The sequence below is a fragment of the Theobroma cacao genome, chromosome 2, assembly GCF_000208745.1.
Source record: "Theobroma cacao cultivar B97-61/B2 chromosome 2, Criollo_cocoa_genome_V2, whole genome shotgun sequence".
NCBI lineage: Eukaryota > Viridiplantae > Streptophyta > Magnoliopsida > Malvales > Malvaceae > Theobroma > Theobroma cacao.
The window spans coordinates 10804539-10928717 of NC_030851.1; the positions used below are offsets into that span (position 1 = coordinate 10804539).

At 34.7% G+C, this 124179-nt stretch overlaps 13 protein-coding genes and 1 pseudogene across 17 annotated transcripts; 9 read left to right on the forward strand and 5 right to left on the reverse strand.

The window, feature by feature from the left end:
- Positions 3237-5350, reverse strand: LOC18608701 (thioredoxin-1). The gene is made up of 2 exons (XM_007043523.2): positions 4970-5350; positions 3237-3695 (listed from the first exon to the last, which is right to left on the reverse strand). The coding sequence occupies exons 1-2, from the start codon at positions 5226-5228 to the stop codon at positions 3382-3384; spliced, it is 573 nt and encodes a 190-aa protein (XP_007043585.2). The 5' UTR covers positions 5229-5350; the 3' UTR covers positions 3237-3381.
- Positions 5388-10122, forward strand: LOC18608702. 3 transcript variants are annotated; one of them, XM_007043525.2, is made up of 9 exons: positions 5388-5900; positions 6501-6641; positions 6745-6837; positions 6933-7059; positions 7568-7677; positions 8315-8395; positions 8747-8829; positions 8977-9259; positions 9530-10122. In XM_007043525.2, exons 1-8 carry the CDS (start codon positions 5550-5552, stop codon positions 9194-9196), a joined length of 1206 nt encoding a protein of 401 aa, XP_007043587.2. In that variant the 5' UTR covers positions 5388-5549; the 3' UTR covers positions 9197-9259; positions 9530-10122. The 3 variants fall into 3 exon arrangements, with proteins under 3 accessions (XP_007043587.2, XP_017971804.1, XP_007043588.2); XM_018116315.1 differs by lacking the exon at positions 9530-10122 and having other exon boundaries at positions 8747-8834; positions 8937-9074; XM_007043526.2 differs by lacking the exon at positions 9530-10122 and having other exon boundaries at positions 8937-9074.
- On the forward strand, positions 12707-14539 carry LOC18608703 (GPI-anchored protein LORELEI). The gene is made up of 3 exons (XM_007043529.2): positions 12707-12962; positions 13097-13153; positions 14023-14539. Exons 1-3 carry the CDS (start codon positions 12881-12883, stop codon positions 14364-14366), a joined length of 483 nt encoding a protein of 160 aa, XP_007043591.1. The 5' UTR covers positions 12707-12880; the 3' UTR covers positions 14367-14539.
- Positions 17299-18415, reverse strand: LOC18608704. The gene is made up of 2 exons (XM_007043530.2): positions 18164-18415; positions 17299-17708 (listed from the first exon to the last, which is right to left on the reverse strand). The coding sequence occupies exons 1-2, from the start codon at positions 18284-18286 to the stop codon at positions 17595-17597; spliced, it is 237 nt and encodes a 78-aa protein (XP_007043592.1). The 5' UTR covers positions 18287-18415; the 3' UTR covers positions 17299-17594.
- On the forward strand, positions 28990-30180 carry LOC18608705 (CASP-like protein 1C1). The gene is made up of 3 exons (XM_007043531.2): positions 28990-29209; positions 29324-29426; positions 29521-30180. Exons 1-3 carry the CDS (start codon positions 29055-29057, stop codon positions 29752-29754), a joined length of 492 nt encoding a protein of 163 aa, XP_007043593.1. The 5' UTR covers positions 28990-29054; the 3' UTR covers positions 29755-30180.
- On the reverse strand, positions 30718-31599 carry LOC18608706. Its single transcript, XM_018115220.1, has 3 exons — positions 31290-31599; positions 30963-31186; positions 30718-30846 (listed from the first exon to the last, which is right to left on the reverse strand). The coding sequence occupies exons 1-3, from the start codon at positions 31477-31479 to the stop codon at positions 30739-30741; spliced, it is 522 nt and encodes a 173-aa protein (XP_017970709.1). The 5' UTR covers positions 31480-31599; the 3' UTR covers positions 30718-30738.
- Positions 40514-44984, forward strand: LOC18608707 (extensin). The gene is made up of 3 exons (XM_007043533.2): positions 40514-40945; positions 42405-42689; positions 43367-44984. Exons 1-3 carry the CDS (start codon positions 40787-40789, stop codon positions 44585-44587), a joined length of 1665 nt encoding a protein of 554 aa, XP_007043595.2. The 5' UTR covers positions 40514-40786; the 3' UTR covers positions 44588-44984.
- Positions 58455-62261, forward strand: LOC108660640 (annotated as a pseudogene).
- LOC18608709 (callose synthase 12) lies at positions 68111-75900 on the forward strand. The gene is made up of 2 exons (XM_018115855.1): positions 68111-73677; positions 75437-75900. Exon 1 carries the CDS (start codon positions 68356-68358, stop codon positions 73669-73671), a length of 5316 nt encoding a protein of 1771 aa, XP_017971344.1. The 5' UTR covers positions 68111-68355; the 3' UTR covers positions 73672-73677; positions 75437-75900.
- LOC18608710 (two pore calcium channel protein 1) lies at positions 77123-93966 on the forward strand. Of its 2 annotated transcripts, XM_007043536.2 has the most exons (24): positions 77126-77628; positions 78277-78420; positions 78576-78683; positions 79264-79359; positions 80135-80265; positions 81480-81540; positions 81710-81876; positions 82366-82471; positions 82670-82747; positions 84554-84615; positions 85224-85296; positions 86723-86788; positions 86879-87019; positions 88391-88448; positions 88625-88732; positions 89683-89746; positions 89954-90122; positions 90371-90435; positions 90659-90749; positions 91833-91919; positions 92627-92704; positions 93306-93343; positions 93446-93565; positions 93644-93966. In XM_007043536.2, the coding sequence occupies exons 1-23, from the start codon at positions 77503-77505 to the stop codon at positions 93540-93542; spliced, it is 2214 nt and encodes a 737-aa protein (XP_007043598.2). In that variant the 5' UTR covers positions 77126-77502; the 3' UTR covers positions 93543-93565; positions 93644-93966. The 2 variants fall into 2 exon arrangements, with proteins under 2 accessions (XP_017971414.1, XP_007043598.2); XM_018115925.1 differs by lacking the exons at positions 91833-91919; positions 92627-92704; positions 93306-93343; positions 93446-93565; positions 93644-93966 and having other exon boundaries at positions 77123-77628; positions 90371-90453; positions 90552-90749.
- On the forward strand, positions 95039-96240 carry LOC18608711. Its single transcript, XM_007043537.2, has 2 exons — positions 95039-95334; positions 95667-96240. The coding sequence occupies exons 1-2, from the start codon at positions 95163-95165 to the stop codon at positions 95948-95950; spliced, it is 456 nt and encodes a 151-aa protein (XP_007043599.1). The 5' UTR covers positions 95039-95162; the 3' UTR covers positions 95951-96240.
- LOC18608712 (putative ubiquitin-conjugating enzyme E2 38) lies at positions 97231-101875 on the reverse strand. 2 transcript variants are annotated; one of them, XM_007043538.2, is made up of 7 exons: positions 101505-101875; positions 100038-100175; positions 99336-99923; positions 99192-99255; positions 98686-98825; positions 98255-98566; positions 97231-97793 (listed from the first exon to the last, which is right to left on the reverse strand). In XM_007043538.2, the coding sequence occupies exons 1-7, from the start codon at positions 101556-101558 to the stop codon at positions 97539-97541; spliced, it is 1551 nt and encodes a 516-aa protein (XP_007043600.2). In that variant the 5' UTR covers positions 101559-101875; the 3' UTR covers positions 97231-97538. The 2 variants fall into 2 exon arrangements, with proteins under 2 accessions (XP_007043600.2, XP_007043601.2); XM_007043539.2 differs by having other exon boundaries at positions 100038-100209; positions 101505-101874.
- On the forward strand, positions 109352-110383 carry LOC18608713. The gene has a single exon (XM_007043540.2). The coding sequence runs from the start codon at positions 109571-109573 to the stop codon at positions 110258-110260; it is 690 nt and encodes a 229-aa protein (XP_007043602.2). The 5' UTR covers positions 109352-109570; the 3' UTR covers positions 110261-110383.
- LOC18608714 (mannan endo-1,4-beta-mannosidase 2) lies at positions 110565-115735 on the reverse strand. The gene is made up of 6 exons (XM_007043541.2): positions 115282-115735; positions 114779-115160; positions 114006-114203; positions 112530-112652; positions 111736-111947; positions 110565-111229 (listed from the first exon to the last, which is right to left on the reverse strand). Exons 1-6 carry the CDS (start codon positions 115314-115316, stop codon positions 110824-110826), a joined length of 1356 nt encoding a protein of 451 aa, XP_007043603.1. The 5' UTR covers positions 115317-115735; the 3' UTR covers positions 110565-110823.

Here is a 124179-nt window from a genome sequence, read left to right on the forward strand (position 1 = left end):
GCACTTGCATTCTACTGAATTTGGACATTCAATAAAGATTATTGGCCAAGGACCTACGACTTATCCAATTCCCATTATCTATTGGAATATTTCTTAGACACTTGGCATGATTATTAAAATTGTTATCACCTTCTTTCTTTGTGTAATTCCACTAGTTTGATAGGAAGTGGGAAGTCTTGACATCCTAATCAACAATGAAATGCATAGATCGATCTATCAATATTCTCCTCTCTCTCTCTCTCTCTCTCTCTCCTTNTATATATATATATATATATATATATATATTATCTTTTCCATGATTAGAGACAAAACTTTATCATTCATCAATCAAATTTAGACAAATTTAGAACAAAGTTCAAAAATATGTGAACTCTACGTGCTTTCTTATCAAAGAGTATCCAACAATGTTTTCATACTATAAACAAGAAAATATATTAATTATTCTCATAATCATAGAATTTAAATAGCTTATCAACCCCAATGAACAACTTAGTTTGGGCCCCGTCTGATAATAAATTTTTATATATTTCACATTTAAAATAATAATATGATAAAATGGGGAATTAAAACAAAACTAAAGCTATGTTCCCCATTGTCTTTCTACGGAATTATGTTGTTTAGCATGATATATTAATATATAGCGTTTGCCTTAATCTTACATTTTGATATTTAGTATATCATATCCGCTAATATATTTAACTGCCATGAGTTATACCTAAGCCGGGTGAATTAGTCAAATTAATTGCTAACTATCTTCTTAATTAAACTCATGAACTGGGTTAATTGAACTTATCTTCATCACTTAAGATTTGATCATTCCAATATTCGTTTGTTCAGTGAGCGAAGTTCAAACGTAAATTACAAGGGCTCATTTAGGTTGTAAAAAGGTTGATAAATTTGATAAAGCGCTCAAAAGCTCTTGAGTTTACCTGTAAGCTAATATATATTAATTCTATTTTTAAATAAATTACATTATATATTATAAATGTTCGCTATCAAAATTCAGATCCATAAGCCCAAACTGACTCAAATTAAGCCTATCATTTTCATGCTTGCATAAATTTTGAGCTACCAGTCAAATATGATTTTGTGAAATCTGCACCAAGCGTGACTCTCCATAGATGACAAATGGTTCAAAAAGGAGGAGGCGAAGTCCGATTATGCATTGTTTTTCTAGAAGAGAGATTTTATTTAAATGGAGTTCTAGAAGGGAGAATTTCCTTTTCTTGATTTCCGTGTTGGGATTGAAATTCTAGAATGGGCAAAAGAGCAATAGCGGTCCATGCGCTGGCGACATAGCCCAAGTGTTTGACGGCCCAAGACATTAGGCAATCTAGAAGCTTTTCCCCATGAAAATTGTTATTGCGTTGGATTGGTAATTTGGCACTTGGCAGCGTCTGCTTTTTTCATGTTTTGACGAAAGTTTAGCAAACCCCAAAACCAAGCACTTCTACATTTGCAATAATAAGCTTTTGTTGCATCTTCGCTATGAATGAATTCAGTAATTGTAATAAATTATTTTAGGAGCTTTCTAATGTAATTATTTAAATTCATTTTCTCCGAACTAAAAAAAATTAATAATCTATTTACTTATTCAGACACTGAGTCAAAAAATTTCAAAATTAAACTAAGCAACACGCACACATGAGCATTTAATGTGTTTTATGACGTCTATTGTTTTAGGTAATTCATAGTTTGACAATAATAAATGCTTTACATGTCATGAGTCTAATCAAGCTGCCCCCATGTCTCACGCAAAAAGAAACCTTAACCTTAGCTTATCCTTTTTGTTCGACCTATGAGGTCGGTCCATGGCTCACACAAAAATAAAACCTTAGCTTATATATCCCTTTTATTTAGTCTAATTATGAGGTCGACTTGTACATGTCTCACACAAAAATAATGTAATGGAGAATTCAATTTATTTGTTATTCATATTACCTTATTCTATTACAAATTATAATGAACTGACGATCTTGGAAAAAAAGAAAAACAGAAACTAGTGATATTTTTAATCAAATCTACATAAAGACAGACGCATCAAGCATCAAGTATTAATATGATTAATTTGATCCATCAACTTCTGCATAAACATCTAGTTTAATAGGAGTTGCTTGGTCTGGATGCGGAATCAAGTCACCTATAGGACAGGTGGTTTATTTATTTATTGAGTAAACTCTATTTCATTTTATTTTTTATGTTGCTCGTCTGCCGAATAATTTTTCACAAATCCTGCTATGCATCATATTTTTTTATCCGTTTGCCAATTTGTTCTCATGTCTTTATCATAAAATAAAATTATAGTAAATGAAATGCACTTGTTTGGATGTGGATCCCCAAACTAATGAGAGAAAAAAAGGAGAGCAGGGATTATCTATGTCTAAATCCTTAATAATTGAATCGACTAGGATTTAGTTTTTGGGCAGCCCACAAACAAATGGTCGGTCACAACTGAAGAGAGCCCTATCTCATCTCACAGACTCCGCTATTGGTATACAAAGTTTTGGACCATAGATAGCTGGAAAGCAAGTTGAGTGGCTACTAATATTTTTTACGTAACATCATAAATGTAATAATGACTTGAACACAGCGACTAAAAATAATTGATAATATGACAATAATTTAAGTGAATGTGAATAATGTTTTGAAATAGAAAGCTAGAATCTAGTCTATTAAGTTGTGAATAGGGATGTGGGTGACGACACCCATGTTGGTGGAGCCAGTTTCCAGGAAACGTATGACTCACTGCCAAGTGCCTCTTCCTCCTACCTATCACCCACTTGTTGAGCAGTTAGAACATAATACAGTGTATTGTTTTCTCCCCGATATCACCTAAGCAAAGTTAAGTGACAAAAACAATGAGCGGATTGGATTTGTTTCCAGTTAGCACTCAGCAATGAGAGAGGAGTTTTTGGCTTTAATTAAAATGGTAGACCAGTTTCCTAGCCCATCCCACCATCCTTTGGTCATGCAGTTCATAAGACAGAGTTACCGTCCTCCTTCGCTCAAGCCATTAACTGGTGGGGCAATTTTTACATATCACGTGAGGATCCAGTCAAAATTTAAAGCACGTTTTTGACAAAGTTTGCAGTTCCTTAGAGGATCCACTGTTTGGACTCCCGACTTTCAAGCCACACGTTGAAAAAAATGCCAAATCTGTTCCAATAATCAATCATATCTGGCAAATTTTCACCAAAGAAAACATTATTGTTGTAGTTGAAATGTAACCATTAACATATATCGAAAGGAAACATGAGTAGAAGAAGCTTCCACATTTTATATAAAAGTAGGGAAATTTTCAACATTACATGCAGAAAATAAAAGCATCTAAGCAACTAAAGGGTGATGAACATTGGACACTTTGACATTATCATTCTCCATCTACAAGAATTTCTCTATGCTTGCTGACAGTGTAGTTTTGGGTACAGCACCAATAACTGCATCTTTCTTCTCACCATTGATAAAGATCATGATTGTTGGGATGCTTCTGATTCCATATTGGGTAGCAATTGAAGGACTATCATCAGTATTCAATTGAAAGCACTTGAGTTTTCCAGCATATTGCTGTGCTAGTTCACCTATTACCGGATGGATCATACGGCATGGCCCACACCAAGGAGCCCAGAACTCAACTAATACAGGCCCATCAGCCTTGAGTACAAGTGATTGCCATGTTCTATCAGTCACAGCTGGAACTGCCAATGTTACAAGCAAAGGAACAACTGAATTAAATTGTTTCATGGAGAAACTACATATTTGAATCAAGCATTTATTTAGTTGTAACACTTGCCAGTTTTAAGGATCACTGCTTCAGAACTAGATGACATGGGTTTAATTGAATAACTCACACTTTCTTCTTTAAACAACATCGAATTCTCATTTTTCGAGCTGAATTTAATATTGGCTACCAAACTTAAAATATCATGCAATTTCCATAACAGCAGTACTTATTTTCTCTGAATATTCACCTTCTGATTGCGAGTCCCAGTAAAATCATAAAATATTTCAATAAGTTTTCAAAGATGAATGCTTAATGCTTACATATAGATTAATCTGACAACAAATTTACATTAAAATTAATTTTGTAAGATCTTTCAGCACAATTCCTATTAGTTTTTAGTTTGATGGAGGATAAAATCCCTCTTTACATAGATGAACAATGAACAAAAAGAAAAGGTTTATACAGAAAGAAATGAAATATGAGTTCATTATTTTGCACAAATCTTGTTGTTCCCTAATCTTTAAGGGCCTTACTTAACTCCAATTATATGCTGATGAATGCCAATAGAATTGCTCCTAAGCCCTGCATAGAATCAACCACAAACGCAAGCATTGCAACAAAACTGAAGGCAATGATATCTTACATTCATCCATTGTCAAAACACTTCTTTCTCGATATGAAGAGATCATTTTTGGCCAAGTTGTTAGAACTTGACAATTAACTTTCAATTTCAATTCCACCACACCACACCCCCCCCCCCCCCCCCCCCACCCAAAAAAAAAAAAAAGAGAGAAATCATTTTCAGCTTCCAATTTCAAGTCAAATGGCAACTAGAAATTGCATCAATCTCTTCCTTACTAGAAAAGAAATAATCACAACAACTAGGTAATATCTTCTACTGACATGAATAAGGCCATATCTATGCGGTTCCTAGTGGTAAGCATATCGACCACCTTTATTTCTCCCTTAGGCTCATAAATACATGTTAAAATCCAAACATCGAATTTAGCTATCAGGAAAATCGGTTAGAGAACTTGAATGACATTCCCAAAGGCCTAAACCATGTAAAAACACATCGCATCAACATAATGCTACTGTCAACTCCTACCTCCAAATTTAACATGTTTCCCCTGAATTCTTGCATATTAAAACTACTTCAACCTTAATTCCAGAAACCACGATAGAATTAGTTACACTTTCAACTAAAATTTTTCTATGTTCCCAAGAGAGTGAGAGAACAGAGCTTACTATCAAGAGCAGTTTCTTGAGCTTCGCAAACAACGGCCGCTCGGCGCTTGGAAACCCCAGGATATCTCGAATTGTACGATGCGAAAGAAAGCTTTGAATAAGATTGGATCTTCAACCCTTTACATTCAGGCAAACCTCGGCGACTAGAAAGAGAAACCGCCGGCAATAAAGTCATCATTGCAGGCCCAGAGACGGAGGTTGCATAGCGTGAAGAAGAAGGGGAAGAGAGGGCGGCCATCGACTTTGTTACTGACGCCATTGAAGAGAGTGAGATAGTGATTATGTTAGCATATGAAAAATATTTAATTCATTAAATTTCAAGTTTTTTCTTCATAAGAAATTTACTTGAAATTTAATTGAAAAAAAAAAACCTTGAAGCTATTGAGCATTTGAATATTTAATATATCTCATAGATTTTCAAACTCCCAGAGGGCCCACAGCCCGCAGCTCCACTCTTACAAATCTCTTTTCTTAAGTTTCGTTTTGGGCCAAAACCAATTTAGCTTGCGTTGTTTGAACCGCTTTCGGCCTAATGAAGGCCTAAGATTAAAATATAGAAAAATCAAAATGGGGGAAAGAAATGAAAAACCCTGGGAAAACCCAGCAAAAAACCATGCTGAGTAGCAATAGGGTCTTGACACTCACATTAGAATTCTCCCCATCTCTCAAATTCTCAGCCAAAACCCACATAGAATTTCGACCCAGAAGCCTTCACGGCTCAATCATGAACTCTGCATCTCGTTCTTCTCCAAGAGAAGCTCAAGTAAATGATACTGCTTGCCGTGACAGCATCACATTGGAGGAGTGGCAAGGTTGGGCCTGTGTATCTCCAGTTCCGGCAATGGTAAACGAGGTTATTCATGATTTGAAGCTCTTGGAGAATAATATTGATGCCCACATGGTTTTTGGTGGAAATGGTGGCAAATTACAGGTTCACCACCATCAACTTTTTTCACTCCTTTTATTTTTTTGGCATTAGTAGTAATTCTCTCTCTCTCTCTCTCTCTCTCTCTCTCTCTCTCTATATATATATATATAAAACTATGGTATTTACTTTTGAATTTCTTTCTTGGATATCTGAAAGTAAAATGTTTGTCCCTTTGCTATTTCATTTTTATGTCTGAATTGGGAGAACTACCGGTATGTACTGATAGAAGCATGTTTAAGAGATATAGGCTTGTGACTGCGCCGGGTATTTTGTAATTTGGAAAGATAAGACCCTCTTTTCTACCTTGCCTTATCATCTATTTGGATCACCGAAAATATTGCATTCGAAGAACCTTCATATTTGCCTTGTACTCTTGTTCAATGGGGATGCCAAATGGGTCTAAGCCAATGTTCTGAAATTTTAATTCCACTTAGACTTAGGTAAATAAACTCAAACACAGTAGTCATGATTTTCTCGTGGTTTATGAATTTCCCAACTGTCTGTTTCCTTTAGTTTCTGCAGTGCTATGTACTTCCTTCTTGTTATCATCATTTCTTTCCGTTATTGCATTTTCTTATTTTAGTCTATTGCGGTAAATGTTAGGGAGATTTTAAAATTCAGGAGGATAAGAAGCACAGAGCTAAATATCAGGCTTTGGGTGACTCAGACAAAAAGTTCCAGTTCTTTTCTGCTCGGCAAATAGCATGCCGGTTGCTTGGAAGCCGGGGCTACCTCTGCCAGAAGGTATGTGGTGCTTTTCAGAGATATGTTGTAGAGGAGAAGAACAACCCTTAGAAGTAATTTTGTATCTTTTTATAATTTGATAACAAATTTTATCAATTTTCAGTGTTGGCTTCCAATGGAAGATTGTATGTGTTCAAAAGTCAAGCCTTGCTCACTGTGGCATGGCATAAAGTTTTGGTTGTATATGCACCCAAAGGTTAGAATTTCCTTTTACCATTTGATATATTGGTGCCCCTGATCAATGGTATATTATTTTTTTATAACATCAAATCTGTAATCTTCCCTTTTCAGGATTTTCTACGGCAAAACAACACTGGGAAGTTGTTATGGCAAGTATTTGGTGTTCAAGCTGCAACGTTGTGTCTTTATGGAATTTCTGAAGACGAGGAAATCATGTGGAATGCATTTAAGGATGCAGGTTTCTTTTAGCCTTCTTTAAATATGGGAAAGTATGCAGTATTGATGGTTACATTATTCACGGAACCATGTGGTTGAGTTCTAAAGCTCATTTTAGAACTGGTGCAATTACTTTTGGTCCATAAGAAGTGTCGCATAGTGAAAATCTTATTTCTTCTTGCTACGTACTTATCTAATTCTTTTCTTTATGATGTAATCATCATTTATTGCGGCGAAGATAAAAAAAAAAAAAAGCTATCATCTGGACTTTCTGACTGACGGAGACATGTATTTTGGGTTTACCTTTTTTATTATGTTCTTTTGTAATTATGAATCTAGGATAAATAGCAAACTGTGTCAAAACACTAACTATTAGGGTTTGCTCCATTATTACATGTGAGCTGTTACCTCTTGTCTTGCAACATATTAACCTACAGGTGCTCTGCCTTCTAAGGTTTATGTTATTTAATATTTTGGTATTTAAGAAAGGTCTACCTACTGAGTTTTGATCATGTTCTTTGCAATTTCAGGAAAAGGCAAGGTTTGGTGCCTTTATCCTAACCAGAATATAGTACCAAAGTCTGTTCAGGATGCCTTTAGCTGTCAATCTTCAGCAGATCTGGAATGTACACATTCATTGGTACTGCCCTCTTAACATGATAGTACATGCTAAATCACCCTTTGTACAATGTGCTTGCTTTGTGTTTTACTTCATGATATTTGAGAAGTAGTGTGTTGATTTTGATAGAGCGGAGATTCCATTAATGTGATAGAAAGGTCATATTTCATCACATGTTATTAAAAATTTGCACGGAACCTACTTCTTTGTGTATGTTTTTATAGGTTTTATAGATGTTTTTCTTTCCAATTGAAATGTTATATATTAATATTTTCAAATACATTTTTAATTGCAGTGTTTGTGTTTGGTTCATTGCTTAAACTCTTTCCTGTCAATATGCTGTGTCTGATGTAACTTTTCTTCATGAAATCACTGCACTTGTGGTGAAGTGTTTAGAGGAAGGCATCTGGTATTGTTGGGGTAAATGACTATGATGAGTAATATTTGAAGCTAACTGCTATTGTATTTTGCAAATGATTGAAACATATTAAATTAAAAAATAATAATAATAATAATGGTAGCCAAGTGCACACAGCTCTTGCGTTAACTCATCTCAGGTACAATTCAATATATTTGCTTGTTATCTGTTACCTCTTCTTTCAAATTATTTCAACCATATAATTGTCTTTCGAAATTTTCTTGTCGTTTTGTTTCACAGACAAATAGATATAGACCTCTGAATTTTGTTCTGATTGATGGTACATGGAGCAATTCTGCAGCAATGTTCAGGCGTTTAAAGGTAATTTGGTCAAGCATTTCTTTTTACCTTTGATTTTGTCAATACATTGTGTTCTGAGTTATGGGTTATACTATAATTTTCTTTAACAAGAAATGTCAACACTGATGCAATCTCTACTCCTTAGATTCCTCAGAAATTTACCTTCATGATTAACCTATGGTCCTAAACTTTTAATACATGGGGCTGGAAGTTCTGTAGAAAGTGGGTAGAATTGCCTCTGCTTATATGCAGCCTGCCTTGTAATCAAAATTATGCATAGTTCTGCCATTGCTAATTATGACGTAAACCCTATATTTAAAAAAATTTCCTTGACTTCTATTTGAGAAGTTCATAGAAATGTTATTTTTGTAGGAGCAAGCAAAGTTACTCTGGGGTGAGGAGGACCTCCCTTGCATATCTCTTGCTGCAGGTGCATCTGCAATGCATAAACTTCGGTAAGGTGTAAATTGCTTTCCATAGTTCTGTCTGTGCTACTCTCTTCCTCTTTCCGATTTCATATGCAACCGCTTCTTAGTTTGATTCTTAAATCCCTTTGCTTCAGTTGAAGTATATAATAGCCATCTATGTTGTTTTGAGGGCAGACCTCAACCATCATGGGACCGTACTTGTACAGCAGCGGCAGCTATTGGTGTTCTTGCTGAGCTGCAGCTTCTTCCAGAGTGTAGCTCCTATGGATTGGATAAACAGGTTGAAGCAGTGGAAGATGCTTTAGTTGTTCTGCTAGAAGCACTGACGGCTCGACGCCTTCGGATGGGCAGGTCCATCACTCGTAAAATAAGACACTCAAGGGACATTTGTTAACAGCTAACAGATTTAATGATATAGGTGCTGGTGAGCGGAGGCAAGGTTACTCCATTTATTTAGGTATGGATTCTTTATGTTGGTTTCTGCAAATTTTTCCATGATTGACTGGTCTTCCAGAGACTGGAGTACCAGCATTAAGATACATGAGATAGATGCTAGGAACAAACAAATCCAGTTTCTCTTTGACCTATCTATTTATTTTTTTCATTAGATGGTTAACTTTTGTTGATACTAATTGCTTCAGTTTCCATCTCTTGTCCTTTTCATGGTCAAGTTCTCTCCTCAGAAAAACTATTTTTGAACATTATCATCTATTGTTCTCTTTTATAGGTTTTCTATGTTTGGTATCAATTGCAACGATAACTACTAACAGATGAAGTGAACAATCAAGTGACAAGCAGAGCCATATGTGACTGCTAAGCTCTTCACATTGTCTTACGAAATTTTGATATAGAGGTTCCTTGTGGAAAATGATCTTAGGATTTGTTACCGGCTTCACTATTGATGGCAAAATGATATAAACATGGACCGAGCAAAGGAGTTCGAGTTGCGTGTATTTCTGTTAGCAACAAGATATGAATCCCTCCTATTGAAACCCAGAGAAGTAAAATTGAGAAAAGGATCAGTTCTATGTAGAAAAAGGTATGTAGTAGTAGTTGCTTTCTTCAAGTACAAGAATGGTTATCTGTATGCCTTATGTATTGGACTGTCAAATGTTGTTGAATTCTGGTACTACATTGTTTATCAGAATTGTTCTAGAGATAACTATAATCTATTTTAACAAAACTTTGGAGTGCAAAAATTAGGTGAAAAGCTTAGTTCCACTCACAATGTTGAATTCTACTTGAGAAGATGCTTTAAGTAAACTCTCAATTAGTTTCGAAATAAACTAGTTCATCATGGTGTGTTGTTGCGGAGTTAAATTTATTGAATAGAGTTAGAAACTTATTATTGTAATTTGTTTTTTTTAATGGTTCTTTTTTTTTTTTGCATGCATTAACATATGTTTATTCTGTTATTTTAAAAAAATAAATTGAAATTTTTGTATATTTGATGATTTTGTTACACATTATTTAAGAATAAATAAAGAAGAGAAAAAAATTATAAAAATAAAAGGTTTCATACTTTTTTCATTAATTTATTTTCTTCCTCCTTTTCCCCTTTGTTTCTTTTATAAAAAATTTAAAATCATATTAAAAACTCAAACATCTACATCAAACATGTATGCTTGTAAACATTTTTTCAAAAATAATATGAAATCATAACTTTGTTTTGAAAATATTTAGGAAAAAGGGTAAAAAAAATAAAGAAGAGGAAACCAAAGAAAATAACAAAGAAAAGGGTTCATTTTTCTAACAAAAAAAATCCATGAAATGCTCAAAACATATGTTATTTTTTTAACTTTAAAATATACAAATTTGTACATCAAACTTTACTATTTTATATTTTTTCAAGTTTTCCTAAATTATATTTTTTAAAAAAGAAATATAAAAAAGTGAAAATAAAATATAAGAAAGCAAAAAAGAATAATAAAAGAAATTCAAATTTTCATCTTACATTCTCCTTTTAGTAATAAGTATATTACTCTTTTCTACCGTATTCCTCTTTTTTGTTTTTTCTCAAAAGAGCTCCAAATTTTTTTATCAATTAAAAAAAAAAAACATTCATTGACTAAATGTTCGTGCTTAATAATGTTTTTTTTATTCTAAATTATGTTATTTTTATTTGAAAATATGTGTAGATTGTCACTGATCGAAACTTAAATCTAATATCGTATATTTTTAAACTTTAAAAATAAAATTTAAGTAAATTTATAAATTATGGACTCACATTTTTAATTTAAAAAACATGTTCAATAGATGATGAAAAATTTATATTTATATATCCAAGACATAGATATCCATTTTGTTAGAGATTTTTTTTGCAATTAAGACTTTTTTGTTTTTATTTTCATTTCCATTTCCATTTTTTTCTTTCTTTCTTCTTTTCTTTTTTTTCTTCATAATTGAAAAATACTAAAAAAATTTAAAATAGAGAAAATTTAAAAATACAAGAAAAAAAAAGAAAATACAGAAGACAAAATAGAAAAATAAAAATAATAGAAAATTAAAAAAATAACAGAAAATTAGCAAAGNTAATCTATTAATCGTCAAATTAATGGGCATAAAAATCCCTTTTAAACAACACGATCAACACATAATAATATTCAGTAATTAGTCAGCAAAAATCATAAAAAGGGAAGCTTTCGTTTTTCTTTTGTGTGTGTGTGTGTGTGGTTTTGCGTTTGATTTGGGTTTTGGAGCTTTTTAGAAAACATGTGTTTTGTTAAGAAAAATCTAAATCTAAATAGATTAAATGAAAGAGGAGGTTGAGAGGAAAAGAGAATTTTTTTTTTTTTGGGTAAAAAGATGTCAGCAAGCGGTAAACGATGATCGGCGACGGATTTGGCAGTTGGAATTTGGGCTTGTGAGGGATGGAGAGAGAAAAAAGGAAGAAAAAGGTGATTTTGGATTTTGAATTTTGAATTTTGAATTAAAGACTTATATCGTTCCTCCAAACTACGTCGTTTCGGGGTTGAAAGAAAAAAGAAGGAAAAGTTCTGGCTATTGGGTCAAGCCCAAAACAAATTTTTTTGGAATTCCTTGGACTAATGTGAAGAATAATTTTTTGCACAAAATGGTCAATAAATCCAGAAGATATTGCATAAATTTTTGCACATATGATGTAAATATTATAATTAGCTGGTTTTGTATAAATTCAATGTCTGATTCCAAATGAACATTAACATTTTTGTTATATATTGTATATAGCTTTTGTATACTCACATGCACATGCCGGTGGAAATGGTACATATATTGTATGTAGTTTTTGTTACCCAAAGTATTTAGAAAGTACTGTGCTTTAAATATCAAGAAAACGATAACGTTGTTGCTGAATTTAACATTAAAATAAAAATATATAAAATTATTTCCCTTACCCAAAACATCTTTCAAACAATATTGTCAATGAACAAATGCGGGTCAGTGCCTAATTAATTGATTAAAAAACTGAGCCAAGAGCCAAGACGTTTCTTCCCTAGCTTTTGTCTTGTTCTATAGCCATAACAAAGAAATACTTTCTTGGGACTAGTTGTTGCACTTACATGTTACTATTTATAAATGAGATAATGCAGTAACCTATAATTTATAATATTTTGATTGCACGGTTTAGGTTTCTAATTAAGAGTTATTGTATGGGTACTTTGATCTTTTTATCTCAAAAAAGAAGAAAATAAAAGAAAAAAATTGAAAAAAAGGGGCAATGAAGCAAAATAAAAAAGAAAAAAGGGCAAGAAAACAAAATTAAAAAAAAGAAGGCTTTGGTTTTTGAACGTTTTCAAGTATATTATTCTCCTGGATTCCTAATTCTTTACTGTATTTTCCCCCTATTTTTTCTGGCTTACGTTTACGTTTTTAACATCAACATGCTGACTGGCATTGTTTCCAAAGGCCATAAATACTGTCCCAACAATTTTGCAACTTTTTCCTCTTCTCCTCTTCTCTTCTTTCTTTCTCTTTGTTGGTGAAACCAACAAACGAAACCGAAGGAGAGAAAGGAAGAGAAGGGAGGCAGAATTGCCTTAGGAGATCATATTATAGGTCTCCAAATATAAGAAGAAAAAAAGAGAAGAAGAGGAAAGAAATGGCTTTAAATCAAAGCTTCGTGTGTCTTATTTTCTTCTTCCTTCTATCTGGATTTGCCTCTTCTTCCATCCACATTTCAAGTAATTCTCCCATTTATTTGTTCTTCTTTTTCCATTCTTACCTATTCCTTTGAATTCTTAAGCATATTAGCAATGTTTTTGTTTTCTTGAATATTTTGATTCAACATGACATTTAGTCACTGTTTAATTTGCAGATGGTGCCATTGAATCCCATGGAAGTACTGGACGTTACCTCCTTCAGGCCAAAAAGGGTATGTTTCATTTTCTATGAACAATAAAAAATAAAAAAGAAAGAAAATCTTCGTGTCTGAAATTGTATTTACTTTCTATATTCATCCGATTATTGTGCTTAAATGCCTTGTATTGTCTAAGTTGCTTTTGTCATTTGCCTTTTTCTTCATTAAATTTGATATGGCATTGAGGCTTTGGATTTGAAAGATCTTCATATGACCATTTTGCTTTCCTTTTCCCCCAATGTCACATTCATTTTCTTCTAGTTTTCGTCAAATGTAATGAACATAATCCCAAAAAAAAAAAAAAATGAAAAGGTAAAAAGATCATACATCAATTAATAAGTTAAATGTTCGAGTGCATGAAAACTACAAAATTCCTTTACCGTTTCTTTTAAAATTAAGCATGCAATATTTTAAATGACAGATACATCTTATGAATAAAAATAGTTTACTTAATTTGATGCTTTGAGAAATTTCAAAAAAAAAAAATGATACTTTGAGTCTCACGATTTTACCCTTGAAAGTTAAAAAGACAACTCATTCACGAAAGGATTGGACTTTTGAGGTCAAGAAACTTATATAACATGGGATGTTAGGTTCTTTTCTGTACTACCACAGCCAAGAAACTCATTGTCCAACGGCAGAAGGGTTAAACATGATGGAAATTCGAGAAAACTAGTTTCCTCAAGGTGCTTCCTGAATTAGAATTTAGAAGGATTCAATTTGCATATATCCTGCCGTAGATAAATAGTAGTATATATAGTCTTCATTGCTCTGCCTTCCTCTGTAGAAATGTACAGATTATATGGAACATGCGTCAAAGCTCTCTGTAAGCATTGAAAAATAAACTAATATGATATGTTCCATGTAATGCAATCAACCTGCAGCTTGCTCTGAAGACTTTGAGCACAAGAACTACACAATCATCACAAGCATGTGCAAAGGACCCGAGTACCCAGCCAAAGGCTGTTGTCAAGCTCTCAAGGAATTCGCTTGCCCTTTCGCGGATAAACTGAATGACCTCAGCACTGATTGTGCTTCAACCATGTTCAGCTACATAAATTTGTATGGAAAATACCCACCTGGCCTCTTTGCCAATATGTGCCGTGAGGGGAAACAAGGTCTCCAATGTTCTGAACCACCAACCCAAAAAAGTGGTGTGGTGGTCACTAGGCCTACATTGCTGATGCTCACATCTGGATTCCTAGTGTTGCTATTTCAGTTGTTCTGAAAGACAAAATGTGGATAGCCACTCTGCCTTTTTTCATTGTTAATCCATTTTCCTCTTGTCTGAGTATGATTTTTTAAAAAGGTCTGGTTTTCAGGCGATGTTATCTACTATTTTGTAAGCTGTGGTTGATATTGTTTAATTAAAATATCCTAAGAGTATGATTCTATAAAGCATATATAATCTGTTTGTTTGTGCATAAACTAAATTCCTAGCTTGAGTGAAAAGACTATGTTATTTTTTTTGGCTGTGAACTTGTTTGAAATTCAGACAAGAGGCTTGAAACATTCTTGGATGTTTGCCTGGCACCATCTGCTTAATGTTTGAGATATTTCCGAAAGTGATGTTCGCCTGTGAAGGTTTGAGATTTTTGTGGTTGTGTGTTGGGAACTAGGTTCAGTGGATTGAAGTGGATAAAGTATTGGAAAACTGGAGATTCCTTCTTTTGACATTAAGCGAGAAGAAGTAAATTTTGGCTATTGAAGCATCCGTCACAGCATCTAAGTCTTTTAAAAACCTCTATTCCAATTGTTACTAGCCCCTACGTGTTCATGATCCATCAATCAGACAATTATCGAAAATATCACTAACCATTGATATTCATCAAATACATGGTGCCCATCGCTTTAACACAACTAGCTAATAGGTGAATGCTAACAAGCAAATCACCAGAAGAAGCTCTACTTGATTACATGCAAATAAAAGCGTTGTGAACGAAATGAAAGGCAAAGAAATGGGAAGCAAAGGGAAGTGAGGGTTCTGGGTTTGATCTTCTCATGATAATGTTGTAACAAAAGATTCAGTAACTAGTTTAAGATTTGTTCATTTGGGTGCCATAATAATAGTTAAATCCCACACCCTAAATTTATTTGCTAAAAAATTAGAATAAAGAAATGTTATTCAATTTCATTCAAATCTCTGTACAAGTTTTTTTTTTTAATCAATTATCAACACTGATAAAAATTGTAAATCTGAGAAAATGAGAAGAAAACGCAGTCATCTCTAGTCTCTATTACAACTTCTTTGTAAAAGGATTTAAGCTTAATTTTTTTTCCAATATATTGTGATTTTTTAAAAAAATAAAAAATAAAACTCCTTTAACTATAACTTGCTGTTAAGTTAAACGTTAACGTGACAAAGTCTTGTAATGTGGGGCAAGCTTTGGAGGCAGAGGATTTGCGTTCGTATACCAGTCACTTTCCAACCTTTTCCAATATAATCTTCACCCATAATCCAAATCCACAGGAAGACTGCCCTTGATCATCTGTATCTCTGCACTAATAAAGAAATGGGGTTCCACCTTGACTTCAGCTCAATCATGTCGGACTAAGGAGACTTCAGGATAAGGTAATAATGGGCAAAGTATATGCCGCAAGGAGTCCTAGTCCTCGTAGCCAATATCTATCCTAAAGTGAAGAATGAAAAAAAAGGGGGAGAAAAACATTCCATGGGATTATATTGGGTACAAGTGGAGTGATTGAATATGTGTACACAACAACATGTTAGTTGTTATGATTTATTTATGTACATATTTTTTTCCCATTTAGTATGACTGCTTTGATGGTACTACCTTCTCTTCATATTGCTTTCGTTAATTCATGTATTTGTTGTGTGCCGATTCTTGGAACTTATCATTCTCTTCATAGTGTTATCATGTAATGGATGATGTTGTGTAACACATTTTGCGTCATTGTCAAGTCAAATGAAAGGACCTTAATTAAACCTGCCATCACTTCAATTAAAATTGCATCTTCTTTTCTTTTTCCACGATAAAATCCCATAAAATCTTAGTCCCATTTAATGTCTTTAAGCATTTAACCGGATAAGAACAAGCCGAAAGACACCATTGAATGGTAGTAATTAAGTATTTCTCTGACTTGGAACATGGATCCAGTTGTTCCAAGTTCACTTGCGTGCAAGGCTTTTTGGATTGAAACGTTAAAATTTGGAAGCAGAGTTAAATAAATAAAACCCAACATGGCGTGCCATGTTGATAGTCCAACCATCTGAGATAGTCATTTTATCCACAACCCTTAGTTTTGGGAATCAAATTGAATTCTTTTTCACTGTTATGTCCGTTTCTATGATACAGATAAGTCGTAGTTTTAGGCTACAGATTCAAAAGAAAAACAAAAAGCATACTTCATCATAGAAAAAAAGTTGTGCGAAAGGGGTAAAGAAAGTTCCCTCACGACTCACCGAAAGGAGCGACTCAGAAAATCAACATCGCAATCAAACAAGAAAGGGAACACCAACAGCAGCAAAGCCACAGAAAAAAGAATGTGCAAAAAGCTTGTAAAAAAAATCTCTTTTATAGCCCATTAAGTGGATATCATGGTGGTAAGTGGTGAACGAAATAGTTCCATAATGTGGACGTCAAGTGTGAACCAAACTACATATCATTCTACAACCGCACTGCAATTTAACCAGTGCTTTTGAAAGTGAGGAATAGTGCTTCAGCAAATCACAAGCCGAGTTGGATGAAGTGTCAAGTAGAATTAGAAAAACACAAAAAGCTAAAGCAAGTGCAGAACTTTTTCATATTTTTGGGTTTGGATGTGAAGGTTCGGTTGCCAAAAACTCTTCCAGCATAGGCAGCTAGGTTTGAGTAGTTGGCACGAGGTTGGCTCAAGATCAATGTGGAGTAGATTCAACCAGACAAATTTCGAGTAGGAGTCGCTTAACAAACTCGCTCACAATTCTGTTTTCTCATTTGGGGATCTTTTTGAACATTCAAAACCCACTTCCACCTAAAAATGGTTTAACACAACCATACTTGAACAGTTTCACCCAAAAAGGGAATGCAACAGCAACACTGAACAGGCTTGCCCAGCTTAAAACGGCTAAACGTGAATGCTGCTTAAAAGGTTTATGGAGAATTTGCAATTCGTAATCCAATTTCCTCATATCCCATCACATCACATGCCACCAGAACTACCCTTCACAACCTTGGGCATCCCTTATCTTTTTTTCCTTTTTAAACAGAGCATTAACCAACCAATTTAGGAGGAGAGAACCTCAATCATGTACATCCTTTTTTATCCAAAATGGAAAAAAAAAAAAAAAAGAAAGTCCTGCATATCAAAAAGGGACTTTTCATATAGTTAATACTAAGAAACCCTGACACATTACAATTCATCTCTCTCTTCTTGAGAATCTACCAAAGGCAAAAAGGTCAAATAATAAAGAGTCTTCATCTGGTAAAATTGAAGCTTGTGTTAACCAAGCTTTTCACCTGTGAGCAGTGATCAAAGTCTCAATGAACCTTAAACCATCAAACCTTGGTGCAAATTTATCCTTTGAAGGTGATTTCTTGATCGCAGAACTTTCATGTTCTTTCTTATCCTGTAAAATTACACAAACTCACTCATGTTATTTATTGATGATAACAGTATCTTTAAATTGAAAAATAAAAATTTAGAAGAAAAAGATGAGGTGATTGATTTCATTTTCTAAGTACCAACAGAAAGAAAAAAAAAAGATTGATAGTTTAATACCAAAGTAATCATTAAAATATTTGAGAATTTCACAGACAGGGAAAGGCCAGAAAACCAGAAAGATCAAAAGTTTAAATTGGAACAATTCCAAGAACGAAGCCAAAATAAAAAAATTGAAAATCGTAAACTTGATGATTGAAATCACGAATTCTTGGTCATTATTTTCTTGGCAACCAAACAGGGCAAACCCCCTAGGGGACAAATACTTCTCCAAAAATGAAGGGAAAAAGAAGAGAAACCCAGTATTCATCTAAAGCAAAGAGTAAAAACAAAACAACCGAGAATTGAGTTCAAAGATTTTACCTCGCTAGAAAACTGAAAATTGGAGTTACAAGCAAAATTGGGGGAAGAAGGAGAAGAGGAAGCAGAGATGGCAGTAGCAGATGCGGCAGCGACCGAAGCAGCGAAGAGCCCGGATTTCTTCATGGCTGGGGATAAGCAATCTGATTCAAAGGCCTCTGGAGAAGCGCAAAGAAGAACGGGTTTTTTTGTTTTTTTTTTTTAATTTCTTGGATGGGAAGTTGGAGAGAAAGTGAGAGAATTAATGAGAAAAAATTGGTCTTTGACGGCATTTATATACAAGAGGGAGATTGCCAGTTAGTTGATGGTAATTTCGAACATTTACGCGGCAACCATACCCACCTTGGTCTTTTAGCAACGGCAAATACCTTCTTGCCCGTTAAATTCTTCTTTGGTTGTGATTATTTTTATCAAAAATATCCTCTCACTTTTCATTATTTTCCCTTTTCAGTCACTTTTTTATGTTATTTTGAAGAATCATTTTTATTTTTATTTGAAATAAAAAAGAAAATTGGAATCTATTTTAAAAAAAAAAAACAAGCATCTATTGTTCAAATATTTTATTAAAAATGCTTACGACTTTTATTAATGCGTGTAATAATTAATATGGTTGTGCACTTGTGCTAGTGGTAAACCAAGTATAAAACCAAAACATAATACTTCCGTTAATCCATAGGTTGACTTTAACAACTTTTTAGTTTTTTTTATTAAAAAAAAGGAAATAGCAATTACCCAATACCAAGTTACAACAATTACAAATGCCATTATTTGATCCTTTTATAATACTCTAAAACGTGAAGTATTGTGACAAAAAAAATTGATAGAATATATATATATATATATATATACAAGTAATGTTTAAACTTCGTATACACGATACGATTGTACTATTTCATTAATTTAGATGGTCGAATAGTCCTTTATGAGGGAGGAACTTTTGCGAGACCTAGTCAAATCTCAAACCCTATTCAAAAAGCAAAAGTCGTAATAATTAGTATTAAAGAAATAACTTTAACATGTCATGCTTGCCTTAATTGCGATTATCCTTTTCAAAGAATATCTTGAGATCTCAAAAAGAAGAGAAAAGAAAAGTATGATAAATATGTCCCCAAAAAATAACTACAACAAGAATACTTAACATAATATTTCCCAAAACAATCCACTATATACTAATTATAAGGACAATTCATAAAATAAGATTGTTTTGCTTTGCATTTCAAGAACGTGGAAAAGGGGCGTTTCGTAATAGAAAAAAAAACCTAAGTAAGTTATTTCGCGGCACGTCGACGTTGATTTTTTCGGTAGAGGCCCCTGATAGGCTAATGATTTCAAGTAACAGTCAATTGTTGCCAGGCACTTGTATGGTTCAGATCAAACCACGCGATCATCCCAGTTCCCCCAACTCGCTAAATAGACCAAAAGTATTCATATTCGGCAGTTACTACATGAATTTCCAGAACAGTCCCTGAAAAAAATCGCACCAATTTTTGAGACTCCAAACAAAGGAAAGCCACATGAAAATGGAATTTTGGAGTTTAGAAGGGACAGTGTTCTAAAATCGTCACACGTGTCGCGCAAGGCTCGTGATTTTTCACTCTTGCGGTTATCACTAGTAGACTGAAAAGACCATTAACCACTGGGTACCTGACACGTGTCTTAACACTTGATTTGACAATCACATTTTATGTATTATAAAAACTATTTTATATCTAATTAAAAATATCATTTAAAAAATAATAAATAACTGGCGTTCTGCTACTAAAAAATTTAAAAATCTCACTGAAATATTTAAAAAAATAATAATCTACTTATTTTCATAAAAAATCATTTATAAATTTATTAAAATAAAAAACTGTCCATCCATTTTATTTAATAATATTTTAAAAAGTAGTTTGGGTTTGTTGTAACCTTAGGAATAGGTGAAAAGTAAAAGACAAAAGAACTCTTATTTCGAGGAAGTGGAAAGATGTAAGCAAGTTCCCCAAGTGATGGCGTGGTGACATTGTCCTTGTCGGATAAATCTTGGTCAGTTTCAGACAAATAGGAGTATGACAGGTGGGCTATTGAGATGTTCATAGGAACAAGGAGAAATGTTAATTATTGACCCTACTAAAAGAATACCCATGTTCATAGCATTCATCTTTGTTTTGTTGGCCTTCCATGCGTAAAGCCTATAGAAGCACAGTCATGTCTCCTTGTAATAAGGAAACCAAACATACATTTGTTTAGGATATAAAGCAAAATTTAATAAGTAATTTTCTCGTTGCTTTTAAAGATAAAGAAAAGCTATTTTGTCTAAGTTTGATTGTTCTAATTACTCACAAGTCAATATATATAATTAAGGATAATAAATAAGTAACAACTTTATGAATATTTGCTTTTTGTGAGTATCATATAATTAAAAGATCGTAAAATATTTAAATATTTTTTAAAAAATTTATTATCTTTTAAATTCAAAATTTTAAATATAGATCTTCTACAATAAATTATTGTACTAAAAGAAATGATACTTCAACATTTATGAATTCAGAATAAGAGAGTCTATTTACGGAAGATTTAGATTCGAACGACAACAATGTTGAAATAGAGATAGAAAGACCCTACATTAGTCTGGCCAAAAAAGAGAAGAAAAGGATTAAAAAGCCTTGGAGGAAAACCTTTATTGTACAGTTGTTAAGGAGAGACATCAGTTACACAAAACTATGCAATAGAGTGAAGCAACTTTGGTCATTAAAAGGAGATTTTCGAGCAATTAACTTGTATAATGGGTTTTACTGCTTCCAATTCGCTAAAAAATCCAATTATAATCATGCCTTGTCAGAAGAACCTTGGATTGTTGTTGATCATTACCTTATGATTAAAAAGTGGACACCAAGATTTAGGTTTGATGAAACTTCCATTGATTCAGTAGTAGCATGGATCAAAGTACCAAGCATCCTTTAGAATTCTATGATAGAAAGGTCTTGACAAGGATTGGAAACAAACTAGGCAAAACGTTAAAGGTGGATCGAAATACTTCTCATGCTACGAAAGGTCAGTTTGCTAGAATGTGCGTAGAACTCGATCTCACCAAACCCCTAGTACCCAAGGTTCACATAAGAGGAAGATGGCAAAAGATAAAGCATGACAAACTAAGAATGCTACACTTTCATTGTGGTATGGTTGGTCACAATGTAGAATTGTGTCCAAAAAAGCAAAGGGAGCATAAGGGTTATTTGGAGGAACAAGCGAAAGAACTGGCGGAGGATAAAAAAACCTTGAAAAAGATTATGAATCATCGAGATTTGGTCCATGGATGGTAGCGAAGAAAACTTATAGAAGAAATAGTCGGAATCGGATAGAGAAAGGTATTAAAACTACACCTAGAATGCCAATCCAAGAGGAAATTCCAAAGTGGTGGCTAAGTCAGGATCTCGATTCTATATATTGGATGAGGAAGAAGCTAATTTAAGTGAAGAAGAATTTATTCCTAAAATCTTGGAATGTGAAATTCCGAAGCAAGGGTCTAGCAGACCAATGAAGAATATTGTCAGTTTGAAAGATAAAGAAACCTTGAAAGAATCTTTTCAAGCAGTTGTATATGCTTCTAATAGGGATCAAACTCCCGCAAAGCTAAAAGGAGCCAAGGCCCTTAAAATAACTTCATTAGAGACATCTTTAGTGAACAGTAAAAGGATCTAATATAAGAAGAAATCGATTTTACCAGATGAGACCAATGTGATGGCAACTAAAGGGAATCAAAACACAATAGAAATGCTGGAGATAGCTAAACCACCACGGTAAGAATTAGCCCCGATTATTACAATTCTTTCCTAACCAAATCAAGAAGTTAATTGGACAATGTTGGGAAAGAATTATAAGAGATCCACTGATTATTATCGGTATTAACAGGGTTGCAAGGGAGAGATCAACCATTGTAATAGATGATGTTAACTATACCAGAACTAATGTGATCACCACATCAGTGGATATGGAGTTGGAAGAAAGTGAGGATGACATTATGCAAGACTAATCATGCTAATATTCTAACCTTTCAGAATTTTGGTATTTCAGTTTATGTTGATTTCTACATCCATTAATCATTATCTTTTGATGTATAATGTATTAAGTTGGAATGTGAGATGAGCTACCTCTTGGAGATGTGTTAGAAATGTGAGAAACTTGATCAAAATCCACAAGTTGCATATTGTAATTATATTAAAACCCAGGATTTTGGATGACAAAGCTGATCAGGTATGCCATCATATTGAACTTCTTAATTATTTTCGAGTTGAAGCAAATGGTTTTTCGAGAGTTATTTGGATTCCATAGGATGTAGGTATAATTGAATTAAAAATACTTGCTTTTTCTTCACAATTGATACATATATTGATGAAGTCTTCAAAGAATAATTAGATATTGATTATAGTTTATAGGAGGCCTATTGCATAAGAAAGGAAACGTCTATGGAGATCATTATGTTTGGTTAGTGAATTACATGACTTACTGTAAATGGTAGTAAGAGACTTTAATCAAGTCACTTCTCGAAATGAGAAGAGAAGAAGGAAAAGTATAAATTTAAACAAATGCAATCAAATAAGTGACTATTTGAACTACTGCAATTTCTTTAATCTGAGTGCATCGGGTCTTAAATTTACCTGGTGTAATAAAAGAGATGGTTTGGATTATACTAAAGTAAAATTGGATAAGGCAATTTTGAATGAAGCTTGGTGCGACCTTTTTTCTCATGCTTAAGTCTTAAATCTGCCCCAAACCCATTCAAATCATCACTTCATTCTGGTACATTGTCAAAATACTGCCCAAAGATCTCAACTTAATAAACGGTTCAGGTTTGGATTATCTTGGATGTCTCACCCAGATTTTGAAAATTTTATTAAGGATAATTAGAAAATTGATGGAACAAATATCCTTATAGCTTTAAAGGATTTAGCGATTTCCTTAGACAAATGGAAGTATGAGTCTTATAGAAATATTTATAAGAGAAAGAAATGGATTCTAGCACGATTTAAAGGAATTCAATCTTAACTGGATAAAGGTCTTAATCATTTTTTGGTAGAATCTCGAGGTTTCATTGGTGGAGGAGTATAATCAAGTCCTTTATCAAGAAGAAATCATGTGGCTGCAGGAAGTAAAGCTTGACTGGCTGAAACATGAGAATGTCAACTCCAAATTCTATCATATTGTGTATAAAGGAAGACAAAAGAGGAAACAGATTATAGCTTTCAAAAAATAGGGATGATACTTGGTGCTATGATCCTATCGAAGTAGAAAAACATGGTATTACTGTTATTTCGTGAATTGTATGTGGATGATGAAGTGCATGAATCTCTTTCAACAAGCTCACATTGGAGACTAAATGACATTATATTAACTAAAATCTCTAAGCCTATTAACCATGAAGATGTCAAAAGAGCTTTGTTTGACATGAACCCAAATAAAAGACTGGATTTTGATGGGTTTCCTACGATTTTGTACCAAAAAATTATACTACTATAGGCTCTAATATAGTCAGGTTGGTACAAGAGGCATATAACTCTGGTTCTTTTCCCATTGAATTGAATCTCATTAATAACTCTTATCCTTAAGGTAGAAAGCCCTAAAAAGATTACCTAATTTGCTCAATTAACCTTTGCCTGATTATGTTAAAAATCATCATAAAGTATTAATGGACTGCTTAAGACCCTTACTTAGTGACATTATTAGCAAGAGCCAATGCAGCTTTATTCCTGGAAGACAAGCCACAAACAACATAATTATAGTCTAGGAAGCTATTCATACAATGAAAATGATGAGAAGAAATGAATGAGCACTGGTAATAAAAATAGATCTGGAGAAAGCCTATGATAGATTGAAATGGAATTTTTTGTAGGAAGTGCTGAAGAAAATTGGTTTTCCCTTTCTGCATGGGTGAATTTTATTATGTTCATTGTTAGAACTCCTACTTTCTCCATTATTTGGAATGGCAAGCTGTCAAATTTCTTTTCCCCTCAAAGAGGTATTCGACAAGGTGACCCATTATCACCCTATCTTTTTGTGCTTTGTTTGGAGAAACTATCACACTTAATTGAAAATGCAATGAACATGAGAAGATGGTAGCTGCTACGATTGACAAGAAAAGGCCTTTCACTTTCTCATGTATGTTTTGCAGATGATCTAATGTTGTTTGGTGTTGCTTCAACAAAACAAGTGATGGTTATGATACAGATCCTTAATCAATTTTGTAAGGGATCAGGGCAAAAAGCAAGTCTAGCAAAGTCAAGATTATTAGTTTCTTCAAATATTAGCAGCTTAAAAGCTAATTTGCTAAGTAATGCTACCAAAATCCCTTTGACAAAGGATTTAGGGAAGTATCTTAGCACACTAATGATTCATGGAAGAATTACAAGGGAAACTTACTCAGAGCTGGTTGTTGAGATAAGGCAAAGGTTGGAAAAATGGACTAATAAAAAGCTTTCAGTGGTAGGCAAAATCTAACTATTTGAAGCAGCAACTAGCACCATGGCATCTTATTTAATGCAAACATCCTTTCTTCTTGAAACTACTATTCAAGAAATTGATCGTTTAAAATTTTATATAGGGCCATATGGGAAATTCTAGGAAAATTCATACATTAAGTTGGGACAAACTTTGTGCATTGAAAGAGGAAGGGGTCTACAGATTTGAGACTCCAGGAAGTTCAATTTAGCTTTACTTGTAAGACTTGGTTGGAGTATATGGCAGAAAAAAAAAAGAGCTTTTGAGTTGACATCTTGAAGGAAAAATATCTTCGTCATGTAGATTTTACGTTGGTGAAAGGTAAGTCAATTGATTCTCATGTGTTAAAAAGCATAATGAAAAGCATATTGGTTTTAAAGAAGTTTTGGGAAAAAATATTTCTAATGGTCATCAAACAAAATTTTGGACAGATGCTTGGCTCAATTGTGGTTCACTAGTTAAATATGCTTCCAGGGAGTTGTCAGACATGGAAGTTAACTTGTAGCAAGCTAGTGTGATGAATTTGGAAGCTGAAATTTGAAACAAATTGATCTTGAACTCTTTCACCACATAACTTTGTTAATAGCAGCAATGCTGATAGATCCTACTGATGAAGAGAAAGATACAGGCTTTTGTCTCCCAACAAGTACTAGAATATTCTCAGTGCAATCGGCTTATGATTTAGAAATGACTTGCTATTTTCCAAAAGCAAATTATTGGCAGAATGTCTGGGAATCTATCTGCTCAAGGGGAGTGTGTGTATTCATATGGAGAACTTTGCATGATTCACTACCAACGATAGCATGGTTATCAAGAAGAAATCTAGGCACCTTAACTTCTTGTCCTCATTGTGGTAATCAAGCTGAAACCATACTTCATGTGGTGAGAGATTATGGTCCTTCAAAAAACGTATGGTTGCAGATTAATCTTGTGCTAAATAATGGTAATATTTTTAGCCTTGATCTACAACATTGAGTGCTGAAAAATATGATGAGTAATGGAATGATGGATAGAATACCACGGGGTACTATTTTTGTTCACACTTTGTGGTTCTTATGGTACTGGAGGAACTTAACCATTTTCGATGCTTCTTTTGTTCAGCCTCACAATCCATGGCAACAGATATGGACCAAATCAAAAAAGACTTGGGATAATTTAGGGAGAGATCATATCAAAATGAAGAAGAAAGTCTTGATAGCTTAAGAAATCCCGAAACACTCTTATGTAAAACTTAATGTTGATGGAAGTGCAAAAGGATAACTAAGCATGGCAGTAATGGGAGGTGCAATCAAAGATGAGAATGGAAATTGGATAGTGAGTTTTACGTATAAATTTGATATCTCTTTTTCCTGAATAGCAGAGCTTGAGGCTTTATACTTAGGGATCAAAGTTACGTTGGAACAGGGGCTTCAGAAAAATTTAGGTGGAATCAAATTCATTGCTTGCTATTCGAAAGGTAACGAACCAGAGCTTCCCTTTGGATCCAAGCGCTCATCTACTCAAGTGTATAAAGGAGCTACTTCAATAGCCTTGAGACTGTATCATATCTCACGTTTATCGTGAAGTTAATTAGTATGTTGATTAGACACACACTTATCTTGAGAATCTATCTTTAGGGTTACATGTTTTTTATTCTCCACCAGTTAGGTTTAGTTCAGTTTTATTAACAGACATTTTGAGTGTTGCATGGCCTACAATGATGTAGTTAATTTTTATAGTTTTTATTCTCTTATATATTAAAAAAAAAAAACATTTATGATTTCCTTAAACTTAATTCTGAAGTAATAAATGAGAGTTATTTAATCCTAACTATGATCAAAATTTGAGTTTTAGAAAGAGAAAATAGTAATCTCGCAATGCTTGGTTACTCCAAATCTGTGAATATTGACTTGTCAAATTAAGTTTATCCGAAAGTTGAGAAGGTTAAATGTTTCTAGTCAAAGCCACCAAATCCATCAGATATGGTGGACACACACAACAAAAAGTAAATAGAATGTAAGAAAAACGTTTTTAGAAATTCTTCCAAAAGGCGAGGAGAAAATCATAATTATCTTTACAGAAATTCTGCAAATAGAGAATTATTGGGGTTGGATAATGAAAAGAAATCATGGGATTTGATTCCGACAAAGAAAAAAGAAATAAAATTATGCCGACAAATGTGGGACGAGACAATGCGGAAATAAAAAGGAAAAAGAGAAGAAGGTGTGCATGAGATGTTGGACATATGAACTCACTCCATCTTCTTTTGTTTGCACTGTACATATAATTTTTGTGGACAACAATATTTTCAGGTGTGGTTTATTCATCATGGTATAAAAAATGGAGGGTTGTGATAATGATGTGTGGATTATTTTTTGTAGACAAGATTGTATTTGCAGAATCGTTGTGTAGTAATTTTTTATGTGCACTGGCCCACGTGATGTGCTTAGTCAGATGAGATGAACCAATTGTAGCAGCCTGGAGCTTTGTTGGGCTGACGTCTAAACTCTCAAAAAGGGCCACAAAGCTGCTTGGAGAAACCTATCATATCCTCCAACCCAAACAGATATCACCAAGCAATCGGTAGGTGGTCAACTCAATGTGCACCTTACACTTTAATAAATACTTGTACTCATCAAAACTTGACTGTGCAATTTCCACCAACCGTTGCCTACACAGTAGGCGAGGGAGAGCGAGAAGTGCGACTTTTCTGGTTTTCTTCTCATGGTATTGGCTCTCTCAGCTCAGGCAATGAACCGATTTGCTAAACAGATTTTTGAGCCCAAGAAGGCTACTGATCTTAAGTCTTAACTATGAAAAAGGGTAATATATATTTGATGATGATGATGATCAGGTTAAGGAGGCATCACCAAGATAAGGGAGAGCGAATGCTATTTAAGTGGGAAGCAGAAGCAAAATTGTAATCTTCTTTGGACACCAGAGACCACTATTCGGTGGTTTAATAAATTAATATATATGTGGACATTCCAGTCAGCTCGATATCAGATCAGTGAGGTTAATAACAGCGATCGAGTCTGATGCAAGAAACACTACAGCAGATGGCCATCACCACGCCAGATACCCATCTTTAACGCTTACGTCAAAAGAGTAACATATGGTAGGGAATTGTTATTATTTACTTTTGCAAATGACAAGGACATGCATCATTTAATCGCCGTTTCCTTTTCTCCTAGTGGTTGAAGGAGTGGTTACTGGAATAGAGCTTATCATACTCAGTCAGTCTCAGGTTGCAACTACTTGGAGTGCGTAAAGATTCCCCCGTCAATCAGTCATCTGTTATTCTCACATTTTGCTTCCATCCATTCACTCGGGACAATACATTCCCCGTCAACTACTTTGACCGTTACGATGCTAACGATAATTTTTGAGAAATTAATTGGGGCAGCCCAGTATCGGCCCATTTGATGACGGGGAACAATAGTCTGGAGAGTGGAGAACCCAATGCGTGGTTAGTTTGTATGAAGGTCCGGCCCAAGTTCCGACCAATCTTTTTGATATTTAACTATTCAATAAACCTGGAAACGTGCTAATAATTATCAAAATTGAATGTGAAATTAACATTAACTCGTAAAGCTTTCTTGTTAATAATCATACAATAGAGTAGACACTTAGTGCTGAATAGTGTTGCTTTTAAGTTGCAAGGGTAAGTAATTAGTGAAAGTCATGTCAATTACAAGGAGGCATGCTTTATTCCCATTTTCAGGAGTAAAATGCAATCTGTTGTGTAGATCTTGGTTGCCAACAACAAGTGATGTCACCTTACACATACATTCAAAGCTCCTTAGCTGTATCAATGGATGATTACTTTTATAGCAAATTGTGTGGGAATTTAATTACTAATTTTACATAGATTAATTATATAAAAATTGATGTTACATTTAGTAATACCTGCATTTTTAATCAACTATGAATTTACTTTTATTTTATAACTGGGTGCTAATTAAAACATAAAGAGCAAAATCAATAAGTAGACTTATGGTATAGCGAATAATTTAATGTCTTTAACTCTCACAACATCGTCTGTTTTTTCTACTTTCAATCTGTTTTCAAAGAAACCGCCATTCAATTTAAATCCATGGATCGCAGTCTCTGACAGGCAGTATCGTTGCTGAAAATAGACTTGCATAAGACAACAACAACCATTAACCACATACATCCAAAGGAAGTGAAATCTGCATCAGCAGCCAATGTAGAACAAATTTTTCTACTGGGCGGTGGGGGTGACAGTTGAGGATTTCAACTAACAAAATACTCAACATGAGTACCAAGTCCACCACCACTCATCTGCCTTCCTACCACCCTATATACCCCCCATAGCTTACCCTTTCCTAGTCTCATTTCCGTGTGCTAACCCCATTCTTCTCTAGAATTTCCAATTTCCCTTTACAGAATACCCAAACTTCCATATTGTAGCATATCCATGGCCGAAACCAAGAGGATCTGCACCTTTCTGCTTAGACTTATAGCCTTTGGCACTACACTTTCAGCTGCAATTATAATGGCTTCAAGCCGTGAGAGAACTACTGTTTTGACATTATCGTTTGAAGCAAAATATTCCGATGCACCAGCTTTTAAGTGAGTTCATCAAACTTCAAATAATTACCGCGGTTATCACATTTTTGTTTTTCCTTCATGCAAGGGCAATTGCCATTTTATGATGTATACTGTGTGACTGAAGACTTGCCGTAGGTACTTTGTTATTGCAAATGCAATCGTGAGCATCTATGGGTTTTTGCTCCTGTTTCTTCCATCAGAAAGCCTGCTCTGGCGATTAGTTGTTGCCTTGGATGTGGTAATTATGCATTATTCCTTAACGGTATTTTTTTCTTTTTCTAACGTGAGGATCTGCTACAATAATTGCTTACAGATAGTCTTGTTTTGACAAGGTTTTCACCATGTTGCTGACCTCAAGCATTTCAGCGGCCCTGGCAATTGCTTATGTGGGCAAGAAAGGAAATCCCAATGCAGGTTGGCTGCCCATCTGTGACCAAGTCACTAAGTACTGCAACCAAGTAAAAGGAGCATTAGTTGTTGGATTCATCAGTGTGATTATCTACATGTTGCTCCTCCTCTATTCTATTCACAGAGTTTTAAACCCTCTTCTTGTTGAAAAGTCTTAGTTAGACATACGTTCAAGTTTTTTCTCCATTTTGGAGTTGCCTTGCGTTTATGGCATTTTAATGATCTCTGCTTCCAGTTGTTCTGGGATCCTCTCCATCTGCCTGTGTGTGCGTGCTATGTTGTCTGCAGGTTTCTTCTCTTCTGTTGATGATTTTCCTGCTGATGGTCTCCTCGGCTTTTTTATTCTGGTTTTGGCTTTTCCATGCAAGGGGCGAGTTTTCAGGAATGATTGGAAAGTTTTGATTTTGCTGCGTGTTGATTTTCTTGTTATGTTATAGCATGTATGTTCTGGGGTGTTTTCCTTGTAACTGGTGGTCTTGTGCAAAATGGACAGAGCCTTGCCCAAGGCCTTTCTGCCTGCTCTTGGCCTTTTCGATCAATCAAATCACCTTCTTGCTCTTCAAAAGAAGACAGATGTTCAAGTATGGGCTTTCTGTTTCATCTTGTTCGATCCTTTTTATTTTTTTAATTATTACTTTTACTGCAACTAGTATAATAAACCTGTTGTGCATCCTCAGTCAGAATGTTTTAGAATGTAGATGATGCTTAAACTTGATCAGACTAGCTAGGAAGAGACAGGTCTTCGACCGATGTAGAACAAACTTGTTAAGATTGATGGGCGAAGTTGTATCTTATTTCTTCTTTAGTCTTTTGAAATTTGGAGGTTTGAGGTTGTTTCTTCTTTAAAGTCCCTTTTAGCCAGCCTTCACTAATTACAGAAGAACAGTGCGTGACGAGATATTATGCATCATCAAGCAACAAAGAAACTAAACACATAAACATGAGCCACTAATTCGAAGTTCAAATGCCTCTATGTAAGTGTCCAAAACTAGAAGGAAAAAGAAGGGTATCCAAATTAATGTGCCTTAAGGATAAAGTAAAATAGTCCATACCTTTTCAGTGGATATTGCAGTCGATCACCATTCACCAAGGCGTCAATACAACCAAAGCTTGCGGTTTTTTCTTAAAAATTACACCACAATCTAACATTCTTCCTTTATGACGACTTCTTTGGAGATATAAAGGCCGCAACATATGCAACGCCAATGGTGGGTTTTGAAAGGCCAGAAGTCATTTGTTTGCAGGGCATTCTATTTTGTGGATTAAAGCAAACAAGAGTTTTATTCAAATCATCAAAGATGAGTCAGTCTCCATCTTTTGTGAGCTTTAATGGTATTAGTGAAGGAACATGCATCTCACAATGTACCTTAATTTCAGTAAGAACACTTGTAATTCTAAACATAATGGTAGTAGCAGAGGAAGTGGCAGGAGAAATGGATCCCACACATCTCATCTTCAATTTTAAAAGATCAAATCCATATGGGCAGCTTTTCATTGTTGATTTTGAAAGACCAAATCCAGTGAACACTGAACAGCTCCATTGAAAGGCATTTTGCAAATCAAGCCTCCATAATTTGGGACTGGGTACGTCTGCAATTGTTTACCAAGCGTTAGTTCCAAGTGTGTAAACCTCGCACATTGCTTGATTGCATGACAATGCATTATCTAATGAAATGATGTCTTGTGTCCTTACTTTGAACAAGTGCTTGTGCGGACTTGTTGTTAATGTAAATCTCCGCAAATTCCTCTCGTGACAATTGTCGTTCCTTCAACAATCTTATCAGGCGAATAGCTTGACAAGTACAAGAAGTTGCAGACTCACAAGTCAAAAAGTGTGATGATGGCTTGCATTTTAGACCCCATGAAACAGCACAATCACTCATGAATTAGGTTCAAGGACGAGCATTAGTTACCGACAACCGATAGTGGCAACAGGAACGACGGCAACCCCTCGAAATTCCGGTTCAACGATGACTGCTCTTGGGAGAAAGAAGATAGGGAGAGAGAGAAGAATTAGACTGAAAGAAGGGCTTCTGCGACTTTGATGGTAGGCACCTTAATAGTTTCGTTTTGATGAGTGGGTGTAACAAAAAAATAGAGGAAGGAGAAAATGGGTTAGACTTGACCCGACCCGATCCATCCATTAAGCCCGATTCTATTCTCCTTCTAGCCCACAAGATTTGGATTCAAAGCCCAATAGGTTGAGGTATTATATTTTCTATTTATGTTCATTTTTTTGAATTTATTAAACTATTTAAGGTATGGTAATTTAAGAATAATAAAAGTGGTCAAATTAAAATTATTAGTTGAAAAAGTTGAACCAAAAAAATTAAAAAAGGGAATTTTTAGAAAATTTTGTGAGTGACATTTTTTTTCTAAATTTTCCTAAGTGAAAATAATTATGGAACCTTTTTAAAAGTGTTCGGAGGAATCTAAAATATTATTTCAAAAAGAATATTATTTATATAAAACTAAAAAAACGTGCAAAATAAAATAAGTGTATAGTAAATAAAATTATGAATAATTTTCCAAATTGCATCATGATATTTAGTTGCTTGCACTATATGCATTTAATTTTAATTATGCAAGTAAATAAAAATCAACCAATGATGGAGTGATAAGAAAGTTGTAAGTGACAATTATCTAGAAGATACGTTGGTTAGGAACATTTCTAAATTCTACAAAAAGTATTGGAGATTTTAGAAAAAATTTCATTATCAAAGGATTTCTTTGATCTTTAAGAAAAATAAAAATAAAACAATTAAAAGGTATATGAAATGCAAGTAAATGAAAAATCAACCAACAATGAGATTTTAAAGAAGATGTAAGTGACAATTTTCTCCAAGATTCCGAAGTGAGAGAATTTTCGAAAATTCTACTAAAAGTGTTGAAAATTTTGGAAAATTTTCTAATATAAAGAGTTTTTGTTTGCTTTTTAAATAAAAATGACAAATGCCTAATCCAAGAAATAATTTTAAGAAAATATAATAAAATAAAATTTTAGGAATAGAACACAAAGAAACAAAAAGGAAAAAAAATATTTAACCTAAATCTTTTTTCATAAAATATCAAATTAATTAGATGACGGGAGACTCTCCTTAATTTTCGTCATAAGTGTTAAGAAAACTTAAATAATTAAGTAAAAAGGAAGGAAAAGAAGAAAAAATAGTAATAAATAAATTAAATCAATGGTTATTTGTCAAAGCTAAAATAGGATAACATAATTAATTGATGTTGTTCTTTTAATGAGGGTCATAGGAGGGCTCTCACCTTCCTTGCGTATAACTGTAATGCAAAATCCAATTCTATTTCATAGATCAAAACCTATCAATTTTAATGAATCTAAATTAAATTTTAGATTTCATTAAAAATTATAAATTCAGTTAGATATCCAATCACACTTAAATAAAAAAATTAATCGCCACTCTTCTTTATGTCAAGCGACCAGATTCTTGGACTTGCATATTGCAGCACTCTAGAAGGAAGATAAAATAACCCAAAATAAATTGTACCTTGTAAGTAAGGCAATATTCTCCTATGAACTTTCGAGTGAGGAGAAGTAAGAGGTTCCATGAGGCGACTTACTACTGTGATGGCAAAGAGAATATTGAGTCCTGCACAAGTCAGGTATCTCAAACTTCCGATAAAGCTTTTAAATAAATTAGGATCTTCCTTCTTCTGATAACTCACTCCACATGGTTGCAATCAAGAATTTTAAACTTCTTCAATATTTCCTTGGTATGGCCTTCTTGTGAGACAAAAATATCGCATCATTCATTTGTTTGTTTCACCTTAAGGACCAAATAATATGACATGAGCCTTATGTAAGACTATACAAATAGTCGGTTCATATTTGTTCGATCTGAAAAGATAAAAAATTGAACAAATTGAATTTCACTATAAAATCGACTAATGGATCAAATTTTCAGAAAAAATTGAACAAACGCAAAATCAAACAAGTTCGATCGATTCGATCAATTACTCTAAGACCTAAAATTTGAAAATTAGTTTATAGTTTATAAGGTTGAAACATCTAACTATAAAACATATATCAATAACATCTAACACAATATATATTAAAAAAACATCTAACATCTAAATAAAACATATAATACAAACCAATTTAAAAAATATATTCAACAAACATTTTCTAAGAAATTTAATTACATTCTTTAAATAACATTCTTCAACAACAACTAACTTCAACAAAATAAGACAAATTCAAGCAAATTCAAGCCAACATCCACAATATTCTTCGAAGTCAAAGATGGACCTCCTCGATTCCTCACATAGATCCTCTAACATGTTAAAGAAAATAAAATTATAATTAGTTAAAAAATATCTAAATTGCTACGTATTAAAGAAATAACCAATATGTAAAAGATTAAAAAAATCTATAAAACAATATATTATATAGTATAAAATTGATTGTTTGATTAGTTTGATTATGATTTTTTAAGATAAAAAACCAAACCGAATAAATCTAATCAACTATGTCGTTAACCAAGGTAAATATCGAAAACCAAATAACCAAATTAACTTTTCATATTGAACTCTATTCAGTTTGATTTTGAAGCCAATTTGCACAATCCTAGCTCTATGCCAATCATCTCAATTCAAGTGACATAGCATTCTTGAATTCTTCAAACGAATTTGGATTATACCAATAAAAACAAGATCATCCACATAAAGGCTAATAAGTATAATTGTTAGAAATTTAAGAATATGGTGCTCTAGAAAGCAAGTATATTTTTATATTTAATTTCATTTAATTTATTTGTAATGAAAGTACATTTTGATAACAAGACGAAGAATTTGTTTTAAGTAAGCATTTATTATGTAGTTACTAAATTACCATGATTCTATTGAGATATTAAAATATTTTTGTATGAAGAGTCATACATAGGAGACATTTATTTTTATTAAATCTAAATATTATTCATAACCATATAATAAAGCTAGTCACTTTATTATGTTAAGGCTATAGTGTCCATATCACTTCCAACGAAACGAATGTGATTCATTTCAAAGGAATGATGATTCTCAAATTATCATAATGGTTAATTTCAAGTAATGACATTATAACATAAACTGAATTTACATGAAAATCAAATTTAAGTTTAACTGTTACTTAAATCTTAATCTCATACTTATGTATTTATTTATGGTAAAATCGAAATCCTGAAGGATAGTGGATTTGTGTTTTATCTCTTTGTAATCTTTGATATACCATGGGCATGATCATCATAAAGCATTGATCTAGACTCCGTATGTTGGGATTATAATTAAGGTGAACATCCGGGAATATATATCCAAATAATGAAATTCATAGCATTAACATCACTTCTAGTGATTTCAAAAAGATTGGTAATTAATCTAGGCCTAGTAGATTGATGAATTAGCTTATCATTACATCTTAATGCTCAAAAGATTAGATCTAAAGTATTGAATCACTAATTAGATGAAATCTAATACTAGAGTACAAAATTGATATAAAAGGTAAAATGATAATTTCATCTTTTGTTATTGGATGGTTATCGGGGTTCATAATATAAGGTTTGTAATTAAACAACTAATAATAAATATCAAGTATTGAATCATTTCATGTAATTATAGTTAATCTAAAAGTGTAACCATAAACCTATGGTAGAGTGATGGTTAATAAACTTGATTTATCTTAATGGGATTAAGTATAATTATAAGTTTATTGGAGCTTGAAAGATCTACATCCAAATAGATTTCTCACTTAGCTTCCTTAGAATTCAACTTTGTTTAAGTTGGAATGCATAATTTATTTGATTAATTAAATTTGTGTACAAAAATAGTAGCTTTTACATATTTTTCGTAATTCAGATAAGAAACATGTTTTGTCTTGATTTATATAAGAAAACATATTATGTCATAATTTAGAAAAAAACATGTTTTTTCTTAATTTAGATAAGAAAATATGTTTTATCTTAATTTAGACAAAAAAAATATGTTTGTCTTAATTTAGATAAAAAAATTGTGTTTTGTCTTAGTACTTATTTGGCCTGGCTTTTTTTAAATTATTTATCTCTTAAAAGCAAAAGTCATGCTAAACAGGGATTTTGAAAAGTTTTTAAAAAAAAGTAACTTTTTTTAAAAATAAAATTTTTAAAAAAGGCTTTTAGAAAAGCTAAAAAAAAGAGCTTTTTCTTCTCTCTTTTTTTTTTAAAACACGTCTCTTGTTTTGAAGAATTTTTCTTTTTGTTTCAAATGTCTTCATCTATTAAAAATAATTTCAACATTATCCGTTTTCATTTTTATATGATTTATTATTAATTATAAATTTTATGTTATGTAAAAATACCTTTTATATTTCTAAAAATTTATTTTAAGTAAATAAAAAATAAAGTTAAATTTTTTCCATTGTGAACAAAGGAATTTGTGATTAATAGAAAGTTATTTATTAAATACCTTTATGGTAATTTAACCAAAATCAGAAACTTATATAAATTATNATTTTAAGTAAATAAAAAATAAAGTTAAATTTTTTCCATTGTGAACAAAGGAATTTGTAATTAATAGAAAGTTATTTATTAAATACCTTTATGGTAATTTAACCAAAATCAGAAACTTATATAAATTATTTTGTCAAACAACTTATTTATAAAAAAAAAGCTTATAAACGTAAATTTACCAAACAAATTTAACTTAATTGTAAAAGCTATTATTTTTCATTAGAACTTCATATTAGCTTTTAAGTTAAAAAAAAAAAGTCAAGTCAAACAGGTTCTTAATTTAAAGAAGAAAACATATGTGTCTTAATTTAAACAAGAAAACATATTTTTCTAAATTTAAGACAAGAAAAATATATTTTTTCTTAATTTAGACAAGAAAACATGTTTGCTTCAATTTTGATAAGGTAACATGTTTTGTTTTAATTAAAGATAAGAGTTGAGATAATGCGAGAAGGATTTTGCAAAATGAATCTAGACATCCATATTGATTAAAGAAGACTCCATGTTTGATTAGGACTCTTTTATTTATTATTAATTCTTTTTAGACAAAGATAGATAATATTAAAGTAAGAGTTATTATTCAACAAATAATTTTATTTTATTAAAAATTCTAAATCATAATTAAAGAATTAAATTATTTATTTTTTAATTTTAATTTTATTCTTTAATTTTTGATTTTGATAATTATGGAGCATCTTTGATACATCCATAACTCTAAATGGATGATCGAGATTGATTCAAAGGTATTTGATTTTGATTAAATTTTTAAGGCAAAAGTTTTAATAAAAAGATAAGATATTGAAAGAAAAGATATAGCATATCTTTCTTGAAAAACCTTTTGTCACCACTTCTCTCCTCTTCCTCATAACTTTGCCGCACCTCTTTTCCTCTTTCCCATTCTTGGTCGATTTCTTGAAAGAAAAATAACCATTAATTTTTAAAAGGAAAAAAGAGATAAAATCGGTTGTCATATTGTAGTATAGCATTTTACACCTTATCCACTTAAGATTCAAGTTAAAAGCATTTTTAAAGAATAAGTGGTAAGTTTGTTTTATTAAGAAATCAATTGTTAGTGTAGTGGTGAATTTACTATAATTCACTAAGTGTCCGAAAATAAGAATCTTGAAATAAAATGTACATTTATCTTATTTTAATAGATTCTTATTTTTTAAGATGTGATTTGTCACTTGTAATATGTATGATGTGTTTTTTCACTTGTGTAATTAGATTGCTTGCTTGCTTCTTTTATAAAAGAAAATTTTTTAAATCTATACTTTACATAAGCACATCAATGCACTTAAATCCAACTTCATCAAGAATATCTCCATTATCATGAGTTTTAACATAAAAAGCATACCCATGAGAGAAACAAACAAATCCATTGTCTTGCAAATACTTGTCAATGCGATTATTTCATGGCTTTGGTGCTTACTTCAATCTATATATTGCTTTCTTCAATCTCAAGACTTTATTTTCATGCCCGTTTACCACATACCCTATTGGTTACTCAACATAGATCTTTTCTTCAAGATACCCATTTCAGAGGGCCAATTTTACGTCAAGTTGATAAATTGTCCATTTAACATAGATCTTTTTTGTTAGTAGTGTACATAGTTGTTAAATCAAGATATTTATCGTGTATTGAAATTTTATTTTTTAATATCAAATATCGTATCGTAACATACAGTTAAAAATATTAAAATTAATTATAAATAACCTTTATATACGTAAAATAAAGAAAAAATTTAAAAAATTATATTTTTTAACAAAATTGATGATTATAGGGTATAAATTAAAAAGATTATTTTTTAAAATTTAAATTGTCAACATATTTGTCAAAAATATATATTTTTAAATAATATATATTTTTTATATTAATTAAAAATTAAAAAACACTTATAATGTTGAAATAAAAAGGGAATTTAATTTTTTAGTATTTTTTGTTTAAAATCTAAAGATTGAAACTCATAAGAAATAATTTTTCATGTTTCAACTCAAAAAAAAATAAAATTTAATAAAAATTTTAATAATTAATTAGAATTAAGCTTATAAAAAGAATATCGACTATATTGTACGATATATCTTCGTACTGTAGTTAAATGTGATACGATTATAAATATATATCGTTTTTTACTAATATCGTATCGTACAATGTTAATAACTATGGTAATGTATAATGTTGGTAGGATTATCGGCTACAAATTTCAAAATAATCATCCCCATTCTGTTATCATGTATATATATTGTACGAAAAGTTAAAAGAAGAAACGGGGTGCAGAATGAAAGGAGACGAGTGAGGAAGTAAGTGTATAGCGCATATCTTTTTGTTTTTGAGGGATATCTTGTATAGTACGGTGTTGGGTTTTGTGTATTCAAGTTTCAATTGCATAATTTATTGTCGTATACGGGTGAGTAATTGCACGATCTGATCAGTTCAATCCATCATAATTAAAAATCAAATGGACCAAATATTTTCAAATATTTTAAAAAATTAACCAAAATTGACCAAACTTAAAGTAAGACTGAATCGACCAAATATCAAATTAGTTCGATCAGTTTGATTTTGGATCCAAAGAATCGAAATTTGTTACTTTTTCCTTTTGCAAATTACAAAATTGAAATTCATAAACTTCATTTATAATTATAAAATATACAAATAATCTAAACATTAAAAAAAAAACACAAAACATTTGTTTTTTCACTCATATAATTATGTCTTTTCACAAAAGCTATCAAATTCATCAAATTAACATTCAAGATTTTCAACCTCTAAGTTTTAACATTCAAAAGTCTATATAACAAAGATAATAAAATTAACATCTACAAAATAAGACCATCTAATACAAGATAATCAACCACACTTGAGCATTTGGCTCATTAATTAGTATATGATTTCTCTATTTAAAAAGTAAAGTTCGAATCTCCTTTCTCCCAAGTCCAAAAAAAAAAACACAAGATAATCAACCATCACACATCGTCAACTTAATAATAGAAAAATAAATATTTTATATAAATTTTAAAAAATATATAATATTTTATTTATATAAAATATTGATTTGGTATTTTGATCGATTTGGACCAAAAATTTTAAAACCAAAACCTATCAAATAAACCAATTGGACCAATAGACCCAATGAACCAATCAGATCAAATCGTTTTACCTATCAACTGAATTACATTTAGTTCAATTGGATCATTGGTTTGGTCAAATTTTACTCACCTCTAGATATAAGCACAATATTTGTCAATGTTGCTTGGTGTTGTTTTCGAGTATATAACAGTATCAGTTTCTCAAAAAATTTGAGCTTCTAAGAAGATGAGCAAACGAATAGTTTCCACATGAGCTACAAGTGCAGAAACATCTTCAAATTTAAATTGATTATAAATCACATTGTACCATAAAAGATTAAATGTAACTTGTTTAATATACTAGTTAGGCATGCCGTGTTATATCGTGTTATTACATATTTAATGAACGTATTCATGAATTTTAATATATTTAATTAATCGTATCGTGTTTGTATTTACTTATTTATGTTTACACAATATAGTTAAGATATGCAAATATGAATTGTCAGGTTTAGATATTGGGTAGACTAGTAGTGTAGAATGGTGTTGAATTGTTAATTAAGGTTCAACGAATTTCTCTCTTATTATGCATGTATAAGCGACAACATACACAAATATTAGTATTAAATAATTGTAACGTAATTAAATAAATTATGCTTAGAAGTTTATGTTAAAATGTACTTCTTGTGATTATATATTTTGTTTAAGTAAAGGTGAATATTTGGTGTTAAGTACAAAGCTCACAACCCAAAGAAGCATTCACTACATGGCCACGAATTTCGATCTTCTATTACTATTATTTAAATTATATATATGCAATTAAAAATGATTAAATAAGATTATAATAAAAATATTGCTAATAAAAAATTAAAAAAAAAGCTATAAAAAAATCTCAAGCAAATCTTGAAATTTAGGTAGTTTCGCACGGTTCACATGCTTCACATTCTCATGAGTAGCATCGAACTTTGACCTTGCAGTATCATGTGCTATTGTGCTTCAAAAAAAGATATATGAATTTATGCAGGGATATAATTTTTACAATAAGTCTATTATTTCATTTTAATAAAGTGAACTCAAAATTCCTCTCAAATCAATTACTTTAGAAATATTATTTTTGGTTGAACTTTTTTGTGTGATTATTGGAGTAGGAGGGCCCTTTACAAGAAATAACTAATTTAATAAGAGGAACAACAGTAAACAAGTAGAAATAAATAAGGAAGCATCAAACAGAAAAATGAGAAAGATAGTACAAAAGAATGAGAATAGAAACAAAATGGAGGACTAACTGTGCAAAAAGAAGGAACGGTCGGTGAAGGATCATCCTTATCTGATTCCAAGACCCAATGCCCCATTTTAAAAACGTTTCTCGACTCTCGGACATCCCTGTTACATGTATAAAAGTTAAACAAAATTAAAAGAAAAGAGGGTGAGAAAAGCTTCATGGAAATTTCCTTTCCTTTGTAGCCAAGCTAGTTAAAAGCTTAAAACAATAATCTTTCTCTTTGTTTTTGTTCTATTTTATATTTATCTCTTCTCGAAATAGAAATAAAGGGGGAAAATCTTGACCTACTTCTTCTTCTTCTTCTTCTATCTGTTTCAAGAAAAGTAATTTTGCTGTTTCGATCTGCTTTGGGAAAAAATGGCATCTGGATCATCGGGTCGGGGCAACTCGGGTGGTTCCAAAGGGTTCGATTTTGGGTCCGATGATATTCTTTGTTCGTACGAGGACTACGGGAACCAGGAATCCTCTAACGGTAGCCACGCCGAACCTGTAGTCGGTACCAACAGCTCCGCCAAGGTATCTGCTGTCACTTTCGCTGGGATTTTATTTGTAGGGTTTTCCTTTTATTTTCAGGGGGAGGATTCGATCTGATTAGGGTTTAATTGAGAGTTTGATTTGATAAAAAAAAGAATTGCTTAACAACGTAACAGAGCTTTTTTTGGTGGGAAATTTAGAATTTTTATTTTAATTCGGATATCTAATTGATCGGTTGTTGACCTAAATTTAGTAAAGGTTAGAATTTTTCCTTTTTGGGTGTATATTTGTCATGAGACCTAAAAACTTCTTTTCATTGAAAATAATTGAAAATAATTGTAATTTTATAGGAAGATATGAGTGTATAAAAATGAAATTTTGACATTCTAGAATTTTCCCATTTTATTGATTGAGCTTGATTTATTTTTTTGGTTGGGGATTTTTCTTGGGTTTTTCGTTAATTTTAAGAAACATAAAAAAATGTTGAGAATTTCGCTCATTACCATTGATTACAATTCTCATGGTGACGATTTGCGTTGAGATTAATTAGAGATGGTGTTAGCCAAATACTTATGATTAGTTCATGGCTATAAGGTAGCTGTGTATTTGCTCTAGGGGGTACAAACTTTTACATTATTTCTGAATTGAGGAAGTTTATGGTTGGTTCATTTACATAATTTCAGTATTGGACTCCCGCCCTTTTTGTGAGAAGAAATTTTGGTTCTATAGCATTGCTTATTGCATTTTATGTTGTGGGTACAAGAAAATGAATAAAATGTTTCCAAGGTGCAGAAAGTATATATATGTGTTGGCTGAAGTGCAAGTCAAAATGGAATGCAAGAAACTCTGGTTTGCACAGTCATGTATATTACAAGTGACTTATACTTTCATGTGGAACGTTTGTAGTATTTGTGAGTTTGAATTTGGGACAATTTGAGCCAAAAGTGAATTACTTTGCATCATTTTTTTCCGTATCTTTCGTTTATCTCTATCAAATACCGTAGCAATTCTCACATGCTAGAGTTAATAAAAAATCAGCAATGATCATGTGGTTGGGTAGCTGTTGGTAGAGTGGGGTCAAATCTACAAATTTTTTGGATTTGTATTTGCCCTTAGTAGAATTTCTTTATTGAAGCATTCAATCCTTGATCCTAAGCATTTATCTTTGTTGTTCACTATAGAAACAGTGACAAAAACTAGAAAAGGTCACATGCAGTTCCATCAAAGTTCCCCAAACTGAAGTGTAGACCCTAAAAGTTCTTGTACTTAATGGTTTTACAAGCTTGGGGTGTTATTGGATTGAACCTTTAATTATTTTCCTTCTAACGTTACTGAAAAACTAGAACATATTGTCTTTTGGGTTCACATATACCACTTATTGTGGGGAAAAATGAACCAAACTTTTTTCTTTTGCCCATAGTGTTGCTAAGCTAGTGGCATTTATTGGTCCTTTTGCTTATAGTGTAACTAATTAATCATGTTGTAATATTGACCACTGCAGGATTTTCACAAAGGCAGAGCTGCACGATCAATATTTCCACCTAATGCATACAGCCAGCCAGAAGATTCTTTCTCCACGGATGTGACTGCTACTGTTGAAAAAACCATGAAAAAATATGCAGACAACCTCATGCGCTTTCTCGAGGGAATAAGTTCACGATTGTCACAGCTGGAGTTATATTGCTACAATCTTGATAAAACGATTGGAGAAATGCGATCTGATCTAGTTCGTGATCATGTAGATGCAGATTTAAAGCTTAAATCTATGGAGAAACATCTCCAGGAGGTGAGTACTACTGAACATCCTACATTTTCGGAGAAGGTGGATTTCATCAATCAGTTGGTTATAAGATTTACCACAAATAACCTCAGTCATACTTTTGGGTTTTTTTTCCTTTAAAGCCTTAAGATGCCTGTATGGTCCTGATTTTGCTTTACAGAAAACATCTATTTATCATTGCCTATAAAGGCACCGATCTCTTGTCTAAAATAGAGCAATAGCATGCATGAGAAAGTGCATTAATATTGGTTGGAAAAGAACTAGTGTTTTATTGAGTTGCAGCTGTTATGTTAAAGGGATTCAAACATCAGCTGCTAATGTTGTTGACATTAAAATTTGTAACATAAAAATGTTTCTTGGGACAGTGAATATGGATTTTAGGCTCAGATGCAGGTTCATTCTGCCTGTATCTGCATGTTTTCAAAGTTCTCATAGTCTAATACCCTGGAGAGAAATAACTCTGAATTTACATTCTTGATCTATTTTCTTGGCCTATATGAGAAAGACTAGATGTGTATTGTCAAATTGAGCTCAGATTTTCTGCCTTTTCTGGTAACAGCTGGGCTGTGGTCCCATTACCTTGCTTCTTACTGTTTTCTCTTGCTGATTATAGATGCCTTCATAATCATGTATTCCATTTTCTGCAAGATACATACTTATTAAGTATTCAATGTGCGCTGTAGGTCCATAGGTCTGTGCAGATCCTAAGAGATAAGCAGGAGCTAGCTGAGACTCAGAAGGAGTTGGCTAAATTACAACTTGTGCAGAAGGAGTCTTCTTCTTCCAGCCATTCACAGTCCACTGAGGAGAGAGCATCACCACCTGCTTCTGATTCTAAAAAGACTGATCACACATCTGACATGCAAAGCCAGCAATTAGCTCTTGCCCTGCCTCATCAAGTAGCACCACCACAACAGCCTGTGGTGCCACACTCTCAAGCCTCACCCCAGAATTTGACCCAACAATCCTACTATATACCTCCAAACCAATTATCGAACTCCCAAGCCCAAGCCCAAGTCCAAGCCCCAGCTCCTGCTCCAGTCCCTACCCCTGCCCCAGCCCCAGCCCCTGCACCAATTCAACACCCTCAGAGTCAATATTTGCCTTCTGATCCTCAATACCGAACTCCTCAGATACCAGACATCTCCAGGATGCCACCACAGCCTACACAGTCCCAAGTAAATCAGGTACCACCAGTCCAATCATTCCCCCAGTATCAGCAGCAATGGCCACAACAATTACCACAGCAAGTACCGCAGCAGCAGTCCTCTATGCAACCACAGATGAGGGCCCCATCAACACCAGCTTATCCTCCCTACCCTCCGACTCAATCAACAAACCCATCTCTGCCAGAGGCATTACCAAACAGCTTGCCTATGCAAATTCCATATTCTGGAGTTCCTCAACCTGTGTCCAGCCGTGCTGACACCATTCCTTATGGGTATGGTCTGCCTGGTAGAACAGCTCCCCAGCAACCTCAGCAAATCAAGGGCACTTTTGGAGCACCACCAGCTGAGGGATACACAGCTCCTGGCCCTCATCCCCCCCTTCCTCCAGGAAGTGCATACATGATGTATGATAGCGAAGGTGGTAGACCACTTCATCCACCCCAACAGCCTCATTTCTCACAGGGTGGGTATTCCCCAGCAAATGTCTCTCTTCAGACTCCTCAAACTGGCACTGGCCCAAATGTTATGATTCGGAACACCAGCCATTCACAGTTCATTCGCAGCCATCCCTACAGTGATTTGATTGAAAAATTGGTGAGCATGGGCTTCAGGGTTGATCATGTTGCCAGTGTGATTCAGAGGATGGAGGAGAGTGGCCAGCCAGTGGATTTTAATGCTGTGCTTGATAGGTTGAATGTGCATTCTTCTGGTGGTTCTCAGAGAGGAGGATGGTAAAGGCCATTGCGTACGAATCACTCTGAATATTATTTGAATAAAGGGTCGTTTTTCTTGTGTATATCCTGGGAGGGATATGAGTATTTGTATGTTACCTCCTAATGCAACTTCTGCTGGAAAGTGTTGCTCTATTTGGGTTAATTGCAGTTTATTACCTTGTGCTATTTCTCTGTTTATGGTGAAGTAGTCGAATTTGGTAATTGAACATTAGAACACATTCATAGAAAATTTATAAAGACTTTCGCCAAACTTTGAGTACGCAGAAACTTACGACAGTTATTGATCGACAGCTCTGAAAATGTCACTACAGAGTGCAGTTCTATTTGTATATCTGTCATTCCTGGACAATCTTAGTCCAATGAAATATATTAAGGCATAGGTTGATGCCTTTATAGCTTTTTGCTTGAAACCAAATACTACATTTTTGAGACGGGAACTAAAATAATGGTTTTAAAACAGAATTGGGTTTCCGAAATGAAAGGTGAGAATTCCTGTAATCTAAATTCCGAAAGGTTTAATTCAAGTGTTTTAATGCTCTGATTATGGAATAAAAAAGAAAAAAGAAACTGCAAAGCGAGACACCAGGTTTAACTTACTCTTTGTAGAAATTTGATAAGAAATTAAACCCAAAATTCTGCTTTTTGGTAAAAAAACAACTGCTCTTTTGAATTTGTCAACATGGAAGATGGAGCTAAAACCACGACTGTAACTGTATGGAGGCGTGCTGGTGGGTCGTTGGTGCACATGACTTGTAAAACGTCTTTGATTCAGTCTAGAATAACTGGAATTTCTGAATGCAGGAATTGAACAACACATGATTATTTACGGATACCAGAGTGCTTTAAAATGTTAAAAACAACTCTATGGAGTGCCCATCTTCACCAAAGCTGGAGCAAGTATCTGCAACAATCATCTTTTAAGAAGGCTTACCGTAACCCATCAGTCATGTGAAAAACGGACGGGCTACGAGGCTCACTGTTCACCAGCTGGAACGTGTCCAAGGCAGAAATTTCCATCAATTGTCAAGGGTGCTTTCGTCTAAAATAAAAGTGCAGAATGAGAAGGAAGTACACCAAGACCAAGGGATTTCAATTGTGTACCTGCCATTATAATAATAATAATAATAATAATGTTTGTTAGGGTGTGATTAGGTGCCTTGACCTTGTACTCCAAACAAACACATCTCACCTAAATCATAAATATGGCTGTTTACTAAACGCAAATGAAAAAGTAACGTGATGACTTTATTCCACAAATCAGTTTAGCTGACATACACCTCCCCTGTCTTTGTTTATCACCTAATTCTCCAAATTCAATAGTCATTGCTTCAACTGTCACTGACACTCGTTCCTTCTTCGTTGTGTCGCTTTGTTAGTGGAGGCACTATTTGCATCATTACCTAACATGCCTTCTCTTCTCTATTAACTCTGAATAACAACATATGTCCTTGTTTTAATAAAAATTCTATATACATAATTAATTATTAATTTTTTTAAATTAAAAATTAAAAATTTATTTTCTAAACAAAGAATTATGTATCAATTAATAAATTAAATACTTTAATACATCAATTACTAATTCTTTGTTAAAAGATAACAATTTACTACTGTTATAATGATTTTAAGGTATCGTTATTTATTGATAGTTTCTTCCCATTTTCAAATATAAATCATACACTCAACAAATTTCGCATGTAAACAGAAAATGTTTATATATATTGGTATGGTAGAGTAGGGAGACCCTTTATAAGCTTTCCAGATGCTATAATCATGAAAAGGAGCGAACAAAAATTCTATCCTCTCCCACTAAAACAATGCTTAGGCGACTCATCACTAGGATTCTGTCTCCTAGGGTAAGACATGTGAGCCCCATTTCCATCTTTTTTTCCCTCTTAGCCACAATTATCCAAGATTCTGAAATTGCTTGAAAGCAACTAATAATAATAATAAAAGCATCTCTGCCTTTCTCTACTCCCTCTCCACCCATTTCTTCACAATCCGAGTGAATCTCTGTACAAATTATTCTATACTCCCAAACTTATGCAATTAACTATATTATTGAGAAATTCCCATTTCTAAGAATTTTAATCTAATCTTATGTTTGATATAGATTTTTTAGCCCCTAATCTTGTATTTATAACAATTGAGCTATCAACCCTTTATTTGATATCAAATATTGCACATCTTATTATGAGTTTCTTTTTTAACCTAAAAAAAATAATTCCTTAGTTTGGGTATACGAAAAAAAAAAAAAGACATTTCGTTCGCATGTCAAATTTGTTAACCTTGACTTGCATAATTGCATGACTACATTAGTTAGGAGTTAATTGTTGCTTTATTTTATTCTTTAGCTCTTTACCATATTGCTTATGCTTAGAGAGAGTCGTTGCATAACTTGTATACATATTTTATTCTTTTTTATTAATGAGAACATTAGATAATTAAAATATTTATTTTATAATTCTATATTTTAATAGGTAACTTATTTGTTTGATTTATATTATCTTAACAGAAAGATATCTCTACAATTAAAAAATTCATTTCTAATGTACTACGGGTATATATATTGATTTAAATTATTAATAAAATGTGTAGAATTTTATTCTCTATATGGTATTAGAGCTTTTTTGCCTAAGTGCTTTTTTTTTTTTCTCCATCGTTTTTTTCTGCCCGTATATCTCATTTTTGTCAATGGTTGAATCAAATTGTTTAACAAACCAATCCATCCTATTATCTATTCCAATCCTCAATACCCTCACCTCCCTTACCTCATAATAAAATCTCTTTTTAATTAATGTCTTGTACAAGCTCTTCTGAAACGCATTGCCACTAATTATATTTTATGGCACATTCAATGGCAATCTCTTCTAATTGGATATGACCTTTTTAGCCATGTCAATGACACTCTTGATGTTTCCAATAAGAATAATAACTTATGTTGGATTCGTCAGGATTAACTTCTTCAAAGTGCTTTCATTACCTTTCTTTCTTTTAATGTGGTTTCATTTGTAACCTTCACGAAGTCATCTCATGATCTTTGGATAAAGCTTCATCTTATGTATGCCAAACCCACTCAAGGACGAATTATTAGTCTCCAAGACACCTTAAGCAAAACTATCAAAGGCACTACTAACATATTTTCCTATATGCATGCCATTAAACATGCTACTGCTAGTGCACCCCTATCTGATAATGAAGTTGTCTTTCACATTCTCAATGGTCTTGGTTCCAACTTTAAGGAGATTGGAGCTGCTATATGTGCCCACGAATTTGCTATATCCTTTGAAGAACTTCATGACAAACTTGTAGATTATGACGCATTTTTTAAGCGAGATGCCAAGTCTAACACAACTCCTATCATTGCCAACTATGCACGGAAACCCACTACCAACAACAATCGAAATGATAAAAACAGACAAGAGAACAACAATGAAGGAACCTCGCAACCATGCCAGAGGATGGTTCTTCTCAAATCGAAATGGCTACAAGCAAAATCTGCAAACCCAAAACAAAGTTGTTTACCAATTCTGTGAAATTCCTAGACATGTTGCCAAGAATTGCCGCGAATTACAAGTTGTTGTTTGTTGGATGTTTCAATTATCTACACCTAATTTCATCCATGTCTCCATTTTCAGGTTGCCATGACCACAAGACCACCTTGCCGCTCAAACCTCCAACTCTTCACCCAATTGGCTAGTTAACCAATGCTTCATCTTATGTATCGAAAAATTTACGGGTTTGAAATAAAACGTTACTAATTAACCAAACTCATTTGGATTAAAAAGTAGTGAATTAAAAGGGAAAATCTACAAGTGATTTTAGCCATTTGCATTAAGTTTTCCATATTTCTATCTATAAAGGGATACTAAAGCATCAATCTCTCTGATTGTGCTTGATAGAGAATCTAAAAGAGATGGAAGAAAACCAAATGTTGTATGATGTAAAGAGAAGATCAAAGGATATTGTCACAAAGTGGAAGTTGAAGCAAAGTTTGAAGAGATTCGTATAGATGTATGTTGATATGCTAGAGTGATTGTGATGTGACATGGTTATATGACATGGTTATATGATCATATTGCAATTTTACTTGCTATGTCAATGGTACATAAGCATTAAATCGCAAATGATATTTTGATTAATTACGTTTTTAACCAATGCAATTAGTCAATTTATAATTATAAGGACCTATTAAGAAAAATAAAAATACAAAGATTTAATTGAATGTAATAAAAAATAATAATTTATTTAAAAATTTTTAAATAGTTTAAATTTTGTTTAAAATATTATATTCCTATTTGAATAAATGTTCAATTTTATGAAAGTGATGAAGTAAAATAGAAAAAGAAATGGTCAAAATACTTGGAAAATCCCAATACTAGGATATTTTCCACAATTTAATCACTCTATTCAAAATCCAAACATTTTAGTTTTTTAATTTTAAAAATTATTTCAATTTAATCATTCTAACATTTTCCATTTGAATTAACCATGGTGCTAGTGTCAACGTTGACATGGCACCTGTAGACACTAAAAAATATATATATATATATATATATATATAATAAATAATAAAATTTTAATTAATTAAGAATCATAAAATAATTATAATATAAAAAAAAAGTAGTAGTACGTCTGGTAGGGTGCGGACGCACCTTGCCAGGCACCATCTTCCCTGCCAGTCACCACCCTCTCCTTGCCAGACGTGAAAAATTTGCATCTGGCAGAGTAGTGGGAGCGTGCCCCTTTTAGCCCAGTATAAAGGGGGCACTGTAGTAACCTGGGGAGGAGAAGCCACAACCTGCAAACAAAAAATCCCTAAAAAAGCCTAGCCACCTGAAAATCAAAAAACCCTAGAGGAATCCCTATCAACCCAAAAACACAACATAAAAAACATCAAGAATCCTAGTCTAGCAGCCAGAAGCAACCACAAAAGCCATAATCCAAAAATAAAAAAAGCATACAAAAAAATCAGAAAATATGCACAATGAGAGAGGGAGAACGGTGGCGTTTTTTAGGTGAATTTTTGGTTGATTTTTAGGGGGGATAAAGCTTGGGTATTTGCCGTCGGTTAGAGTGGGTAAAGCTTGGGTTAGTTACCGTCGATTGGGGAGGATAAAGTCTTGGGACAGTGTTATCGTCGATTAGAAGATAGATTTTGGGGTTTTAGTGCCACCGGTGGAGGTGTCGAAGCTTGGGTTTTGTTGTCGCCAGTTGTAAGGAGGAGATTTTGGGTGAGGAAGCAAAGAAAGATTTAGCCGACGGTGAAAGGAAGGAGAGGGAGAGGAGAAAGGTTCGAGCGGCGTCAGTTGGAGAAGAAAGATTTTGCTGTTGGCGAAAGGAAAAAGTGAGAGAGATAGAGAGAAGGAGATCAGGTCGGCACCGGAGAAAAGAAAGGGAGAAATTCGGTCAATTGGGTCGCGTCGCCGATGACGACAAAAAGCCCCACTAGCCGCCGGTGGGTAATGAGGAAGAGAGAGGTTTTTTTTTAGAGAGAAGTCAGAGTGTTTGTTTCTAGAGAGAGAGACAAAAGGGAGAAAATGGAGAGAGAATAAAAAAGAAGGTTTTTATACTCAAATGTGAGCTTAAACGGCACCGTTTTGGAAAGGAGAAGCAAGCATTGAAACGACGTCGTTTTGGGCATTTGCAGGCTGCTGGATAGGGACCAGACAGTGGGCTTTGAGAGATAGACTAGTTGGGCCAGACTAATCGTGTTGGGCTACTGTCAACCCACTGAAGGTATACATTTTTGTTTGGTTTTGATTTTGTGGTTGTGCTGGGCCTAATGTTTAGGTAGAAAGACAAATCAGTTTTAATAGATTATTAGGTACAATAAAAAAGATAAGATACATATAAAAATGATTAAACATTAAGAGAGAACAGAAATTAAAAAATAGCAAATTAAAAATTAAAAAATAAACGAGAATAAATTAGGAAGAATTAGAATTAAAATGTAATGAAACAAAAAAAGAAAATATATTAATTAAAAAAGATAGCTTTATATAAAATGGAGAGGGATATAAATGAAGAGAGAATGAAAATGAAAAGATAAAGAATTATTAATATAAATAAAACAATTAATACCGATGATGGGATGATCGGTCGAGACGCGAGAAGTCGTAATCCCGGGCCCATATTCCCTAGGTTCGAAATTCGAATCAAGGCTCCACTAGTACGATGGGAGGGCCTCGATTTCAAGATCTTGAAATTTTAATTTGACTATACAAAAGTTATTCAATAAAAATAACAAATAAATAATAATAGATGAAAAATGATGATAAAAATAATAATAATAATTCGAATATATAGTAAATAATTAATTTGTGAAAATGCAATATACATGACATTAAATAAATAAATAAATAAATAAATAAAAAAAAAATCTAAGACAACAACTAATTTAAAATTAAGCATTAAATGGAATCATAAACAATTTATCTAATTATAAAAGGAAAATATAAGAGGAACTTAGAATAAAAAAATGTAAAGTATGAAAAAATAATAACTAGAAATAAAATAGAAAATATGATAAAAAATAAAACAAAATAAAAATAATAATTAAATAATAAAAAATGACAAAAAAAGTAGATAATTGCATTAGCATAGCATATATATATGTTACATCATTGCATATAAATATTTTTGTTTTCGAGTTTAAGCACCGATGATGGGATCTTCCGAGGATCTTGCGAAGGCGGGTATTCCTCGAAAAGTTCTCTAGGTGAAAAGGTGTCCCCGAGTCCCACCAGTATGATGGGGAGGCTCAAGAAGCATCTTTAATAAAAGGCTTTTGCCCGAATTAAGATCATTATGCACGAAAACGTTATTTTTAAAGAAAAACGTACGGTGACCCCGATGATGAGAATTATTCGTTAAATTTGCGAATGCGAGTTTATCGGATAATTCCCTAGGTGAGAGAACACCCCGGATCCCACCAGTATAATGGGCGGATTCGGGAGAACGTCCTCGATAAAAGGTTATTCGTCTGACATTTTTATCCCACGCCATGCATCTCATCTTTCTTCACATTTGCATTCCATTTTAGGTTAAATAGGAGATAAAATAAGAGAATAATAACCAAGAAAATATAGTGAACTTAAAAATTAAAGCCTAATAGGATAATCTAAAAAATGGTACCGTTCATGGAACGGGCATCCCGGGGGTGCTAATCCTTTCCCGGACGTAACCGTACTCTCAAGCCTAGATCGAGAAAATCGTAAACCAGTTTAAGGTTCTTCGACGGGCTTAAAATTAATTTAAGGCTTCGTCGATTAGAATCGAGTCAATAAGTGGCCAATCGCACCTAGCAAAAAAGATTGGTGGCGACTCCTAGTTTTTTAGAGTTTTCACTAGCGTCTGACGGTCAGGTTCCCGGACCCGCACGTTACGACAGATGACAACTCCACTGGAGACTGTCGAGAGTCTAACCATTAAATAATAATAGGTTATCCAAGGCTTTAAATAATTCGATGTTTCCTTAGTATTGATGATTTGTTTTGCATATTTTGTTTAGTGCATTTGTTTATTTCGCATTTGTTACTTTATTGCTTTTAATAATTGTGGGGATTTAGGATAGAGGGATGTGAGAATGTTACTCCGAACTCGATGTTTTCCTTCACACACATAGCACATTTTGCATTCATGCATAAACCCTCCACCCGGGTTATGTCCTTTTTAGGAGGAAATTTAATAGCTACACTCTTGTGACGTGATAACCTCCGTACAGGCTAGTGAAGACTCCTGCTCAAATCGAACCTAGTCCGTTTGAAGCTTGTAATGGGTGAGGATCAGGGTGCCTTACTAGTTCGCGTGGACGACAGTGAGGAACGATTTGGGAACCTTAGCTCTGTTTATAAACCCCGCTCAGCATATAGAATACCGAGAGCAGCTTAACCCTAGGTAGGGCCATACCCGTGAGAGTATACCCTATAAATAGGTACACATGAAGGAATTTCTTCCACTCCCTCTATTTTAAATTTTGCCACGAGATAATAAAGTATCGTGGAGTAGACAGTAATACCCATGATATTGCTTATTATTCTCTCATTATTTTTAACACTAAATTCTTTCTTTTTACCATACTAACTTAAGTTTATTTTGCTTGTCATGTGTATGTTACATGTTCATTTGCATGCATCGTAATTGCATATAGGAGAAATATTGGCTACACAACATCCAACCTAAGAGATCCCGATTATATCCATGGCATCGTCATCAGCAGGTCCACTCAACATATACAGAAATGACTATGAGATAGAGTTATAGATGGGGCAGATTCAACAAGAAAAAGAAGGCTGTTTGACCCAAGGACATATCCCAACTTTACTTGAGAGAGTTCACTTGGACCTTCAGCAGAATGACTTCACAAAGATGATAGGAATTTGAGAACAGTGGAGACCTGCTCACCGAGACAATTTTTAGAGCAAGTATGGATACATTGCATGGCTCCTATATGTACCTGTTGATGACCAGATGTTCTGAGCCATCGTCCAGTTTTGGGATCCTTCATACCGTTGCTTTGTCTTTAACAAGGTGGACAGGACCCCTACCATAGAAGAGTACTCTTCTCTACTCCAGATAGATCACATGCAGCCTGACAAGATCTATTGGAGGGCCTAGAAGACGAGACACAGGCAAAAGTTGGCCAAGTTGCTAGGAATGACTACGGTAGAAGTGGATCAGCACCTGAAGAAGAAAAGAGACGCAGAATGCCTTCCGTGGAGTTTCTTGAACGGATATATTAAAAAACACATGGAGGATAAATAAGGTCTCATAGCTTTCGCGATGACAATCTATGGCTTAGTGGTCTTCTTGAAGGTTCTAGGTCATGTGGAGGTATTATTCATAGACTTCTTCGATCAGGTGACAAGGAGCATCAGCCGGCCTCATCCATCTTAGTTGAAACCTTCAGATCCTTGAATTTCTATCGGCACAAAGGCGAGGGACGATTCATCGGATGTGCCCAATTTTTAACCATATGGATCAAAAGCCATTTCGAATGCAAAGAAAGCAAATTCTAGAAGCCTTATCTATCTGCAAGTTACCCTATCCTTGAGTTTTGCGAAAGTGTATGGCCCGACTGTAAGAGGAAAGAAGAGTGGGTTGCGAATCTCCGGAGGTTAATGAGCGTTGAAGTAACTTGAAAAGCTCTATGAATGCCGCAAATGCAAGTGATGTATAAATGCGGGGACAAGCCATGAGTGCTGCTAATGGGACCATGAGGAGCCATTAGTTATGCACCGATAATGGTACGAAAACAGTTCGGATCTGAGCAATTTGTGCCCATGACTCACCAGCTCAACCAGTTAAAGTTTACGTATGAGGAGCCGAAAACGCTAAAGAAAATTGAGAAAATTGCACAAGATTGGACAAAAACGTGCCGAGTGGATCAGGGGAGGGTTACTGATGAAGTCACTACAGAATATCATACTTGGCACAACCAAAGGGTGAAAGATGTCGTATGCCCCCCGAAAAATCCATCAAAACATCCCATAAACCCAGAACCTCAAGATGTCCTGCTAGAGAACGAGTTGACAAGAAAAAGACTTGAAAAGGAGATGATGAATATGAAGCGAAGACATGAGGATGAGCTAAAAGAAGTGAAGAAAGAGACAACAAGAAAGGTACGGATGGCTTTGGAAGAGCGGGATGAGTGGCGAAGCAAGTTTGAGGAAGTGAACGTGGTAAATTCTTCTCTGATAGCCAGAATGCAAGAACTCCAAAGTGCCAACAATGCTTTGCAGCACGAGGTACGAAGACAAGAACAAACTATCCAAGAGTTGAGAAATGACTACGGCTTGTTGGAAACTACCATGGAGGGCTGCAAGGCACAGTATGAAGCAGTAAGGCAAGAGTATTTCTAAATGAGGGAAATAAATGATTTGTGAACACAAAGCCTTCAAAGGAAAGAAGCTGAAATGCGATGGATACTGAGACGGATGAGAGAAGCGGCATTTAGAGCGTGAGTGATGGCAGACAAGATCAAAAAACTCAAGCGAGAGATTCTTCCAAGAGATGAATTGAGTGAGCGATTGATCGATCACCTCAGGATGGTTAGGGACCAACATGACAAAGTTGGTTTTTCCTTTTGGTAGTTATGTAATGGTTTTAGACAATGATGTAATCGGATATTTTAGTCTATGGATGTGAATTTTCTTATGGTAAATGTTGGATGGCTAATATTTTTCCTATTTTTCTTCTTCTTTTCAAACGCATTTCACTTGCATCATAGTTGCATGATTCATATAAATAATAACGAATGACAATGTATTCATCAACATAAAATTCTAACTTATCCATTTGACTCGTAAAGAATAAAATTCCAGAGAAACAAACCCTACACAGATACAACACAAGAGCTCTCTCTAAGATCATGGGGGACGAACACTCGAAGAAAATGGACAAGATCGAAAAGAAGCAAGAAGAGATCATGGGTCAATTGTCAAAGATTTTGGAGTTGATGTCGATAGATAAAGAAAAAAGAGTGGCGGGGAGTTCTGGTGTGTCAGAAGATGTTCAACAGACAGAAGCCAATATAGACCTCGTATATCTACTAGGATTCACACCACCACCAGCAAGAAATGCGTTTATCCCCATGCCATCGATAAGACAATATCCGTTCTTTGGGATACTAATGCCTATAGGGCCGCCACTAACTTATGCCCAACAGAAGCTAATTGGAGGGGCAAGTCCTTCAGACCCCATCTCTGTACCTGATCTGGAAGATCCGAAAGAACAAGAGAAGTTCAAGTATGGATCCGTTGAATCAAAGGACAATCTCGATACCCACCAAAAATTTAACCTTTTTGAGGATAGACTACGCATGATAGAAGGAATGAGAATGTATTGCTCTATGGATGCAATCAAACTCTGTCTCATTCCAGATGTGGTTATATCCCAAAAATTCAAAGTTTCAAACTTTAAAAAGTATGATGGAACAAAGTGCCCGGTCACGCACATCACTATGTATTGCAGAAGGATGGCCGCATATGCCCATGATGACAAGCTCTTGATACATTGCTTTCAAGATAGCCTCACTGGTACTGCAGCAAAGTGGTACATCCAACTGGACCGCAATCGAATCCACACGTGGAAGGACATTGCTCGAGTGTTTGTAGCTCAGTATAAGCATGTTACAGATATGGCTTCGGATCGCCTTTCTTTATAAAATATGGAGAAGAAACCCACTGAAAGCTTCAAAGAATATGCTCAAAGATGGAGGAATATGGCTTCTCAAGTTCAGCCACCATTGACTGAGAAAGAGACTACCGTGATGTTCGTTAACACTCTGCGAGCCCCTTACTATGAATGATTGGTCGGTAATGCCATAAAAAACTTCGCTGATATGGTGGTTTCAGGAGAGATGATAGAGATTGCCATTAAGTAAGGAAAAATAGAATGAGGTGATGCGGCACACATGAAAAAAAGGGAAACTTTTAAGAAGAAGGAAGAAGAAGCCCAAGCCATCACTTCGGGATAACCCCAAGGAGGAAGCTACAACCCTTACTAGCCATATCCACCATACTTCTATTACCTAGTTGTGAATAACGCTTCACAAAGCCCATACCTATATTCACCCATGCCAAATGCCTTTTCTAACCTGTACCCATATGCTCCCATCTAACGGATAACTTACCCCATAAATATCCACCCACCTACTTCCACACCCGTTATAGCTTCAACCACACAACAAACAACACCTTCAAACAACCATACTGCCGATGAATCAAGAGGATGGCGAAATAAGTAAGAGAAAGTGCAGTTTGACCCAATCCCAATCCCATATGCTGAACTCTTCACTCAGTTAGTTACAAATCATCTGATGGCACCTTTATACATAGAGCCATTAAAACCTCTATTCCCGAGATGGTATGACGCTTCCGCCCATTGTGATTATCATTATGGAATCGAAGGTCACTCGATCGAGAATTGTACAGCGTTCAAACATAAGGTGCAAGGGTTGATCAAGGCCAGAATCCTGAATTTTGAAAAAAAGCCAGAACAGAATGTTAACAACAACCCACTGTTAAATCATGCTGTGGCAGGGGTAAATGCAATCGAATGGGAGGTGTATGTTAAAAGAAACATTCGGAAAGTGGAAACCCCCATGGAGAAAGTGTTTGAAGCCTTAGTAAAGGCCAATATACTCGAGGTTTGGTCGAAATGTCCTAACGTGAATGACTCGGGAGATATCCAAGGACCATACTGCTTATATCGCAAAAGATGTGTGGGGCATTTAATTTGAGATTGTAGTTCTTTCCGAAAGGAAATGCAAATGATGATGGATGAATCAAGGATTGAATTCTATGTGGAAGCCTCAAGGCCAGCAGTAAACATGATGGCCAAAGATTCCACTCACCCAATGAAGATAAAACATTTAACCATTTTCTATGAACCAATAGGAGAGTCTGTGGAAGATAGAACCCATGCCCAAATGACCATCGAAGTCCTCAAACCTTTTCCCTACAAAGATGATAAAACTATCCCGTGGAACTACAATTGCAATGTACAAGTTTCAAATACGAGAAAATAGATGGTCGAATCTTAAGATAATGCTGCAAATATAACTGGTGTTGGGGGGATTACCCACAGCGGATGTTGCTATACACCGAAAGCATTGGAGAATCTCAGGAAAGAGAAGGGAAAAGAAAAAAAAACAAAATCTGATAGAAGAAAAAGTGCAATCTCAAGAATCAACAGATGGCTCAAAGGGACCGTTGAGGGAAAAAAAAGCTGCAGAGTTCCTCAGGTTCATCAAACACAGTGAGTACAATGTAGTCGAGCAATTGAACAGGTTGCCTGCTCGTATCTCATTATTATCATTACTTCTCAGCTCAGAACCACATAGGAATTCTTTGATGAGGATTCTGAACCAAGCATATGTGGATCACGATATTTCAGTTGAAAATTTGGACTACATCATTGGGAACATTTCAGTGGGTAACATAATATCCTTTAGCGATGAAGAAATCCCTTCTGGAGGTAATGAAAACTATAAAGTCTTACATATCACTACCAAGTGTAAAGGCTGTACCATCGCAAAAGTGCTGCTTGATAACAGATTGTCCTTGAATGTGATGCCCATGAGGACCTTGGCCCGCTTATCCATCGACATGTCTTACATGAGAAAGAGCCAGATGATTGTGAGAGCCTTTGATGGGACGAGGAGAGAAGTAGTAGAGGACATTGAGATACCGATAGAAATCGACCCGTGTACCTTTGCCACTGAATTCCAAGTTATGGATATCGCTTCTTCATACAATTATTTGTTGGGAAGACCTTGGATCCACTTGGCTGGGGCCATACCTTCATCGCTTCACCAAAAATTCAAGTTCATCGTGGATGGGAAGATTGTATGTGTTAATGGGGAAGATGACTTACTCATAAGCAAGCCGGCGGATACTCCTTACGTGGAAACGACGGAAGAAGTGCCTGAATGTTTCTTTCGATCTTTCGAGTTTGTTTACACCACGTATGTTGGAGAAGGAACCACACCACCCATTCCGAGGCTTTCCAAAACCACCAAGATGGCTGTCAGTCAGATAGTAGGGAAAGGATACTGAGCGGGGGCAAGACTGAAAAAAGAGCTGTAAGGCATTAAAAGGCCAATACGTGCTACCAAAAGTGAAGAAAAGTTTAGCCTAGGATATAAGCCGACTAAGAAGGAAAGAGAAAAAATGATAGCCGAAAGAAGAAGGGAGAGGTTGGCTCGCTTTAAGGGGCACGGGTTGGAAAATCATAGAATGATATATCCTCATCTTTATGAGACATTTTGATCCGGAGGCTGCATCTTTCTTGAATCACTCACCGTTGGGAGCCGAGAATCAGTGTCAGTATTAGGGGAAGCCTTTTCTGATTTATCAATATGTGTAATGGAGGAAGATGAAGAGCAGCTAGAAAATGTGGAGGGGATCCCTACTACATACCTCGGACCACTTGAGCTGAAGTTGAGTAGTTAGACCACCATGAGTTTACCAGTCACTTGTGATTCAATTTCAAAGTAATGCAAACTAAACATCCGTACTTATGCCCAAGAGCATTGAAAATTTTATGTATCGAGCTTTTTATCATTTATCATTCTAATAAATTGACATGCGTAGTGCATTTCTCATATCTCCTCCATGATTCACCATTTCTATTCTTGTCATCTCATCCCTTTATTTTAATTGTTTATCTATATAATAGCTCTACATCTTTCAATTCTCTTTACTTTTCAGGAGTCCAAATAATGAATGCAAAAATGATAATGACAATGGTTTTGAGGTTAATTTTGAAAAAGGTACAAGTGTCAGTAAACTTGACGATACAGAAAACGTGAAAGATTATGATTTAACTCCGAACTTGTTAAGACTAGTAGAACAGGAGATGAGACAAATTGTCCCACATCAAGAGACACTTGAAACAATTAATTTAAAAAATGAAGATAATAAGAAAGAAGTTAGAATTGGTACGACGTTGGTGCCGATTGAAAAAGAAAAACTAATAAAGCTACTCCATGAATATGTAGATGTGTTTGCATGGTCCTATCAAGATATGCCAGGACTTAATACAGACATTGTAGCTCATAAATTACCTTTGAAACCAGAATGTAAACCAATTAAGCAAAAGTTGATAAGGATGAAACCTAAAATGCTATTAAAAATTAAGGAAGAGGTGAAAAAGTAGTTCGATGCAGGATTCTTGGAAGTAGCTAAGTACCTCGAATGGGTTACAAATATTGTCCCAGTACCTAAGAAAGATGGAAAAGTAAGAATGTGTGTGGACTATCGAGATTTGAATAGAGCTAGCCCAAAAGATAATTTTCCTTTGCCCCACATTGACACTTTCGTTGACAATATTGCTCGTCATTCCATGTTTTCCTTTATGGATGGTTTTTCAAGGTATAACCAAATAAAGATGACACCAGAGGACAAAGAAAAAACTACCTTCATAACTATGTGGGGGACTTTTTGTTATAAGGTAATGCCATTTGGTTTGAAGAATGCTATGGCAACTTATCAACGAGCCATGGTGACTCTTTTCCATGACATGATGCACAGAGAGGTTAAGGTGTATGTGAATGATATGATTGTAAAAGCTCGCAAAACAGAGGACCATGTGACCAATCTTGAAAGATTGTTTAAGAGGTTACGGAAGTTTCAGCTCAGATTAAATTCGGCAAAGTGCACTTTTGGAGTCACTTCAGGAAAGTTACTTGGTTTCGTCGTTAGTGAAAGAGGAATTGAAGTTGACTCGGATAAGGTTCAAGCAATCCGTGATTTGCCTCCTCCCAAAATGCAGAAAGAAGTTAGAGGATTCTTGGGAAGGTTGAACTATATAACCCGGCTCATATCACAACTCACACTCAAATGTGACCCAATCTTCAAGCTTCTTCGCAAACACAATCTTGGGACATGGAACGAGGAGTGCCAAGTTACTTTTGACAAGGTTAAAGAATATATGTTGAGTCCGCCAGTGCGGTACCACCTGTGGCCGGGAGACCCCTCATTTTGTACCTGACAGTAAATGAAGGATCCATGGGATGTGTGTTGGGACAGCATGATGAAACTGGTAAGAAAGAAATAACAGTTTACTACTTGAGTAAAAAGTTCACTGAGTACGAGTCCAAGTATTTTTTGTTGGAAAAGATGTGTTGTGCTTTAGCATGGACTGCGCATCGACTCAGGCAGTACATGCTATATCATACCACTTGGCTCATTGCGAAGTTAGATCCTATTAAATACATCTTTGAGAAACCATCCTTATCAGGTAGAGTGGTAAGATGGCAAGTGTTGTTGTCTGAATATGATATTGTATATGTGTCCCAAAAAGCTATCAAAGGAAGTGCAATCATAGATTTTCTAGCGGAAATGGTGGATGAAGATTATAAACCAATGGAGTTTGAGTTCCTAGATAAGGACCTGATGTCGGTTTGTCAAACAAATGAGGAGGAATCAGAGGAGAAAGAAAATTGGAAGATGTTTTTCGATGGAGCTTCGAACGCCTTAGGGCATGGCTTAAGAGCCGTGTTGGTATCACTAGAAGGAGATCATTATCCTGTCATAGCCAAACTCAACTTCTATTGCACCAATAATGTGGTTGAATATGAAGCTTGTGTTATGGGTCTTCAGGCAGCAATCGAGAGGAAAATTCACGTTTTGGAAGTGTATGGGGATTCTACTTTGGTTATTTATCAGTTGCAAGGAGAATGAGAGGCACATGACTCGAAGTTAATCCAGTATCATAAGTATGTTTCAAAGCTAATTGAAAATTTTGATAAGATTTGTTTCACCCATTTACCCCGAAAGGAGAATCAAATGGCTGATGCATTAGCCATGCTGACAACAATGTTCAACGTTGGTACTGATGTTAAGATTCAACCCATCATGATTAATCTTCGAGAATGCCCCGCACACTGCTCCAGTATAGAGGAAGAAGTAGACGAGAAACCTTGGTACCATGATATTGTGCATTATCTCAAGTTTCAGCAGTATCCAAAACAAAGCTCAGAAAATGATAAGAAAACCATTAGAAGGTTGGCAATGAATTTCTTCTTGGATGGGGACATCTTATACAAGAGAAGTAAGGATCAAGTGCTTTTGAGATGTGTGGATTCAGTCGAAGCTCAGAGAATTTTTGAGGAAGTTCACAAAGGAATTTGTGGGGCACATGCAAGTGGGCATATGTTGGCAAGACAGGTCATGAGAGCAGGGTATTACTGGCTCACGTTGGAAATGGATTGTATAGATTTTGCTCGAAAGTGTCACAAGTGTCAGATATACACAGACAGAATCCACACTCCTGCAAATTCACTGAATGTATTGACATCACCATGGCCATTCTCAATGTGGGGCATGGATGTGATTGGGTTAATAACCCCGAAGGCATCAAATGGGCATCGGTTTATTCTGATGGCGATTGACTACTTCACTAAGTGGGTAGAAGCAGCATCTTATGCCAATGTGACCCAGAAAGTGGTATGTAAGTTCATCAAAAAAGAAATAATATGTCGCTATGGTCTCTCGGAAATGATCATCACAAATAACGCTAGTAACCTCAATGGTTCAATGATGAAAGATGTTTGTGCCAAGTTCAAGATCAAGCATCATAATTCAGTGCCTTATCGCCCAAAAATGAATGGAGCGGTAGAAGCAGCCAACAAGAACATCAAAAGGATAATTGAAAAGATGACAGATGTATACAAAGATTGGCATGAGAAGTTACCCTTTGCTTTGCATGCTTATTGCACAACAGTCCGAACTTCCACGAGAGCTACGTCGTTCTCTTTGGTATATGGGATGGAAACAGTTTTACCAATTGAAGTAAAAATCCCTTCCCTAAGGGTCCTTAAAGAAGTATAGTTGGAAGAAGCCGAATGGGTTAACGTTCGTTATAAGCAATTGAATCTAATAGAAGAAAAAAGGTTGGCGACACTTTGCCATGGGCAGTTATATCAAAAGAGAATGATGAGGGCGTATGGCAAGAAGGTACATCCTCGTCAGTTCCAAAAGGGAAAGTTAGTATTGAAAAGAATTCTTCCGAACCAGCAAGATCCTCGCAGGAAATGGACGCTGAATTGGGAAGGACCATTTGTAGTGAAGAAAGCTTTTTCAAGAGGAGCACTAATTTTGACAGAGATGGACGGAAGGGAGTTTTCCAACCCAGTGAATGCCGATGCTGTCAAGAAATATTTTGCGTAAAAAAAAAAAGAGAAAGAAAAATTTTCAAGTTGAAAACCTGAAAAGGTAGCTTGAGTATGGGAGATGTGTTTAGGGCGAAAACCCGAAAGAGCGGTCTAGACACGAAGGAGGTTCAAGTACTACAAGGGCTTAACACAGAAGGGGTAAAAATCATGATCCGAGATGTTTAGACAAAAGACAAGGGAGCTGACGATTGTGCTTGTTTCGGGATAAAATTTTGATACTACTGTCAATATCTATCGGAACAGTCATTAAGAAAGAACTGTATCCATTTTGTATTAATTGATTTTCCCCTGTTCATTGTCATTATGTCTAATTGTATAAAGTTCCCTTTTTTCTAATGAAAAATAGCTTTTCTGCTCCCAACATTGTCATCATTTCCATTCTACCAAGAAAGGAGATATGAATACATTGCATTGCATTTGTCATAAAATTGGAATGATATTTAATAAAGAGCATGATAAAGTAAGAAATGTTTGCAATATTTTGAAAAAAGATCATAATTGACGGGGAATGAAATAGAGTCTGGTAATATAAAAAAAAAGGAGAAAAAACTAAGAAAAGAAAGAAAGAAATGGAAGTAGCAACAGAATGGAGAACAGTAAAGATGTGAAGAATGATTGGACCATGCATATGATAGAGGAAGAAAACAGTTGTGAGCAATGAATTGGTGAAGACGAGAGATCGGAAGCGTGATCGGTTCATCCCCCAATGATCAAATAGAAAACTCTAAAACACTCAAAAAAAAAAAAGAGAGAAGTTGATAAAAATGATTAGGATATTTAAAATGTCATGTTCAAAGTTTTAAAACAACTGAAAAAGAAGGAAATTCATCTTTAAAGTCGTAGAACCTCAGATGAGGAATTGATTATTTTTCACCATTTCAAAAAAAGAAAAAAAAGGTTTCAAGAAGTTCATTTTTAAAATTTCGTTGCCTCAATTTTTGAGGGGCCACATCTCTTAAATCCTTTGGGTACATTCTAAAGACCTCCGAGCACATTATTCTCTTAAATCCTATGAGAACATTCTGAAGACCTCCGGGCACATTATTCTCTTAAAACCTCCGAGTAATTAGTTTCAAGACTTTTAAAAGTTTCGTTGCCTCAGTTTTGAGGAGTTTATTTTTTTAAAAAAGGTCTCATTGCCCCAGTTTTGAGGAGTTCATTTTTAAAAGTTTCGTTGCTTCAGTTTTGAGGAGTTCATTTTAAAAAGTCTCATTGCCTCATTTTTTAGGAGCTTATTTTAAAAGTGTCATTGTCTCAACTTTGAGGAGTTCATTTTTAAAAATTCGTTGCCTCAGCTTTGAGGAGTTCATTTTTAGAAGTTTCGTTGCCTCAGCTTTGGGGAGTTTTATTTTTTTAAAAAAAATTCCGTAGCCTCAATTTTGAGGAGTTCATTACTAAAGTTTCGTCGCCTCAACTTTGAGGAGTCTCATTTTAAAATTACAACAAAAAAAAAACCTTGGTAAGAAAATTAAAGAATTAGTCAAATACAGTGTCTACATCTTTGCACTATTTTGAATTTTCGAAATGTGCAAAGAGGGGCAACTGTAGACACTAAAAATATATATATATAATAAATAATAAAATTTTAATTAATTAAGAATTATAAAATAATTATAATATAAAAAAAGTAGTAGTACGTCTGGCAGGGTGCGGATGCACCCTGCTAGGCACCATCTTCTCTGCCAGCCACCACCCTCTCCTTGCCAGACGCGAAAAATTCACGTCTGGCAGAGTAGTGGGAGCCTGCCCCCTTTAGCCCAGTTAAAAGGGGCATTGTAGCAACCCGGGGGGGAGGAGCCACAACCTGCAAACAAAAAATCCCTAGAAAAGCCTAGCCACCTGAAAATAAAAAAACCCTAGAAGAATCCCTATTAACTCAAAAACACAACATCGAAAACATCAAGAATCCTAGTTTAGCAGCCAGAAACAACCATAAATACCACAATCCAAAAATAAAAAAAGCATACAAAAAAATACCAAAAAATCAGAAAATATGCACAATGAGAGAGGGAGAACGGTGGGGTTTTTTGGGTGAATTTTTGGTTGATTTTTAGGGGGGATAAAGCTTGGGTATTTGTCACCTGTTAGAATGGGTAAAGCTTGGGTTAGTTGCCGCCGGTTGGGGAGGATAAAGTCTTGGGACAGTGCTGTCGCCGGTTAGAAGATAGATTTTGGGGTTTTAGTGCCACCGGTGAAGGTGTCGAAGCTTGGGTTTTGCTGTCGCCAGTTGTAAAGAGGAGATTTTGGGTGAGGGAGCAAAGAAAGATTTAGCTGGCGGCGAAATGAGTGAGAGGGAAAGGAGAAAGGTTTTAGAGGCGCCGGTTGGAGAAGAAAGATTTTGCTGCTGATGAAAGGAAGAAGCGAGAGAGAGAGAGAAGGAGATCAAGCCGACGTTGAAGAAAAGAAAGGGAGAAATTCGGTCAGTTGGGTTGCATCACCAGCGACGACAGAAAGCCCCACTAGTTGCCGACAGGTAATGAGGGAGAGAAAGGTTTTTTTTTAGAAAGAAGTCAGAGTGTTTGTTTCTAGAGAGAAAGACAAAAGGGAGAAAATGGAGTGAGAATAAAAAAGAAGGTTTTTATACTCAGATGTGAGCTTAAACGGCACCGTTTTGGAAAGGAGAAGCAAGCATTGAAATGGCGTCATTTTGGGCATTTGTAGGCTGTTGGACAGGGACCAGACGGTGGGCTTTGAGAGGCAGACCAGTTGGGCCAGACTAATCGTGTTGGGCTACTGTCAACCCATTGAAGGTATACATTTTTGTTTGGTTTTGATTTTGTGGTTATGTTGGGCCCGATGTCTAGGTAGAAAGACAAATCAGTTTTAATAGATTATTAGGTACAATAAAAAAGATAAGATACATATAAAAATGATTAAACGTTAAGAAAGAACAGAAATTAAAAAATAGCAAATTAAAAATTAAAAAATAAACGAGAATAAATTAGGAAGAATTAGAATTAAAATGTAATGAAACAAAAATATGAAATATATTAATTGAAAAAGCTAGCTTTATATAAAATGGAGAGGGATATAAATGAAGAGAGAATGAAAATGAAAAGATAGAGAATTATTAATATAAATAAAACAATTAATACCGATGATGGGATGATCGGTCGGGACGCGAGAAGTCGTAATCTCGGGCCCATATTCCCTAGGTTTGAAATCCGAATCAAGGCTCCACAGTACGATGGGAGGGCCTCGATTTCAAGATCCCGAAATTTTAATTTGACTATACAAAAGTTATTCAATAAAAATAATAACTAAATAACAATAGATAAAAAAATGATGATAAAAATAATAATAATTCGAATATATAGTAAATAATTAATTTGTGAAAATGCAATATATATGACATTAAATAAAAAAATAAAAAAAATTAAATAAATAATAATAAAAATCTAAGACAATAACTAATTTAAAATTAAGCATTAAATGGAATCATAAACAATTTATCTAATTATAAAAGGAAAATATAAGAGTAACCTAGAATAAAAAAATGTAAAGTATGAAAAAATAATAACTAGAAATAAAATAGAAAGTATGATAAAAAATAAAATAAAATGAAAATAATAATTAAATAATAAAAAAATGACAAAAAAAGTTGATAATTGCATTAGCATAGCATATATATATGTTACATCATTGCATATAAATATTTTTGTTTTCGAGTTTAAGCCCCGATAATGGGATCTTTCGAGGATCTTACGAATGGGGGTATTCCTCGAAAAGTTCTCTAGGTGAAAAAGTGTCCCCAGGTCCCACCAGTATGATGGGAGGGTTCGAGAAACATCATTAATAAAAGGCTTTTGTCCGAATTAGGTTCATTATGCACGAAAACGTTATTTTTAAAGAAAAACGTACTGTGACCCCGATGATGAGAATTATTCGTTAAATTTGCGAATGCGAGTTTATCGGATAATTCCCTAGGTGGGAGAACACCCCGGATCCCACCAGCATGATGGGCGGATTCGGGAGAACGTCCTCGATAAAAGGTTATTCGTCCGACATTTTAATCTCATGCCATGCATCTCATCTTTCCTCACATTTGCATTCCATTTTAGGTTAAATAGGAGATAAAATAAGAGAATAATAACCAAAAAAATATAGTGAACTTAAAAATTAAAGCCTAATAGGATAATCTAAAAAATGGTACCGTTCATAAAACGAGCATCCCGGGGGTGCTAATCCTTCCCCGGACGTAACCATACTCCCAAGCCTAGATCAAGAAAATCGTAGACCAATTTAAGGTTCTCTTCGGCAGGCTTAAAATTAATTTAAGGCTTTGTCGATTAGAATCGAGTCAATAGGTGGCCAATCGCACTTAGCAAAAAAGATTGATGGTGACTCTTAATTTTTTAGAGTTTTCACTCGCGTTTGACGATCGGGTTCCCGGACCTGCACATTACGATAACACCAAATGCTGACGTGATAATGCCACGTTAACGTGTCAGCACTTGAACTCAAATGTGAAGTGGCAGTGCCACGTCATGTTGATATGTTGACGTGGCAATCTTTGGGCTCGAGATGCCATGTGGCACACCAAGAGGTCACCACATGGTGCATTAAGAGGCTTACATATGACACACTTATTTATCAAAACAAGATGTGTTCTTGATGAGGTTTTGAATCCAAGATCTTTAACAAGAATGCCAAAGCCTTTAGTTATAACTTGCTTGTGTTTTATTTATTCTTTTCTTTTCTTTTTTTCTTTTTTACTTTTTTCCTCAAAATTACGTCGTTTTGGAATTTTTTATTTTTAAAGAAGGCTTTCAAGAGTTTTTATAGCTAGAGTTTTTGAGCATGTAAAAGTACTTCAAAACGATGTCATTTTGAGGAAAGAAAGAAAAAAAAATAGAGAAAAAAAGAAACAATAGAAGACAAGTAAGTTATGATCATTAATGAAGGTTTGGATGTGGTGTTATAAGCTTTAATATATTTATTAAAGGTTTTGAGTTCGAACCTCATGAGCATACATGTTGTTTTATATTATGATTTTGAATAAAAAAATTAAATTAAAAAAAATCCTAATATAAGGACTTCACAGATATTTTAATAAAAAAAATATTAGTTTGAGAAATAATGTATGATTTACAATTGTCAAGTCTGATTTGCGTAAAGATGAATTTTGCGCGTAAAATTTATGTGCTTGGAAATTGGGAATACAAAGCGTCAAATTTGGACAGTGGCTTCTTACAAACACAGCCAACTTCCTCGTCATTCGACATTAAGACTGCTTTGTCTTGTGCGTTGAGAAGCCTTCCCTCCCTTTTACTTGGTTTAATTTTAAAAACAAAACGTCGAGGTAGGTGGGGCCCTTGACAATATGGTTATGCCGTATGGCCATGTGCCTACCCCCAAAAGAGCTCCGGCTCCGTTCAAATTGAAAATGTCGCACATTAAAAAAAAAAGCGCGTTTGACTATAAACGCCTGAATCTCATCGCCATTATATGTATTATTGACACAAACGTATAGTTTCCTTTTTAATGGAATAAGTCTCTGTCCAGGCGAGATCGGCCCTTGCGCTATCTTCCAGAAGCCACAAAATTAAAAAACATGTACACAGATCACAACATTACGGAAGATTCAATCGCAGAAAAGGATAGGTAAAGCAATTAAAAGTATTATTACTGGCACTCACTCCTTTTCCAGACTAATTAGGTGATCTAATTTCAGTAGGATTAAGGCTTCTACTTGGTGTGTTTGTTAGTACTAATTCCATGTTCTCAACTGTTTCCGTAATTTACAATTTCCTTATGGAATAAGCAAAATCGTATTCAACTTGGCAATTTGCACAAAGAACGAAAATGAGTATCAGAAATATCAAAATTGTCCTAATGTGGCTATGCCCAATCCTCGCATCCCCACTACTACCCATATGGACCCAAAAGGAAAAGAAAACCCTAGTCGTTAACGCTTCAAATTATTCACCCCCAAGGGAAAACGATAAATATAAAAAATTAAACGCGTAATAAACCCGCTCAGTGCTCATACATCCAATCCATTTCCTACCTTCTCTTTTCCCAAAAAGGAAAACAAATCCAAACCCGGTTTACCACCTCCTCCAATTCCCTAGTTTCTCTTTAATGCCATGTCTCTCCGTTACCGTCACGGCCCTCAGTCGGGCCCGCCCCGAACCGCTCCGCCTGAAGACGAGCCCTACAACATAATCCCAGTCCACAACCTCCTCGCCGACCACCCTTCCCTCCGTTTCCCGGAAGTACGCGCCGCCGCTGCCGCACTACGTGCCGTCGGAGATCTACGAAAGCCTCCTTACGGACAATGGCACCCTGCCATGGACCTCTTGGACTGGCTGTCTCTCTTCTTCGGATTCCAACACGGCAACGTCAAGAACCAGAGGGAACACCTCGTCCTCCATCTGGCTAACGCCCAGATGCGGCTAACCCCTCCGCCGGACAACATTGATACCCTCGACGCCGGCGTCCTCCGCAGATTCCGCCGCCAGCTCCTCAAAAACTACACTAGCTGGTGCTCTTATTTAGGCAAAAAATCGAACATATGGATCTCCGATAGCAGCCGCTCTAACTCTGATCACCGGCGTGAGTTACTTTACGTAGGGCTTTATTTGTTGATCTGGGGCGAATCTGCGAATCTCCGTTTCATGCCTGAATGCATCTGCTACATCTTCCATCACATGGCAATGGAATTAAACAAGATTCTCGAAGATTACATCGATGAAAACACTGGTCAGCCTGTTATGCCGTCGATATCAGGAGATAACGCGTTTTTGGACCGTGTCGTAAAGCCGATATACGAGACGGTAAAGGCGGAAGTTGAGAGTAGCAAGAACGGAACGGCGCCGCATAGTGCTTGGAGGAATTATGATGATTTGAATGAGTATTTTTGGAGTAGGAGATGTTTTCAGAAACTCAAGTGGCCGATTGATGTGGGCAGTAATTATTTTGTTACTTCCAGTGGAAGTAAACATATTGGGAAAACTGGGTTCGTTGAGCAAAGGTCGTTTTGGAATCTTTACCGGAGTTTTGATAGGCTTTGGGTGATGCTGTTTTTGTTTCTTCAGGCGGCGATTATTGTGGCTTGGGAAGGGAAGGAGTATCCCTGGCAAGCTTTGACTATTAGGGATGTTCAGGTTAAGGTTTTGACAGTGTTTATTACTTGGAGTGGGATGAGGTTTTTGCAGTCTTTATTAGATGCAGGGATGCAGTATAGCCGTGTTTCGAGAGAAACCTTGGGGCTTGGCGTCAGGATGGTGTTAAAGGCGGTGGTTGCTGCTGCCTGGATTGTGATTTTTGCAGTTTGTTACGGAAGGATTTGGACGCAGAGGAACCGTGATAGAAGGTGGACTGGTGAACCTGATAGGAGGGTTGTCCTTTTTCTACAAATTGCATTTGTTTTTGTGTTACCGGAGTTGCTGGCGTTGGCTTTGTTTGTGATACCTTGGATTAGGAACTTTATTGAGGGGACAAATTGGAAAATATTTTACCTGTTGTCTTGGTGGTTCCAGAGTAAGAGTTTTGTTGGTCGGGGATTGAGGGAAGGGCTAGTTGATAATGTTAAGTATACTCTGTTTTGGGTATTGGTATTAACTACGAAATTTGCTTTTAGTTACTTCTTGCAGATTAAACCTATGATTAAACCGACAAAACAGTTGTTGGATCTTGAGACTGTGAAGTATGAGTGGCATGAGATTTTTGGTGGCAGTAACAAATTGGCTGTTGGTTTGTTGTGGTTGCCTGTGGTGTTTATTTACTTGATGGATATTCAGATTTGGTATTCGATTTATTCTTCGTTTGTGGGAGCAGGAGTGGGGTTATTCCAGCACTTGGGTGAGATTAGAAACATCCAGCAGTTGAGGCTGAGGTTTCAGTTCTTTGCCAGTGCAATTCAGTTCAATCTGATGCCAGAAGAGCAGTTATTGAATGCCAGAGGAACATTTAGGAGCAAGTTTAATGATGCTATTCACCGGTTGAAGCTGAGATATGGACTCGGGCGACCTTACAGGAAGCTTGAATCAAACCAGGTTGAGGCTCACAAGTTTGCTCTGATATGGAATGAGATAATTACGATTTTCAGGGAAGAAGATATCATCTCTGATCGGGAGGTTGAGCTCCTAGAGTTGCCCCAGAATTCTTGGAATGTCAGGGTTATTCGCTGGCCGTGTTTTCTGCTATGCAATGAGCTTTTGCTTGCTCTCAGCCAGGCAAAAGAGTTGGTGGATGCTCCTGATAAGTGGCTTTGGTATAAAATATGCAAGAATGAGTACAGGCGTTGTGCTGTGATTGAAGCTTATGATAGCATCAAGCACATGATGCTTGAAATCCTCAATGTCCAGTCTGAGGAGCATTCGATTCTCACTGTCCTGTTTCAAGAAATTGATCATTCTATTGAGATTGAGAAGTTTACCAGAACATTCAAAATGACTGCGCTTCCCCAGATTCATATGAAGTTGATAAAACTTGTTGAGATATTGAATAAGCCCAAGAAGGATGTGAACCAGGTGGTGAATACTTTGCAGGCCCTTTATGAGATTGCGGTCCGTGATTTTATCAAAGACAAGAGGACCATTGAACAGCTGAGGGAGGATGGATTGGCACCTCGAGATCCTGCTGCCATGGCAGGACTGCTGTTTGAAAATGCTGTTAAGTTGCCTGACCTTAGTGACGAGAAGTTTTATCGGCAGGTTAGGCGCTTGCATACAATTCTGACCTCCAGGGACTCCATGCAGACCATTCCAGTTAATCTTGAGGCAAGACGTCGAATTGCCTTCTTTAGCAACTCACTCTTTATGAATATGCCTCATGCTCCCCAAGTAGAGAAGATGATGGCTTTTAGTGTCCTCACCCCTTACTACAATGAAGAGGTGCTCTACAGCAAAGAGCAGCTCCGAACTGAGAATGAAGATGGGATTTCTATCCTATATTATTTGCAGACCATATACGACGATGAATGGAAAAATTTCATGGAAAGGATGCGCCGAGAGGGAATGGTAAAGGATGATGAGATATGGACAACCAAGATGAGAGATCTGAGGCTCTGGGCATCTTACAGAGGCCAGACACTTTCACGCACTGTCAGAGGAATGATGTACTATTATAGAGCTTTGAAGATGCTGGCTTTCCTTGATTCTGCATCAGAGATGGATATTAGAGAAGGGGCACGAGAACTTGGTTCTATGGGGAGAGATGGTGGTTTGGATAGCTTCAACTCTGAGTCACCTTCTTCCAGGAGTTTAAGCAGAGCAAGTAGTTCTCTAGGTTTGCTATTCAAAGGCCATGAGCAGGGAACCACTTTGATGAAATACACATATGTGGTTGCCTGCCAGATATATGGGGCTCAGAAGGCTAAAAAGGATCCACATGCTGAGGAAATCTTGTATCTGATGAAACACAATGAAGCCCTTCGAGTTGCCTATGTTGATGAGGTTTCTACAACGAGGGATGAGACAGAGTATTACTCTGTTCTTGTGAAATATGATCAACAATTGCAGAAGGAGGTGGAGATCTATCGTGTCAAATTGCCTGGTCCATTGAAGCTTGGAGAGGGTAAACCAGAGAATCAAAACCATGCCCTTATCTTCACCCGTGGTGATGCTGTTCAAACTATAGATATGAACCAAGACAACTATTTTGAGGAGGCACTCAAAATGCGCAATCTCTTGGAGGAATACAGGCACTACTATGGTATACGAAAGCCCACCATCTTGGGAGTCAGGGAACACATTTTTACCGGTTCTGTTTCCTCACTTGCTTGGTTTATGTCAGCTCAAGAAACAAGTTTTGTCACTTTGGGACAGCGTGTCTTGGCAAATCCTCTGAAAATACGAATGCATTATGGACATCCTGATGTCTTTGACAGGTTTTGGTTCTTGACTCGGGGTGGGATCAGTAAAGCTTCCAGAGTAATTAATATTAGTGAGGACATTTTTGCTGGCTTTAATTGTACTTTGCGAGGAGGCAATGTCACACATCATGAATACATCCAGGTTGGAAAAGGAAGGGATGTGGGGCTGAATCAAATATCCATGTTTGAAGCCAAGGTTGCTAGTGGGAATGGTGAGCAAGTTCTCAGCAGAGATGTCTATAGGCTGGGTCATAGACTGGACTTTTTCCGGATGTTATCATTCTTTTATACTACTGTGGGATTTTTTTTCAATACAATGATGGTCATTCTTACTGTATACGCATTTCTTTGGGGCCGACTTTATCTAGCTCTTAGTGGTGTGGAGAAATCTGCCCTGTCTAACAGCAGCAGCAACAATAAAGCACTTGGTGCCATCTTAAATCAACAGTTCATCATCCAACTTGGTCTTTTCACTGCCCTTCCAATGATAGTGGAGAATTCCCTTGAGCATGGATTCCTTCAAGCTATATGGGATTTCTTGACAATGCAGCTTCAGCTTTCATCCGTTTTCTACACATTCTCCATGGGAACCCGTACCCACTTCTTTGGCAGGACTGTCCTTCATGGTGGTGCAAAGTATCGGGCAACTGGCCGTGGTTTTGTTGTACAACACAAGAGTTTTGCAGAAAATTACAGACTTTATGCACGCAGCCATTTTATAAAGGCTACTGAGCTTGGTCTCATACTTACAGTTTATGCATCTCACAGCCCTATAGCTAAGGACACATTTGTTTACATAGCTATGACTATCTCAAGTTGGTTTCTTGTCCTATCATGGATTTTGGCCCCTTTTGTATTCAATCCTTCTGGTTTTGATTGGTTAAAGACTGTTTATGACTTTGATGAATTTATGAATTGGATTTGGTACCGTGGTGGTGTGTTTGCAAAGGCTGAACAGAGCTGGGAAAGATGGTGGTATGAGGAGCAGGATCATCTGCGGACAACTGGCCTCTGGGGGAAGCTACTGGAAATAATTTTAGACCTTCGATTCTTCTTTTTCCAGTATGGGATTGTATATCAGCTGGGTATTGCTGCAGGTAATACCAGTATTGCTGTTTACTTGCTGTCTTGGATCTACATTTTTGTGGCATTTGGAATTTATTTGGTAATTTCGTATGCTCGGGACAAATATGCAGCTAAGGATCATATATATTTTCGGCTGGTTCAATTCCTGGTCATCATTCTTGCAATACTTGTTATAATTGCACTGCTAGAGTTCACAGACTTTAAATTTATCGACATTTTCACCAGTTTATTGGCTTTTATTCCCACTGGCTGGGGACTAATATTGATTGCCCAAGTCCTTCGGCCCTTTCTGCAATCTACCAGGCTCTGGGATTCTGTGGTTTCTGTGGCTCGGCTCTATGATATACTATTTGGGGTTATTGTTATGGCCCCTGTGGCATTTTTGTCATGGATGCCTGGATTTCAGTCAATGCAGACTAGGATCTTATTTAATGAGGCGTTTAGCAGGGGTCTACGGATCTTCCAGATTGTCACAGGAAAAAAATCGAGTGATTCGTAATTTGAGGTAATCCATCAGCACTTACCAATCTGGTTCATGGGTTGCTTTTGCCCAGGGATATATTATTTTGATGCCTGATCGTTTCCTTATTTACTAGTTTAAATGCTAATGGGTGCTCTGACCAGTGAATAGAGTTATACTTTTGCATAATACTTTTTAAATATGTTCACTTTTTCCTTTTTCAGGAAGATTTTATTTTTTATTTCAAAATGAGAAACAGTGAATGGTTTTTATGATTACCTATTTGTGGTTTGCTTGTACATAATTGTCTTTTATGACTTGAATGGTGTTCAATTGTCTCTTTCTAATTGATGGCTGATTTTTTGTGTTATAGTGCATACTAGATTCCATGGACTTCATCTTTTGTTTTTTTCAGCAAGTTGATTCTGATTGTATGGACATTGAAATCTTCATGCTTCTGCAATTGTAGAGGCCATCCTTTTTTTTCTCCTTTTTTGGTCTTGGGATTGGTTCATAGTCATCTTTTTAGCTGCATTTATTGGAATAAATATGGGTTAGGTTGGCTCATACTGTATCCTAAGCTTTGTTAGTTGGGTATATGAAAGTTGTCTGTAAATAATGATTTGTACTCCAGGCTGCAGATTATGGTTATTGCATGGTGGGAATGAGAGAGTGGGAGGTATATAGAGTTTTAGTTCTTTCTTGTGATGGGTTCTAAAGGTTTTGTACCCTTTTGCTAATAAACCTTGAAGGCCTGCTGCACATATTTGTCATTAATATAAGGTCTCTAAACCACAATCATGTGCCTTGCCTATCTGGTATGTTCCGATTTGGGTCCACTGTCTTCTTTTTAGTGTGTTAGTTTATCTCTTACCATTTAATGGTACTTTATCTCTACCTGAGAAATAATTTCTGTCAATTCCTATATTGTCCTTAGAGATATCTTTATTGTGGTGTAAATACTCAAAAACAAAATCGAGTATAACAGTGTGGGTAATATTTTTAATACTGAGATTGCTGAGTTGATTCCATCTTGAGAGAGGTACTTTGTACTTCAAAGCTTTTATTTGGTAGTAGGGTCCATGTTTATAACAGTTTGTTGAAGTTCAGAGACCCAAACCATCACTAGATTGAGATGTATTAATACTCCAATTATGCTCAGTTCAGTGCCAGACTGGAAACATACAACAAAATTAAATTCATAACCTGTCTATTCTCCTGTCATTATAAGAAGTTTCTATCTGACCGGTAAAATAGCTATCAGGCAGATAGGCATGGGAGCTGAAGTTATTGCGATTTTTTATGCATCAAAGTAACGAATCCTGTGTTCTTGGGATCTGATCTAAAAATAAAGTTGAGTACCCTTAGTTTTTGATCGAAATATTAGTAAACTTTAAACAACAATAAGTCCAAAATCTGACAGCTTGTTTTTGTTATTGTGTATCACTTCAGCCCTTCTATTTGGACAGACTTAATCTCAGGTTTCTTGTAGAATGTCAGTGACTTTCATGTTTCTTGGGCCTTAGCCTATTGATGGGATGGTTGACCTGTGAAAAAGCATAGTTTTACAAGACATTGTCATGGCTTAGAAGTAGGGGGTTTTCAGCATATAACCTTGGGTGCTCGCTGAAGCTGTTTCCATTCAATGCCCTTTGTAGACATATGAGGCTGTGGCAAACTAGGCCATTCATTTGACTTTCTTGCTAATGACTTTCTTTGGACATTTTTACTAAACAGTGAACAGTGACTGATGTGGTAGGTAATTCTGAATTTGTTATTAAGAGTATTGGATCACATTTTGCAGGTTTGAAGTCAGCATGAGGCTATCTGTTCAAGTTGATTGGGTAGATTTCTTATTGCTCTATGGAGATTCTTGTAAGACAAAAGATGAACTCAGCAGGGAGGGAGAGGGCATTTTGATGGATTCCTAATTGCCTGCTTCAGCTTCGTTTACGATTGTAATTAAGCTTTTCACACTCCCACTTATTTTTAGTCGGGGGGGAACTTCAAGTTTACCAGCTGTAACTTCCCCACTTTTCTAGTGGTAAAGCTCTTTGTGCAGTATTTATAGCGAGTATAGTTTAGTGTTGTAGTTTGTGGAGAGAGAGTGCCTACAATATTTGTTATTCTTTTGTCAGAAATGCAGCTATTTTTTTGCTCACTCGTACTACCCTTTGTTATTCTTACCATATGGGTGAAATTGCTTAACATTCTTCAGCACTTTGTGGTGCTACTGCTACAGTTAACTTTGTTAATTCTTGGTCTTAATCAGTCCCCTTTTCTTTCCCCTTTCAGACCAGAGGCTTGTTAATTGCTATGCGACTTTGTTCGTCTGACGCTTACTTCCAGCTTCTCTCCTACCCGATGTCTCTTTCTAGAAAATTAAAAAAAAAAAAAAGCACTGCTTCTAGTTTGAAACAATAAATAGATCAGTCATCTGGTGGTGGGTATTGGGCACATGGGATCCAGCGATGGGCCCTTCATTTATCCCAACGCCCGAGGGCCAGGGTAATGGCCTGGCATCCTCATCCGTTAAGCTTCATGAAAGCCCCAGCATGCTATTATTGTGATGTTTATCTTAGGGTTTTTTTTTAAAAAAAAAAAATTGGAAGAAGGGATTCCATTTTTATCTCTCTTCTTTTTTTTTTCCAAGGTTTTCTGTTTCTAATTAAAAAATTGAGAGGTTTAGTTAGTTATAAATACGATTGAAAATATTAATTAACTCTAAATCAATAATCTTTAATTACTATTAAATTAATAATTAAGCTCAATTATAATTGAATTATATATTAAATATATCACATCATATATAGTTCAATTATGAAAATTATTGTCATTAATGAAGTTTTACCCCAGTAGTTTAGAAAACCACTCTTTATCTCTCTTGAAAAAGTAATTGGTGTTAAGATTCAATTAGCCGAACTAATATTTGTTCAAAACTTACTTTAAAGATAAAAAATACCTTATTTTGTTTCTCCTTTTCCCTTTTTTTCCCTTTCCATTTTTTTTTGTTTTAAATCAATTCTTTATCACTAAATCATTTTTTTCCAAACTAATAGTAACTATTTTATTTAACTTAATACATTTATTTCAAAGTTAATATGTAAAATATGTAATTGAAATAGAATATAACTTAATTAAATTTTAATTTACTAATAATTAAAAATAATTTTTAAAATAAATTAAATATCTTACTCAACTAAATCTTATAATTTTGCAGTTAAAAAAATTTTGGATAAAGAAAGAAATAAAACAAGTAATTAATATGTTTGTCTTTTTTATTTAAAGTTCTAAATAATTAACATTGTTACTTTTTCCAAAAGTGAGTGCATTGTCTCTAAATTTCAGAGAATAAAAAAGCAATTTATAAATTAAGATGGAATTAATATTATTTTTTTATTGGAAATGTGAATGTAATTTCCAAGTAAACCGATATGGAAAATATATTTGAAATGATTTTCTACGTCAAGCCGGTTTTTGTATTTCCTTTTTCCGGTCTGAGTCCAGCATCTTCCAGGCATCGAGCGCGATCCGTTATACAGTTAGGGTCTAAAACACGAACTGGTCCCGTGTGGATCGTATATCCAAGGCCGACATCAACCGTCATCAATTATATGACCCCACGTTTCCAACCGCGGCATTATGTCAACAGTCCGCATGACAACGAGTTGAATCCAAGAGATCCAAATTTGCCTTTATCGAAAAGGATCCAAACAATTCTTATTAGTAAACTTGCCAAATTGCATAACGAGCTTACAAACAGCTTTCTCTAGTTCTTTTAAAGAGCAAAAAAACAAAAAACAAACTAGTTTCATCATTGATGCTTGTCTGAGTGTGTCAGTGAGTGGAGCCGGAGTGAAATACTGAAAAATGGATAAGCCTCTGCTATTCGGAGAAAGCAGCAACGGCGGTGGAAGGAGAGATCCGTTATATCGTCGCTCTGAAGCTATTACTTACGGCTCTCCTTACCAGAAAGCAGCTGCCCTCGTCGATCTGGTCACCTTCTTTATCTTTTATTTCTTCTCGTGATGTTAAACTATTACCGTTGTTAAATGCCGTTTCAAGAATTGTGTTTACTTTTTTACGTTATAATTTCGTTTTTAGAAGTGTTTTCTTTTTTGCCGATGATTTTAGTTCAAAATGATGTTACATCATTTAATCTTTGAATATAACTTCATTTTGACTGTCATTTTCTATTTTTGATTTTGTTTTAGTATATGCTATGGATATAGCGGATGTAGATTTGCGATAGTTCCCTTGCAATTTCTAGCATATAGTTATAGTTTCAGATGTAATTTGAGATTGTAAGATTTTCAGTTTGTGATCAAATACAACAGTAGAAGAGGTATGACTTTCCGCAAATTGGCATTTTAATTTTGTATTTTCAAAATTATTGAGATTGTTTTTTTTTTTTGGTGATAATGTTGTGTGATTTTATTAGTTTGTGCTTTTATGTGTGCACTTTTATCATCGCACTTTGCATTATTTCAATTTCTCTTCCCATTCGCTCTCTGATTAATGCTTAGCAGAGTATCTGAAATACATAATCTTAACATTAAAACTGGTAACTAAATTCTTTTATCTATCCTTTTATAAAAATAAAGAAAAAGAAAGAGTGCTTACTTGGTTGGCATGATTTTACAGGCTGAGGATGGTGTTGGTCTACCTGAGCAAATTCTTGACAAATCAAGCTTTGGAAGTGCTGCAAAGTTCTACTTCATCTTTATTAAATTTGATCTCATTTGGACCCTTAATTACTTTGCATTGATTGTCCTAAATTTTTTTGAGGTTAGCATAACCTTTTGTTTTTGGTTGCTGTTGTTTGCTTAAAATTTCAATGCAGGAACCAGGATGGAAAAGCAAACATGAAAGTTAAAAAAAGAAAGTTTTAGAAATTCTGTGAAGATGATTTTGTAATTCTGAACTTGGTTGACTCTTTGCAGAAGCCTTTGTGGTGTTTAAGGAGTAGTTCATATTCTTGCAGTGATAGGGAATACTTTTTTCTTGGGCAGTTGCCTTACTTGACTTCCACAGAGTCTCTTATTTATGAGGTATGGCAATATAAGTAGATTTTTTTTTTTTATGCAATTCTCAAGTTTATTGCCAAAAAACAGGGCTGTTATGCTTGTGCTATCCTATTGTATTACTCAGGATTGTGATTTATCTTAAAATGAACCTCAAGTACCAAACAAACAAATGGAGAAAGCAGTGAAGAAATGACTAGAGTTTTGACCGTTTGGTTATAACTTAAGTACAAGTTAATTTATTTTTCTTGGGTTTTCTTATATATATATATATATATATATATATATGTATATGAACTTTGCTTTTGGTAGTATTTGGAAAAATTATCTTATTATTATTTATAAATGCTTTTTTCCTTGCTGGCTTTGGTTATGTGCAACATAAGTAGACCCATTTTTTTAGCATTACTAGAAGGCGAAAACCAAGGGGTACCATGAGGGCAGGTGCCTTCTATTGGGAATACTCAAGTCACTGCATAGCTATTTTCTTTTTGATGTAAAAAAGAAAAATAGTGACTTTCAGGAATTAGCAATTTAACTTCTGTTCCTTGATAATTAAATTCACAAACTAATGCTTTTACCCTTTGATTTCTGTATTCTTATGCAGGTTGTGACTCTCCTTCTCTTCATGATACATACTTTTTTCCCTATTTTCTATGAAGGGTCCCATATCTATTGGAAACGCCCTCTTAATCAGTTAAAGGTACTTGACCAAGATTCTTTTTTGGATACATATCCCTAGTCTCTCTCTCTCTCTCTCTGTTCCTTTTTGCATTTTTATAAAAATGAAAATTCTTTGATGTATGGATTTCTTGAATGTAAGGAAAAAAGGTAGAAGTTAGAAACATTGGCAAGAATACCTTCCCAAAACTATATTACTAAGATTCTTCAATTTGCATTATCTATCCATGTTAAGCCTGTTTTGGACACCTCAAATGGACTTGGGTATTAATGTATGATACTCCAAATAGTGTTAGACTTGGGTATTGTCTGACAGCAAAGCCTAAGTCTAATGTTTATGCTCTGTTGAACTCTGTCACCTGTTTCCATTAGCAATCTGAAAAAGTATGCCAGTGACTTTCAAGCGAATGGACTTTGGATAGATTTTATTGCTTCAAAGCTAAACAATGCAGTGTAAGTCTTATAGTTTAAACAAAAAATTGTGGTCTTCTATACTTTTATCACCATAACTAAACAATTTGCAAGTAACTGCTTCTTATGTATGATGTTAGTCACTGATCATTGCTTGATGATTTAATATGGGCTTTTCACATAGTTTTCTGTGACCTTTATATTATTGTCTTTCCAAAAGGCCTAAAGCTGTATCCTTTGTTTCTGGAATTCTATGAATAGAGTTTACTATCTTAATTTCCCCCTGATATGAGCCACCTAGTTATCTTTTCAGGATTTAATGTTACAATGCTCTCCTGCTTTCTTATGATGTAGCCTAACAGTGCATGTTTTGGTTCAATTTCCAGGTCATTTGCCTCTTAATATTGGTGACAGATTTACTGGTTTATGCTCTCTATTTGTCTCCAGTAACCTTGACATCTCTTCCATTGAGGGTTGCGCCATATGTCAGAGTTATTATTGTCATCCTTAACATTAGGTAGTGAGTGACAAAGTCCATACTTTCTGTTTCTTTGAAATCCTTTTCTAAATGTATATGCATGTATTTTATATGTCTTACAGACATCTGTTTGTTCGTGCCATGTCCAGAATTGAGCTTTAGTCTGCTGAGTGCATGCATGTGGCTTCACAGATGTATGCCTTGAATTTATGCATCACAAAACGTAAATTGGAACAACATTTGCTCTTTTCACTTTTTTTTTCCCATCATTATCTCCATTAATTCATCTGATCGTATCATATGGATCTACAGAAAATCATAGAGAATTTGAGTATGATTTTAAATAGTGAATTGTGGGAAATCTATGGTGTCTCTGTGCTGCTTGGGTTTGCAGCAGACAAAAATGTCAAGCTAGTTTTACACAAGTTATCAATCTTTGATAGCAACATTTAATCTGGCATTAAGAATGATTTTATACATCACCAACTGCTTGGTGCCGCCATGAGATAGTGCACAGCATGTACTTTTGTAGAATCAGATTTATTAGGTTTTAGAAATTTGACGAGGACATCTCCTACTGTCTTTTAAGCAAACTTCATTGGTTTGTGAGGAGGTTATGTATGGGCCACCTCTCCTTGTTAATCCTTTTTCAGGAACAAGTTTAAAAGGAAAAATGTCTCGTTTTTGGCTGATGGCATTCTTTACTTGAAAATCATTTTGGTTCTGCACTATCATGTACATAGGTGTTTCTTTCTAGTATATTTTTCCATATTTGGATCATCAGGAAACATGTGAAAGATGAGAACTTTAAATTCTTTTTTATTGCCACTGTTTTGGTGCATAAGGTGAAAATAAAGTGGTGGGGGAAAAAAGTTCCTTTCCCTTTTATATGCATCTCTGCTTTATTTTCTCCTACAGAAAGCATACCAGAAAAATGGTTTGATAATTTTTGGCTTGGTTGAGGAAAATTTGATCTGCTCGGGGTGGCATAAATTAGTTATTTGTAGAATTTTATGCCCATAATTGAACTTGATTCATCAATTTTGTCAGAGATTATCTTTTTGACATATGAGTGACCTATTAAACATTATTCTATAAATCTTGATTGAAAATCACATTTTTATTTTGAGGTTTATATATATTACTGACCATTATTGAATATCCATGTTTGAAGGAAGATGTGACTTTTGCTTGTACTGATTTCAGCTTCATTCATTTAATGTTTTTTTTTTTTCCACTTTGTTTTTACTTAGGGAATTACGAACAAGCATCCTCATTTTGGCTGGAATGATCAAAACATACTTGAATGTCTTGGTTTGTATACTCCTTTTAGTACCATACCAGTATCCATGCCTGCTGTAATTTAATTTTAAACAATATGAGTTTGCCTTATGATCTGGTTGAATTCATTGGTCATTAAGTATATACTGCTTAGCTTTTTCCTAGCATGCACTAATTGCTGTCTCATCTACTTCTACTGCAGGCTTTGTGGCTGCTATTTCTTCTTTTTGCCAGTTGGGTAGCATATGTCATGTTTGAAGATACACAAGAGGGTAAATTGGTATTTACTTCATATGGTACCACGTTGTATCAGATGTTTGTGTTATTCACCACATCCAACAACCCAGATGTATGGATACCTGCTTACAAGTAAGTTGTGGAGTTAAATGCCGATCTGATTCTATGGTCGTAAATTTAGTGTACTTTGGTTGGAGGTTTCTTTCTTTACTGTAAAAAAAAATGGTTGGATGGTGTTTTTATACCCCTATAGAAATGAACATTAAATGTATAAACGTATCATAAAACTTTGCACACCCTCTTTTTTGAGTGCCAGCTTGTTCTACTCTTTAGTATTATTGTGAATGAAAAGCTAGTTTGCTTGCTTGTGTTTTTTTTTTTTTTCCAAATATGATCCTTTTATGCATGCCCTATAATTTTTTTTTTGGCGTTTGTGAAGATAAACTCATTTGGTGTAACTTTTTAGCTTTATTTATACATTTTCTGAATAATGATCGGTAGATCAGCATTTTTAAAGAAGGATGTTTTCCATCCTCTGATCTATACTTGGATCACGTTATACCTTATTTTCTTTTTGGAAATTCCTTTGATTTTCAAAATCTTTCAATCTTTTGGCTACAGGGCTTCACGTTGGTATTGCCTTTTTTTTGTCCTCTATGTCCTGGTTGGGGTTTACTTTGTCACAAATTTAATCCTTGCTGTTGTGTATGACAGCTTCAAAAGTGAGGTATGCTGTGCATTCATCTTACTTTTGCTATAATAACTGTGAAGACTGGAAAAAGATGCAACTTAATAAGTAGTATTCCTTGTAATTTTTGTTGCTGATGTATAATCAGTTATTATTTGAATCTTGCTAGCAATAACTGTTACTTCAGGAAAAAAAGAAAAAAGAAAACAGATACTCTTAAATCTCCTTTTCTTGTAGCTTGCAAAACAAGTCTCTGAGATGGATCGAACAAGAAGAAGTATATTGTGTAAAGCCTTTGGTCTCATTGATGATTATGTAAGTACATTATTCACTTGCTGGTCAAGTATCCTTTTGACATGCTGAACTGTTCTCATTTTGAACACTGCTACATCTGTATACAAGATATGGTTGTTAGAAATCTTTGCATGTGTAAGTCATGCAAAACTTCATCTCTGTATTAGTCATTGCTCATGTTGTGATCTGGATGTGGAGAGTTTTGCAAAGTCAAGTATGTAGGATTTATTAAGTTGGATCTTTTTTAAAAGTTCATTATAATTAGTAGTATACGATTATATGTTGGTGCCTAGGTGGTAAAAAGTAAAGAGGAGATGGGTAGTTGAGAAGCAAGATAAATAAAGAAGTGAGAGAGAGTCTTATGATATTGTCTAAGCACTCTCTATATTAGAGAACAGATGGATAAAGTAAGATGAGAAGGGATAGGATGAGGACAGTTCTAGTGACTGAGCATCTCAAAGATACAAAATTGATTACTACCTTCAATCCATCATGTTTCTTTTTGCAGAATTCATCATGGTTTCAGATGTTTGAATTACTTATGTAAATTTGAGATAAAGAGAGTTTTTATGTTCTTGAGTTGCCACTGGTGGTTTGATTATTTTGTTTCATGTTTATATTCGGAGAGACTTTACAATTAGGAAAACACTTGTATCCCACTTGATATGGCAATAATGAATTGGTTTTGTAGATAGTCGATTTTGGTTAATACCTATTCTCTAAAGAATTATTTTATCACATAACATTATATAGAGAATAATGAGAACAACTATTACAAGTAAAGCTCTACTTCACGCACAACAACTAATACAAGTAAAACTACTTCGCATAGAATAACTACTTCACACAGATAATAGTGAAAGTAACTCAGAATAAGTGGCAGGGTTCACGAGTTACTTTTTTCTTGGGATGTTCCGGAGAGTTTGACTTGGTGGCTTAGATGTAAAGGTAGTTAAGAGTCTTTTTCTTAACCTTTTCCTGAAGTATAAGTGTTTCTCTCTTTTACCTTATTTTCTTGTCCCTATTCACATACAACTTCTTCTATTGTACCTGTTTATAACAGCTATTCTTTATTAGCTTTTACTCGAGAATAAGTTTTATTACACCTAATTACTTCAACAGTCATATAATGGGTTTCTAAGCGTTACTCGACATTAACTCTTAGTAACGGTTACCTAATATTAAAAATCTCTTTAATAATATCATTCATTACGTGCATTAAAGCCTTTTCCTTGTAACCATCACTTTTGACATTATATATAGAGCCTTCACAATTCATTCAAAGGACTTTCACTTTTCGAAACTCTCTTACTCTCACTCAAAGCTCTTTCTCTAGCCATCTTATACATTGTCTACCTGTTTATTTCTTGTTCTCTTCCACTTGCCATGACACTCAATACTTCAGGAACTGCTCCAATGTTCCTCTCTACCACCTCTGTTACATCCCTTACTTGTTTGCAACACTTCCTCTTTCTATAACAAGAACTCCCTTTACAGGTTTAACTTTAAATATTTTATTTATGAATAGGTTGACTTACCCATGAAGTGGAAGATCCAATTCTTGGACTTATCAAATAAATTTTGCCACATTAGGTGGATAAAAAGTTGGGACAAAAATATTGGACAAGTAGCATTACTCCTTCACAATACAATGTCATCTTCTCTTTGAGTGATTTTTCTACATATAAAATGGTATCGCCATGTTGTAACGTTGTAATATGATTGATGTAGCCAAACCCTCATTGCAAATGAAGGCCTAATGTATGGTGTTGTTGATTTGGTTTAAGTATTTTGAATGTTATATGAGTTTTCCTATTCTATACACAGAAAGTTGGGTTCCTCAACAAGGAGCAATGCATTCGTCTGTTTGAAGAACTAAATAAGTACAGGTACTAATCACATCACCATCTTTAATGTGTTTTGAGAAGAAAATGCCTTCTTATCTCTTGCATTGATACATATGCTTACTCTATTCTCCAATAGGATATTTAGAGGTGGAATTTGACAGGTTCAGTTGGGTTTGAGTCATTTCTGGTTTTGACTTTTTGGGTATGTTCTAAGAGAATGAAGAAACTATGCAGGAAGTAATAACTATCTCAAATAAGAGGATTTTTTTATTTTGTATATATTAGCATATTATCAAGTTGTCTCTTGTTATCTTGTTAACTCTTTTTAGGACATTGGTAAATGACTGAGGTGGAATCAAAGCATTCTGAACCTGAAGAAATTGAACCTCCTGTCCAGTTGTGAAACATTAGCTAGTTTTCTCTTTGCAACTTTTATCTCGTAATTGATAAATATTTGGCGCAATTAATGAAAGAAAAATCATAAAGATGCAGTCAATTCATGAGGATGTAGTCCTTATGTCTTGAGATGGTCATAAGTAGCTTACTGTATTAAGGTTCCTGTATTGTATTGACTTTTCAAACCACTTGTCTTTAGGTTGTTTTGTTGATTTTGTGCATGATAAAGTATGCCCTCTAATTATCTTATGTAGGACTTTGCCAAAAATATCAAGGGAAGAATTTGAGTTAATATTTGATGAGCTGGATGATAGTCATGACTTCAAGGTATACCTTTTCCTTCCCCATTTTGGTTTGCTTTAAATTCCAGTGATCATTTTTTTCCTTTTGGTGTGTGTGTCAGTGCATGCAGTTAAGTTCAACTTTGTAGAAGAAGAGATTTTACTTATTGAGATCATTGACTATAATAACCAAAAAATTTTCAATGACTAATATTTTCTAACCCTTATGAGAAAAAGGGGGCCAAAAGGGTGTTTGTGATGTTGCCTAATTGGAGCAAATGGAATGGCTGGTTATAGTGTTTCTTTCATTGAAAAACCAGAAGCTTTTTTTTTTCTGTATCTGGCAGAATAACATCCTAGGGAATACTGGAAGTTTGTCTCTGTAACCGTTCATAAAAGTTCTACTTATCAAGAAGAAATGAATAGTTTTTCCTGAGTAAAGGGTATAAAAAGAGCCTTGCCTAAGTCATGCTAAACAGGTTGTAAGAATGGGAGGGGAGCAGATGCCTGAGCTAAGATCCTCTGTAGATTTGGTCCCATGCTTTTTTGTTGGCCAGAAGGTAACTCTGTTAACTCAAAGGAGGAATGCTATCTGGATGTGCAGCTAATTGCCTGGGTCTATGAGCTGAGAGTCTTGATAGTGGTCAGTGTTGGAATCTTTTGCAGTTATGTCCGAGTTTGTGGGACAGAAGCTGTACAGGATGATAAACTAGATGTTGGGGGGAAGGGTGCAAATAGGATTGTTTTACTGATTTGGGTTCATCAATAAATGATTGAATAAATGCCTGTAAAATTTTCTGCATAGATGGAAAGAATAATATCTAGGATGTGAACATGCATGCAGCTGCTTATGTTCACTGAAGTTGGTTCATTCGGAAGGGAAAAGCCTGACATATGGTTGATGCCCAATAAACATAGGTTCTAGATTAGTCCCCTCAATAACATCTTGCACCTTCTAGAGGCCATGCTTTTCCAAATCTTCGTTAAGAATTTAGTTCCAGGCAGAACTCATAAACTAAAACAGCTTGTTGAAGCCAAACAAAATTGCTAGATATTTGGGGCATCAAAGGGGCTTGAAGGACCATAGCAGTAATCTTGAATTGTTGTTGTTTACAAGGTCCTGTGCTTTAAGCAATGGGCTTCCTTGTAGATAGATTGAACTGTTCAGTTGTAAAGTCTCAGACAATGATCATACAACAACTTTCTCACTGTGTTGATATGATAGGAAATTGTATGGGAATCTTTGGAGGAGCTTTCAATATATTTCTTCAGATCATTGAGCAAATTGAGTCTATGGTGGTATTTAATGTTTGAAATTATTTATTTGTTGTTTTCAATATTTTCATGTGTGTGCTCTGTCTTTAATATGTCTTCTGGTAATCATATTACCTGTTTGTGCAATATCACTTCTTTAGTTCTTTATACTACATTTAATGTAATTATTGCTGGATTTGATATTTTTTGACCTGTAGATCAACTTGGACGAATTTACTGACCTTTGCAATGCCATTGGCCTAAGATTCCAAAAGGAGGATTCTGTAAGTCCAGTTTACTATTAACCTTCTCAAAACATTTTCATTATAACTGATGAGATATTTATGACAGCAGAATCTATATGTGTTTTGCAGCCTTCTTTGTTTGAAAGATTTCCAATCTACCGTTCACCTTTCTCTGAAAATTTGAAAGCTTTTGTTCAGAGCCCCAAATTTGGATATATAGTATCCATCATTCTCATACTGAATCTGTTTGCAGTTATTATTGAGACAACGGTATGCCTCTAACACATTTCATTTAGATGAACATGTAAGAGTTAATTTGCTTCAACAGCCTAAGGTTCTTCAGTTATTTTTTCGTTAATGATTTAACATAACAAATATACTTGCATCTATCTGCTGATGCTGTTAGTTGTAGACTACATTTCTTCCAAGTTCTTGCACTTTGGAGTAAAATTAATTTATGTTTCAAATTAAAGAGTTTGGAAACTTTGTAAAACTTTGCCTTTGGTGTGTGGTAATTTGTTTCTAGCCTTTTCTCATGCCCACAGTTGGGGGTTCACCCATGGGTTGTTTTGAAGCATATAATGAGATAGGGTAAACTGAAAAAGGCATCTGGATCAGTACCCCATCAGAAATTGTTTAAAATTTTCTTTCCTGGCTATATGATTAAATGTTGTCCATTAATTACTCCATTCTCAAGGAGGCATGCCATGCACTTAAAGTAAGAAGCAACTACTTGGAATACTTGATAACATTCTAAATTAAATATGTATGTATATGTGTGTGTGTGTGTGTGTGTGTGTGTGTGTGTGTGTGTGTGTGTGTATAATATTCTTGTTTGTTGACTGGCTCCCTAACAAAATGAAATAAGAATGATCACAAAAGCCCTCCATATATTGCTTTATTACTGCCCTCCATATATTGCTTTATTACTACCCTCTAGAGCCCAGCTATGTGATTCCCAACTTTGACACTGTTTCCTGCTCTTTCTGGCATGGACTTATGGTTCCCACCTTCATCCAATATGGAACTAAGAATAAATAAATAAGGTAGCTTAAAATTAAATTAGAGGCTTTTGTGGTCTAATGCCTATGGAGGGACAAGGAAGCTGCATTGATGACACACTTAAGAAACAAGAGACACAGATGCTTGTGCATCCAAGATTACTGTTATGTGCATCGATTTGGCTAATCCTTTTTTTTTCTGCCGTAAATCAGTAGCTGTTTAGGCAGAAGTGTGTTTATATAAAGGCTGGTCTTCAAAGAACTAGCCCATTATTGGCTAATGAATCAAAAGAAGACCTTCCTGATCTGCTTCTACCATTTTCCTTTTATGCGTTTGATGAATTGCTAAGTGGAGTGAACATTTTCCTGTTTTTCGTTTCAGATTATTTGATTTCTAGGATACATATTTCCAAAATTTAAAACTTGCAGTCCTGAACTAACCCATTATTGGCTAATAAATCAAAAGAAGACCTTCCTGATCTGCTTCTACCATTTTCCTTTTATGTGTTGGATGGATTGCTAAGTGGAGTGAATGTTTTCCTGATATTTGTTTCAGATTATTTGATTTCTAGGATATGAATTTGCAAAATTTAAAACTCGCAGTCCTGGACTAACTTTTGTGATTTAAATTGGCCTGCAGCTTGATATTGAAAACAACTCTGGTCAGAAGGTGTGGCAGGAGGTTGAGTTTGTCTTTGGTAAGTACTTGCTATTGCATGTACTTGATTTTTAAGCTTGTATAACTGCCTGATTTTACTTACTGAAAATTTTAACTTCATAAATTTGCATTATTTATTTAATGCTTGCTTTTTTTTTATGTATGCTACATGGTTACTATCTCATGGTGGTTAATGAGTTGCTTATTGTCTGACAGGGTGGATGTATGTACTGGAAATGGCGCTGAAAGTATACGCATTTGGATTTGAAAATTATTGGAGGGATGGGCAGAATCGCTTTGATTTTCTAATCACATGGATAATAGGTAACTACTCAAGATACATCCTTGGTTTTTCACCTTATATCTACTAAAGGAAAAGCAACCAAATTTGTTTTCATATTGTTTGAAATTATAATAATAATTGAACAGCACACTACTTAGAATTAGTTGCTTTGGAAAAGCAAATTTCAGAAATTATTTTGTGTCTTTCATGTTCAAATATTGGATGATCACTTAATGACGTCAGTGGTCCAACCGAAGGTGGAAAGTTTTCAATTGCCAATACTTTTAGAAATTAAACAGACTGCATCAAGCAAATCGTTTTAGTTACTTCCTATTCTAGAGTTAACTAGGTGACTGTAAAAGCAAATGGCCTATTGTTTGTTCTTTAGTAGTTTTTATATTTGAAAATACTCTGAAAAATTTTTCCTGTCGCATTACCCTTCAATAAAACAACATTTTATTGATATTATTCTAATCTTGTAAATATTAAATGCTCAAAAAATTTTGTAGGTAACCTGTAAAAATTGCAAGCATGAAATGATTTGGGTTATGATAAAAACATGAAGGAATATACTGCTGGAATACATGTTTCTCCACTGAATTGAACTCCTGTATAAATTTGAAACTAAGTAGATTGCAACTTGGGGAATGACCATGCTGTTAAGAGTGCTTTGACGCAATAATGTGCAACAATTAGGTATTTGAGGATTTTATATGCAAAATTTTCTTTCAATGTTGCAATAAGATAATATATTGTTTTTTTGAGTTTATTTTGCCCCTAGGGATATAAGCAAATGGCATGTGGCACATCTAGAAAGTTTACATTCACAATGATGGCCATTCAGCTTGAAAGAAAAACTTTTATTTCTGCTGTGGGTTATATCCACTGTTTCTTTATTCTGCGAGTTTTATGTATGACAGGAAATTCTTATTCCTTAATAGGCTGTTCAATTTCATTTTATTTCTGAAAAAAACAAAAATTGTGCTTGCAGTTATAGGAGAAACTATAACTTTTGCAACTCCTGATGGACTGGATTTTTTTTCAAATGGAGAATGGTAAGGACAACTTAATATTCCAACTCTTGTGCATTCTATGGATCATGTTTAAGTTTTGCTCACACCATTCCTCATTTTCCTGTAAATAGATGCTCTCTACTTATATTATAAATGAATTCAACTGAATGTTGCTAAATTTGGATGTCCTTTTCCTCCTTTAGTGTTTGTTTTTACATATCCCCATTTGCTTCCTATTCTTGTCAACAGGATTCGCTACCTTCTTCTTGCCAGAATGCTAAGATTGATAAGGCTCCTGATGCATGTTCGAAGTTACCGTGCTTTTGTTGCTACATTCTTAACCCTCATACCAAGTTTAATGCCATATCTTGGGACCATATTTTGTGTCCTATGCATCTATTGCTCACTTGGTATACAGGTACTTAAGATATGTAAATTCTGTTTTAATCTGCCTGCCTACTTGAATTTTTTCACATGCAACATTCTAGTAAAGTTGCCACCATTTATCAAACAATCTGGAGTGGTCCATGAACATTTTATCCTAAAGAAATTGGTTTCTTTGTCTAGAATTCTAGATTTGATGGTTGTCTGAACTGGGGATTATCATTCAGTCTAATAATTTTCTGCTTATGTTACTAATGAAATTATTATCATTTTTATGTCTAGATCTTTGGTGGGATTGTCAATGCTGGGAATTCCAATCTAGATGGAACAGATCTCAGTGATGATGAGTATCCTTTTTATCATATGTATAAACCTTTCTTATATGCCTTAGTAACTTTATTCGAATTTGTACTTAATCTTTCAATGGTTACATATCTCAAAGGAAAATCTTGACTATTTACAGGATTTGAACGTTTGGCATTTTGATTTCAGAGGTATATTATGTTATAACTGCAATTGCAAGTTTTAAACAATATGTTAACATTCATTGACTTTCCTTGACAAAATCAGCTATTTGCTTTTCAATTTTAATGATTACCCAAATGGAATGGTGACACTTTTTAACTTGCTAGTTATGGGAAATTGGCAAGTGTGGATGCAGGTATTGCTTCGGTGCCTAGACTTTCTTCATTTTGTTGTTTTCTTCACACGCTTCTGCTGTATGGGATATGTAGAGGAACATCTATATATCATCTTCACATATGTTTAAATGGTGGATTAGGATATAATTACCCTCTTTCTTTTTGGATATATCTCTCGCTGCTGATTGTGAACTTCTAGGCATCTATTTTAACCTGCTTGCGGCAGAAGAGCTTAGTATATTCTTTAAATTAGAGCTGGCAATGGGTTATTTTAAAAGGTATTGGAATTCATAGCTATTCAAATAGTAGCAATTTAGGAACTGATCTTGTTGTAAGATTGCAGTTTTTGGACTCAATAGTTAATCCATATTATCTCTATGCATAGTATCTAACATTTATTTGAGAAACTGGTGCACCATCTTTTATAAGTCTAACTATCAGCTATAATTTTGGACTTGTTTGATTGATAAGCTATGTTCTCACTGACACAAACGAGGTGCAGATTCAATATATATGGTCCATGCCAATGTGGGCTGTTCTTAAAAAATAGATACATACAAAGCTAGATCACATTGATTTGATCTCTTGTTGTACGAACAAAAATTTTTGCATCCATTCTTGCACCAAAAGAGTTCCATAAGTAGTTTTTCACTTTGAAAAGAAAGTCTAATTCTAATAAATAAAAACCATTAATAAATGCTCTTCACTCGTACTGAGTGAATAGCATACCTGAGCAATATTGTGAGACAGTTGTTACCTTTTTTTTTTCCTAGAGAGGGGAATGTCTTGTAGGGATAAGTTTATAGACTTCGTGTGTATTGTTACATCTGACATGAATACTCTTTTCTGAGCAAGTATTCTTTAAATTCTATGTAATATATTTCAAATTATTGCATCCAACTATAAAATCATGGAAGTATTTTTTGGTCAAAAGTCTTAGCAAATTTTAGCTTGGTCATGCATAGCATTCTTTTGTACAAGTTCCATTTTATAGAATTTTGCTCGTTCTTGTCTTTTCTTTTCTTTCTTTCTTCATGCTCTGCTCTAATGATATGCCCATTCTTGGAGGCATTGATTTTTATTTTTTAAAATTGCTGTTGCAGAGCTACAAAGAATTAACTGGAACTTCTTGGACCCTTGTATATTTTATCAGCTTCTACCTAATTACTGTATTGTTACTTTTGAATTTGGTAAGTCTTCAAATATTTAATCTTCATCTTGTCTTTTGTACATAGCAGACACATTTACTTTTGTATATGTGAATGTCTGCCACATCTATCTTTATGCTCTTTTCGGAATGTTTCTTCATGTGTATGTTTATCATGTATATTTGTTTGTATTCATATACATACAAATGCTTGGGTGCTTCTCAGTCATATAGGGTCTGCTTATATTTGCCGTTTATATCTTTTGTTCTTGCATTTTCTGACTTGGCAATTTTAAAGTGCTTCTATGTCAAAGGGTAATAGGAAAGAAAAAGAACAAAGATGGGAGTAGAGGGAGCGAGTTGATTGACCTTGTGTCTTTTAGTTCCAGAAGTTAAAAAAAAAAAAAACCTTTACATATACTTTATGTTAAATTAATTTATTTGAGTATTACCTAACAAGAGCATATAAACTAAGAAATAAGAGTAAATTTAAGAGTTTGTTGATTATGCTCATAGTCTGCAGCTTTTGTACAATGACCCGGAACTTAATGTGTCTGGTTGCTTGATGATCATCATATACAAATTTCTTTAGTATTTTAAGGATCTCTTACTTGAGGATTTAGTGAGATTTGCTGCTATGCTTGTTTCCCTGTTCTCTTAATTAAACTGTTCTACAATTCATGTTTCTGAGGTACTTTCTAGCCATTTATAAAAGAAAGAACGTTATAATTTTTTCCAATGTGAATTCAGGTTGTTGCTTTTGTCTTGGAGGCATTCTTTACCGAAATGGATCTTGAGACGTCAGGGAATTGTGAAGAAGATGACAAGGTTTTTACATTTTATAAACTCTGTTATTGAATCAATAATTCTACAAATTTATTGCAAAAGTTGGATTCTTCCTGATTAGTTTTCAGGTTCTATTGTCCACTCTCTATGACTGGGTTTTACTTAAAAGCTCTCATATTGTTAAAGAGTTATTACTACAGTATGGACTGGGTGGACCAAGATCTGTAGAGGGGTGATTCTGATTCTTATGTAAAAAATAAAATAATTTGGGGGCAGTATATGGCTGTTGAGTCGTTTATTACTCCAACTGAGTCTTGAGTTGCCTTATCCAATTTCAAAAGCCTCTGACCATTTGCACGAGCTGTCACAAGTGCATGATTAGCTTTGAAGGAAGTAGTTGCATTTTGTTATTACACTATTCTTCAGCATCGTAGTGTTTGAGGTTAACATGAGGGTCTGCTTAACAATGGTTTATCGACAAATTGATCTAGTCAGAAGAGTTAATCTCAAGTTTATATTGATGTATGCCTGCATCCATTGTCATCCTCATTACCATGGCGGTTATCCAACACGTTAGATTTCTCACTAGTTAATATCTCCATCCAAAAGATCGAAATCTGATTGTCATTATTCACATTTTCAGGATGCTGGATCAGGAAAATATCGAAGAAGACTTGTTGGGTCTGTATTCGCTGTCTCGACATTTCTACAAGTTATCATGCACATACCTTCGAGTTTCTTATATGTTGCATTTTGATTTTCTTTTATCCTGGTATGGTGCAGCACGAAGACTCGCAGTCAAAGAATTGATATTCTTCTACATCACATGTTGAGTGCGGAGCTGGATAAGGGCCAGTCCTCGGCCTCCTCCACTCCATAGTTTGGATTTCATTTCTTCTTCCGGTAAGTGATTTCTTTTAGACAAATAAATAAACCCTTTGTTTCTGGTCCATTATTTATTTCGGCTTGTGTAATTTGTAGGTGCACCACGCATGTCATGTTTGGAAGTGTTCCTACTCGGTGAGTAATTGAGCAATGTACAGCCAAGCCTGCATTCGAAAATCATTTTTCCTTGTAGCTTGGTTTTCTGGTTCTGCTGTGGAGTTGTTATATATATTTGTGTTGGGTAGGATTTGTACCATTGTACTGGCCTGTCTAGCGAGCGAAAAAGAAAAAGATGATACCATAGATTGGTAGCAGGGTTGTGTCTCAACCTGAGCTGCTCATAGTGAGTATGTGATTGATGCTTTTAAAAAGAGATAATAATAAGATTCTTGTTGGATGCCTTTGTATTTGAAAAGAAATTGTTCCCTTCTTTTGTCACTTTCGAATATAATATCCTCCCCCTCCCCCTTATTCGAAACCATGAGGAACAAAAATGAGATGGAAAGATTTAATGAAAAGTTAAGGACGACGAGGTTTGACCCATACCATATCATTGGTCAATGCAATATAAGGTGCCTTCGACCTCCACATTATGATATTATATTGAGCATCCTAACGAAAGTTCAATTGGTAACAAAGAGTTCTCAATCTGAATTGGAGTCCAAAAAACGTCGAACCAACTGCTTTGCTATTTATACCAACCAACCAACAAACTACTAATGTTTTAGGATCTGGTTGTGGCAATCAGGGTTCCTTGCTATTCCTGTTTTCTTCTTCGTTGAGTAAAAAACAAAGAAGGAAACAAAATTCTGAAGAAAGAAAAAGTAAGAACACCATGAACGATTTGAAGGGGCGGCGCCCTCAGGGCCAAGGCTGTGGGGGGTATACAGAGTTTCATAAATCCAGTGATATATTGTGTCAGTATTCCATATCTGTTTCTGAGTATTATAACTAAAGGCCAATGGAATAATTCCCTTAGCGAAGTAGTTGTTTTATATTCATGGAGATAAGGACTGACATGACATGAATAAATGAGGCTTAGGCTTGGTCAAGGGCTCTTCCCTTGTAGTGTGGGATGGGGAACAAAGTGGGTAGGGCCACTTATCCTTATTAATTCTAGTCACATTTCCAATTCATGAATACCCGTATCTTGTGAATTAGTGAAGCTCAAGGCCTGTGACGTCAATAGCCATTCCATCTTATATATGGGCAGATACGAAGAGATGCTTAGTTGAATTCTTCCTTAAGAGTCTTTTGCTTGTTTGGTTTTTTTTTTTTTTTTATGTATTCTTTTTTTATATACATTTGAATAAAGGACAATAGAGATAAATTCATAGGCATTAACTCCAATACGGCTACACCTCATGTAGGAGTCAATTTGCTATGGAGGCAAGGCATGCCAATCTTTTCCTAAAATATTACTACTTACATATAGAGAGCATTATAGACATATAGAGAGAGAGAGAGAGCATTACGTGGGCTTTATTGCATTGTCGTATTATTAAACTAATCTCCACCTGGACAGATGATCTATAAAATGTTTGTCCTTACATGAGTCTCCCCATACTCGCAAAAACAAATTTAACCAGAGAGAGAGAGAGAGAGATTGAGGAAGATGAAGATGATGAAAGGAGAAGTGGTGCTCAACATCCCAGCCGAGAAAGCATGGGAAATGTACAGAAACAATGAAATCATTAGCCAAATCAACCCTGAAATGCTGTCTGGGGCTGAGTACATACAAGGAGATGGTGGCCCTGGAAGCCTGAGGCTTTTCAAGCTTGGTCCCGGTAACCCATACATGTCTCTATCTCAGTTTATTGTTTTCGTGAATTGGTAGATTGAATCCTTTCTTCTCTCTGGAATTAATTGACATCAAGCCCAAGTATACATGTTTTCCAACGAATCTGTAACCATTGAGACGTGCTTTTGATATTGTTAGCTTATCAAGTTTTAGGGTTTACGAAAGGACTTGAATTTTTTCGGAATTATGCAAAGTATTTTTGCGTAACATCGTCAGTCATAGAAAATACATGTTGTCTCACTACGAATATAATTGAAGGGTACTCTTGAAAATTATAGCCTACTTATCGTATCTCGTCATATATATATATATATGCAGCTGTATGCAATTATGTGAAAGAATCAATGGAGAAGATAGAAAAGGTGGAAATGGGACGGTCGGTGACTTACCAGGTCATTGGCGGAGACTTAAAGGAGATGTATGATCCCTACAGGGTTACTTTCTCATTCATTCCTGTGGAAGGAAAAGAAAACCATAAGTGCATCGCTGAATGGAAGGCAGAGTTTGAGCCACTGGCACCCGCAACCCCTCCACCTGAGAAGGCCAGGGATGCTGCCCTTGGATTTCTCAAGTCGTTTGACAACTTTCAGCTAAGCTACTAGCTCTACCAATATCAGTATTCTGAAACAGATAACTTTATATAGGTAGTTATTTCTGAAATCACCTTATGAGGTGGCCTATTCTTCACAATTTCCTCTACTAATATATGCCTCTATATATATATATATGTGTGTGTGTGTGTGTGAAATTAGCTGGAATATATCACCTAAGTTGAGTGTACTCTTTGTATTATAAAATGATTAGACATGAAATTGTACTAGTATTATCAATGAAGTTATCTATGAGAATAAGCAGGTCTTCACTATTTGGTGATGGAGTCTTTCTGTTACTACCCATGTCAGTATACAAGTTGTTCCAGCAATGTCAATATGTGATCATCCTGTTTACTCAAAATTCGTTGAGGCTCTCTTCAAGTAATTGCGTATTATAAATTATCAGTGTTTATCTCTGTTTATTCCATTTTAAAAGTATCCTTTAACACATCACAAAAGAAGGTAGGCTTAGTGGGGGCTTAAGCAAACACACGAGGAGTAAACCGAGGGAGACTGAATCAACTCGTTTGTTTCAAATGGCAAAGAAGAGGCATAAAGGTATTGGATGAGGGAATACCAGAGAAGCCTCTTTCTTTACTGTTTGGAACTTGGGGTTATTTTCCTCCTCTAAAGTAATAAGTATTGAATATGAAGCCAAAACAACGAAAAGAGAAGGGAATCATATGAAAGCTTCATGGAAATGGAGGAATCTTGTAAAGCAAGTTGATTTTTGAAGTTGACAATATCGTCCGATGGTGCCTGCACTTTCTGTTATTATATATAAGCCAGATTCATGTTAACACTCTGATATTTCATTTTTGACCTCGCCTTCGTGATTATGCCTCCTGATAACTGGATTGCATTATTATCGAACCTCAACTACACACCATTTTCGTTGCCACTGGAAACACATACGATAGACAAAGTCAGGTTTCTTGTGTTTAAGCCTTACAACTGGTTAAATTTAGCTGTTCACTGTTGATGACTTTTTAAATAACAAATTTCGCCCATGATCAACCGGCAGGGCCCAAGAGTAGAGCCACCAGGGCAAGGCTGACTGGACTCCAGAAACCTACCAGACCTGCCCAAACCCGAATCCGACCCACCTAACTCAAATCCGAATAATCTAAATAATTGGAATTTGAATAATCCATCCAGATCCAACTCAATTTGACTTCAAAAAAAAAAAAAAATCAACTTATATCTAAAATAATCCAAACCCCAATAAGTGAATGTCAAACTCAAAATTATTTGAATCCAAAATGACCTGAGTGAGATAGGATTGGAGATAACTACTAATGCTTATGCTCTTATCAACATTTAATTTACCTGTGCATGTTGACTGAAAAGACAAAAGACTAATAAAGAAACATACATGTAGACTCATTTAATCATTCCGAGCCCTTCCAAAATATAGTTAAACCTCCATATAATCCCCAACATTATATACTGCTTAAGAACTATGCAATGATGTAGCTGAGTTCATCAAAATTTTGCATTCACCAGAGCATTTGGAAGACAAACCGCTCTACATTAGCTTCCATAATGGCTTAACAATCCCATCCTACGTTTTATATCTAACCAACTCCAAATGGTATCAGCTTCTGGAAGCCTGAAACTGCTCACAGTCTGTTGACCCATTTTTCACAAACTCCTTAACCACTAAATTAATCATCTTTTGCATTGTTCCTTTAAAATCCTCTGAGCTACCCTTTTCGATTTTATCAGCATCTGGAACACCGTCTTTAACCACAACACACCCTACCTTAGCACCCTCTTTATATGCTTTGCATGCCACCATAATGTCATGTGCACGGCTGCGAAAATGACCAGCAACAAAGGCCTCAAAATGCTGCAGAGAAACCACGACTGATTAGATCAGGATGTAAATGCAAATTTTACAGAACATTTTGCCCCCATCAGTTGCAATATCTGTAGAGATATATGAAACTGTTCTTATAACTAAACATAGTAGTAAAACCTTGAACTGTGATGAACACAAAAATGATAAGAAAACTATCATATTTGGCAAATATGCCTGACAGAAGACTGAGACCATGCCAGCAGGCCAAGTATTGTCTCAGTTGTCCTCATTGGCAAATGGCAATACAGATTAGAAATCAAAATATGTTTGAAACAAAGAGATCTGTCATCAGTATAAACAAACTCCATGAAAAGGAATAACGAGAATCCAAGATAAACATGATAACAGATTGTTGTGGTAATCATATCTTTGGGCAGGTTACGCAGAAAACAAACTTCACAAAAAGGAAAAGAAAAAAGAAAACTGATAAACTAGATAATCAAAGATACCTTCGGCGGTCTTCTTAGTGTGTAAATCATTGTCTTCAAAGATAGAACAAACACGTCCTCATTGTACTTCCTGGACCTCCGGTCACCTTCAGCCCCAACATACGAAGTTTCATACCCAGGCTCATTAAAGAAGGGTCTATCATTCAGAATCAGAGCTTGTATGGAAACCAAAACTTGTAGCATGGTTGATTGCCCTGGAACCCACATCTCAGTCTGTTGACCATGCCAGGTGCCCAAAAGGCTTAGGCATACTTTACCACAGTTGTACAAATTTGGATTTAACCGGAGGCCACCAGAGTAGTAATAAACCATCTGATAAGAAATTCCCAATCTCCATTAAATACGGTAAAATAAGTTTACACTTTATAATAATCTAATATAAGTATGGACATTTTAGGGAAACACACAAACACACGCACACATGCTCATACCGGCGGCTCATTGGGGTATTTTGGAGGGAAGAAACAATCAAATACAAAAAGGCCATCATGGTAAGGAGTACCAGAAGGTCCTATAATGACAGCCCTTAAAAGATCCATCCTGGCTTCATAAACTCTCACGTATATTGTGTCTGTCAAAGAACAGAGGGAGGGAACATGAGTCATTCAAACAAAATAATGTCTGGTGATAAGAAGCAAAAAGCAGTGATTTTCATGTTTTCGTAATCACTGTAGAATGCATTTTTAGAAGGGAAGGTAGTTATAAGAAGATGCAAAAGTCAGAAATCAGTGCTGCTGTCCTGCACTAGTTTAGTATGCATAACTTTAGAAATGTTACTCAGCTGAAAAACGTGCACTTAGTTTAGTCATGACAGTGGTTAACACTAGATAAAAATAATCTCATGACCAAAAAAGAGACCCAATATACTTGTTTCCTTATCAGTTAGTATCAGAATGGCACCATATTTCAGAAAACATATTCATAAATCAGAACTCACCTGGTAAGTCTTTCTCCAAAATTTTCCACTCATCTTGAATTCGCTTCGCCCACTCCTTTGGTTGCTATCAAGAAAAAGAGGAAAAACCATATTATATGAATACTGACAAATTTAACATAACAGATAAACAAGATGCACCCTCACCTTCTCTCCTGATAAGGTCAAATTGCTGTAATGATGGTCTGAGAAATCATCCACAACATCAAAATGTTTAAAACTTTGAAACGTTTGCATAACATCATGTTCTTCATTTCCTTCTTCTTTCTGATCAGATCCTGACTCTCTTGGGACTATTGAAGTACTGGTAGAAGCTGACTTCACTTTGCTACCAGCTAAATTTGATGTTGTTGACTTCATGCTTTCAGCAGGACCAGGGCCAGTAGACGCACCCAGACCAGATGGCACATTTACAATTGGAGCAGGGTCTTTCAACCAGGGAATTGAAGCCTCTACCCCAGGAGGGAGATCCACATTATCAAAATGGGATTGCATAATCGAATAATCATCGTCATATAAGAAATCATCATTGTCACCATAATCAGAAACATCATCAGCATAGTCATCACAGTCCTCATCACAATCGTTGTCATCATCATGATATGAAATATCAGAGTTAGAACTATTGAGATTATTTGAGTTGATTGATCCTGAGGTAGAACTCTTGAGAGGATTGTTACTATCCTCAGACCCAGCAACACTAACAGAATTTCCCTGCTCACTGGCTGAAGCATCCTGAAAAAAGCAGAAAGAAATTCTAGTAAAGACCAGTTGATGATGGATAAATAAGAAGCTGCACTAAGGTAGCATGCAATTGCTTTCTAATATTGTAAGTTTGTAACCACGTACCTTCACATGGTCTTCCCACTTCTTGTCATAGCATATTTTACTCTTTCCCTTGCTATCCACGCCAGCTTTCTCAGAACCAATCAAAACAGTAGTTGGATCTTCAACTTGTCCGATATCCATTGCATCACAAAGAAGAATCTAAACAAGATTGTTTTCTCAGCATATAGTCCAACTATAAAAATATCAGTAAGAACTTAAGAGTTACACATCCTAAGGATTCAAAGACAATAATATAAAAATGGAAAACATAACAGTCACATGAGATTATGCTATTCATGTATGCATTCAAGTTTTGGAGATGCTCTAGTTGTTCGTATATGGTTCTGTAAGAAGAGGAAGAGAAAAGAGAAAGAATTATACAAAAATATTAAGGCTAACTGCCGAATGGACTACCACTTTAGAATAATATTAAGATTCAATTAATCAATAGATATTCCTTTCAATGCACAATGAAACCAAATATTCACTTAGAAATATTCAAATGCTGCAGAGGACATTGGTAAAACAAAAACAAGTTATGCCTGCTTATTTAAAACATGAGTTACAAACCTGTTTATGACATGCTAGACTTGCGCACAAGTATCAAACTCCTTACTTCAGTCTTTTTGGTACTAAAAATCAAGAAAACACTATAAATTCAAAGAAAGGAAATTACGATCCCCTAAACTGCTTATGCTTCAAAATGATTCACTTAAACTATTATATTTTGATTTCTTATTCTTTTAAGTCAAAGGTCCTAATTCCATTGTATCAAAATAACCAGTGCCAACTAGGCCCTGTCAGGTTGTAACCGGCTCAAGTCCTGGCTTCGAACCAAGGGCGTTCCCCACCCTCACCCCAAAAAAACCAACTAACCCCTCCTTTTATCCGCTTCTCTAAAAAAAAAAAGCCCCATGATTAAAGATACTAGATAAATACATAAATAATACATGGGTACAATGAGACTTTGCACCAAAGAGAAAGCGCAAAACAAATAAATGAAAATTAAAAAGAATTTGGCAAATCAAAATAAACCAATCTTAACCAAAGGCCCTGCCTGGCCACAAAATGGAATTCGAAAGAAAAGTAGAAACCTTTATTTTCTAGAATGATACTTATTCTGGTTTTTTTTTTTTTTACCAACAATCATCCTATTGAACCATCAGTAAGACCTCGACTTTTCTCGTGGAAAGAATTTTCCAAGCAACCAAACAAAGACTTTAAACAAAAATCAACATAATAATATAGTAATAATAATCAAAGAATTGCATGTGAAGCTAATCTACTAAAAGAGACAGAAAAACAAAAACACGGAATTACGATAAAAAAAAAAAACGTCAATCAAATCAAAAGATGATTAATCAAAAGTACAACAAAAATCAATTGCATCCACTCAAACAGTCTTTGAATCAAACGGTAAAGCACGCGCAATAATCCTATTTTCCAAAAGAAAATTCATAATTTTCTTTAATAAGAAAAGAAAAAAACCTGGGTTTGTTTGAGTCGCTTGGAGATCGAAGTCTCGTCTACACGAAGATCCATAAAAAAGACTGATCCAACTTATATAAGGGAACCAATTTTCTAGAGAGAGAGAGAGAGAGAAACAAATAAAAAGTTAGAGCGAGAATTCGTACGTGATCCTGTTCACAAATTTTTTTTTTTTTCTATTTGAATTACAATTACTTCAAGCCATGCGATTCAAAAAATATAATAAATTCTTTTCTTTTTGAATGAAATCGAAAATCCGAAACTTTCTCAGTTTCCTTTTTCCGTGCAAAGGCGATTTTGTAGAGGAAAAAATAGTGTTTGGACTTTGGAAGAGTGGGTTTAGTTTGTTTTTTATTAATTATTATTTTTAATTTACATTTCATTTTGGAGTGGGAAAGAGGGCAACCAAATGCGCCCCCTATTAGGTAACACTCCCGTCGTACGCATGAAGGGAAGCATTAAGACAGGCTAGTACGCGGCCACAACCATCGTAATTTTGTACGTGTCGATCTATTATTTGTTGGCGTAAGTCCTAACCAAGGGTGGGTTCTCTCTAGTGCTGGGGTTAACAAGTGGGGGACCATGGCTCCGGATGAGAGTGGGAATATCGGAACTACCCCTTTTGTTTCTGTTTTGTACTTTTTGGGGTTTCTCTCAAAAAAGTTTAGATGCAACAATGACTTTCATGTCCCCTGCCCCTATCGAGTTCATCACAACCGTAGATTTTGATGGTGGCGCCCTGCTCTGGTTTTGCCAAATCCTAGGGCTGCTTTTTTTTGTTAACCAAAAGGATACTCGTTTGGGTTTTTTTTATAAATAATTTTTCATGAGTTCGTAAACAGGTTATAAACTTGACGTGTCCAATCAAAATATATAAATTAATTATTAAATATATATAATAATTATCTAATTTTAAATATGTGAGAACTTTACCTTTAAATTATTGAGTTAAGCAAAAAAATTACTGCTAAAATTCACCATCGCCTCAGGGTGTTAGTAAGGGCCCCGCCCTCTAAAATTTACAAATTTTTTAATTTTTTAATTTTTAATTTTAATTTTATTTTTTTAAAATTTTAAAATTTTATCTTTACAAACATTGAAGATATTATTTTCGTTTTTACGAATTTATAATTCTGACTTTATCACTGATCATCAAACATTTATTTGCTATTTTTCATAATTCTATTTTCACTTTGTGTTTAAACACTTGAACAAAAGAAGAGAACTCTTCGTTTTTTTTTTTTTTGAAATTTTGTATTTTCAAATCTTTTAAAAGGTCTATTTAAACAATATATAAAGTAACATAATTTTGATCATGCTTTTTAATATTTTTAGTGCTTAAAATGATATATTATTTATAAAATCTAATTTTTGTGAATATAAAATTTAATTTTTGGTTGTAAAATATAATTAAAAAAAACAATTATAAGAAAAAAGTATTATAAAAATAAGAAAATCTTCTATTTTATCTACCGTTAACTAAAATATCTTTATTTATAAACTTTAAATAGAGAAGAAATGAATTTACATAAATAAAAAAAATGAATACATGAACTTAGTAAATGAAAATGTATTTGTATTGAATGAACTTTATAGGTGGGGATATACTTGCATAAAAAAGTATATTGGATATGAACAAGTTTTAAAAATTAAGAAAGCAAAACAAATATTCACATTTGTATTTATAATATTTTTAATTTTATTCTTTTTTATTAATATGAGATGAGATAAAGGACAAGAGATTTTCTTTTAAAAAAAGTAATAAAGTAACGCGAGTTTGACAAAATTCCCCAATAATTGAATTAACTTCCATTCAATTCAATTGTCATGGGCCATTATTTTGTCATTTATGCCTCGAGTCACGTCTCCTTGGTGGCCAAAAAAGGTTTATTCAGTCCGACAACCTGTTTTAGTTCAGTACCAAAGTTGCGTCAAGTGGAGAGCAGACCCCACCAAATGCTACAACATGATGGAGAAGTGAGATAGCTCACTGTTAAATTTTATGGACGAGTATTTAAATTGAAATTAATGAACAATAGATGAAAAATATTTATCATTTAATTTAAAATTTATTATTAATAGATAAAAAAATTTTATCATATTAATTATTTTAAATATATAAATATAATAAAGACTTCTTTATCTCATTATCAATTAGAAATTTATTCTAAAATTTAATATAATATCAAAGTAAGTGCTATCGCATTGATTAAGTTTTTGTAATAAACTTTTTATACATACATACGTGAATTTTATATCATATCATAAATCTATTGTTCTTACATATAAAGTAAATATTAGAGTGATAATAAAAGAAATTTAAATTCTGTTAAATAAAAATATTTTAAATATATAAATATAATAAATATTTTTACACCAATTATTAATTGATTTTAAATTTCATATTCATTTTAAAATTTAACAATACATAATAAATTCAGTTTAAACACTATTTATTACGTGACAAGTTGGGACAAAGAATATGACATCTTCATTTGATGTTACATTACTGGTGGTTTTTTTTTTTTTCAAAAAACTCTTAATTCCTTGCTTTTTGTTAGTTTATAAAGAGCTTCAAACTTTACTAGCTAAAGTACTATTCCATATGTTAACTTGTAAATGCTATGCACTGCTATTACTATGCTAAATAGATAAATTCATCCTTGAGGTTGTCATTTAATTTAGTCAACAAAAGACTAGTCTGCATCCACCCACGAGGCAAGGGAGATTAGAGGTGCAACCAAGTGAAGTAAGTCGAAGGACATAATGTCCACTCTCGAACACTGAGTAGTTAGAATGGAGGTGATTGTAGGAGAGATGAGAGACATACTCAAGGAGTTCGAGGCCAATATAGAAGAGTTGGGGTCCAGAGATGATGAGCTTCATGGAGCGTTGCAGTCAACCCTCAATGAATCAATGGAGATGTTGAACCATTGAGATGTGGCATTGAAAGAGCTTGTCAAGTCGTTGTAGCAAGAGGTATGGGGGCTTAGGCAAAGGTAAACTCAAAAAATTTTTTGAGTGGTGTTATAATTAAAATAATAATAATAATTTAAAAAAAAAATTCAATTTAGGATCTATCAAGAGAGTACTTAGATCAAATTCAACACAACTTTGCTTAGAAGATTATTGAGTACCATCATTAGTAGAATGATATTGTTGTTGCCTAGGATTTGAATCTTGTGAGACAATTTCTTATATTTTAAAATATTTTTTCATGACTTATTTATACAAAAACTTGTTAAAAATTATTACTCATTTCTCATTAGTATATTCAACAACTAACAATTTGACAAATTTCTATTTATTGATCAAAATTAAGTATAAGCATCCACAGACCACATAAAATTAAATACAAAAATTAAATAATCAAATAATATATCTACAAAATAAATCAAAAAGAGAAAGACACAAGTTATTATTTGACATGTAATATTATTTTCTATTAGAAAGATTATGTTCGGGTCTCAAACTATCAAATTAATTAAAACATATTTACACATGAATCATTGAAAAACTTGATTTTGGTTGAAAACTATTTACAGTTGAACAATTAAAGTCTAGATGAGTTGTTTTGAAAAAGTGAAAAATGCAACTAAAGATCAAGGAGAGAAGTCTGATTACAGGTCTTAAAAGTAATATTTGAATTTCTGGAGAGAAAGGGTGCAGTTTAGGTTTTGATTTTTTTAATAAAATCTTAAATTAATTTTTTTTTATCTTTTAGTATTTAAATATTAATATATAAATTATTTTTTGATAAATTTACTTCTATCGAGAATTTTTTACCCCACTCATTATAAAATTGTAAAAAAAGTAGTGGGTTTTCTTATGTTATTACCTATGTAAAATTCTGGATTAGTAATATACTTAGTATAAATTTTTAACAATTGAGTGGTGTCATGTGACACCACTCTTATATAGCTAGGTCTGCCCATGTGCTTAAGGACAAACTCATCGCACTAGAAGCAACCATAGAAGGTGATGCCCTAGTCGCTTGGTTGGGGACTCGCTTAAAGGTGCCTAAGCTCAAGGAATTCCAAGGTAAGAGAGAAGCCAAGGAGACGGATAATTTCCTATAGAGCTCGGGGCAATACTTCAAGGCCATGGGCATCACAGAGGATGCTTTACAGATTAACTTCGCAGCCATGTATTTGGTGGACATCGCCTTGCTATGATGGAGACATAAGTGTAATGAAAAGCTTGGAGAATGACCATTAGCACTTAGGCAAAGTTCTAGAGGGAGTTCCAAAAACAATTATATCTTGACTATGCAAATAATGAGGCTCGTGGCAAACTCATGAGGCTTACCCAACAAGGTGAGATAAAAGAATATGTAAAACAATTCTCTGAATTATTGTTACAAATCAACGATCTTGGTGAAAGGGAAGCACTCTTTGCTTTTATGAATGGGCTCAAATCATGGGCCAAGTTAGAACTCTAAAGATGAGGTGTGCAAATCATCACGAAGGCCATGAGTGTGGTAGAATCGATGGTTGAGTGACATAAGTTCGACAACAAACCTTCCATTTCCAAACCTAAAGAGAAAGGTAAGAATAGGGGAGACTAAAATCAACACTCCAAAAAAGGCAATGGCAAGGGAAAAAAGTCATTCGAGAGAAGGAGAAGACCAACCAAAATGGGGGAAAAAATCCACGATCATGCCTTTTATGTGACAGTCCACATTGAGTGAGGGATTGTTTGAAAAGGGCCAAGTTAGTGGCCATTGCTCAAGAGGAAAATGAACAAGACACAAAGGCCACAAAGCTTGGATCCATGGTGTTAAGCGCAATCAAGGCTAAAGGATTCACTTAAAAAAAGGGATTCTTGTTTGCTGACATAGTGGTGAATGGACAAACGGTGGAGGCTCTTGTTGACGCAGGGGCTTCAAACTTATTTGTGGCTGAGGGTGCTACCAAGAAATTGAGCTTGAAGCCCAATAAAAAGGTTGGTTTCATCAAAACGGTGAATTCAAAGGAAGTTCCAACCATGGGCTTAACAATAGTGGATGTACAATTAGATGTGTAATAAGATTAATGCTTTACTTGTGCCTTTTGCAAATTCCATTTGTGTTGGGCACTACGGGACAACGTGTAATACTAGTAAGAAAATGACGTAACCTAGACACTAAATTACTATTAGCAATGCAACTAGCGAAAGGTGCACGACGAAATGAGGAAACATTTGTCGCAGTCCTCAAGTTAGAGGATACCCCAAAGGCTCTTGTGAAGGCTCCAATCGAGGTGTTAAAGGTGTTGGACAAGTTCAAGGATGTGATGTTGGCAAGTTTACCTAATAGGCTACCTCCTCAAAGGGAAGTTGATCATCACATCGAGGTGGTACTAGGGACACAACCACAAGCATGAGCCCCTTATCAAATGTCCCCTTCAAAGTTAGTCAAGTTGAGGAAACAACAAAGAGAGTTAGTTGATCTTAGATTCATCAGACTTTCCAAATCCCTGTAAGGCACAACAGTGTTGTTATGATGCAAGCATGATGAGTTTTTGAGGTTATGCATCGACTACATAGCTTTGAACAAGCTCACCATGAAAAACAAGTATCCCATACAGTTGATTATAGACTTGTTCGATCAGTTAGGAAAGGTGACATGGTTCACAAAGTTAGACTTACGTTCAGGGTACTACCAAGTACACATAGCCAATGGGGATGGGCCTAAGATTGCATGTGTGACTCGTTATGGTTCTTATGAGTTCCTCGTTATACCATTCGGACTCATTAGTGCTTCAGCCACGTTTTACACCCTCATGAACAAGGTATTACAACCTTTTCTTGATAAGTTTGTGGTTGTATACTTGGACGACATTGTCATTTACAATAAAGCATTAGAGGAGCATGTGGTACATCTTAAACAAGTGATGGAAGCATTAAGGGAGAATGAATTGTTCGTGAAGAAGGAGAATTGCACTTTTAACCTCTAAGAGGGACCTTTCTTGGGAAATATTGTTGGTGGTGGATGCATTTGGTTGGATCTAAACAAAGTGAAGGCTATACTTGACAAAGAACCTCCCACTAAGGTAACTGAACTTTGATCATTTTTAGGCCTTGCTAATTATTGTCAAAGATTTGTTAGAGGCTACTCTTCTATCATTGCACCACTAACTGACATGCTAAGAAAGAGAAAGGCATGGGAGTGGAATATAATAAGCCAGTAAGCTTTCGAAAAAGTGAAAAAGGTAATATGTGAGGAGCCAATGTTAGCATTGTTAGATCACACCAAACCATACGAGGTCCACACTGGTAAAACAAATTTAGTGGCGAATGCCCTTAGTAGGAAGGCCACATTAATACTAGTGAGTGAAGCGTAGGGGGTGCTTGTGCTGCGCATCAAGAAGGGACTACCACATGATACTATGGCACAATCATTGATGGAGTATGCCAAGGATGGGAAAATCAGACAATTTATGGTCCAAGATGGTCTTCTTTACCCTCAAGAGTTGAGGTTATATTTGTCGCAACATGGAGGATTATGTAAAGAGATCATAAATGAGTGCCATGATTCGAGTTAGGCTAGACACCTTGGAATGCACTGCACCAAAACAAGGTAAAGCTTTTCCTTAAGGCAAGGAGGGCGTTGCCGAATTGAGTGTGAGAGAATGTCACAGCCCAAGAAGTCAAACCAGCCTAGGCCCAACAGGTAGGCCAAATAGCCTAAACAAACTAGCAGCCCACACACCCCTAAAAGTGTCTAATTTGATTTGAACTCTTAGATTTGCTAATGTATATCGAAGTTTAGATATAGATTTACTAGATTAAATTAAAATTTGGATTTAATTTGAATATTATTTTTTCAAATTAAATCCCTTATCATCATTTCTTTATTTTATCCTATCTTATCCCTATATTGTAATCTAATCTTAACAAGAGGCCTATTAATGTATAAATAGGCCCCTTCTCCTCATTTGTAACTCATATAAGAGAAATAACAAAGCATTTCATTTCTCTAAATAGCTCTCTCTTTTTTTCCTTTATTTAGCTTTCGCTTTTGTTAGGTTTAAGGTTTATGTCGGTTGAGCTTAAGTTCCAACATGTGACATTAAACATTGAATCAATAATGTAATATTTTAACTTTATTTGTAAAATTAAAATTTTTTTATCAATAATGTATAAAATAACAATCTTAATTGAAATAACTCTTTAACTTTTTTTTTTTATCATTCATTGACCCAACCGAATGAGAAGACTTGTGATGAGCTCAGCCTAGAAACTCAGGGTGGGTTGTTGCCATGAAACTTCTTATAATACATTTCAACCTTAATTAAAACTCTCTTTTGAGTCTTTTCCTTCCCTTGTTCTTTATTTATTTTTTTTTTTTGGTTTTGTCTAGCAATCGAGAATCCACCTTTAAAAGGGAATAATGATAGTAGTCAATGTTTGATATGTGTGAGCTTAGTGACTTAAATAATGGTTTGAATATATTTTCAAACTTTTTACACACCAAAAGTCCGTCTTAATAGCCGGAAAGTCAAGTAATGCAATCTATGGTATTTTTCCTCTCAGTTTCACTCACCAACTCTGTTGGCATAGCTGGACCGATTAATTTATTTGACCCGATTAAGTAGTACGTCTAGGGTTCTAGCATGACCATCAAAGGCACCGAAATTTTTCTTAGTCCTACCGTCCTATGCTATCAACACATGGGGAACCAATTTTCTACCAAATGTTCGCTTTGACCTGGGCCCCGGCTCGTCTCGAAGATTATCAATACATGGGCCTAGCCCATGATTTCCCCTACCTTATTATCGCCAAGTGGGAATCCAACGATCAACATCCCTGACCCTGCCAAAACCCAAAAGAACAAAACCTTGAATTTAGCGGAAAACTTGCCAGCTCATGATGGCGCTAACTTTGGGCGCCAAACCAAACCGTTCCCGCTAAAATCACCCGCCATGCTTGCCTTCTTTATATGCTTCTCCCCCCTACAACGATGATCAAGAGCCCCCGAAAGCATCTCAAATCATCCAGTTTCCTTTCAACGTTTTCCGAATTCCCACCAAAATAATCTTTTCGTTAAATTTCCTCAAAGAACGTCGACTACTAAACGCCAAACCATGGTGGTTCCTCTCGGCCCGGGCAAGTTCTACGGCAGTAGTCTTCCACGGCCCCGCATCTACACCGACACTAAGTTTAACTCCGATCGCGTAGATCCTCCGCTTCCGGTCCTCGATCCGCTTCTCTCATGGGCCAATGAGGCCCACTGGTCCATGGGTGGTCTCAGCTTCAAGCGCCTCCGTCTCCAAGGTCGCATCGAAGGCAACGTCAAAAGACTCAAGGCCCAGCGCGAGAAACTTGTCAAGGACAGCCCTGACAAAGCTCATATCATCAAGAAAAACAAGAGGGATGCTTCCGTATCTCCCCCTCCTGCTCCCGTGGCAGTAAAGAGAAGGAGGTTCTTGGACCTGAACGACGACGACGAGAGTGAAAATGAGGAGGACGAAATGGTGGAGGAGAGAGAAGAAAAGAGGGTGTTGAGGAGAGGTGCGGCGAGGAAATTGGGGGATGATTTTGAGCGAGTGGCGAGCAATGGCGTTGCGGTGAGCAAAAGGGAGAGGAGTTTTAGCGATGGGATCGGCGTTGATGTGATGAATATTGTGGAGGAGGTTAACATGGAGTCGGAATTTCAAGGGGACAAGAAGAAGAAGAAGAGCATCGAGAAGGGCTTGAAGAACGGCAAGGTTGAGGGGCAGAGTGGGACTAGGACCTCTCCAAGATTGGCAAAGCGTGGATCAAGTTCTAGATAGGTCTAGGATTTTTATGTTTGTGTTTGTTTGAGCTGTAAGCACTGCTAAATCTAAATTTATAGTGAATACAAGTTAATTTTCCTTGAATATACATAGAATAGGTGAAATAACTGGTTGACATTACTTGCTTCGTAGTCCATCAATGATGATCTGTAGGAGTTGGGGCTTAATTTATATTTTACAATTTCATCTACTTGATAACACAAACCATCCAGCGTGCTTAGCTGTTGGCTGTGACTGATTTTTGGGGAAGGACAATCAAAGACTGGTTTCATTCAAGCTTCAACCCTAACAACACCGGAAATTCTTCCAAACTATACTATTATTAATTTAATCTGTGCTGCAACCCACAAATATCTGGGGATTTCATTCACAGTTCTACCATGAAAATCTCTAAACAGACAGCTATGAAAATTTATGCAGCGTAGTGCTATATATCTGCATATCTACCTAATATAATTTGTGTGAAAATGAGAAAAAAAAAACGGTACAATACCAGTGAACTTGTACCCCTTGGACAAACGACCTCACCATAAAGAATTGATTTTCTGATTAAACTAGTTTTACTCTCTCTTGGAACACAGTTCTTTCCAGTTTCCCTTTTCATGAATAAGTCCTTGGATTCTAGCCAATCTGCATGACTGTTCTATTGTCAGTTTGTAAATTGCGGGGCTTTCCCATGGTACAAGCCCAAAATCATCATTATACTCTTCCATTCCTTCAACAAAGAATTGCCAGACTAAAGCACCTGCCCCAGACCCTTTCTTCTTTGCAGATTTATAGATGATGTCCGAAATAGTTCTATAAAACCGCTCTCTCTGGGATGGCTGGAAGTCTTTGTTCTGGTTTGACAAGCCGTATTCAGTGAACATAACAGGCTTCTTCAGTTCCTTGTCACAATCTTCAATGTGTGAACGCATCCACTTGGAAACATAACTCCGTTTTTCTTCAAATCCTAGATCATGAAACCTACCAAAGAGGAAATTAAAACAAAATTGGATTAAATATAAGTAACATGCTTATTGAAGAAACAACCGAGTGCCTACGAAAATTATACTGTAATTCAAAAGACCATCTAAACTGAACCTGAGACAATTGAAACAAGTCTTCATAACATTTTTATCAAATTGTGCACAACAACCAAAAGGTTAAAATGTAAAATTTTAAGCAAAGTTAATATTTAAAAGGCTGGGTAAAACTAGATTCCTGATTAGGCAGAGGTCATAGCCCCCCCAACTTTGTTATATCTTCTTATCACTCTTATGCTTGAGGACTTTCTAAAAATATACGAAGTTGTGGCCACGAGGATTATGGTCTTCAAATGTCATTTGCAATTAACCATTACATTTTGTCACCCTTAATCTTCAAAATCTGGCTCTTCCACTGATGACAGGCTTCATTATGTGTCATAGAATAGATTCTTTACATGCATACTATACTAACACAATTTCATAGAGTCAGTTAATATTGCTTACCAATGGTCAGGATATATATGAACAGAGGTAAAATCAACATTTGCAATGTTGGAGTTGCGGACAAAATCAGATCCAAGGGTCGATGCCCACTCTTCTGGATTCACAGTTGACTTCTTGGGGCTTTTAGGACCATAGAATCCTTCCAGGCCAATGGTCAGTAGATGATTTTTATCAATTGATTTTACGAAAGCTGTCATCTCTTCTAACCAATCCTGCAATTGAATGCAGAATATTAAATTTACATTCAGACACAAATCAATAAGCCTTAGAAGAAAGAAAAACCTCTCTCTCTGAGATGAATGCATATGAAATATAAAAACTGTTTTCTAAATTAAACTATTTCTGATTAATGAATTTAAAGCTTTGAAAGGAAAAAAATTCTCCTTTCTCAGGTTATTGAAGTAGAAAGCTTTTATAGGCCTTTGCAGGCATGGAAGAAAGATAAAGTTATATGGTAAAGAAACTAAGTTGAGTTTTAGTTTTAAGAAAGTCACTAAAGTTGAGCTTTGCTTCGAAGAATGGACAAACTTTGACCAAGTTCAGTGGAAGAGGGCAACAGTTATTCCAAAGAAAGTGAGAATAAATATCCAACCTTATAGATTTACAAGAAGTAAGAAACCTGCAATCACCAGTAATCCTAGCACTCGTTATATAAAATTTTAGAAGACAACATTACATTCATCTACAGTTAAGTATAATTTGTCAAGATTAAAAAAGGTTTAGAACAAAGTAAGAAACCAATCTAGGGTCAATATTAGAGCTTATAATAAATAGTGTCAGATCTCAAAACTCACTTGAAGTGTATCCCCAGAAGGATCAGACATGCAACGGGGTTCATTCATCAACTCCCAAGCAAAGATGGTGGGATCATTCCGATACTCAATTCCAGTGATGGTGTTCTTCCTTGTGAGGACAGTCTGTGGAAAAGAAATATATCAGAATAATATTTTATAGCAGCAGAGAAAATATTTTTGATTTTTTTTTTCGAAAGCATGAATATTTTTGAATTTATGATATTGCAAACATTTAAAAAGAATTCAAGAGGCTCTATCTTCAGAAGAAACTATATTTTCCCCTCAATTTGAGATCATACTGTTAGTTGGACTATTTGCCAACCTCATTCCCATATAACCATGTCTCTGCAAAGTTTCATAATAATGTTTTAATATATATTGCACTGGCAGAAAGAAGACCCTGGGAAGTTAAGTGTTCTCCTACTTGTATTGGCTAGCACTGAGACAAGTACACTTCATCTGAAAAGTTTGCAGATAATCTACCAAACTTTACCATACTGCAAGAGTGGAGATACATGCTCCATCCATTAACATAAAAAAACATTACCAAGGCTAATATTCAAATCATGATTTCTTATTTGTTTTATTCTTGCGTAAGAACAACTCCACAGATATAGAAGGATTTCTGTTCTGCTTATCCTCTGATTTTCTCATTACATTATCGCTCATTGATTTCCAAATTTCAGGTTATTACTGCATCAAGATATGCTGAACTACAATTTCGCCAAACTGCCTAGTAAGCTGTATTAGATGCATTCAAGCTACTGAATCAGCATCGACAATGAAAGTACTTTTGCATTTTCAAAATGGCAACCAACCAGGCTAGCAAAACTTTTTTTTTTTTATTGAAAAACAAAAGCAAAAAGGAAATATCATATATACTTCACTTCTGTCCCAAAAGAAGAAAGAAAAAGGAAAGTACAACACTTTATACAGCTTATGTAACACAGCTGTAAGCAATTTCCTTTCATTTATATACATTCTTTCTAAAACTGCAGTGGCACCTGATTCTGTTATCTCTAGCTGTTAATTATGGTATTGTCTTAGCCCTAAAATGATTGAAGGGATAGTCATTTCTTAATAATGATATCTAGGCTAATTCTCTTTCACAATCAAATTGTAGTTCGTACTTTTGTGTTTGTTATATACAGGTGAAACACTTGGTCCATATGGTTTAAGGGGCCCTATACACTATACAGCAATAGTCAGAGTTTCTTTTTTTTTCTTTTTTTTTTTTTGTCCGAAAGTAATAGTCATAGTCAGAATTTAAAGGCTAAACAAATAAGCAAGTGGCTAAGACATCTCCAGCATCTGGATTCCTTTTTGAGAGTTAAGATTTAACTATTTCAACAGTGTAATGTCAGCACAATTGCTAGCAGTTTACTGAAGAGCATAGGCACACTCATACACATGCATCATAATGCAGGGGACGAAAATTCCTATTGTTCAAATATAAGAAAAGAGATAATTAGATACCAGGACATAGTTCTTGAAATATTTGCGGATTGATGGATCAAAGAAGAAGGAATCATTAGAAGAGCTCAAACCAACGCCTTCTTGCCATGCCCAGTTGACATACTGTGTCTTCCCACCATATGCTTGCAAGTTGTTCACTAAGCTAAGAAGCAGCCTAACTCCATGTTGCCTTGCTTCTACAATGACATAATCCAAGGCCTGCCACAACCTAAAGTTGTTAAAATAAACAACAATAATTGGGAAAATGTACATAAGAATCATACTAACTGATATCAGAAAATGTGATGGAGTCAAGGATTTTCTGGGATTTTTGACAGGTTCTAATCAAGCAGGAGGCTGAGAAACGGAGCAATTTGAATAGCTTTTCATCCTATTCTCTTTCGTTTCTAGCTTTCAAAGTTACACTTTTGGAGAGCTCAATCATCCTAATATTCAGAACAAACATAATTTAGTCCAGTAAAAAGTGTGCAATAAACTAAATCATTTTCTATATGCACATTGGAAATCTCTTTACTGCCTTTCAATGAGGTCCATAGTTACTTAGCTGTTATCCTGTAAGCTTGAAACCGAAAATGATGGAACTGAATTTAGACAAAATCAAGTAAATCAAACACCTAATGAAGACCTAAATGCTAAAATTAAGCTTGTATTGAACACCCAGATCATCTAGGATAGAAATTATAAAGCTGAATCAATCATGCATTGAACAAAATGTAGATTATTTGCATCGCATCAAAGTTTTTTTAAAAAAAGTGTGAATTTCTTTCTGATACCTTGAAAACTCGCTCATCAAATTGCCCCGGGGAAATCTGGAGAGCATCATACCCTCCATCGTTAAAGGCCCAAGTTCTACAGACAGTGAGACCCATCTTTGCACCAGCTTGCAGCATTGCACTGACCCTAGGTCTATTATTTTCATCCACAGAATGGGCCATTAACCAGTACGAATTCCATCCATTAACATACAACGGTTTACCATCCAAAAAGAATTGTGTCCCATTCCTTTCCACAAAACTTAACCTTGGTTCCTTGGGAAAACTACTAAGCTTCAAGTCGCCAAAAGACATGTAAATAAAAGCCACACATGACGCAAATCCAAGAATTGGGTATAACAGCCCATTTCCAGCCACCATCTTTCTATATATGGGAAGGAACCTGAAAACCAATCAACAGGCAAAAATTCCAGAAAAAAAAAGATAGTTTTATTTGGTTATCCTTTTGGCTCTAATTTAACACAGTCCAGAATTTAAGGATACCCAAGTTGAGATTACAGTACCTTAAACTCAAATGTGAACGCAGATCCCTCTTCATAAGGTTACCAAAAACCAAATAGAAAGGACTGCTTTAAGACATAAGTGAAAGAAAGACAGATAGATTTGAAAGTTGCTGCCTTTCTGTTTAGGATTTGGGGTTTTTATGCCAGAAAATGATGCAAGAAATGAGGAAGGTCCAGGCCACATGAGAAAAAACTGAAAAAGGAAGGCAGAGAAAGCACACCTAACTTGTGTGCTTGAGAGACTGTCAAAAACTGTAGGAGAAGGAAGAAATATTGGGAGGCTGTAATGTGAGGAGAGGTTGGGTGGAGGCTGGAATGTTGGTATCAGCTTGCTGGTTAAAATCAGATCTATGCACTGCACCTGACTTCCCCACAGTTTCCTTGAATTTTAATATAGCTACTGAAACAAGTCTCTCAATTCAACACCCATGGGCCATGTGTGATGACCTCCTTCTCTCCCTTCCCTATCAAAACTATACCAAATTAACCATAGAAAAATAATACTATGAAAATGATATTAAAAAGAAAAGGTGAAAAAAAGACGAAAAGAAACAAAATATCCCCGCCCAACCCCTCATGTGCGATGGAGACTTGGATTCTGTACTGTCCAGTCTGGTCTCTTGGCCTTTGAAACTGTTAAGCTTTTCTTTTTCTTTTTGTCTTTAAATTACATATAATAATTCCGTATGCTTCCATTTGGTACCGAACCATTTGATACGCAAAATCTGATTAGCCAAGTATTAATTAAAACAGACAAAAGTTTTCCCATGTGAGAAGCCGGACAGAAAGGGGAACACGTACCCTTCCTTCTCGTTAGTTTGCCTTCTGGGGCAACATTTTCCGCCTATAGTTGCTTAATTGACAAAGTTAATAAGCCGTGGATCATGCAATCAGCGTGTACTTTGAACGGTTTCATAGGCAACACTACGCAAAATTATGTCAATTTCTATAACCCAATTGTAATTTAATGGAAGAAAAGAAAATTTACTTGTAAAAGCTACTAAAGTTTTTTAATTCGTGAATGGAATTCGTCTAGGACATACAACGTACAAGCATGGCCACGACTTAATTGCATATCCAGCTTTGGTAAGATTCAGAAAGCCAGCCGGCGTGATGGTCCACCTGTATTCTGTCATGAAATCTCGAGTAAGTGAAGGCTTTAATAGTCCAATCTAAGTGTATTGATGCCACAATTATTATTAAGCATAATTAAGCTCAATGATCATTGGTAATTAACCAACTCATCTGTCGCTGCACCCACTGTTTGCTGTCGGCAAACTTTATTCTTGTGATACTACAACAAGTTACCAATAATTTAATCCTTTTTCCTTCAAAAGGCCAAAAGGTAATGCTTGAAAAATCACTCCAACGAGAAGACTATATTATACGTGTTCTAGCAAAGAGATCCTAGATATAACACAAAGACTGCCATAATAGCCATAGAATTGGCTACTTGGTGAAAGAGGAGATGATGGCTTGATAAGAATGTACAGTTCCATGTCACTTTCTCATTTATATATTATAAATCAATCATTAAGTCCACTTATCATAGGCTTTTCATGAGAGAATTATGACCTAGTCTAGTGAGTTTTTGAACCTAGTCAGAAAATAAACTCATCATAATCCCATTGTTTCCTTCTAGTTGTGTTTATTAATCAGGAACTTGAACGGAATCAAATCCAACTTCATATTTCCTAACAAAACAATCAGAGGTTCAGCGTTTTTCCAGTTCCATAGCCAGAGGAATAGTCATGGGGCATGCTTTAAGTTTGAGTCTTTTTCAAGGAGAAAGAGAAGTCGATACCATGCTGTTGCTCATGGAAGAAGTCTCTTGACTGACAAGGGGAAAGAATCAATCTCCTGTTGTTCAATCTCTTTCTCATCATGCCGACCTGGGCCCTGGCAATGTTATCAAGGCAGTTTTATGATACCTGTATAATTGAATGCCCTTATCTTAATTATTTTCCAAGCTGAGTTAGTAATGTAATGATGCTTAGCTTTTTGGCAGTGAGATATTCAAATCTTGTTTATTTATTCAAGAATAGTGGGTATGACGCTTTGGGGATAGATTGCGACCTTGCAACCCACGTCTCTTGATTTTGTTTCTAAGTAAAATCATTTCAAAGTCAAAACGATTTCGAAATTTCACCTTTTGAACCACTCATTTAATACTGAAAACAAGATGACAACGAACCTAATATTTGAACGAGAGATCACTCCAACTGAATGTAATTAATTCTACGAGGGTGGGGAACACATTGGCTGAAAGGAATGATGTAAATTGCAGAATACCCTAAAAACCCAAGAGTATAAACTCCAACAGAATCAGTGCATGAGTAGAGGAACTGAGGAAGGGTGTGACTGAATTAGTCTGATTGACGGTTGACCCTTTAAACTTGTCACATTTAATAATCTAATAAATCAAAAAATATAGTAATTTATTTATGTAATAGATTAAAACAGAATCCAATTGACCTTTGCTTAAGTTTTTAGTATATTTTTAACTGATATATGTCATGTATCACCATAATTAAATGAAAATGAAATACTAACTTAGCATGTGCTTCAACCATTTCTGGTTGAAGTTGGTAACCCAATACCGCCATGTGATGAGATCATAACTAGGGGTACTAAACCTCCTAACTTCAAGGACCGTCGCCAATTTTTGTTGACAAACAAGAAAAAATTAATATGTTGAGTGAATGAATTAATTAAATTGAATTGAACTTGTGTATTCTAATGCTTCATATTGTTTGTGCTTATTTGTTGTTTCTCTTTCTATTTACAACCACGTTAATTTAAATTTAATTCATCTTTCAGTGCAATTGAAGTTTAAAAAGAAGAGTAGATTTTTTTTTATTATTCTTTTAATTATTAATTTTATAAAATAATGTTTTAGTCATTAACACATATATAATCCTTCACTCAATTATTGAAAGATAATGAAATTTCTCTTACATTTTCATGTAATCATTCACATCAATTGATTTGTCACGTGATAAGAATATTTTTTTTACAAAAAGTTATTCGTAATTTTAAAATTTTTATTATTGCACGGACATAACCACGTGATAGAATCACTAACATAGATGATGACATAAAATGTAAACATTTGCTTTGTCACGTGGTAAGAATTTAAAAAAAAAAAAAACCAATTCTTCTTTTTAATTTTTTATTATCAAGTAGATATGATCATGTGACAAAACAGTATACATGGTTGATGACACAGAATGTTAAGCCATCTTTTAACAATTGACCAACCAAAATAAAAATATTTATAAGCATTGGTGATGAAAATATTACTTTCAAAATTAAGTAACCAAATAAAAAATTTCAAAAAATTAATGATAAAAAAGTAATTTACTTAAAAAAAAAACATGAAACACTCCCTATGAGGTCTCCAAACACGAAATGTTTATATTCAAATCCTCTCATCTCAAAAGCTGTATAATTTGCCACTTGGACTTAATTAAGGGAGGATGGAAATTGAGTAGAATTCATATAACAGAAGTGTAATACTCACTCTCATGTAACTATAACAAAAGAGTCGTACAATTTAAATTGTATATACTTTATACATATATATATATATATATATATATATATATATATTCACACATACATATGTGTGTAAGCATGAATATATGGTATAGAAGCGTGTATATATCCTTTAACATATATGAATTCAGTATAGATTCAGAAACCTTCACCCTGCATGATTCATATATATTTTTATCGCCCAGCATCTTTGAATAGGCACTTAGCGCATGCTCAGCAAGTGCTAACTACTATATATAAGTATTTAGTGATTAATTAACAGTGCGTTAATTCTATCTTAAAAGAAAAACGGGATCAGGTGTCAACCATAGAATCGACCATTTGACATGCTTTAATATTTGATCATCTCTATAAATTTTTTTTATCAATTAGAGAAAAAATTGCCTAACAAAAAGTTGAAAAGGCCTCGAGAAATTTGGCCTAGTGGAATTTGGTTTTAGGAAGTAAGATCACTCGCTCCAGCTTCGTATCTGATTGTATGTTGTTTAATAAACCCAATACTTAGTTTGAACATAAAAATAAAGCCTAAAGCAAAAATGGTGTTAGCCTAAATATAAACAAATAAAACGCAAACAGGGCAAGATGGTAGTAATTCAGCAACCATTCCTCAAGTCCAAAAACCAATTGGGCTAGAACCAATTTGGGTTAGTTCAGACTAACCCACTAACAAAATCTATTTGATATATAACGTAAAGCCCATTGTTAAAAATTGAATATTAAGTACTAAACTTTCAATTAAAAAAAATTGTTATAGGTATTTTTGTGAATATCTATTTATGTTATATATAGTTAGATTTAGATGTAAATTACATTGGATTAAGATTAAAATTTAATCCATCAATCTATTCTGTTAATATTATCTTCATCTTATAAATTTTATCTAGATAAGGAGTTATTAGCCTATAAATAGGCTCTTTATTTCATTTGTAAAAACACACTTGAATAAGATCTTCTTAGTTCCTTTAAATACTTTTTCTTATAGTTATTCTTTTAAGTTATATTTCATAAGACGTTATCAACGCGATTCTCTAATCTCTTAAGTTTTGATATTATTTTGTTTTCATCATTTTCAAGCTTCAAAAGGATTTCAGTGATTGATCTATGATTTCTGGTTTTAGCAAATCAGGTAAGTGTTGGTATTATTTTGTTTTCATCTTTAAGCTTTAAAAGAATTTCAATATTTGGTTTTTAATTTCTAGTTGTAACAAATCGAGTAAACGACTTGATTTCTATTTGGTGTTTTTATTTACTAAAAATTAACCTTAATATGAATTTTGTTATAATGTAGTATTTTTATTATTGAGTAAAACGACTTACTAATGAAAAATCATAAATCCGTCCATTCTCTAAAGTGAATGCGACATCATTTAACAATTATGGTCATGGATATAAAAGAGATCGTCATAATAATTTATATTAATCATTATTCTAACTCTAAGAATAACTTTACTCACTAGAAGTTGATGGATACCTTAACCCACTAATATACTAGAAGTTGATAACTCATCAAAAATGAATGAATACTTTTAACCTATTAAAAGCGGATGAATAATGAAAAGATAAAAATAGACAGAATAGAAGGAATATATAAATTATCTTATCATCGATGTGGCACAAAAGGCCAATGCTTACATATCTTACATCTTGAATTTTATCAAGCATTATTGAAAGCTAAAATATATTATGATGATTTTAACTATGGCCAAGTTGATATGTTGTTGATTTTCTTGTCTACCCTGAAAAGGGAATTGATCATATGATTAGTAATGTAAATACCTATTATTGATTTTCTTGTCCATCATGAAAGAAGAATTGATCATTTGATTAGTAAAGGAAATATCCAAGAATAAAATTTCTTAATAGTTTGTTGGTATATTTTAGTATAACTTTATTATGAAGTTACTTTTATATGTTTGCGTTTTATTGAAATGATATGTTCTTATTATGTATTTTAATTCTATATTTAATATTCTTTTATGTTATATGTCTAGCAAACATTGTTACGATGCACACCATATTTAAAGATAAAAAATATTTTTCTTACTTGACAATGGTAGAAACTAATAGCAATACAATATTTAGTAGTACAAGATTAATTGAAAACTCTAGAAGAGTCAATATTTTACTATCTTGAAGAACAAATTTTATAATAGAGGATGTATTATTTTCAACATCTCAAAAAAAATTATTAAGTTTTAAAGATATTTATCTAAATAAATATCATATTGAGACAACAAATGAAAAAGACAATTAATACCTCTATATGATATTTATTATCTCGAGTAAGAAGTGTATAACAATAAAAATTACCCGCTTTGTTCTCTAGATTGCACTACATAAATATTAAAATGATTGAAACTTATGTTATAGTAAACTAGAAGTTTACTAATAATTTTAATATTTGGCATGGCTATTTAGGCCATCCCAAATCAATAATGATGTAAAAATTTTTTGAAAATACATATAGTCATCTATTGAAAGATCAGAAGATTTTTTAATCTAATGAATTCTCATGTACTTTGTTTTGAAGGCAAATTAATTATAAGATCATTACTAGCTAAAGTTGGAACTGAATCCCCTACATTTCTTAAACATATTCTGGGTAATAATGTGAATTCATACATTCATCATGTGGACCATTTAGATATTTTATAGTTTTAATCGATGTATCGACTAGATGATCACATGTATGCTTATTATTAACTTGCATTTGGCATTTGCAAGATTACTCATCCAAATCTTCGTTTGCGAGCACATTTTCTTGATTATATAATAAAGATTATTTGTCTTGACAATATTAATGAATTTACATCTCAAGCTTTTAATGAATATTACATTTTAGTTGGAATAACTGTTGAACATCTTGTTGCTTATGTTCATATACAAAACAATCAAGTAGAATCGTTTATTAAACATTTCCAACTGATTGTAAAGCCATTGCTTATGAAATCTAAACTCCCCAATTCTACTTGAGGGCATGCCGTTTTGCATGAAGCAGCACTTGTACACATCAAACTAACGAGTTATTATAAATTCTTTCGTACACGATTAGTTTATGGTCAAATACTTCCTATTTAAAAACTTTTGGATATGCGATATATGTTTCCATTGCTCCACCACAATGCACAAAGATGGGTCCTCAAAAGAGGTTATAAATATATGTTAGATACGAACCTCCATCTATAATTAAATATTTACAACCATTAACAGGATATTTATTCACATCAACGTTTACTAATTGTTATTTTGATGAAACAATTTTTCAATATTAGAGGGAGAAAACAAACAGCTAGAAAAAGAAATATCTTGGATTATATTATCATTATTTAGTTTTGATCCTCACACAAATCGATATGAACATGAAGTTAAAAAAAAAATTAATTTGTAAAATATAGCAAATTAGTTGCTAGACATATTTATTGACTTAAAGAAAATAATAAAATCTCATGTAACAGCTGCAAATGCTTCCATCATAATTGATGTCCCCATAGAACGAGGCACGCTAGAAGCATGGTAAACCAATTGGTTTCAAAGATTAAATTCTCAAAAAAGAAAAAAAGCAAATATACAAGATGATTTGAAAGAGGAAACAAAAACTTTATAAGAGACCCCTAACATAATTGATAAAATTTCAAAGGAAATTCAAGTACCTGAAATCAGTGAAAATGAAGAGATTTCAATAAATTGTATTATGACATGACAGGGAAAAGATGGAATTGTAATGAAATAAACGTCAACGATATTTTTGTATATAATGTAGTACTCAATATTACGAAAGAAAATGACGATATTGAACTTATATATATTGAAAACTATAGAAATAAGAATAATTAGTCAATGTGGAGAGACGCAATTAAGGTGAAATTGAATTCATTTGCAAAACATGAAGTTTTTGGACCTGTAGTCTGTGAGACCTCAACCCCTATAGGTTCATAACTACGCATAGACACAATAACAAGGATTAGGGGTAGTTTCGTCATTTTTTCCAAAAAGCTCCCAAAAGAAGGTTTTATGGTATTTTAAGGTCTAAATAGGCATAACAAGATATTTTGGGTGCCAAGGAGACAAGAGGAAGCAAGAGAAAATTTTTGAAATAAAATAATATTAAAATATTAATATTTTATTCAGTGTCAAAATTTTTCATGAAGAATGAGTATATGGTCAATCTAAGTGGGGGAGAAGAAGAATGAAAGAATTTTGGAGAAAAATGACTTTAATGGGGCCGCGTATCTTTATTAAGTAAAGATAACGTGAACAAGTAAATATTTTAATATTATGGGGACACTGTGTTGGAGTACAAACTTCATACCTTATATGTACATGTGTAGAAGAAGGTAATAGAAGGAAATTGGAGTTAAATGAGTGATGGGAGGACTAAGTTAAAATGAAAGGAAACAAAAAGGGTAAAATGGTCATTTTGCATCTCGAGTCAAAATTTTAAGTTTTTGTAAACTTGAGTAGTTTAGATCATTGTGGACCTTGTCCCAATGTCAAAAGAATAAAAAGATTGCACAAAGGATATGAGAAAAACAAGTTAACTTGTAAAAAGGTATTTTCGTAATTTCAAAGGGAATTGGATAAGCTTGGGCTATAAGCATCTTGCTTCCAGCAGCTTCTCACATTTTTTCCAGTAGCTTTTCTCCTTCTTCTTCTTCTCCTTTTCACATTGCTTCCATCCTCCATGGAAGCTTGATATCAAGCTTTATAACCTCTCAAATTAGCTTAAATTTTCATGCTTATGGTGCACCCTTTCATAAATCCTTATGCCCTTCCACTCTCTTTCTTTAAAATCCTTGAAAAATCTTGTTTCCATACTTTCTCTCACTAGCTAGGTGTTTAGAGAGAGAAAGAGAGAAAAAGCCTTATAATAGCTTGGGAATTGTTGGAAAGAAATTCAAAGTTACTAAACTATCAAGGTGAGTAGTATATTAACATTAGGTTTTAAGTGTTGATAATGTTTAGTGATTGAATTGTGGGTTTATTGTTGAAATTGTGTATTGACACTATTGTGACTAGGATAGTGAGAATAGATAGCCATTTAAAAGGGCAATTGAAAGCTAGCTAAGGGGTAGCTTTTAGGGTTTATAAGTATGAATTGACATTATGGTGATGTTAATTTGATGGTAGGTTCCAACGAAGCCCCATTATCCCAATTGGACCATTAGAGAGGTTAGAGTTGGCTAAAGGCTCAACTATTACCGGTGAGTGAATTGTATCTTAAAATCATTTTGGGATCGTGACTGTTTTGTACAAAGAACTTGAATGATTTTATACAACTTTTTCTTAAAACAAGTGCCTTGGGAACAAGCTTTTGCTAAATGGTTTTAAGTTGTGAAATGT

Excerpts from the sequence above, each read along its gene's own strand:
- LOC18608714 (XM_007043541.2), bottom strand. The coding sequence starts at position 115,316 with ATGAAGAGGGATCTGCGTTCACATTTGAGTTTAAG. Across the intron at positions 114,204-114,778 it reads TTGATGAGCGAGTTTTCAAG|GCCTTGGATTATGTCATTGT; the intron begins GTATCAGAAAGA and ends AGGTTGTGGCAG. Across the intron at positions 111,948-112,529 it reads CTTCTGGGGATACACTTCAA|GATTGGTTAGAAGAGATGAC; the intron begins GTGAGTTTTGAG and ends ATTCAATTGCAG.
- LOC18608710 (XM_007043536.2), top strand. The coding sequence starts at position 77,503 with ATGGATAAGCCTCTGCTATTCGGAGAAAGCAGCAACGGCGGTGGAAGG. Across the intron at positions 84,616-85,223 it reads GAAGAACTAAATAAGTACAG|GACTTTGCCAAAAATATCAA; the intron begins GTACTAATCACA and ends TATCTTATGTAG. Across the intron at positions 89,747-89,953 it reads TTTTTTTCAAATGGAGAATG|GATTCGCTACCTTCTTCTTG; the intron begins GTAAGGACAACT and ends TCTTGTCAACAG.
- LOC18608712 (XM_007043538.2), bottom strand. The coding sequence starts at position 101,558 with ATGGATCTTCGTGTAGACGAGACTTCGATCTCCAAGCGACTCAAACAA. Across the intron at positions 98,826-99,191 it reads TTTGGAGAAAGACTTACCAG|ACACAATATACGTGAGAGTT; the intron begins GTGAGTTCTGAT and ends GTTCTTTGACAG. Across the intron at positions 97,794-98,254 it reads CACTAAGAAGACCGCCGAAG|CATTTTGAGGCCTTTGTTGC; the intron begins GTATCTTTGATT and ends GTTTCTCTGCAG.
- LOC18608701 (XM_007043523.2), bottom strand. The coding sequence starts at position 5,228 with ATGGCGTCAGTAACAAAGTCGATGGCCGCCCTCTCTTCCCCTTCTTCT. Across the intron at positions 3,696-4,969 it reads TCAAGAAACTGCTCTTGATA|TTCCAGCTGTGACTGATAGA; the intron begins GTAAGCTCTGTT and ends TAACATTGGCAG.
- LOC18608707 (XM_007043533.2), top strand. The coding sequence starts at position 40,787 with ATGGCATCTGGATCATCGGGTCGGGGCAACTCGGGTGGTTCCAAAGGG. Across the intron at positions 40,946-42,404 it reads GTACCAACAGCTCCGCCAAG|GATTTTCACAAAGGCAGAGC; the intron begins GTATCTGCTGTC and ends TGACCACTGCAG. Across the intron at positions 42,690-43,366 it reads TGGAGAAACATCTCCAGGAG|GTCCATAGGTCTGTGCAGAT; the intron begins GTGAGTACTACT and ends TGTGCGCTGTAG.
- LOC18608711 (XM_007043537.2), top strand. The coding sequence starts at position 95,163 with ATGAAGATGATGAAAGGAGAAGTGGTGCTCAACATCCCAGCCGAGAAA. Across the intron at positions 95,335-95,666 it reads GCTTTTCAAGCTTGGTCCCG|CTGTATGCAATTATGTGAAA; the intron begins GTAACCCATACA and ends ATATATATGCAG.
- LOC18608706 (XM_018115220.1), bottom strand. The coding sequence starts at position 31,479 with ATGAGTGATTGTGCTGTTTCATGGGGTCTAAAATGCAAGCCATCATCA. Across the intron at positions 31,187-31,289 it reads CGCACAAGCACTTGTTCAAA|ACGTACCCAGTCCCAAATTA; the intron begins GTAAGGACACAA and ends AAACAATTGCAG. Across the intron at positions 30,847-30,962 it reads GTGTTCTTACTGAAATTAAG|AATGCCCTGCAAACAAATGA; the intron begins GTACATTGTGAG and ends TCCACAAAATAG.
- LOC18608703 (XM_007043529.2), top strand. The coding sequence starts at position 12,881 with ATGGCTTTAAATCAAAGCTTCGTGTGTCTTATTTTCTTCTTCCTTCTA. Across the intron at positions 12,963-13,096 it reads TTCTTCCATCCACATTTCAA|ATGGTGCCATTGAATCCCAT; the intron begins GTAATTCTCCCA and ends TTTAATTTGCAG. Across the intron at positions 13,154-14,022 it reads CCTCCTTCAGGCCAAAAAGG|CTTGCTCTGAAGACTTTGAG; the intron begins GTATGTTTCATT and ends ATCAACCTGCAG.
- LOC18608704 (XM_007043530.2), bottom strand. The coding sequence starts at position 18,286 with ATGAAGAAATCCGGGCTCTTCGCTGCTTCGGTCGCTGCCGCATCTGCT. Across the intron at positions 17,709-18,163 it reads ATTTTCAGTTTTCTAGCGAG|GATAAGAAAGAACATGAAAG; the intron begins GTAAAATCTTTG and ends GTAATTTTACAG.
- LOC18608709 (XM_018115855.1), top strand. The coding sequence starts at position 68,356 with ATGTCTCTCCGTTACCGTCACGGCCCTCAGTCGGGCCCGCCCCGAACC.
- LOC18608702 (XM_007043525.2), top strand. The coding sequence starts at position 5,550 with ATGAAAAACCCTGGGAAAACCCAGCAAAAAACCATGCTGAGTAGCAAT. Across the intron at positions 6,838-6,932 it reads GGTTGTATATGCACCCAAAG|GATTTTCTACGGCAAAACAA; the intron begins GTTAGAATTTCC and ends TTCCCTTTTCAG. Across the intron at positions 7,060-7,567 it reads GAATGCATTTAAGGATGCAG|GAAAAGGCAAGGTTTGGTGC; the intron begins GTTTCTTTTAGC and ends TTGCAATTTCAG.
- LOC18608705 (XM_007043531.2), top strand. The coding sequence starts at position 29,055 with ATGGCCGAAACCAAGAGGATCTGCACCTTTCTGCTTAGACTTATAGCC. Across the intron at positions 29,210-29,323 it reads TCCGATGCACCAGCTTTTAA|GTACTTTGTTATTGCAAATG; the intron begins GTGAGTTCATCA and ends GACTTGCCGTAG. Across the intron at positions 29,427-29,520 it reads TAGTTGTTGCCTTGGATGTG|GTTTTCACCATGTTGCTGAC; the intron begins GTAATTATGCAT and ends TGTTTTGACAAG.
- LOC18608713 (XM_007043540.2), top strand. The coding sequence starts at position 109,571 with ATGGTGGTTCCTCTCGGCCCGGGCAAGTTCTACGGCAGTAGTCTTCCA.